This window comes from Emydura macquarii, unplaced genomic scaffold, assembly GCF_026122565.2.
Source record: "Emydura macquarii macquarii isolate MOO-44397 ecotype Brisbane River unplaced genomic scaffold, CSIRO-AGI_Emac_v2 contig_2636, whole genome shotgun sequence".
Taxonomy (NCBI): domain Eukaryota; kingdom Metazoa; phylum Chordata; order Testudines; family Chelidae; genus Emydura; species Emydura macquarii.
The window spans coordinates 35,591,504-35,708,044 of NW_027132773.1; the positions used below are offsets into that span (position 1 = coordinate 35,591,504).

The 116,541-nt window shown below is 39.4% G+C and overlaps 1 protein-coding gene across 1 annotated transcript; it reads left to right on the plus strand.

Moving 5' to 3' along the window:
- The first annotated feature begins 205 nt into the window (after positions 1-205).
- On the plus strand, positions 206-87,510 carry LRRK2 (leucine rich repeat kinase 2). The gene is made up of 51 exons (XM_067564429.1): positions 206-993; positions 1,099-1,184; positions 3,375-3,481; positions 6,614-6,702; positions 8,741-8,875; positions 10,742-10,876; positions 12,352-12,483; positions 14,895-15,014; positions 16,206-16,330; positions 17,664-17,743; positions 18,389-18,495; positions 20,078-20,207; positions 22,332-22,456; positions 25,415-25,548; positions 28,204-28,348; positions 28,493-28,632; positions 29,390-29,518; positions 29,602-29,772; positions 30,483-30,741; positions 31,001-31,189; positions 31,564-31,682; positions 32,238-32,307; positions 32,863-33,083; positions 33,630-33,880; positions 35,505-35,653; positions 36,840-36,933; positions 38,728-38,914; positions 39,421-39,602; positions 40,126-40,355; positions 41,184-41,311; positions 43,241-43,459; positions 46,372-46,573; positions 53,350-53,438; positions 55,303-55,490; positions 56,519-56,673; positions 59,058-59,204; positions 59,362-59,553; positions 60,258-60,404; positions 60,785-60,885; positions 61,090-61,280; positions 62,370-62,530; positions 63,351-63,521; positions 73,296-73,396; positions 74,430-74,624; positions 76,423-76,613; positions 76,906-76,978; positions 77,266-77,450; positions 80,286-80,438; positions 81,930-82,138; positions 84,934-85,008; positions 85,720-87,510. The coding sequence occupies exons 1-51, from the start codon at positions 798-800 to the stop codon at positions 85,839-85,841; spliced, it is 7,632 nt and encodes a 2,543-aa protein (XP_067420530.1). The 5' UTR covers positions 206-797; the 3' UTR covers positions 85,842-87,510.
- Positions 87,511-116,541: the final 29,031 nt, after the last annotated feature.

Here is a 116,541-nt window from a genome sequence, read left to right on the forward strand (position 1 = left end):
GCAGGGAGCAGAGTCCGGCCCCCCCGCGCCGAGCACCTCGGGCCGCGCTCTCTCAGCCCGCTGGCTCCTTAGGGACAACCCCCCTCCCAGCTCTTGGGAGCCGCCTCGGTGTGAGAGCCCAGCTCGCTGCTGCGCTGCCCCCCACACGGCCCGCGCTGGGTCTGTGACGAATCCTCTCCCCCAAGTCGCGGCCCGCCCTAACGAATCTAGGAAGGGGCGCCGCAGCTGCCCTCCCCGCGACGGCCGCGAGCAAGAACGCGAGCGCGCATCAGCGCTCAGCTTTGCGCCCTGGATAGCCTCGGGCGGCAACCCTTCCTTCCGTCCTTCCCGGTCGCGCCCAGTGAGGCCGATTCGGGGGGAGGGGAGAGGCAGGAAGGGGGCGGGGCAGTCCTCGCAGAGCTCCCATTCGATTGGAGTGGACGACGGGGCTGTCAGCAGCTGAAAACTGATTGGCTGAGGCGCTTCCCCAGAACTCCCTCTCCCCTCCGAGTTCCAAACGAGCGACGGAGTCGCGTCAAGGCCCCCTAGGGGCATCTGGGCAGCGCTGCAGAGCGGAGGGAAGGAGGGGGGGCTCTCAGCTGGGTTCTTCTCACCGCAGATGATGTCAGTGCCGCGGCGAGGGACGGAGGAGCGAGAGAACAGCCGGAGGGCTCGAGCGGCGGGGGGGCAGGCGGGGTATCTGTAGCCGCAGATTGCAAATAGCAGCCGCAGCCCAGACTCAGCGGCAGCCGGGGAGGACTGGGAGCGGGGAGCGCTGCCAGGCACGCACAGACGGACTCCCTGGCGCTGCACCTGGGATGAGGCGAGGGTCAGCCATGGCCAGTGGCGGCAGCAGCGGCGGCCGTGAGGAGGAAGAGGAGGAACAGAGGGAGAGGGAGGAAGCCGCCCTGAGGAAACTAATCGTCCGACTCACAAACGTACAGGAGGGGAAGCAGCTGGAGAGCTTGGTGCAGACGCTGGAGGACCTGCTGGCCTTGGCCCGCCGGCCCCGGGGTGAGGTTCCTGTCCGGGGCGGGTTGGGCTGGGCTGCGCTCCCCGCCCCGCTCTGCCCCGGCGACTAACCGGCTCTTTCTCCTTTTGTTTTCTCTCCCTACCTAGCGCCCAGGCTGTTCGGCGGCCGAAATGTCCACGTGCCTTTGTTGCTGGTGTTGGACTCCTACCTGCGAGTGGCCGCGGTGCAGCAGGTAAAACGCTTGGCTGCCTCCCTGCGAGCTGCCTGCCCCCTCTCAAACCCGCGGACCAGAGCCCGACATAGCCCCTAGCGTGTGACCCAGCCCCAGCCCCGAGCTCCCTGCGCCTTCGCGGGAAGTTTGGATTCGGAGCCAAACTTTGTGGCTGGTCCTGAGATTTTTCTGTAATGAGCCAAATCAGCGTTTGAGAAAGTCCAGCCCTGCAGCTCGAGCAGCCTCCACGCCCTACAGTAACAGGAGCTAGCCTTTCGCACCGGACAGGTATTTCGGGGTGTGAAACCAGCCATACAGTATTGTACAGCAGGAGTCTACGTGCACATGTTGCTGCTAACAACGCTGTCACTGCAGTACATAACATAAGATGACAAAATATTACTGTCAGGAGATAAATACAACGAAACTAAATGTTAGCGGTACTGTACAGTCACCATCAGATGTTCCAGTAAAGAATCACATTAAAGAGAGAGACACAGAAGTGGATTAAAAATAAATGATATACCATTTACCATTTTAATCTGTGGAATTCAATGATCCATGTTGCTGTATTTCTTCTGTGTCAAATTACTTATTGGAAAATGTCAATAAATAGATTATAATAGGTACTATTATTACATTATACTACTAATATTACCAGTATGTTAGATTACTATCATTGCTCTAGACCATTGCTTTAGAGTACTAGATGATTTTTAAAAGACTGTATGTAGTGTTTACATTGTAAAGGATGGCTAAAGTCTGTTGTGTCAGCTGTTTGCTTATATTAATTATTTTGTCTCTTTTTCTAAATTCTAAAACAAAGCAAACAAGTGCATTTATAAATTATGTAAATACTGTATTGCACAGTTTCCAAATCATATATGGTGTCATATGCTACAAATATTGTGACATAATATTGGATGTATTCTAATGTTGTTCTTAAACATAGCAGGGTGTGCTAAGGAAGTGGTGTTTGACTTAAATAGACACAGTCACGCTAAGGAAGACCTTAGAAACAAAGCAGGGGAAGTTTTGCAGTTTAAGATTCTGCTTGGTTACCTCTGTAATTTCAGATTGACTTACTTTATATTATATATTGCAGGTGCTTTCCATGTGATTGCCAGAAAACACATATGAAACAGCTCCTTTTTGGCAATCGGTCACATAAAATAAAATATACATTACCCCCAAAGGATGTTTCCAGACAATATGATCTCTGTAAGGCTAGTTTGTATTTTTAAATGTGTATGGTTGCTATTTTTGTCGCCTTTTAAAATTTCAGTTTGGTAGAAACCAAAATATACAAATCCCCCACAAATATCTATTTTAAATAATGGGAAAGGTCTAAATTAAAACACACAATTTTTAAAAATTCAGAGTAAGCAATAAATTGTGTTCTTGACTCTCCCAGTGATATATAGTTATTACAATAATAATAATAGTGAAATAATAATTCTTTGTACTACTGTTATGCTTTTCATTTGAGGATTTAGACCACTCTGTGGGGAATCTGAGATTTTAATTCCTGACTCATATTCAACTATCACATAGGTGAGGGATTTATAGGAACAACTAATCCATTACTTTGAGAATTAAACTCAACAGTTGTTTAGCAATAGCAAAATGAAACAGATGTTTAGAATAGGAAGTAAAAAAATACATCAAACTGAAACTGCAGGGGAAAGTTTTGAAACTGCATATGGAAGAGAGTAGTTACTGTATGTGAACTGCAATTTGGCCAGGACACTGGGGCAATACCTTTAACTCACTTTTTATAGATGGTTTTAAAATGAAGTTTCAGCCTACTGTCTGAATTTCTTAGCTTTAATGGGTGTATTTTAGACTTTTTGTAGCGCCTTAATGTTGTTTTAATCCAACTCATAGGCAATATGTAGTTCAAATCCTTTACATCACAAAATGCTGCAGCCACCCTTTCCTCTACTCCTTAAGGCTATAACAATTTTAAAAAATCCTATATATTAACTATACTCAACTCTCCCTGCTTCATCCATTGTGATTCAGCCACAATAATTGTGGGACTCTTGAGTCTGAGTTTATGGTGGGGATGGTGTGCTGTAGATCCTCCATTTTGCTACAGCTGCTTTGCTACCAACTGCTTTTCATTGCACATGTTGATGGATCAGATAAGGGACACAAACAAGAGACTTGACCTGTCTGTTGAAAAATAACTACATTTTTACTTTCCAGGTGGGTTTGTCACTTCTTTGTCAATTAATAGAAGTGTGTCCAGCCACTCTATGTAACATAGCTCCTCACGATGTTGGAAAGGATTGGGAAGTACTTAGTGTTCACCAGTAAGTACATACATTTTACAAACAAATATTTTATGTAAATTGTTTCCTGGAGTTCTTTTAGAAGATTAGAGCAGGAGAAAAATGTGTTTTCTAACACATCACTTAGTAAATATTGTTTGTTCTAGATTAATTTTCTAACTTGGTTATTACAATTTTATCATATAGTCATGGAGAGTAAAAAAAAGTAACTTGGGTTTCATCGTAAAACTTAGGTAAAGATTGAAAGGTTGTTTGAAACAGGATCTAAGGGATACATCTTTGAGTATTTTTGGAGAACAGAAATTTTAAGTTAGAAATTTTGACATAGATTGTAAGTGTTCTGGGGCAGGGACTCTCTTTTTTTACTCTGTGTTTGTATAGCTCCTAGCACAATGGGGTCCTGATCCATTACAAGGTCTCCTAGGTGCTACAGTATGACAAATAAATAATAATTAATTTGGCTAATTGATTCACAACACTTCTGGCTCAACCAAGGTATATAAACTGTTACAAAAAAGAATATAGCAAATGAAGTAATTTTTTACATCTTGACTGATATGTTGATAAGTAGTTTATATAACAATTTTCAAAATAAAACAAGTAAGGAAATTCTCTCAGCATATCTGTGCTCTTTCTAAATTCTCACAAACATTTCGTCGGACCTTTTGTAATCTGTGACATTAAGTTGTCATACAGTAAATGAGGTTAGTGTTTCAACTTTCTCTTTCAATTACTTTTGAGATGGGAGGCTATGTGAAGCATTTCTTTCTTGCGCATTGCTTAACTTTTGATCATAATAACCATGACCCATTCTGTGTTTGTTTTGTACGGCGCTATACTGAACCAACCCTGTCTTTAGAATGTAGATACTGAGCGGCTTGTTTGGCACAGCTCACCTGCGGTAAAATGTCCAGTACACACAGGAGCAAATCTAATCTCCGTTTCCTTTCATGTACCAGAGCTGATGAGGTTCTGCTATGCAAAGGATGGCGTTGGATTTCAGAAGCACAGAGTCATGTGGGCCAACTCTGGGTTCTCCTTGCATGCAGGCTGTGGAACATATCTTACCCCACAATGGGGTGCATTAGGGATGCTCAGAACTGTGGTACTTCAGGCATTCGGTCAAAGTATTGTCTGGGGAGCTACTCTACAAGTTTTGAGGAAGAATATTTTCCTTCCTTCCTTCCAAGCCTCTTCCCAGCATTCAGTCCAACTGTTGCTGGATGCTCAGCTAAGAATTTGCGCCAGGTCTTTGCTCCAGTGTAGAGGACCTGTATAAATCCTTAGGCCCTTCTTAAGCCCTACAGACGAGATAAATAAATAATATTAATGGTGCACTATGGCATCTTCTCTCAAGATATCAAGAATATCAAGACTGTCTTTATCTGAAGCTTGATTTCCACTGTTAAGAATACTCCAAATAGTGTACTTGATCCAAGCCTAAATTTCTCTATACATAGGTTATGCAATGGCCACTTGAAGCCTTCAGGGGCCTGGTTTTTATTGGATTTGTGACAGATCAACACAGTGTCTCAGTTCACTGCAATCTGATGCACAAATCCAGTGTATAAGATAGTTAGTTGCTTTCAGATGTATGTCACTGAAAAAGGATATAGGCAACCTAGAAATTTCGTTTTATAAATAACACTACTACACATATTATTTTGCTGTGTGGTATGGAGAGTTGTAAACTGGCTGAAGACACACCTACCCCAAGCAGGTGTAGAGGTTTTCAAATTGGGGGGTGAGGAAGTGTATTTTGAGAGGGGGGCATGAGATGCTTTAGGGAAAAAACTTATTGTGCATATTTTACCCACTGCCATGAATAACTAGCCAAGGTGATCCATCCAGACAGATCAGGTCCTCAGCTGGTGCTGTGCATTGGTCTTGAGATGGTGCTGTGCATTTTAACGGATTTCTGTTAAACTTGCATAGCATTATACAAAGTCGTTGCCATCTGTACTTTAATCCGTTTGCTGTGACGCAGTGTGCACACTTAATTGCAAGCATTGATCATCAGGGCAGTTTTGCTTTTGCTCTTATTACAATGGATCGTGGGCTCTATTTCAATCAATGCCTTGCTGCTTTTCATATTTAATGAGAGTTGCATGTTGGTTTTTCTTTATCGGTATATGTAATTGTGTGAGTGAGTGAGTGAGAGTTACTCCAGACAGAAAGAAGGGGGGCACAATCAAATACATTTGAGAAGCACTGGAGTAGAGTACCTGCTCTGCTGCTAGCTCATCCCTGGCTCCTAGACATTGCAGGTACCACTTTATTGGATTGGGGCTCTTTGGCTCAAGGAGTAGGGTCTGGAGAGAAGGACAGGAAGAGCTGGGTAACAGATAATCTCCCTAGCATACCCCTCTGGGACCTAGCAATTTCCAGGGGTCCAGACGTCACTGTGGGTTAAACCATGCTGTAAATCACATTAGGGTTAGTGAGAGGAAAGACCATTGAGCTGTGCAGAGGTGTTGGGACTCCATTCCAGTATGCTTGTCCTCCCAGGGGGAGTCCAAAGATCTACACAGATATTGGGGGACTATTTGTTCTAGGCAGAGTGGTAAACTCCTTTCTCCTAGGTGGAACAATTGTGAGGGAAATTTGTTATTTTTCCCCAGGTGCTCTGCAGGTAACCCAGCAGCATGTGGCCTGTTATCTTCCTTAGTATAATATCTTTTATGTATATATTTGTATGCCCTGGTATCCCTTTTTTTCTTTTTACCACTTTACTCCCATAGGGCCAAATTCTGTTGTCATGTATATACATCTCTAGTGACTTTAGTAGTAATTGTGCATGTGTATCTAATGGCAGAAATTGTTCCTCAGCCGTTAGTGATCTACAAGGGTCTTCTTAGCCCTTTCCACTTTGTTACATAATTGTCTATCATTACATCTATCTTCCCTTTCTTTTTAAAAGGTGCACAGTCTCAATAAACAAAATATAATAGATATAAATAAAATATAAAAAAAACATTATTAAAAAAATGACAGGTCTAATAGTTCTATGAGTCACAGCTAAAAGATGGCTTTAAAGAGCTCTTCTAGTTTAAAAAAAATCTATTTCTTCAAGCAAGTGTTTGCTGTATATCTGTATTTGGTATACTTTGGACTAACATTTGATTAGTCTTAACTTTTTTTTTTCCATTTTAGGCATATTCTTAAAATGCTTGCTGTCCACAATGCAAACAGAAACCTCTTGACAATAGGACTCAGGGCACTAAATCTACTACTCTCTTCAGGTACCATGCATTTTACTCTCCTAATTGGTATGATATTTTTAAATGTAGACTATAATATAAAATGGGTTATTAAACACCTTGGACCTGATTCCTCTGCCCTGCACCTTTTATAGTAATTTACACCTGTGCAAAGTAGGAGTAAATGCTACAAAATTGTACTGGTAGTATTTTGCACCTACTTTGCACTCACTTTGCCCAGGTGTAAATAATTCCACTGGCTGCAAGGTAGTGGAGAATACAGTCTTTCATTTTTGCTTCTAAGAATTTTTGTTTAGAACCACCAGCATTAGCACAATAACATATGCTTGCTGAGTAAAGTAATTTTTCTTACTAATGTGAAGGGCAAGTTTGACTGATTCTGACATGCTTCCTTTTATACTAACTAGTAGTTCTGAAAAGATCAGGTTCTCTTGGAGACATAGTAATTTCTATCATTCTGCTCACTAAGGACCTGATCCTACTAGACCCTGAGAGCTTCTTGTGAGATGCTGAATTCTTTGAACTCCTGCTGAAATTAATAGGTATCCCCAAGGGTCATATTCTGCCACCCTTACTCACACTGAGTAATATCTTACTGTACAAATGCAGTAGACTCTTGATTTTTCTGAACACCTGTCTTACAAAGGGGCAGTTATAGGAACAATTTTTCCCAATTGGGGGGGGAAAAATCACATAATGAAAGTAACTTTGATGAAGAACATGTCAACTTCCCTTCTCATTCTGGTGTCTTCAGTGCATTGAAAATAGCTTTTCAGTAATTTGAAGAGCAAGAAAAAATGCATCATACTGCAATGTAGGCACCAGGCCTACTGTAATTTTGAGATGTTTTAATTTTTATGAACTTTTTGATTTTATGAATTCCTCAAACCTTAATTAGTTAATAAATTAGAGGTTTTCTGTAGTGAGGACTATGGACTTGATCCAAGGCCTGTTGAAGTCCATGGAAGTCATTCCATTGAGTTTAACAGGTTTTAGATCAGGCCCTATTTGCAGGCCAAGGTACTACTTGATCTGGACAATTATGTTGGTAAAATATGGTCATTAATGAATGACTACTGCTAGCAATTTTCCCTCCGTCTCATAGGTCACAAGGCTCCTAAGCTATCAACTAGTTATTTCATCATAGGTTATTTCTTACCGATCATCCAGTGATACAGTAGAAGTAATCAATTCATCAAACTTTACCCTTATTGCTGCATTTTGATTGGTTTACCTCAGTAAATGTATTGGAAACTATATTTTCTTTCAGAAATAACTTTAATTATTCATTATTTCCATACATCTGTACTTTAATTATACTCCAGTTAGAACTGCTTAGCCAAGGAGAATGCAGAGCTGTAGAAGGATACATTTTATATATACTATAGATTCTAAATAGAACAGAATAGTACACATGATGAATCATACTTTTCATTAATACAACCTTGAAAAATTGTCATGAAATTTATCAGTCCAACTGAAAATTAGTTAGAAAATGTATTAGTCCACGCTTCCCATGATATCAATAGGTTTTTCATGATGATCGTTATTTTTACTCATCCATCAGAAAAATTACTTGCCATAGGTAAATAGTTGAGTGGAGTTTTGCAAGGCTATTTTAACCCTAGCCTTCTGATCAGCTATTTAATAAACTCTGTCTATTGATGAGTGTCTATCACAGACTTTTTTAAGGAACCCATGTTAATTTAAACCAAAATGGGTTCAATACATGTAGAACATACTGTAAACATTTTTAAATCTCATAATACAAGCAATCAGCCTGATGCTTCAGTCCTTATATAGGCAATGGTTCTATTGGGAGTTCTGCCTGCATAGGAATTGATGGATTGGGTCTAGTGACAGCAAATGACTCTGGGAAATCCTTGCTCTACTGATACGTGGTTTTGACCCATCATAGTGAAGTACAAAACTAACACTTTTCAAGATAGTATGAGAGAATTTGTAATTTTATCAATCCAGTATTGTGCTTCAGATAGAAATGATCAATATAGCTTTGTACAGAATGTAATCACTTCCCATCTTCTGTTCTGCTGTGTAGATATAATTACAATTCTGCTCTTGGATGAAGAGATGGATGTATTTTTGTTGGTGTTTAATGCTATGCAAACCTTCCCAAACAATGAAGAAATCCAGCAGTATGGATGTAAAACTTTGCACATGCTTTTTGAGAAAGGTATTTATATTTTGCAGTTTATCAAGGTGGAATGATTTATAATTTAGGAATAAAGTAAAGATGAATACCTCGCTGCAAAAATACATGCTATGAGTTCTGAACTGTGTTTTATTTTTATGTAAGTAAGGAAAGGGTCACACCTCAAAACCCAGATTTCAAGATCATACAAGAAAATACTCCATTGACTTTAGTGCTTCTAAAAAGATATAAGCTAGTCCAATATCCATGTGTAAATGTTTTCACTTCAGAATAGTTTGATTCTGATTATTTGTTTCTGAAATTGCTAAAGGTTTGAAAAGTTTCACATTTACTATATAATCTTATTTGTTTTAATATGTTTCTTCTGAAAAAGAAAATCTTTATGTACTGAAAACTTGCAAAAGTGGTTTTACTTGCCATTGCTGGTTTTCATAGACGGTATTATTATTATTATTTATTTATTATTTTATTAAAACAGGTTTTAAATAAAATTGAAGCATCTTGTTTTAAAGATAATTTTAAGAAATGTAACACCCTTACTGAGCCCACAATTATCTCTGCTCAACACCTATTAACAAGTCTTCACTCCTCTTCTGCCTGAAAATATATAAAAATATCAGACAATTAATGATGGCTCAAGGGGTAGATGGAGCAGTTGGCAATTACTTTATCAATTTATGATAGAAAATAGTGTGTGTGTGTGTGTGTGTGTGTGTGTGTGTGTGTGTGTGTACACACACACACACACACACACACAATATATATATAATATATATGTTATAAATTTGAGAGGGTTCTTTTCTCTCTGCCTTTCATATGTTACTGTCCCCTAAGCTGATAGGGACAAGGACTATCTCTTCACATGTTTTTGATCAAACGTAGCACAATAATATCTCTATCTTGATCAAGGCCTCTAAGGAAGTATACATTTTAATTAATATTAATAATTATGTCATACATGTAGTTGTTTAATGTAATTCATATAATTATTTCAATTTTTCTTAGTTTTGATGATTTTCTTATTGTAATTACTATTGTATTTGTTTGGACTAAATTCATTGCTCCTTTATCAAACAAAACTCACTGAATTTTGTTATCAATTGCAAATGGAAAAATAAATGACTAATGGGATTTGACCACATGAACAAATATATTGTAATAATGCAAAACACATGCTCCATTGATTTGATATGTTGCTGCTGACAATTTTGTGTTAGAATTCATGTTTTCTTGCATTTTTACTCATATGATAAATTGAATTATCGATTTATACAAATATAATGTCCTAAAATAACAACCAAGATATTAATGCAATGTGCCTTGTTGAGAATCCCTGTTATATAATTAATAAACTATATTCCCTGATATTATGCTTAATACATGATATGTACAGTAACAAAGGCCTACAGAACTAATAACTGAAATGACATTATACCGGTACTCATTCTAAAAAATAAATGTTGTGTCATTATATCCACAAAACTTTAGGGTAGGGTTTGATCCCCTTTATAAATACTTTTATTTTCTATTAGCGCTCACTGCTATGAAACCATATAATGCCACTGGCTATTTTTAAGCAATTTTCATCACTGATTTCAATAAAGTATCCTGCTTAAAATTCAATGATATGAAATAGCACATAATTTTAATGTATAAAGGATTTTCTTTGTTATTATTTCATAAAGGTTCTAGCCCAGAGGAAGGAAATGCTTAGAAAAGTCTTAATTATTGAAAGGATTTTGGTGTCTAGAGCACTTTGCCATGTACAAGAGGAATAAAATAAAGATCAGAAAACTTTGTAAAAATAATTGTTTTAACTAATATCAAGTTGTACAAGTATATTATTTCCTTGAAACATACTGCATATCTGTTTACTTTTCAATTTAGTTCCAGAAGAGCAGCTGACTGAATTTGTTGAAAGCAAAGATCATGTGATCATACTGAATGTGTTAAAACAGTTTCAAGAGAAAGAAGATGTAGTGCTTCCGGCTCTTTATTCTTTACATTCATTAGCTGGTCCATGTAAGTGCATTACTATATCATTAGGTGCGATCACTCTTTTTCAAATCACTCATACTAGGGCATTCAGTTCTAAAATGTTCTCTATAATGGTTTATGAATTCCAAGAGAAGCTCAAAAAAAGCCACAGGCATTGGTGCACTGGTCATGGATGGCTTTTGGCATCTGAGGAAGTCCAATTCAGGTGGCTGAGCAAATCTGCTTTAGCAGAAGGCAGGAGACTAGAATGTGGGAACAGCCTAGAATCCCTCTGTGCCCACCAAGTCCTTGACAGCTCCTTGACACCTCACAGACTTAGAATTGCTGGATTCTTACATTATTTAAGATCCACTCTATTTTTGTTCTTCTTGGGGCAGAAGCTTTCAGTAGTCTTTTGTATATTTGGGTTACTCTTACAATTATTTATGAAGTGTATAAAATACTGTTTGTGCAACACAAATATAGTTTGTCATAGCTGAGAAATCAAAAAAGTAAGCACTTGAAAATAAAGGAGGTTTCTCCGCTGCTAAGAATGACATTATTTAAACACTTAGTGCTGAAACAAATAAACTGCTTCAGAATTCTTACGAGTTTAGCTTCCTCCTCATGGAGTCCCAGAGCTTGGGGTCCAGCCCAAGCCCAAATGTCTACACAGAAATTATACTGCCCTGTAGCCTGAGCCCACCTCAGCTGACCCCAGCCAGCTGCAGGTGTTTAATTGCTGTGTAGGTATACCTTGATTTAATAGAAGCAGACCTGGTTTTTTGTTTCCATTTTTATTAGAACATGATCTGCTCTGCCTTTTTCATTAGTTGTTAATTTGTTGTTGTTTGCTACATACTATTTGCCCTTTAAATTATGCGTAGAAATATTTGTAATTAAAACTTGCACTTTGGCACATCATTCAAAAAGCAGAAGCATCCCTTAACAGAATGGCATAGGGCACAGCTAATACCCAAAATAAGTGATGTTAACTTCTCCAAAAAAAGGAGGGGAGATTAGAATTACAATGGTTAGAGCAGAACACTAAGGGTCAACATTTCTGGGTTGTATTCCAGGCTCTGCCACTGAACTGATGTATGTCCTTGAGCAAATCATTTAAATACTGTATACTTCTGTTTACTCAACTGTAAAATGTGCATAGAACTATTTACCTACATGTTTAGAGATTTAACATTTATAAAGCATCTGGAGACCTCTTTATGAAAAGAGCTAGATAGTAAAAAAGCATTATTTCTGTTAAATGGCTAAATATATATAATGGAAGCAGATCAGTAGCAATTCACACTCTGTGACTCTAAGTTGAACTACAACAGCATTTGTAAGTATAGGTTTTAGCTAATGTCTTTCATGGTGGAAATAAGTAGAAATAATTAAAATTGTCACAATGGCTAAAACCAAAGTATAGATCCAGTTTTTGAAATACACATGCATATTAAAATCTTATAATTTAATTTTTCTTATTTAAGAAGCATAACAATGTTGTTTTTTTACTTTAGCCAGCAATGTTGAAGTGCTCATGTCTGGAAATGTTAGATGTTACAATGTCATTGTGGAAACAATGAAAACATTCCCCAACAGTGAGCCAATTCAGGAAGTGAGTTGCTGTTTGTTGCACAAGCTTACACTGGGTAAGTTCATGAAACAATATTTTATACTGAAATTGTTCACTGCTTATTTCTTTAACAGCTGACAGTGTTGCTAGTGACAAGATTACACCACCAATTAACCTTTAGAGTAGAACTAGATTAATGTTTGTATCTAGCCAAACACATGAAGAATTTATTTGTATTGACATAGCTCCTGAGATCTCAGTCATGCAGACATGTTGCTGTACAAACACAGAACAAAAAGACAGCCTTTGCCCTGAAAATCTTAGAGTCTAAGTTTAAGCCAAAAGAGAAGAGGTAGATAAAATAAACAGATAGGAGAAGCACAAGGCAACAATGACACTTATGTGTGACTAGTAACAAAGCCTTCTTTTTAGAGTTATTACGGTATGGAAGATATTTTCTTCTAGGATTTCATGTTTAAGGTGCTGATGCTGAATACCTGAGAAACAACTGATGGTACTATATTTTCTTTTAGTAAGTTTCCTCTGGTATTTCATTTATCCTTATAGTGCTCCCAAAGACCCACATCACAGTATGCCTCCCTCTGGCCAAGGAAAGTTGAACATGGCTGCTTCCGGATCGTAGAAATGCTTCAATGTTGACTAGGGTTAATTAAGAGCAAAACAAGGTGCTCCTCCACCCTCACACTGGACATGGTGTTCTGTTTCTATAGTATTTGCCGTCCCTACTTGCCTGAGAAGTTTGGGCACAAGTTCAAGACCTGGATTTGATTCTCCTGCATTGTGCAGTTGCTTCTAGAGTGTCAGACTGACCTGATATTTTACTTTTGGTTATGCCTAGTGTAGCTCACAGTCAAGTTAAAACTTACTATGTCTTATCTATTATTTTTATGTTCAAATTAGGGAAGTGGTGAAAGTTCAAATTCAATAGCTCATGTTCAACTGACAAGACAGAATCACTACTTCTGCAGGTCTGAACATGATCTGGTAATTTAAAGGCATTTACAGTACAAAATATGTTCATTATATGTGTCTCATATTCATACTTTGCTCTTTTAGATGAGCCTCTGGAGAGAGGCTGTCAAACTGCTTTATACCTAAGCACCTGAATGGCTGTGATCTACATAAAAAAAATGCAGCAAGAAACAGCTATTTAACAGAACAGGGCACCACTACATCACAGGGCAGGGAGTGAAGAAAACTACTATATCCATTTACAAGGGGAATTAAGTTAGACATTTCAGAATGATACAAACATGTGCTTCAGTGCTTTTTTTGAATTTGAGCGAGAGAGTTAAATCTCGCAAGGTGGTGATCACATTTATTTCCTGTGGAAGACCAGAAAAATTGAGGGTGCTCAGCCTCTTCCAGGATTAACTTTATAGTGAGTTTAGAGTAAGCAAGGTTAGCTTCCTCTTATGTGTCAGAAAAACACCATCAAATCTTTAATGACCATAAGTGGTAAGTTCCTCAGTTTTACATTTCATCTGAAGGGCTAGAGAAAACTGTTAAACCTCATAAAACTTTGATTTTTTTTTTCTGTCCTATTGCTAGAGTGATTCAATTGTGTAATTTAATTGTTAATTAAGAACTATTAAACAGAATTAAATATCAGATACAACAGATATAATTAGCAGAATATATTTAATAAAGTGGGAACCACTAAAGTAAGATTTACATGTATTTATTTTCCTTGTGAGGATAGGGGAATTTGTTTTTTATTTGTTTGTTCTTTGCAATATTCCTTATACTGAACCTGCAGTAGGAAATGCTGCACATACCACAGTAAATAATGCTTTTCAGAGATGCTCATATTTACAGTAAAGGTATTTTATCTTCCTTCTGTTTCAAAATGTGCAAACTCCTTTTTTATATATAATTAGAAACTTGTGCTAAACCCTGATCTATTTTGCATGGAGAGATCTATATTTCTGGATATAGGTCAAAACAGTTAAACAGCTTCCCTTATAGGGTCAGTCAAGTGTTGGTTCAGAAATCCGAGTTCAGGTCCATACTTTGGTTAGTCATTCCCAGGCAGGAATAGTTTGGAAATGATGCAGTAGCTGCAAGCGCCGCCTTTTGACAGAAGTGAGCACTTTATTTAATTCTTCATTCACACCTTCTGTAGCTGTCTAAAGGATATTTATGGGCACTAGAGTGAGTCACATCCATCAAGTCTCATCTAGATAAAGTCCTCTTCGAAGGGCTCAGTGGAATATAGAGGATCCTCATGGGCTCTTCCTACATGAATGAGGAGGAAATCAGAGAACCCATTCCCTGTTTTTCTTCTTCTTGGCCTGTTATCCTCATTTAACAAATAAATTACTTCCTATGTCAAACAAATTAACTGCCTCATCTGCTGTTTTTCTTCAATCACATTGTGTGTCCTATGCATGTGGATACAACTATCTAGTCTCTGTATACAGATCTAGATAGATATATTCAGATAACATTTTAATCTACTTTTAGGACATTTTTTCAACATCCTGGTATTAAATGAGGTACAAGAAGTCATTGTGAAGGCTGTTATAAGATACTCTGCAAATGCGAAGTTACAGGCTGCAGCACTCAGTTGTTTAGCTCTCCTCAGTAAGTAAATTCCTTCCTAATTACATAAATATTTGGCTGGTTATTAATTTTATTTAAGTATTCACAGTTAGTGTGCTAGCGTAATTTTCTGTGGTTTCATAATACTTCTCTATTTTTGTCACTAGTAGATTTCAAACAGCAGAAGGGGTTAACAAGGCTTGATATGCAACAGTGTTTCACCCTGTTTACCTGTTAGATATCATTGTTTTGTTGTAGCATACCAATCTCCATACCAGGTAACCGAACTACCTAGCCCTCCACTCAGGTTGGTATACTGTTCTGATGAGCACTAATAAAGCAACATATCTATTCCTAGATTGCATACTAGATAACTCCTTCTTAGTTTAAAATCTGTTGCAAAGGTAGTGAATATTGGAATTCTGAAGCTAAGATTTATGCTTCATTTGTGTATCTGCATGCTAATACTGCTAGGGCAGTTTACACCTGTTTCCTGTGTTCTAGAAATAAACTGAAAGGTATGAGCTTCGTTTGAAGGTGCATTAAGGCCATAATTTTCAAACGTGTTAGGGGCGTGTTCCTGTAACCCTAACAAGTGTGAATAATTCTGTGTCACACTGCAGTCAGCGGGGTTGCCCATGTGACTAAGGGTCCGAAAAGTATAGCAGAACTGGGCTTGTAGTATCATGTTGGCAGCCATTCATTTTCACAAGTACAGAAATTCACTCTCAATTTTAAACCAGCTTGTTTTTAAATCACATTTTATTTTATTCTTGCTCAGTACTTCTCTATGCCATTTCAGTGTACCCTTCTTTTCCTAATGATAGGAGAGTGCTGGGAGATCAAGGTGATTCTGTGGTGAATGGCAGTGTACAAGTGTCCTAGGTTGATGTTTTAGCATCTGCAATATACTTTATAAATCTATGTGGATGCATTTTTAAATTAGAAATATTGATTAAGACATAACTACATTTAATTTAACACCCTCTGTCTGTTATGAACTTTTAAAATCTTTTCATAATTTCAAAGACAATGATAAAAAATTTGTTGCAAAACTTGTATCAGAAGTCTTTATCCCTTCCAGAAGGGAATGGTTTACATCATCTTTCTGTGGTAAAATCAGCTTAGTCTGATTTAACCACATAGGCAGAGATGCACCCACATACGTCAGAGTGCAAACAAGGCCTAAGTCTTATTTTCACTATAAGAATTGATTGTAATTTTATTTTCAAGCGGAAACAATATTTTTAAACCAAGATTTAGAGGAAAGAAAAGAAGAGGAAGAGGGAGAAAAATTATATTGGTTGGAAGCATGCTACAAAGCATTAAAATTGCACCGAAAAAACATAGATGTACAGGTGAGAATTTTGGGATGATGGGGTGTGAAAATAAAAAAAATTAACACAAGGTATTTAGCAAAGTCATTTTCTCTCAAATGTACTAAAATTATAGTCTGGAGAAACAAAGACTGGGTTTTGCTGAATTATTAATAACTAGGAAGTGCAGGCATGTGGCCCCACTCTTTTCACAGAAAGGCTCTAACCATCTGTTAGAAGATGCCATGATTTACAGAAGCAAGAGAACTCACAATTGTTAATAAATACCTTGTCACAAAAAATAATAAACTCCAACAGACAGTAAAACTGTTCATTCAGTTACAACAAGATCTTCTATTGCGTCCATCTGATTTATACCTTTTACAAGAGTGAGACCCACTTGTGAAGAATACTCTTTTCTAGGCAAACTGAAACAAGTTAAATATTTTCCAAAGCAGGTGAATCTTGACCAATAAACTATTTATTTATATGAAGGGAAGTTTGTATAAAAGGAGGTGTATCCTATTTGTGATCATCATTCTAAGGTGACATTCTACTGAAAATGATTTAATCTAGCCTACACTGAGTGGTCAGACATGGTTAGCATAGTGTCAGCTAAGTCAGTTCTTCACATTCATGTTTGGACACAATAACATTTTCTCACATAGATAAACTCTTGAGGATTGGACTGGAGTTAGAAATCAGTGCTTGTCACTTCATTAGTTCATCTCCTCAATAGGCTGGTCTCAGTCACTTCTTCAGATCATGCATTTGTAGTCAGTAAAGGTATAATTTGCATGTGGTACAGAGGACCAATACAAGGCTTTATAGGGGACTGAAGTATGGGCCAGGATCTTACCCTGTAGCCTTCATACCATAATATAAGAGAACAGAAATGTAAGTGTTAATAAGTTTAACCCAGGAGCCACAAATCTCTGAAAAAAGATTGAGACACACACAGCTTGTATGGCCAGTGCCTGTTCCCTTATCAACTTGGTATTAGTTAGCACAGTGGGGAAAAGAGCAAGCCAGGAAAATTCCCCAATTCTATTCATGAAATAAAACAAACAATAAGAACATGAAGGGGGGTGTGTGTGTGTGTGTGTGTGTGTGTGTGTGTGTGTGTGTACACACACATCTTATTTAATAAAAAATGAGGCTGTCATCACAACAACAATCTGGATAATATGAATTATAACTGAATTAGTATATTTATTCATAACTAGTTATTTTTAATCTGTTTTTGATATGTTGACCTCCACAACAGTGGCAAAAATAATGGAACTATTTTTAAAACGTTTACAAATAATTTTGTAGCGGTTTTAAATTGTACTTGTTTTTAAAGTATTTTATTTTGCGCTTGTTTTAAATTCAGGAGGCTGCCTGTTGGGCTTTGAACAATCTGTTTATGTACCAATGTAATCTTCATGAGAAAATTGGAGATGAAGATAATCAGTAAGTAGTAGTAACGAACTATACATTTGTGAGAATGGATGGATTCAAAACTTATTGTTAGGTCTCTTGGATTAATTCATTTATTTTGTTCCTCTTTTGTTGCTTTCTAATTCATCGAAACAGGGCAGAGCAGCAGCGATACCTGGGGCAGAGGATGCTGCCTGAATACAGGAGGTTGCTGCTGTTCCCAGAAGATTAGGGCTGGGGGAGGAGCTTGAATCACGTTGGGAGAAAAGGCGAGGAATAACCCCCTAATTTAGATGGACAGTTATGGTAGAGGGGGCACTACTAAAATCAGAGAGAAGCTGGACATGGGGGTGAAAAAGAGAGAATCTCTGTCATCTCCTTTTCAGAGATGCTGTGATAGCCAAATTTTAAATACACTTTATTGTACTCTTGTGGACCTTGACTCATTTAGACAAAGCCCCATTAATTTCAGTGAGAGAGGGATTTGGCCTAATATTTGCAGTTTGCAACTATTTAAAGGGCTTTCTTTATAACTTGCTATGGCAAAACCTTAATAGTCTGGTATTATAATCTACAAAGAATCATTTCACTTAGTGCATTTTTAGGAACAATATTAGAATTATAAACTAATCATTGTAATATGGCCATTGTGCAGTGATTTATTTCATTTTATGAAAGGTATCCCATACACCGAGAAGTGATGCTAGCAATGCTGATGCATTCCACAGCAAAAGAAGTGTTTCAGGCAGCTGCTAATGCCTTAGCAACTTTATCAGAACAAAATGGTAAGGGAATTTAGTAATAGATTTCATCGTCTTCACTTTCAAACTTCAGTAACAATTTATTACAGTAATATTACAGGATATGACAAGTGTACTGTTACATAATACCATCAGGGTTAGGGTTGGAACTGCTCACGCACTGATCATTAATCAGGCACATAAGTGTTTCCAAGATCATAGCTCTTGTCCTAGTGGTGCTCATGCCCCTGCCAGTCTAGGCAGAGTGAAGCTAGAGTTGGCACCCCAGCACTCATTCCCCAAGTGAGACTGCATTATGTTGTCATTAGATTTCCAGGCCATCCCAATACAATTATTTACCTATTTAATGGTGTAGTATAGTGTTGCATCATAACTCTTTTTTACATAAACCCAAGTCATGTAGATGTATTACTGTTGCACGAGCAAAAAATTATATATATTTAGATTTTTATAGCTAAGATATACACACAGTATGTATACATTAGGCTATACATTTTTATTGCAACAAATGTGATAATATTGCACAAGGACTGGGTTTTTCAAAGGAGCCTAAAAGAGAGGCACCCAATTCCCATTGAAATTCCATGGGAGCTGGGTGCATAACTCCCTGAGGCTCCTTCAAAAACCCCTGCCCAAGTTTTGAGTTTTGCCTTTTTAATTCTCCCTCCGCTTTTTCTCCTTTTAAAATAATGTACTTACCACATAAAAATACATAAGGGAGAAGTGTCTTGAAATCTAAAAATACAATGTATAGTTAATTCACATAATGGTTTGAAATGTACATACTGGCTTGTGAAGGGCAGGAGTTAGTGACAGTCATGATGACCAATGCAGGATTTATGTGGTATAAACATGACTATTCCATTCTGTAGGGTTATTTCAGGTAGGATGCACTCATTATTTAATCTGAATCAGAAGAATCTGATGTCAGTTATGGATTAACTCCATTAAAGTAAATGGAGTTTGTGGGTAAAACTGAAATCTGACTCTGGATCCATGCAGAAAATAATACTTATTTTTTATTTTTGAAGTCTTTCTTTTGATAGTTATAGGTTTTTGAAAGGTCTAGGTTTCCTGCATGATCACTGAAGAACAATTCACAATAAAAGTTAAGAAACAATAAAAATAAAAAATAGACTCAATGATAAATTCTGCATTGGATAATGATGACTTAGCATAAATGGAAATATTGGCTGTATTTGTACTCAGGCACTTTTGAGATCATAGAGTCATAGAAGATTAGGGTTGGAAGGGACCTCAGGAGGTCATCTAGTGCAACCCCCTGCTCAAAGCAGGACCGACCCCAACTAAACCATCCCAGCCAGGGCTTTGTCAAGCCACATTCTAAGTTTATGGGCTAAGTTGTGCAAATACAAATCTACTTCAGTCTATTCCATATCACATTCTAGTTTGTATGTATATAAATTTGTAAATAAGGTGTTGATCTTGCAAAGTCTTATGCACATGCTTAACTTCAAACACGTGAAGTCTGACTTCATAGGATTACTTGCACACTTAAAGTTAGGAAGATGCATAGATGTTTTCAGGATCACAGCCTAAATGAATATAAAAATGTTTGTTTACATAATGCTTTCTCATGTTGTAGTAAATATTAGAATGGTTCTGCTGTCAAAAGGAATACACATGAATGCACTGGACATAATGAAGAAACATTCACACTCCCTTGAAGTGGCTGAAAGTGCCTGCAAAATGCTGAATCATATTTTTGAAGGAAGGTAATGTATACCTATAGTCATGTGACATCTTCAAAGGTGGGATCATGTGAAGTTTCAGTGGAGGTTTTAAACATATTTAAATAATTGACAGTTATTTACTTCACTTATGGTGAAATTTACTGCAGAGTGTAGGTCCCATCCAAGATTCTGAATTTCATAAGCCACATGGTCAACTGTACACAGGAGTGGGGATAAAAAGAATCCTTGTGGGGTTCTTTGTACCCTCTGAACTGCACAGAGGATGCCATCACTTGATGGACCATATGGGCAGCCCATAAGCCACAGTAAATTCCATGTAGAACTGGGCAAATATTGGACATTTTCTTCCACAAACACGAATTCCAGTTGCTAAAGTAATTGCCTTTGACGGTGTTCATTCCACCATTGTACTCGCTTTCTGCAGATATTCTCACAAATGCATTTATTGTTCAGAAAGTTGTCAGAAACAGAGAACATTAGTAGACAACAATTTTAGAACTCAAACATGAGTATCCACACTGGAAACTTGATTCTGAGAGTTATACTTATCCAGTCAGGGAAATGAAACATCCTATGTAAGCAGTCAAAACAGCTCAGATTTTGAATATTAAAGAATTTCAACAAGTTGCACATGAATTGTCGTTGGCTATCCATCGATACAAGGATGATGTCTACCAGGGGAAAGTCATTGATGAGACTTAAGATGGCTGAGGAGTCCAATTCATGCTCAACAGGTTTTTCCACATATGTGAAAGGTGGTTGCTTGGAGACTCTTGTCAAGATCACTGTGGTTTGGGAAAGTATAAATGTATACTACAGCTCTCATTATCATGAAGCGAAACAAACTTTCAGTTCCTTTTTTCACTTCCCATTCCCTTTTCAGGGCAGGTGACAATATTAAATAGTGTGGAAAGAAAATCTGTGTGTGATGTTTTGTACTTGTTAAAATACTATAGCTCTCTTTTGGCTGCTATGGATATATAGTTAATCAAAAGTTAAGATAATTTTCTAATTTTTATATATGTAAATATGTAAAATCAAGTCTTAAATCAGGAAGTCTTGCATTAACTAAATATATTTTTAATCTATATTTTTTCTCTTTTCTATTTTTAATCAGAGATGGAGTTCACTCTGCCTAAACCAGACTTTTATTGAAAAGCAAAAAATTCTTTTCACAGCAAATTATTGTAATTATGGACAGTGGTGAAATGTTATTTTCAATTTTAGCATGATGTAATAAATGAATTTGCATGCCCTGTTCTTCCAAACGGCTATAACTGGGAACCATTGTTTATCTAGAAACAGTGGAATTAAGTGATAAATCTCACTGATTTTTACCTCTTATCATTTCCTGATCTCATGAACGATAATGTGTTGCACAACCATATTTACATATGAAAGTAGCCGTATGCAATTGTATAAAGTCCTTTCAATTGGCAAGAAAGTGCATTTTTGTTTACCTAATTGGTGTATAATAGAAACATTTTAAAGAAAACATTGCTACGAAGGAGTGAAATTTAGAAAACCTAAAGGACAGCAGCCTTAGCATGTGTTTAGGGGCTATTTTTTACTACTCTTAAGGTAATGAAAAACATTAAAATAAAGGAGAAAATGCCTTCAAAAGCTAATTAGAGGCTTTGTTGCTACCCATTTTGGAATGCCAATAGACTGAGCTAGGGTATGCTTTTGATCCTAATAAAGGCAGTTTTGATAGATCAAAAGCTGATATGACAGATTGTTTCTTTTCATTTCTGCAGGTTTCTGTCAGTTCATGGACAGTTTATTGAAATTATGGAGCAAAGGGAGTGAGTGAGGACACATCCTTTCTTGTATCTAGACCAAAGTTTTAAAGTGGTACATATGAAATGTACATTTCACAGTAACATGCTCTGTATGTTACTAGTCTGCATTGCATAGAAAACAATGTTCCAGAATGGAAATTATATTTAGTATTATAAATAGAGATTAAAAGCATAAAGATAGTGTAAGAAAGAAAACTATAATAGCTGAATTTGTTTGCTAGTTAAAATTGAGAAGATTATTGTGTGCAGACTCTCATGCTGCTGTTTACCAAAATAAACTAACATACAGTTTAGAAATGCATTATTTTTATAAATTCTGTAAATGATTAATTTACTCTTTCAGTTTCCCCCATCTGGATGTAGTGATAGTAGTTGCGTCAGGAGTCATAAAGGCCATGAGGAAACATAAAAAGGTGCCATCTGTACAGCTGGAGGCACTTCGAGTCATTTTGCGTTTTCTGATCCCTGGTAAGTCGTCTAAGGAAAATAGTTGTCATTATAGATCAAATGGGAGAATATAAATAGGTAGGCTGTTTTCTGATCTTTCTTAAAATATTGAATCGTGCATCCTGTAGTGGAACTTCTTATAAGTAATTTTTACTTGAATTTCTATAATTAAAGGAGAACTTTGATTGAAATAGCTAGAAACATAGCTAAAGTAGAAGAAAAAGCTTGGCAGACATTGAACATCTTGGGCCAAATTGATCATTGAAATGCTATTTACTTCTCCAATGATGGACTTACACCAGTGATCAATTTGGTCCATTGCTGCTTACCTTCATACTGTTGACATACTCAGGGAATATGGATTCATTGTCATGACTTTATACCTTAATTATACGATGGTCTATTAGTGATAGACTGAAATAACGAACTTTCTTTCAAATTGGATGTACTAGCAGGAGTTATTACTTCAGTACAATGTCATATAGAATATTAGTAATAGGATTTCAGACACTGAGTAGTGGGAGCAGTGACTTCAGGGTTAGAAACGTATTAGCTCTTGTCTACAACAAGTAGCTGTGAGGCCAAATTAGATGATTTAGGACATTCTTTCCAAAGACGAAACACCTTAAAGGCAATCTGCAAGGGGGAAAAATGCATGTTCCTTTTGTTCTTTATTGTGTAGAAACAGAAGGCTTGGACAGGGTTAGAAAAGATTATTTTTTGTTTTGTTACCTTAGCATTTTTTAAAAATCAAGAATTTTAAGTCTTGTCCTCTGTTTTTTCAGGAAGTCACATTAGAATACTAAATATCTGGAGTGAGAGCTTTCTCAGCCTTAACTGAAGAGATAGGGAATTGAGTCTTTCTGAAGACAGCTTTTCTTGCAAGTGATTGTCAGCAGTTCTAGTTAAGTTCCAGAGGGGTAGCCCTGTTAGTCTGTATACAGCAAAAACGAGAATCCTGTAACACCTGAAGACTAACAAATTTCTGCGGGCATAAGCTTTCGTAGGCTGCAACTGATTTCGTCTGTGATTTTTCATTTCATGCATCTGAAGTGGGTTGCAGCCCACGAAAGCTTATACCCACAGAAATTTGTTAGTCTTCAGGTGCTACAGGACTCTCGTTAATGCTAGTTAAATGACTATTGACAAAAATAAATAGTTTTAAACAGTCTGACTAAAATGCAGGTTTCTCTTACAAGTGCAGATTTCAGTTTCTTGTCCCTTGTGATATAATCTTATTATTTCTCCATTCATTTAGTAAGTCCTTGAGCAAAAGCAGGAGAATTAAGATTTGATATTCAACTGTAACAAACAAGCAGGAGAAATTTTATTTATTTATTTTTGCAAAAATCTTGCAGGCAACATAATGAAGCCAAAAAAATAAGTGTTTTTTCCTTTGCATGTTCCCCTAGTTGGCATTTTTGAAGATTAACACAGGAAGAATGTTAAATTCTTCTATAGAAAATATAATCAGCACATTCTTGAATCCTAAAGAATCTTTTAAATAATCTCTAGGTACTTTCTGTAGTGCCACTTTGCCCTGAGTGCTGATAAGTATAAAAATGTTAAACTAACAGGACCATGCTCTTTTATGTGTGCACAATTTTAATTGATATCTGTGGATATAATTTGACTTCTAATCTACGGCCAAAAGATGATCTAGTAGTCTAAAATTGCTTTTAAGTGTTTTTTTTCCAAGAAAATCGTAGACATTTTAAAGTAGATTAGTATGGACTCTGAGAAACAGAGAGCTCTATTAAGTAATTAATTTCTTGCTAGATTTTGAACTGAAAGTGAAAAACAAAGTTGACTTTTTTATTTCTCTTGAATCTACTACTGGCTGGTGCCCTACAGGGTTGTCTGTATGATTAGACTTCATCCCCCACTCACAAAAAAGAACATGATCTCTCTGTACCACATCTGATTTTATTAGGTTTGAGGTTAATTGGGATTCAGTTAATGAATGATTAACATCACATACAAGTTCACATGCAAAAAAAAAAAAACCAATTTGTTGCGACCAAAATTCTTTGGAGTGAGTATTCATTTCATAATAAGCAACAATATGGGGAAACAGAGTTCTGATACCAGGGGCTTTCAATAACTCCAGTCAGTGACATTACAGGAGTGTGAAAACAGTGGGAAAGCAGAAGTAGGCTGCCATGGGGTGCACTCACTGCTGCTGGCGCCTCCTCCTGGCCATCCTGGAGATTAGCTCTGGCTAGCTGTTGCACACTTCTGGGGTGGTGTCTCTCCCATCATCCCCTTGCCCTGCAATCCCTTCTCACTCTAAGAACCACAGCTTCCTCTTCATGACTCAGCCCCCGGCCAGGTCACCATACCCTGGAAGGAGGTGGGGGACAACATGTATCAAAGTCTTGACATATAGACCCAGGCAGTCTTCCTGTTCATTGTCCTGCCAGTGCCACTTCATCAGCAGCTGGTAGGGGAACACGGGCACACCCTCTACTCCAGGACTCAGCTCAGAGGCCCTCTCATCAGCAGCTAAAGTTTCACCTACCCCATACCTCACAGCACTTTCCCCTGAGCCTTGCCTACTTTTCTGGCTTTCCTCTTCTCTGAGCTTGCCAAGCCACACTCCCGCCCCCAAGGGGGTAACTGTAAACTTCTTGCTTCTAGCCTCAGACACACCTCCCTTCTCCTAGGGGTGACTGCAGACTACCTCCCTACAGCCCCCTTTTGCTCTCAGCTTCTGGTTTTATACAGGCATTCCCTTGTTCCAGTCCAGCTGAGCCTCATTTAATCAACCCCTGCTTCCTGGCTTCTCCTCCAGGGTGCAGCCTATAGGTTAATTGGGCCTAATTTACCCTCTTAGGGTCAGTGTGGGGAGTACACCCCATCACACAGGTCTCATGAGTTGTTTGTAAATAACTTTGCATCAGTTGAGTTGCAGTATTGGTTTTACAAAGAAAATGTGAAATCTGTTTCCCTGGAAAAGTGTATTTCCGTGTGTTACAGGTGCCATGAAAGAATGGCAGAATGGTTCTTCGGGAGCTGTGGGAGATGCTGACTTGATGCTTACTTTAAAAGTAATTAAAAACCAGTGTTTATTGGAGGGGACTCACACACTAGTGCTTGATGCTTTGAACAGGGTATGGTTAAAGTCTTTCTTTCTCCTAATAAATTTGCTTGGTATTTTACAGTTCCAATTGATGACTTATTTATAACTTTGAATGCAATGAAATCATGTTCTTGTTGATTTGATAAACTCTACCTTAGATGACCTCTCATACACATGTTCATCTGCATTAATGTTTTTTTCTTGCTCTAAATTCATTCTGGAATATGCCAGAGAAGTTCATCTTTCATGCAGTAATTCTAGTGGATATTCATTAGAAAATTTAATGTTTCTTAAACATTAAGTTCATTTGCAATTGTTTATGATGTAGATGATATTTTATACATTACAGACTATTTTTAAACATGATCCATGAATGTCCTGCATACGCTAAAATGTAATTTGCACAGAAAAAACTGAAACTATTCTCTTTGTGATTTACCTAAAACTTGTAAATATGAATACAGATTTCTTGGATTCCAATAGAACAGTTCCGGAGGGGTAGCCGTGTTAGTCTGTATACAGCAAAAACGAGAGTCCTGTAGCACTTTAAAGACTAACAAATTTCTGCAGGCATAAGCTTTCGTGGACTGCAACCCACTTCGTCTGATGAAAGCTTATGCCTGCAGAAATTTGTTAGTCTTTAAAGTGCTACAGGACTCTCGTTGTTTTTGCAATAGAGCAGTGTTTCTCAACCTATTCCATACCAAATAGAACTGCCTAGCACTGCTTTACCCTCTATCCACTGGGAAGAGCAGGATGGTTGCAACCTCTTGGGAAGAAACCTGGAAAGCAAGAGGCACCTGCAACCAGGTTCCAGCAGGATAGGGAGACAGAAAACAAAATGTTGGGCCCTGGCTGCAGCAAAATAGTAGTTCTATGGCAAAAATGCTGAATTCTATGGCACATTGGAAAAATGCCAAATCCCACGGTCCATGCAATCCATATGGCCTTGATTGAGATGAATGAGGCAGTTCAGACATCTCTGAGAGCAGTGTTTCTCAACCTTTTCAGGTTGGTGACTCCTTAGTGGAAGTCAAAATTTTCATAACCCCATTATATTTATTATAAAAGTAGTCACAATAAACAATGTATCAATGCTAACAATGTAATTTATTGTCTATGTTTCGAGGTGTTGAGTAAGAATACTTGACCTTGAAGGGTAAGGATGTGCAGGGAGTGGGAAATATGATTTTTCTTTGCTTTAAACTAATACAATTTTCAACACTTTGTGAACCCCCTTATTGCTTTTTGTGACTTCTATGGGGGTCACAACCCACTGGTTGAGAAACACTATCTTAGAACTATAGCAGAATCAGGCAGGCCTCACTGCATCAGTTTGCGCTTGATTCACGTTCTTAGGGCTCTCCCAACACTAGAAGGGCTAAACGTGTAGTTTTTTAAAGAAAGGATCAGAAAGGGAGAAAGAGGGAGAATGGTCATCATCCCTTTGAGATCAGCTTGTGACTTCCCAGGGGATCATGACCCACATGTTGAGAAGCCCTGCAGCAGGACAACTGGCTGGAATTTTATCTTCAGGCTAGAAATGTAAATAAAGGAAACAGGGAAGAATTGCCCCAAATAAGCTAAACCAGTGGTTCCCAACCCATGGCCCAAAAGTAGCCCCTAGGGTCTTTCAAAGTGGCCCGCCACTCCCCACTAGCTGCAGAAGGGAGCTGCTGCTTAGGGACCCAGGCGGAGCATGTTCCCGAGGGGCTACAAGACCAGTGCAGGCTCCTTGCTGCAGCCAATGGGATGGGAGATCAGTGCTCCTCTCCTCTTGGCTGTAGCAGGGAGCACGGCAAAGTGCTCTGCCTGGGTTCATAGGCACTGGGATCCCTGCTGGAGCCAGAGGGAGGAGAGATCAGCGCTCCCCTCCCTGGGCTCCAGCAGACAGCAAAGCACTGTGCCTGGGTCCCTAGGTGCTGGGGTCCCTGCTGGAGCCTGGGGAAGGGAGCACTGATTTCCTGTCCCCCTGGCTGCAGAAGGAAACCACTGCCTAGGGACCCAGGTGGAGTGCATGGGGCTACAGGATGCAGACAGTTTCCCTGCTGCAGCCAGGGGGATGGGAGATCTGCAATGAGGGGGTGGGGGCTGCTGGTAGAGACTAGTGGCCCTTCAGGGTTGTAAAAATGACATCTGTGGCCCTCGAGCCAAAACGGTTGGGAACCCCTGAGCTAAACGGTTGTTGCATAACTGAAATAAAGGTTAGATATGTTTCAAGTCTCGTGTACGTCTTAGGCTTAGCCCCCAGGCATGTCTTCCTTCATGTCAAATAACCCAGATGATGCTGACCTTTGGATTATTAAAAGCCTCCCATGTTTCTGAGCCATTTTGAGCCTTTCAACAGCCTCCCATGTTTTTGAGTCATTTGTCTTATGTTTCACAGAGGCTTGTTTTTTGTTCTGTTTTTCTGGACAATGGGGAAAGTGTGCTCTTTTTTTTTTTTTTTTTTTTTTATTTTCTTTATAATAAAAATGACTAAATAGTTTTTGTTTTGTGGAAAGTTTTGAAAGCTGAAACAGAGGGTTATAACGGAAAGGTTTATTAAAATTTAATTGTAATGATTACTGTCACATCAGCTATAATTTGACACCTTTTGAGAAAAAAAATCACAAGCAACTTTCCTTATCACACTGAGTAGCAGAGAAAAAAATCTGACCTTATTTTGTATTTATTTCTCTTTTAGTTTATTGGGAATCCTGGCATTCAGAAATGTGGATTAAAAATACTTTATTCTGTAGCAGAATGTTCTGGTGCACCCCAAATGTTATCCCAACAAGGAGCTACAGACACTGTACTTCACACGCTACAGATGTATCCAGATGATCAAGGTACTATACAGGAAGATGTTTTGTGGCTTAAATATGAATCTCGTAATAGCCTGTATATCTTTACATCATATTAGAAATATAAAATACTAAATTTGTCTCTTTAATTCTAAACCACTAATTAACATTAATATTCTTTTTTTCTAGAAATACAATGCTTAGGTTTGAGTCTTCTAGTATCTTTGATTACAAGAAAGAGTTTGTGTATTGCAACTATGCATGTGCTGGCAACAGTTCTGGTTTCTACTTTACGACGATTTAAGGAGGTCGTTGAAATACAGATACACGTATGTGATATATTTGAGTGTAAAGATGAGAATGAATAAAAAAATGGGCAGGTTTATTTTAAAAGCTTTATTTGATATATAAATTTGAAATATCTGTGTCTGATTTTTTGTTTGTACAGCACCTAACAAAATGGGGTCATGGTTCATGACTAGGGCTCCTAGTCACTACGGTAATATAAATAATAATGATATAATTACTATAGAGCTGAGCAAGTGAACACTTAAAATTAAATTGAACTGTTGAAGTTCCTATAGTGACTGCTGTCTTAGAAAACATGAATTCAGTTCAGAATATGTACCCATAAATATGGGTGTTTACCTGAACCTATATGGACTGCAAAACTAGAATAGATATCCCCTGATAACAATCTTTCTGTCAATCATCATTTTATAATGTACCCATCATTGTGTCAGAGCACCTTTTATGAAAAATAAACACAAAAATACGTGTCTTCCAGCTCTGTCAGCAACAACAAGTTTAATGTTGTTGTTGAGATTTTTTTTTTAAATATATATGTGTGGAAGCTGTTGTATTTGAGAAGGTTATTGTGGGAAAGTTTATTGAACAGGTGGGTTTTGCACATAGTTTTGAACATGGTGAAGGTGGTACTCATTTTATCAGGCAGTGAGTTCAATATTTTTGGTATGGATCCTGTGGATGTGAAGCTTTCCCTGTTTGTCATCAGCTTTATTTTTCCAGTGATGTTTTTTAAATGTCCATTTTTTTGTTGATCACATCATTTTGTTATGTTTGTAGGGATTTCACACGATCTTGACAATCCTTGACTTGTCACCTTGTTTTGCAAAGCTGCTGATACATGAATCATTTGACACAGTCATTTTTTATCAGATGTCCATGTGTTTCACTGAACAAAGAGACCAGCAGGTATCCTCTTTCTATCACACCACATGTTCTGAAATGTTCTGATGTTTGCTACCTTCATTTCAATTATTTGTTCTCCCATTCAGTTTCAAAGATTGTGCTGTAAATGCTTCGCTAAAATAGCCAACAGCGATGATTTAAAAAACATGATGCTGGAGAAGGCATGTGCTGAGTACAATAGCATTATGGCTGAATGTTTACTTTTACTGGGAGCTGATGTTAATAAGAAGACAGAGTTGAGCTCTTTAATCTATCAGGTAGGTTCATGAAAATATAGATCTTTGCATTGGTTATATAGATCTTTGCATTGGTTTGAAATATGTCACTTTTTTTGGTTGATTTTAATTTGTGTGTGCATGCCTGCATGAGCAAGATTAATCCTGCAGTGTTCTGAGCATCCTGTGGGGGAATGTTTCAAAGCTGCTTGGGGACTAGGGCACACCTAGCATTAACCTGCAAGGCAAAGTAAGGGCTGGCATAGCCCAGAGGAGATTGGTTGTGTGGTTAACTGACTAGAGGTGTCTGGGAGCTGACAGTCAGTTAAGTACAAGCAAGTCTTCCTCTCCTTGGAGAGCACAGGAGTGAAAAAGGGCTCACGATCCTGGGTACCCCAAGAACCATCACGTTGTTGACATCAGATTGCAGCAGGCAAATCACAAATTATCCACCATTTTCATTGGAGTAACCAACCACTTGTGTGTACTTATGCCAAAATATACGACATTTGCCACATGTTTTGGAGGTGTCTATTACGCCTGTGGGCGAAAGTAGCCTAGGGGACTTGATCAGTGGGCCCACTCCGTGAGGCAGCTTTGAAAATCTCAGCCTTGATGTTTAGGAAATTCTGTGGTATAGTTCATGGGGGGACACTATATTGAGAATATGGTGAAGTAGCAGTTGCAACAACTCTTTTGTTAAAATCTGAGCTACTGCTTTACACATGTTTTATTAATTTCTTCTGCAATAGGTTTGTGAGAAAGGAAGCAATCCTAAACTGGTGGAACTGCTATTAAATAGTGGTGCTCGAGAGCAGGATGTTCGGAATGCTTTAACAGTCAGCATAAAGAAAGGAGATAGCCAAATCATCAGCTTGCTCTTGAGGAAGCTTAGCTTGGATGTAGCTAACAGCAGTATATGTCTTGGAGGATTTTGTATTGGGAGAATTGAACCTTCCTGGCTCAGCCCTTTGTTCCCAAATAAACTTACTCCTATAAGAAAACAAACAAGTAAGTGTTTGTAGAATTTGTTGTATTAAAATATGATAACCCCTCCTAATGATATTTTACAAACCTTTAGAAAGAGTTTTAAAATTGAAGTACAGTGTTATAGAGCCTGTTCTGTAGGTAGTGAAAATCAGCATAGCTCTGTTGGTTCTGAAATGGCCCCTAAACTTTAAAAATAAAAAATCAAGTCTTTAATATAAATTTTTAATCTTCATGAATTTACTGAAGAACATGCACTTTATTGGTTTCTTACATGTCTTAGATGCAGGTTCTGCATTGGCAAGAATGGTGCTCAGATACCAAATGAAGAGTTTTTCAGAGGACAGATCAAGATCCAGTTCTGATGTAATCTTCTCTGAAAATGCACTGGATATAAGTGATGATTGCATGTTCATGCCTGAGCCATTAGTAGACAGTGGTTTTTGCTTGAGTGATGATATTGATAGTGAAGGTACATATACTCTAGCCATTTTGTCTTCTCTTAACAATGTCCATCTAGAATTTGGGATGTAAATTCAATTTAAAGCATTTTAGCAACTATTGGACCATAAAGTAATAAATAATAAAGTATATACCCCCAATTTATTTGTTTTAAGGTAGAACACTTTAGGATATATTTATATAAGCCTTTGTTATGATGTATTGGAAAACAGTGGTGGGTAAATATATGTGTCTTCAAAACACAAAAACATTGTTTTTAGGTTATCCACTTGTTAATTTATTTTCTATCAATACATTTGCTAGAATGAGCTCATACAGAAAAATGTCGATATGTGTATTATTTGGCTGAATATTCTGTTATCCTATGTGATCACTTTGTAATAGGGAGTGAAGGTTCATTTCTGATGAAAAAGAAATCCAAGTCCATTCCAGTTGCTGCCTCATATAGAGACACACCCTTACAAAGATATTCTCCTACTTTGCAAAGACATTACAATTCTCTGGTAAGACAAGTAATTTATTCACTATAAATCTCCCTAAATCCATCATGTGTTGCCTAATGAAAAACTATTAATGATAAGGTATCAGGAAATGACCAGTTGTCACCAGTACACCATTTAGTACCTTATAAAATATTCCATAACTGTGTGATGACTGCTCCCATCTAAATAAAATGCTGTCACAGATAGATAGCATTTTATTTCAGCAAATGTTTATGAACTGCCTATGGCAAACAGTACAAATAAGCCATTCTGATGTAACGAGAACTATTTAAACTTGAGGTTTGGGTCCTAATACTTTTAAAGCTAATTGTCGTTTTTATGTTGCCAAAGAAAAATAGCCTGTAAATTTCATTATACTTGATACCTATTTTTGTTTTGTATTACAAGTTGGCAGTTCTTAAAAAATAGTAGATAAGTTTAAAAATTACACCTCTTTTGCGTTACTACATGGATTGGTTTCAGATTGCTATAAAAAGTTAACTGAATTCATACATTTTTTAGAGATGTAAAAATATTCATACCTGTTGTTTTTTGTTCTGTTTTGGGATTTACCAGGGACCTGGTTCAGATTATGAATCATTAGTGAAGCAAAGAAGAAAATTGTCGTCTTCAGATGAATCTCCCAGTAAGTAAGCTGTAGAAATACATAATAGGTTTTCCAGTTTAACATGTTTTATGGATAAGTGTAATCAGTTGAAGGTTTCAATTGCGGTAAACCATATAAGCAACACTGGTACTGTTTTATTAAAGTCTGAAGAAGTAAGAGTAAGTTTTCTAAAAATATTATTTAGAAAAACTACTTGTAATTCTTTAAACATTAATAAAACTGTACAAATGTTGCTTATAAAGTGAAACACTTGTCTTCAGCTTTACAAAGAATTTCTATAAGATTTTTGTGTAATAATGTACATTCATGACTGCCCTTAGAAACATTTTAAAGCCATTTCTATTATGCAGAACACTCCCTATAGAACAGTATGGGAATTTGAATTACAGCTTCTTAACAGAAGTTCTCATTGGCTTCATTTTAAGCCAATATCTAAACAGTCATTGCCTCTATTGGATACAGAGTTAGACCTCAAATTTTGTGAATTATAATTGAGAGATAAATGAAATTGTGTTATTAAATTGTTGTATGTTTTACCAGTGAAGGTGAATGCATATGTTTTTGTTTTAATAGAGGTGATCTCAAAATTCCGATCACATTTAAGACGATCAGAAAGTTTGTCTTCATTGGTCCCTGAGAGAGAATATATTAAGTCACTAGATCTTTCATCAAATGAGCTGGAGAATATAGATGCCATCAGTCAGAATTGCTGCTTAACTAGTCACTTGGAACGTCTTGAGAAATTGGAGCTGCACCAAAATGCACTCACAAGCATTCCAGAACAACTGTGTGAAGTAATTTTATGTCATTTTACATAATGCAAGAAAATGTTACCTGCAATAAATTATCAGTTATTTTAAGATCAAAGACCAGACTGCCATAATTGTGCCTACATGTGTACATTCACACACATAATTTGCATATGTACAATTTTCATGCAGTAATCGAATGTGCAATTAGCCAGTTAGTTGTGCAGACATGTTCAGGGAGTTTCTGTGTGATACTTACTTCCCAAACTGATCTTCTGCAGTATATCTTACAGATAATTACATGGTTGCATTACATACATGGAAATCAGAACTGCATACACTACTTATATACTAACGGCTTTGTGTAATTGTACTAGTTAGTTTTATTACAGCATGCCTGCACATCCTCTTTATTTTGTGATATAATATTATATAGTACATTACAACAATGACCATTTTCTCTCATTTACTTGATAGGATAAATAAAATAAATATGAAGTAATTGCCTAAAATATTAATTTAGTTTAAAAAGTTAGAAATTCATATCTTTATGTTGTACTTCATAAAAATAAATTCTCCTTTTTTTTCCAGACTTTGAAATGTTTGACTTATTTGGATTTGCACAGTAACCGGTTTGCATCTTTTCCTATTTATTTACTGAAAATGAATTCTATTGCAAACCTTGATATCTCTCGGAATGACATTGGCCCTTCCTTAGCTTTGGATCAACATACCAAATGCCCAACTCTAAAGCAGCTTAATCTATCATACAATCAACTGTCAGACATTCCTAAATTTCTTGCTGATGTTGCAGAAAACCTGGAAAAGCTAATGCTAGAAGGGTAAGAATAGTACCAATTTATTTGATTACTGTTTAACAGAAATTGCAGGAAATAATCAATTTATTTCATCCAGTATAATCAATGTAATTGAATATAAATTATTTTCTGTATAAAAATGTGTTATAGTAATTGTTATCAAAATTAGTAAAATGATTACTATTAATTATTAATAATGATTAATAATGACTATTAATGATTAAAATGATTGTTATACAATAAAGAGGTACATTAGGATGTCTATATACATTGGTATGAATTAACGTCGATTTAGTAGTATGCTGGAAGAAGATGTTATGTTAATCATTTTGCCTATGTGTTGAATTGTATATCAGCAGGATCTTCTGTGTTGTTTGTTATTTAGCTATTGTGCTGATCATGAGAATTATTTTTGGTGGTATCTTAGCATGTAAGAGTCTCAGTTAAGGATGGTTTAATGAGTGATTCACTATATTTGATTTCTTGAGTGTGGCTATTTTTTAAATTTTAGAAGTACAGAAAATAAATATTTTTGAGACTTTATTATCTTTGTTACTGATTTGAAATAATATAGACAATGCCAGTATCTCATCCAGAGGAGACAGTATTATTGATAATATCTACCATTTACAGAATTGTCATACATTTCCAATACTTTCTTTTGATATAAATGAAAATTTATCTTTTTCTTCCCAAGAAAAAAGATAGCAAAAAATAAATAAATAAATTTTAATGGCTTGAATTAAATTCACAAAAGCAAGGAGAATGCAGAATCCAGATTTCCATTGCATCCTTTTCTTCAATTTTTATTATTTTTCATTAGATGAGTTTGTATCTCTAAGGCCACCATTGTGGAGAGGATTTTGCTATTCCTCTCATTCCCAAATATCTGTAACATATTAGTTTATATTTCACACTGAAAATCCTTAACTGTCTCTCTGTTTCCCTTGTTCATTCTTCTAGAATACATGCATTGTAACATCACATATTAATCTTAGAACTGTCTATATTCTCCTTGTCTATCCATGTCCTGTGGAACTTGATTACCTATTTCCTTTAAATTGACAGGTGCCTTTAGGTTGCAATCCTGCAAACACACGTTAGGTCAATGGAACTGCTCACATTGGGTATGTCTGTACTTCAGTTAGACACCCACAGCTGACCCGTGCCAGGTGACTTGGGCTCGCAGAGCTTAGGCTAAAAGGCAGTTTAATTGCAATGTAGACATTCAGGCTTGGGTTGGAGCCTGGACTCTAGCACCCTGTGAGGTGGGAGTGTCCCATAGCTCAGGCAGCCTGAGCCTGAATGGGTTTTTATTTGTGTTGTAGACATACCCTTCCTTAAAGTTAATCACACATGTGCTTGAAGGATTGGACATTAGTGTGTAATCAGAAAATGACATTTTATTGTACATTCTAACATTTGAGTTATGAGTAAATATGGTGTTCATATTGATCACTGTGGTATTCACATTGTCATATGCATTGGTGTTGTGGACCAATATCAATCCTGATCCATCAGTCCTAATTCAGGTAAAACTGTTTTCAATTTCTGTTCACATGAGTAAGAACAGCAAAATCAGGCCCATACTGTAACTTTCCATTTTTTTAGCAAGTAGTTTTGTAATATTCGTTTTCCTTTACCTTAGAAACAAAATTTCAGGTATATGTTCTCCTATATGCTTGAAGGAACTGAAAGTTTTAAACATTAGTAAGAACAATATTTCATCCCTGGCTGTTAATTTTCTCAAGGAGTGCACAAAATTGGAGATATTCAGTGCCAGGATGAATTTGCTTGGTAAGTATCCTAGTAGTTACTTTTTACTTTTTTTTTTTTTTTTTTTTTTTTTAAAGCATGAGAGAAGTTTTAGATGGTACATGTTGTAGTCCAGATAGGGACAAGACAAAGCAGAACAGTTAATGTAAAGACTGTTTGAAAAACAGCAAGGTTTAATATACAGTATTAGCCTCCTAAATATTTATCAACAGTTACCACACTATATCCCTTAGCCATAGTTTTCCACAACATTTATTACTTATGCAATACTATTTCTCTATGCTAGTCATAGGAAATAACTGTTGCATCTCAAATACTGTGGTGTAGTAACAGTTGATAAATATTGACTTGAACCTGATTCTTTTCTCATGCCAATTTTACACCAATCTAATGCCATTTTTTTTAAACTTGCATGAGTTTAAGTGAGATGAGAGCTAGCCTTTAAGTGTCTGCATAGGTTTCCACTAGTACTATCTTCTAACTAAGCAATGCAGGGTATAATTCAATGACTTAACACGTTTTATACAAAAAATTAATAATTAATTTGAGAAAACTTAATAAATGAATCACCTGTCCTAATGAATTTATAAAAGCTCTTAAATTATTATTAGAATTTCTTACTTGTCTGTCCAACATACGGAATTTTTTATTTTGCACATGATTGTAATCCGGTTTCTCAGTCTTTTAGAAGGGAGCTGTTATGTCTGGAGTAAATGAAGCTTTTAAGCATTCTTTTATATACATACGGGGTTTTACTATATTGGTAGAATGATAGAAACATATATGGTATTTGTAACACAGCAAAATATAAATAAGACTATTTCAATATTGGATAACAATATGAAATTAAATATCATAGAGTCTAATAAAAGTAAAAACTTTTTGTAGAAATATTTGGACAAAACAGATATTTTACTTCTGCTCTACGCTCTTCAAATTGGGAGCTCAGTTTTCAACTGAGAGTTCCTGAAAAGAGAAATCCAAATCCTGCCTTTGGGAGCTCAGATCAACACTTGGGTGTTTAAAATGGTTATTTACTCTTCTAAGTGCCAATTTGAGTGTCAGAACATAGAATCAGATACCAGTGTTTGGAAACTAGCCTCACAATCTATCTCTAATTTTAGAAAATGACAACTTTATAAACTAAGTTAAACAGTGTTGAAAAATGATGGCTAGAGGAAATAATTCAATTTCTTTTCTGTTTTAGATACCATATCTGACTTGTCATCTAGCATAACAAATTTAAACTTATCACAAAATCATTTTGTTAATATTCCAGAAGCAATTCTTCTTCTTCCACAGTAAGTTATTTCATTTGTTAAGGCCAGTGTTCTGTCCCCTGTGAAGGAAAACCTAGTGGAATGGCCATTGTTAAGCAGAAAATTAAGCATGTTTCTACTCAAAGATTTCAGCAAGTCATCCTAAAAAGGCTAAATCTGAGACACAGTTGTCATTAATTCAAGCCAGAGTAGGCCACTTTTTCTTCAGTAATTGCAGAAAGCCTGAATCCCCTAGATAGTCCCAACCTATGAGCCTCTCTTTTAGCAAAAAAAAATGTTTTTAGGAATGCTGAAGCTGCCCATTTTGCCTCCAGAGCCAGAACCAATTTGGTTTTTTTTTTCTGGTGCAAAGAAAGTAAAAAAGATTTTGGCAATTTCTGCTTTCATAAAGTCTTGCAAATTCATCTTTTTGCACAAGGCAACTGAGTCCAGTAGCTCTCTTCCCAAATATTATACAATAAAGTCCTTCCCAAAGAATAACACTGCATGTGCCCCCGAAGTTGAATTGTGCTAGAGCTGCATTTGTGACAAATTTATCCTGTTCCTTCAAAGCATCATTCATGTGAAAACTAGGAATGTGATGATTCCACTTTTCTACAGAAGTAGCTGGAGTCAATATGTAACCAGTAGTGGACACTGGAAGGAGTGACAGGAGGGGGCCACAGAGATATTGAATGAGAGAGGGGGTAGAGCTACAGTGCTAGTACCAGGAGAAGTGGCAAGAAGGAGCTGCCATGTGAGGAATGAGTGGAGGAGCAGTACTGGTGCCTAAGAGGTAACAGGAAAAAGTGGGTTTGAGAGTAGTGATGAGGCTGGGAGGATAGCAGGATGGAGTGGGGCGAGTAAACCTCTCTGGAGCTTGGAAAGGTGGTGGAAAGGAGTGGGAGTGGCAGTGGGAAGGAGCAAGTGTGTGAATAATACTGAGCAGAGAGAGATGTTGCTAGGCCATTTTTAAAACAGTTAACATATTTTAAAAACCAGCCTCATGGATCTGGGTATTATTCAAATCTGGACTGAGTGTTCGACACATTCGTAGTATTAAAGTGATTGCAGTTGAAGAATGGCCAGACTGACACACTTGGCACAAAGTGCTAAAATTTAACATTGCTGTAGCAAACTTAATATACATATTGAAGGAGATGCAGCTCTCAAGCTTAATTTCTCCCAGCCCAGACTAGTCAGAAAGGAGGTCCATGAATTTCTTGCATAGTTCATTCTTGACATTGAAATAAACATAGCTGCATTTGTTTAGTAGATTGCACATAGAAATAAAAGCATATAATGCATGTTTCTTCAACATGTAGTCCTCCAGTACATACATGCAAGAACATTTAGAGAAACATTTAGTGCCTTTTTATTTGACTATCATAAAACACTTTTTTAAATAAATACATTCTTCTGATATTATATTGAAATGGATGTTTTAAATGCATTTATTTAGTAAACATGCCATTATTGTTAAGTCACTTGAACCTAGGACCATTGGCCAAATTCTGCTCTGATACATGGGTAAAAACCTGGAATAACTCTACTGATTTTATTCGAGTTACACGGGTGTGACTGAGGGCATATCTGCAACCTATTTGCAGTATCGTCTCATATAATTATTGTTGCTTTCTGCCTTACTTCTTTTAAGAATATTGCTGAGATTGGCCTCATGGCATCAATAATTTTCTATCTTCCTATCTAAATTCCCAACAGAAATCTTTGTTCTACTATATAACCCCTTTGTTTGTTTATAATAGATTAGTATAGTTACAGCGACTATCCATTTTATTTATTTTCTCTGCTAATTTTTTCCCTTTATTTTCTTAGTTTGCGATCCGTAGACTTAAGTGACAATAAAATCATAAACCTACCTGGGCCTATGCACTGGAAATCCTTAAACTTAAGGGAGCTTTTGTTTAACTACAATCAAATAAGCATCTTAGACTTGAATGAAAAAGCATATACATGGTCTAGGCTAGAAAAGCTACACCTATCCCATAACAAGTTAAAGGAGGTAAAGTATGAACTTTTAGATGTGAAAAAACATCAAACCACTTTTCATATTTACCTATGATCTTTTTAAAATTATGACTTGGTTTTCAGATCAACTCTAGCTTAAGTGTGGTCCTTCTTTTTGGGCACTACTTTTTATGATTGAAGATCCTAGTAGTAAAGTAGCATGTAATTAGAACTGTATATTGTCTTTGAAAAGAATATGACTATCTTCTCTTAAGCTTTTCTGGCTTTAATGTATAGTAAGAACAGTATTTCTTACCATACATTAAAGACAGAAATGCTTTGTAAAAAGTGTATAAAATTAGTTCTTTAAGAGTTACTTTTTTCTCCCATCAGAGATATTAGGCATGTGTGTTGAAAAAAGTTTAGATCCTAACAATAGTAACTGGAAGAAAAGAGTGGAAATTGTGTTTGGTCTTTTTAGATGTTTGCTTGAGATATGTATCATCATACACAGACAAATAAATGCTCACTTTAATAAATGTTTAACTTTTCTCTATCCAGATTCCTCCTCAGATTGGCTTCCTTGAAAATATGACATCTCTGGATGTAAGTTATAATCCTGACCTGAGATCCTTTCCAGATGAAATGGGAAGGTTGTCCAAAGTCTGGGATCTTCCTTTGGATGGACTACATCTTAATTTAGATTTCAAACATGTTGGATGCAAAACCAGAGACATTATAAGGTTTGTTTCCCTATTATTGTTCTTGTCTCTTTTTCATATATCTTTGTTACCATATCACCCATGGTGTATTTCACAATATGCCCCTTTAAAGGTAACAACCGATTTCCCACATGATCTTTGATTCAGCTGTGACTCTGGTAAACTTTTGTTTCTCAAGAAAAATGTGGCTCATAACCATATGAAAATTTTATAGTACCACTTGGAGTTGATGATACCTCCATAAAAGCATGTGACTCATGTAAACAAAGGTATTTATTGCTTGCTTAGTACATCTTTAATATGTTACAATATGTCACTCAGCATGTTTTGCATCAATTGTTCAAAACACACAAAATATTTAGTCTGCATTAAACATTTTTTAAAAATCAGATGAACACATACACTGTCAAAAATATTAAATGCAATATAAAATAAAAGTTTTTCATATAAATAATTTGAAAAGTGGTTGGAATGATCTTGGTTTGCCTGGACTTCTTTTGGTGTGTATCTTTATTATACACTTATCAACTATGTTTCATGCCAGGTTTCTTCAACAGCGGCTAAAGAAGGCTGTCCCTTATAACAGAATGAAACTCATGATTGTGGGAAATACTGGTAGTGGTAAAACTACATTGTTACAACAACTAATGAAATGCAAGCGATCAGATTTGGGGACGCAGAAGTCTACAATAGGCATAGATGTAAAGGACTGGCCAGTTCCACTGAAAGGCAAAGTGAAGAAAGATTTGATATTAAATGTCTGGGATTTTGCAGGTATTTGGTTCACAAGCATATCAATTTATTGCCCTTATTAACTCAGATATGCAATGCTTGTTCTTAGAAACAGTCTGTAAAATCTCAAAACAAAATCAGAATCTTGCTAATTCATACTCAGGATCAAGGAACTCATTGTGAGTTACTGAATTTTGCAAATTAGTGATTAACTGAACAAATACATTAAAAACCTGATCACTAAATGTACTCTGATCACTTATTTTGATAATAGTGATTTAGTATTAATTATGATAATATGACAACAGAATAAGTACTGCAATTTGCTGTAGAATCAGAAATGTAGGGCTGTAAGGGACCTCAGGAGATCGTCTAATCCCTCCCCCTGCACTGCGGCAGAATCAAGTGAAATCATAGTTACAGTTGCACACCATAACAGTTGTATAAGGGCGCTCTCATGTACTTCATCGGAATTCAAAAGATCTGTGTCTCATTTAGATCTGAACATAGTCATGCTTGGGCTCAGTCTGATCAATGTCAAACAGCTAGAATGTTCTACTTCTGGTGTCAGCTGTCTAAAACCTGGGTCTGCATTGCCCCTGTACAGTTTAGCTATTTAGGAAGTGCATGGAAGAAAAAGCAGCCTCCAAGGTTGCTAAATCCCAGTTCATTATGAGTCTGATCCAAAGCCCATTAAAGTCAGTGGAAAGTTTTGCAGATAAGTGAGGGGAGATTGTCAGGATTTTTGTGAGAATTAATTGGGTTTGCAGATTAGTGAACGGAGGATAAGTGAGATTATGCTGTGTTTCTTTTACCTGAAGGAGTGAACTGAGAAAAGTACTATGACTTATTTATTTCTTTATCATTTAGGACAAGAGGAATTCTACAGCACTCATCCCCATTTTATGACCCAAAGAGCCTTGTATCTTGCTGTTTATGATCTCAGCAAAGGACAAGCGGAAGTGGATGCTATGAAGCCATGGTTGTTTAATATCAAGGTAATAAACAGCAAAGTTTTTATAATATTGATTTTTAAATTCCAAGTGACTGTGAAAACATCAAAGAGAATTCACTTGAAACTGTTTTTATGGGCTGTTCAACTGGTGGAAAGATGAGGAAGTTTCTGGAATGCGTATTAATGGTTATGAAAAGGTCGTCATAATTTTTTACAGACATATGAAGAAGTGCAGTTTTTAATTCAGATTTGTGCAGAAGGGCATGCATAATGAGTCTGGCAAGTTTTGATGTTGTTTTGCATAGACTAATAAAACGGAGAAAGAGGGACTGTTAAATAGTACGTCAGTTCTGAACATTGGCCCTAGTTCTTCTTTCTCACCACTATAAACTCCAGTGAAGTCAGTGGAGTTATACTGGTTTAAAACATACAAGTGAGATCAGAATCAAGCCTAGGAGGTACATGTGTAACCTTAAAATGCTCATATAGTGTCTTTGGACCATAGTCTGATTTCATTTACAGTTGTTGTGTACGTTTGGAGTAACACAGGAGTTATTCCATATTTACATTCTTGAAACTGGGATGAGAATCTGGCTGTTTTCTTTTTGTTGTTAGTAGTTGTTTTTTAAATGTGTGGAACTATCAATAAGGTTAAGATTTTGTTGTTTTTACAAGTCACAGACAGGTCACAGGCAATAAACAAAAATTCATGGAAGCTGCAACCTGTCCATGATTTTTACTAAAAATTACTGGAGGGAGGGGCTGACTGCAGAGGAGGATGGACAGCCCATGAGCCTCCGCCACTGCTGAGGGGGTAGTGACAGCTCCAGCCGCAGCTGCAGAGGGGCGGGCAACTGCTCCATCCCCGGCCACAGCTGCTGGCAGCTCACCCTGCTGGCCACCGGGGAGGGTGGCACAGCTATGGCCACAGCAGCTGGGGGTGAGGGGTGAGAGACAGCCTTGGCTGCAACCACTAGTGGGGGGGAGCAACCCGGGCTGCTGACAGTTCCAGCCCCCACCACTAACTGCTCCAATCCCGACTGCAGCCACAGAAGCCAAAGAAGTCACAGAGGTCTGTTAAAGTCATGGAATCCATGACCTCATTGTATCTTTAACTATCAAGTTGAGCATTACACCCTCACTGCTTTCAGTCTAACCATACCGGAGGTTGATCAATACAAAAATATTAGGTTTTTGCACTCTTCTCATAACTCTTATCTACTGTTTTCCTTTACACATCACACAATGTTCATACCTTGGGGCAGGGAAACAAGATGTGAAGCATCGGTCAGTTAATTTTTAGTTAAGACCATAACTGACACATACTCCTTTCTCACTTTTGGTGCCTCTAGTTCACTGATATACCAGTTCCTTCACTGTCAATCCTTCTTTAAAAAAAAATTGTATTTTCTAAAAATACATTTGCTAGAATATATTACTAGAGATAGAACCAAGCTTCAAAGTTGGGATTCTAGATCCAAACTTCCCTCAGATAAAGGTGTTTTTGACTCCATGTTTTGATTCAGACCCATCCCTGCATGTTAGATAATGTTTTACAGACACCATACTGTAACATTTTTATTGCCTTACCCAATCAAAACTATAAATGGGTATGCAGCTTCAAATGCATATATCTTCAGATTTAGTTCTACTGCTTATTCTATCAGCAGACCTAAGATATTTCCTTGTATTACGTATTTTAAAAACTCGGACTTTTCCATAAATTCAGGCAGGATGTGAATTAAACAAATCCGTTTTTTAAATTCCTAATATCACTCCGCCTTCACTTCTGTGAAGAAATTAGACAAATATAAATTATGACTAAAAGGGTTAACAGTGACAAACATAGTTGCCTCTTCCTGTTTCTAGAATTTCAGGTGTTATGACTGAATTGTTGAATTGTGTAAACAAAATCAAAGAAAAAATCATGATTCAACATTGAGATAATGAACTGTGTGGATCTTATTAACAGGCTCGAGCTTCATCATCCCCCGTGATTCTTGTTGGGACTCATTTAGATATCTCTGGTGAGAAGCAACGTAAGGCCTGTGTGAGTAAAATTACCAGAGAGTTGTTGAATAAGAGGGGTTTCCCAGCAATCCAAGATTATCATTTTGTAAATGCTACTGAAGAATCTGATGCTATGATCAAACTTCGGAAAACCATAATAAAGGAGAGTCTGAATTTCAAGGTATGCCATATGCTTTTCATTACAATGAAAGTTGCAGAGAAAACAGAATGTTTTAATGCTTATTTTAGCTTGAAATCAAGTTCATAATACTTCCTGTAATACCTTATGCATAACAGAATGAGGGAGGGAAATCATCAAACAAAAAATATCCAGGGGGTTGCTTTCATGACTCTTTTTTTCAAAACTTTAGCACAAACATCATCTAAGTGTATTTTTGTTTAACATGTAAGATATCAGACATAAAACATTTCAAATGGAATAGATTGAATGTTTTTCTGATGGAGTGTTGGATTGGTCTGATCAAGAGCTATTCTTGAAGAGCAACATATTGCAGTTAGAAATAACAGATTAAGGGAGATAGAGTGTTTGTGTGATACTGGCAGCCAGCCAATTCTAAATTCTTAGACTTGTGACACTGTGATTTGCCAAAGGATTATGCTTTTGTGTCCTAAAGGTTAATCCAAGATAATGATGATAGTGGAAAGTTCATAAAGTTGGAGTGAGTTATTTTAAAGCAACAGTTCTGAATGGGTCATACTGAGGATAAGGGGACCAGACTCTCCCATCCACTAACTTCAATTTGTACTGGGGGTGGGGGGAGTGTCATGAAGGGCAAAGCAAGCAAACATCAGCTGCAGAAACCTCCTAGAGAATTCCACCTATAGAGGGAAAATCTCCACTGGTGTAAAACTGTTGCTTCCTACACTAGCTGCATCACCATGTCTTGTGCAAAGGGACATGGGTGTGTCGGGTCAGGGCCATGTATGTTGGGAGTGGAGACAAAAGGAATGGAGAAGCAGAGTGTAGGTCAGAGGTGAGGAGAAGAGTGTATCATGAAGGAAAGAGGAAAAGAGAAGATGTAAATCAGAAAGCTGCAACTAACTCCCTATCAGACCCCTCTCTCCACTATGGCCAAGCTGTGGTCAGGTGCAGTGGAGAATTGAGCCTGGAAGGTTCTTCAGATAGAGACATGAAGATAGAGAATCTAATGGGAAGACAGGGTCTAGGTTCTATTTCTGGGTCTATTTCTGCATTGTTTATTTAGTGCCATTGGTGAACATGATACTTTAAAGACACAGTGTGAAATCCTGCCCCATTGAAGTCAGTGGAAACTATTGGCTTCATTGTAGCTGGGATTTCACCCACAGTGCCTGCACTGAACATCTTACAGCCCAAGCAACATATTTATGTCTAGCCTTGTGTTGGTGCACTAAATGCTGGGGAAAGGTTGGAAAAACCCCTTCCTTCTCTTTGCCCACAGTGTGTACCAGCATAGTAACATCCATAATTTGGTTGGGTATGCTCAGCAGTGCAAGGAATGGGAACCAGCCATTTCTTATTGTCCCAGAAAGGGTATGTCTGGGTGGAATGTACATCACTAAGCCCAACAGAGTAGCACTGGATGTATTTTGCCTTAGGAAGGCAGAATTCTTAGAAGTGGTCCTCCTACCCTTTCACTTCAGAGGGTCTCAGGATTGTAATTTAGCACTGTGTTTAGACTCCATTTATAGTATAAATAAGGCAGCTAGAAGGAGAAAAGATGAATTGTAACGCTTCTGTGAAAGGAAAATCATGAGGAAACAGGTAGGAAGATAAGATAAAGCGATTTAAGTATAAAATAGGTAGCCCAAGACTGTCAGTCTTTTAAGAGTACTTAAGGATGTAATAATAATTCTTGCCACATATAAAATCCAGCACTAGATTTTTAAGCATTTTAAGAATTAGAGGGCGAGTTTTCAGAGGAAGATTATTAACTAGATAAGTAGTTTGTGGAGCTAAATTAATACTCATGATTTCTTTTCTCACCATAGAAAGGCATTTGTTACCACTGAATAATTTCAAAAGATATTTGGTTCAGTAAAACATTAATGTTGATCCCAGTGAGGGATTTCATATCATAAGAGAGCTAGAGGGAAAGATAAAAAGAGCTGGAACAAATCTTATATGAAAAATGTTCATGTAAGAATCTGAAAGGCCATTTATAGATATCTCATAAATCAGAGTTGCTTCAGTTTATGTTGCTTCCAGATAAACACCCAGGATGACATCCTGGCTCCACTGAAGCCAGTGACAAAACTTCCATTGATTTCAGTGGGACCAGGATTGCATCCTGATGATTAGTTCTAAAATATGTAGGAAAGCACTTGGATTCTAGACTGCTGACAGTATGTCATAGGCATACATGCCTCTGTTGGTGCATACATGGATCACTTAATGATAACCTGTTCTCTTCATTCCCTCTGAAGCACCTGGCATTGGCCACTGTCAGAAGACAGGCTACTGGGCTAGATGGAACATTGGTCTGACCCAGTATGGCTGTTCCTGTGTGCTTATGTTCTTCACTTACATACAGGATTCCACACTGGGATCCTTTTAACATTTAGTGAATTCTGATTATTGTGGTAAGAAAGATTGAAAAACAAGGACAAGTAGGGATTATAGACACTACCCTTTCTTTTTTTATTCTGTCTTCTACCCATTGTCTTATGTTACCCATATGTGACGTATTACATTTTTTTATCCGTGCAGTAAATAGTTTCCTTTTAGCTTAAATAAAAGGATTTTTAAAAATCTTTTCAGGTTTCAAGGATATAATTATTTACTTTTATATATTAATGCATTTTGGAAGTACTTTATTTATGAAACTTTAATTTTTAAAATGTTCATAATGTGTCTTATGAATAAAATGTTCATAATGTGTCTTAAAATTATTTTTTTATTTCTATGAATCTTTAAAAAACCATGGTTAGTCATCAGATAACTCTTCTTTTGTTCAATTGACATTGGTACCAATCTTCTGTGATTGGTCAGTCTTCTTTGCTTAATTTACATATTGTATGCATCTGTCTGCAATTTTTAAAAAAAAAACCTAAATAAAATGTGTTGTAAGATTATTATTCTAAATTACACAGATCAGAGACCAGCCAGTAGTAGGTCAGTTAATCCCAGACAGCTATCTGGAGCTTGAGAAGAGAATTTTATTTGAACGTGAAAATGTTCCAACTGAATTTCCTGTGATTGACCAGAAACGATTAATAGAACTGGTGCAAGAAAGCCAGTTACAGCTGGATGAAAATGAGCTTCCTCATGCAGTTCACTTTCTAAATGAATCAGGTATTATAATCTCTTTGTTGGGGCAAGGTTTGGTGCCAGCAGTGTGCACCAGGCCTGCAGTAGATTGCCATAACATGGGTGACTGAAATAATAGAATCATGGGAGATGTAGGGCTAAGTGGCCATCTAGTCCTCCCATCTTCCCCTCACGCTGAGGCAGAACCAAGTATACCTAGACCATCCCTGACAGGTATTTGTCTAATATGTTCTTAAAAACTTCCAGTGATGGGGATTCCACAACCTCCCTTGATAACCTATTCCAATACTGAATTATCCTGGTTGATTACATATATACAAAGAGAGACCTGAAAACCCCCTATATCTGGACAATTACATAAACTCAAAAATTGCTTAAAAAAAAAAAAAAAGAAAACGCCAAAAATGAAATTATTAAATCCCAAAAAACAGAAGCCCTAAATTTATTAGAAGACTGTGGTCAGGTCCCGCCTCAGTTTCTTTTCTCAAGACTAAACATACCCAGTTATTTTAATCTTTACCCATAGGTCAGGTGTGTAAATCTTTTATCATTTTTGTTGCTGTCCTCTGGACTCTCTCCAGTTTGTCCACATGTTTTCTAAAGTTTGGTGCTCAAAATTGGAAACAGTACTCCAGCTGAGGCCTCATCAGTGCCGAGTAGAGGAGAATAAATGCCTCCCTTGTCTTACATATGACAATCCTGTTAATAGAACCCAGAATATTAGCCTTTTTTGCAACTTCATCTCATTGTTGGCTGGTAATCTATTTGTGATCTTCTATAAGATCCTTTTCTGCAGTACTATTGCCTAGACATTTATTCTCAATTTTGTAGATGTGGATTTGATTTTTTTCCTGCCTCTGTGTAGTACTTTGCACTTGTCATTCTTGAATTTCATGTTGTTGATTTTAGACCAATTTGTCTAAGTCATTTTGAATTCTAATCATCTGCGATGTGCGAGCAATATCCCTCCTCTGCAGCTTGGTGTCGTCCACAAATTTTATAAGCATACTCTTCACACCATTATCCAAGTCATTAACTGAAATGTTGAATAGTACCGGATCCAGGACTCACCCATGCAGGGCCCCACTAGATACTCCCATCCAGTTTGACAGCAAACCATTGATAATTCTTTTTCGAGTGATTGCACATGTCAGTTCCACTCGGGGTGTGTGCATGGAATGTGCACAGATGTCAGAGACTTTTTTCCCTCAGCGGTACCCATCAGGATGGTTCAAGTGCATCCTGTCACCTTGAGCTACTCTGTGCTGGTATAAGAGGGCGGAGCTGCCCCAACCCACTGCAGTTCCTTCTTTCAGCCAGTGATAGTTCTTGGATTGATCACAGACTTACTTATTCAAGTGCTTCCCTCATTGTAAATAGTTAAAATTAATTATTGTTTGTTTTTATATAGTTAGTGCTAACTTGCTTGAAAAACTAAGTTTCTATTTTTTGCATCCTTTGGAACTTTTTTCCTTTCAATACCGGGCTCAGTACTGAAACAATGCCTTGCTTCCTAGGATTCAAGTCCTGTGGTACATGTTCAAAGCCCATGCTAGTCAGTGATCCTCATCTGACTAGTCTGAAGTGCTTGGATGAAGCCCATGTTAATGACAAGTGTCACATCTATAAGGGCTTCAAACCCCATTCAAAAAATGATAGAGCAGCAAGGTTTAAGTGCTTGCTTATGGAAGCAGCACTTTGACCCCAAGCTGAGGCGTTGCATGGTGAGACTTGCCTCCAGTTCAGGCGCAGGTTGCATCCTCATCTTCATCAGCAAGATGACATTCTTTATTCAGTGGGAGAGTCACTTCCTCCAGAAGAACACAGGACCTACTAAGACCTCCTGAAAAGACTGGCCTCGATGTTTGACATCCAGGCAGAAGAGGTATGTGAGAGTTCTGATAAGTTGGTGGCCATCCTAGTATCTGCCACCCTGGTTAAGGTTGCTCTGCCAGTCAACAAGGCAATCCAGGAGCCAGTCAAGACTGGCAGACACCATATTCCCTGCCTCCCACAGAAAACAGGAAAGACAGGGACAAAAGCCTCCACACCTATAAGCAATGACTCAGAAAAACTAGACTTGTTTGGTCACAAACTTTATTCCTCAGTGGGCCTGCAGCTCAGGATCGCAAATCAGCAGGCACTCCCGAGTCAATACGATCATACACTCTGGGAGAACATTGCTAAATTAAAGGACAAATTACCAGAGGTTTGCAAGCAAGAATTCTCAGTAGTCATGGAGGGGGGTAAGCTGGTCATCAGTACTGCCCTCCAGGAGAGTCTGGATAGTGCAAATTCAGCAGTTCAAACCATGGCATCAGCAATCACTGTGAGAAGATGTTCATGGTTACAGTCATCCAGAGTACCTGTTAAATCCATCAGATTATAGAGGACCGTCCATTTCAAGGCCCTCCTCTGTTCGAGAAAACTGATGATACGCTTCACAGCCATATATCTTACAGGGCAACACTCAAGTCTCTTGAAATCTATACTTTGTTGATGAAAAGAAAACAATTTTGTCAACAACAGCCTTTTTGACACCATAGCTTTGCTCCCCATTCCCAAGATCCACCTAGGAAAAAGGGAAGAAGTTATAGAATGCACTGTCCACCACCCTCTTTTTCAGCATCAGTGCCTCATCTCATCCAGCCACAACTTCCAAGCAGGCATTTTGACAGGGTCATTGAGGAAAGTATACCAGTCACCTCACTTCCATCTGTTCCCCCTTTTTTATTTACCGATTACTTATCCCATTTCCTAAGTGCCTGGACCTACATAACATGAGACCAGTTGATCTTAAGTACATTGGAATGGGGGTATGCCATCTAATTTACTTCATCCCCCCTCCCTCCTTAGACCACTCTTAGAAGATTTCCCTTCAACAGGAGGTCCAATCTCTCTTCTTCATACAAGGGCATTTGAGGAACTACTGTTGTGCCTCAGGAAGAAGGCTTCTGTTTCCATTATTTTCTGATCCAGAGGTCAAAAGGAGGCCTCAGATCCACCTTAGATCTAAGAGAGTTGAACAAATTCCTGAAGAAAATTGAAATTCCACTTGGTTATTCTAGCGTCAATTATCCCTTCCTTGCAACAAGGAGCCTGGTATGCTGCCATCAACTTGACAGATGCTTACTTCCATATTGCAACGCATCCCAACCATCGAAAGATTGTCAGATTTGTGGTGAATAGTCAACATTGTCAATTAACAGTACTTCTATTCAGCCTGACATCTGTTCTTCCAATATTCACAAAGGGCATGGCAGTGGTACCAGCTAATCTTAGAAAATTAGATGTCCATGTGTTCCCGTACCTAGATGATTGGTTGATCAGTCTCAGGTCCAGCATATCCATCACTCTATCCATATTCAACATTTTGGGGCTCCTGGTGAATCGAGAAAAATTAATACTGAGGCCTGTACAGACAGTAGAATTCATGGGAGCAGTCCTTGACTCGACAAAGGCCAGGATTTTCATGCCACAAATCAGATTTGAAACCATTCAATGCCCAGTACTTCAAATGAAAATTTACCGCTCACAATAGCACGCAAGTGTCTCAGCCTGGTAGGTCACATGGTAGCATGTACCTATGTAGTGCAATATGCCAAACTGGAGTTCAGGATGCTGCAGACCTGGCTAGCATCAGTATATGCCCCAAGCCAGAGCTAGTCCTGTTGTCTCTGGATTGGTGGACAGACCCTCTAAAAGTTTGCATAGGAGTTCCCTTCCTTCCCACATGACCAACGCTCAGCCTAGTCACAGACACATCATCTCTAGGTTGGTGGGCTGACATTGGCTCCCTGAAGACTCAAGGTCCATGGTCGTCTCGAGAGCCAGAGGCTCACCTAAATGTCAGGGAGTTAAAAGCAGTACATCTAACCTGCTTGATTTTTTTCCTCCACGCACAGTGGGGAAAATCTACCGAGTATGACAGACAACTCAGTGACTTTATTTAACATAAACAGGCAAGGAGGGACACAGTCAAAACCAACTCTTCCAGAAGGCAATTCATATCTGGGACTTCTGTATAACCCCTTTGATTCATCTCCAAGCTGCTTACCTTCTGGGGAAACAAAACAGCCAGGCAGATCAGCTGAGCAGATCTTTCGCTGATCAAAACCAGTGGTCATTACGACCATCTTTCACTGATCAACACATGTGGTCATTATGCCCAGTCATAGCCAGATCCCTCTTCCAACTCTGGGAGATTCCCTAGGTGAACCTTTTTGCGACATAGGCCAACAGAAAATACCATCAGTTCTGTTCCTGGGGAGAGAGGTGTTTCAGCCTAGAATCTCTCACAGATGCCTTTCTTCTGTCCTGGGAGAATTGCTTTCTGTACACCTTCCTTCTGATTCCTTTGTTGCACAGAGTCATATCTAAAATAAAAAGGGACCAGGCTCATCTTATTCTTATAGCTCTATCATGGCCACATCAGTACTGGTACTCAATCCCACTGACACTATTGATAGAACTGCCTCTATATCGCCCGTTGTATCCAGACGTAATTTCATGAGACCATAATCATGGTCTCCATTCCAGCCTCCAAGCTCTCTATTTCACAGTGTGGATGCTTCATGGCTGACACCCTTTGAAAGGTCCTGCTCATAGGGTGTCCAAAATGTCCTTTTACATAGTTGAACACTCTCAAGTAGGACCATTTACGTGGTAAATGGAAGCACTTCTCCATTTGATCTTGTGAGAAAGCACCCCTGAATAGTGTGCCGGACTGTATTCAAGATCTAAAACAGAACCTGATGATTAATTCTGTAAGGGTGCATTTGGCTGCTACTTCAGTTGTCCCTATACGGGTGGATAACAGACCCTTTTTTTCCAACCCCATTATTACTCAATTCGTGAAAGGCCTGGCTGGATTATATTCTTAAGTATGGGACCTCCCTGGGATCTCAGTTTAGTTCTGGCTCTAATGGGACCTCCCTTTGAACCACTTTCAACTTACTCCCTCCATTATCTCTCTGAGAAGGTGGCATTTTTAGTAGTGATCACTTCAGCCAGAAGGATTGGCAAGTTGACAGCTTTGATGTCAGAATTCCTTTATATAATTTTTTATAAGGATTGAGGTTTATCTCCAGGTGCAGCCAAAATTCCTTACAAAAGTAATCTCTAATTTTCACATTAGCCAAGCTATCTATTTGCCCCATTTTTTCCAAAACCCCATCACCATAAGCATGGAGAAAGTTTTCACTCAATGGAGATGAGAAGAGTGTTAGCTTTCTACCTAGAGCATACTAAATCATTCCGGACTTCTACACCAGTTTTTGTCATGATTGTTGACAAAGTTAAGGGCAATCCTGTTTCCCCCTAGAAAATCTCCTCCTGGATCTCTTCCTGCATTCATTTATGCTACCAACTGATTAACATTACCCCACTAGCTAGAGTACTGATGCACTCTACTTGAGCACAAGCAACTTCTGCAGCTTTCCTGCCTCAAGTACCAATTGTCGACATAGGTAAAGCAATGACTGTCACACTTCATTTCTCATTACCCATCAGTCCAGAGACAATGCCAGTTTTGGACGGTGGTTCTACAATCATTGTTCAGATACACTTTGAATCCACCTCCGTAGCTGTTTGCTTGTTAGTCACCTACAGTGGAATTGACATGTGCAATCACTCAAAGAAAAAAAAAACAGTTACCTGCCTTTCCATAACTGAATATTCTTCAATATGTGTTGCACAAGTCATTCCATGACCCACCCTCCTTCCCCTGTCTATCAGAGTACATCTGGTGTGAAGAAAATGAGGTGGGTCAGGGGCTGCTCCATCCTCTAATGCCAGCATGAAGTGGTGCCTGGTGACAAGGGGTGCTCAAGCTATCCCAATGGGTACTACTGAGGGGAAAAAAGTCTCCAACATCTGTGCACAAGGCCTACATACTCGCCTAGAGTGGAACACAGTGTACACACTCGCCTACAATGGAATGGACATGTGCAACACACCTCGAAGAATAAGTTACAGAAAGGTAGGTAGCTGTTTCTTATTCTTGGATTTTCAATCAGTTGTGCAGCCTCCTTATAGTAATTTCATCTAGGCCACATTTCCCTAATTTGTTTTTGAGAATGTCATGTGTGTCTGTGTCAAAAACCTTACTAAAATCCAGATAGATGACTCCTACTGCTTCCCTTCTATCAACTGGGCCAGTAACCCTGTCAAAGAGGGAAATTAGGTCGATCTGGAATGATTGTTCTTGACAATACATGTTGGGTATTACCTATCACCCTTTTATCCTTTAGATGCTGTTATTCTTTTTTATGATTTCATATTATCTCAAAACTTCGTAATCTAAGGGAAAGATCATGTGATAGATTATTCTGTTAACAATTTATGGCCCTTTACTTTATTTGAAAGTAATAAACCTGCAGAATAGAGAAGAGGATTTGGGAGGAAAAATAAAATCACTAGAATAGCCTGTGACTGGGACAGCAGTTACGCAATCATATTAACAACAGTATCTCAGTACTATGCAGACTATGTGATTGAAGATACTTAGACTAAAATAATAATCAACCCTGAGCATTCACATTGAGGAAGTAGGTATTTGAAAGGAGTAGGTCAGATTATGACTAATTATGACACCTGGAATTAATGGAAAAGGTGAACACATCATGACCGCACTCTTATACCTATATATCCTTGAGAGTATCTACCGTTTAATATGCCTTAATCAGAATAGCGGGAGAAAGGCAGCCCAGAATTCAGTGTCTAAAAGCAATGTCATTCGTTTCTTTTATTTCATATGGATGTTGTGTGATATTATTCTCATTACAATATTATTTATACAGGCGTACTGCTGCATTTTCAAGATCCGGCACTTCAGCTAAGAGATTTGTATTTTGTGGACCCTAAGTGGCTGTGCAAAATCATGGCACAGGTTAGCTTCTCATTATACTCTCTATATCCCGTCATTCAACTATTTTTTTTTCCTCCATTCCAAGCTATGGTATTTGATCTGGCCTCATTTTTCTCAGTTTCTTTACAGTTTCATTGAATCATAGAATAGAATAGAAGATTAGGTTTGGAAGGGACCTCAGGTCATCTAGTCCAACCTCCTGCTCAAAGCAGGACTAAGACCAGCTAAATCATCCCAGCCTGGGCTTTGTCAAGCCGCACCTTAAAAACCTCTATGGATGGAGATTCCACTACCTCCCTAGGTAACTCATTCCAGTGCTTCACCACCCTCCTAGTGAAAACTTTTTTCCTAATATCCAGCCTAGACCTTCCCCACTGCAACTTGAGACCATTGCTCCTAGTTCTGTCATCTACAGCCTCACTCCATCCTTCCTGAAACCCCCTTTCAGGTAATTAAAGGCTGCTATCAAATCCCCCCTTACTCTTCTCTTCTACAGACCAAATAAGCCCTGTTCCCTCAGCCTCTTCTCACAATATATGTGTTCCAGTCCTCTAATCATTTTGTTGCCCTCTGCTGGACTCTCTCCAATTTGTCCACATCCTTTCTGTAGTGGGGGACCCAAAACTGGATACAATACTCCAAATGTGGCCTCACCAGTGCTGAATAGAGGGGAATAATCATTTCCCTCGATCTGCTGGCAATGCTTCAACTAATGCAGCCCAATATCCCATTAGTCTTCTTGCAACAAGGGCACACTGTTGACTCATATCCAGCTTCTTTTCCACTGTAACCCCCAGTTCTGCCAAACTGCTGCCTAGCCAGTCAGTCCCCAGTCTGTAGCAGTGCATGGGGTTCTTCCATCCTGAATGCAGGACTCTGCACTTGTCTTTGCTGAACCTCATCAGATTTTTTTGGCCCAATCCTCCAATTTGTCTAGGTCACTCTGTATCCTATGCCTACCCTCCAGAGTATCTACCACTCCCCCTAGCTTAGTGTCATCTGCAAACTTCCTGAGGATGCAATTCACCCCATCCTCCAGATCATTAATGATGATGTTGAACGAAACTGGCCCCAGCACTGACCCTTGGGGCACTCCACTTGTTACCAGTTGCCAGCTAGACATTGAGCCGTTCATGATCCACTCCCTTTCACAATTCCCCAATTTGGCCTACATGACTCAGTCTATTGCCTTTTAAATATGCATTGTAGGTCACATATACCCCAATGCCTCCATTTTTAGTTCTCTTACGCTCTAGGTCTGGGTCCCAGAACATGTCTGAAATGAAATAGAGGTCCCAGGTGAAAGGAAGCATAATCCTGCAACAAATTGTTAAAGGCTGGAGGTCCGGAATGAAGTAATAACAGTAGCCTGGAATGGTGGTGAAGAAGGAAGAAGGGTAACTGGGCCTTGTTATAGAAGGTAGAACAGGATGAGATGTATAGACTTGTATATTGGGACAGGTGAGGGGCAAAAGGACTGCTGGGAAGTATCTACCTGAAAAGGATCCAAAATTAGTTTGGTTAGTTTGGAAAAGCTTCCAAACTTTTAGATAGTTATTCAGACTTCCAAATCTGTGAAGATTTGTTCTTCACTAATTAAAATGTGGAATAATCTCCCATGTAATATGCAGTAGGGGGCCACTAAAGTACACTATTAGATTACACTGAATGGACAGGTAGCTAAATAATATCATGGGATATACTGTTCATTACTGTTAGCTTGTGCTCAGATGGCTGTCATTGCTGAAATGCTGAGTTTTACTATGAATAGGATTATTAATTTTTGTAAATAATACTATGTAAAATATTGCAGAAAACTAAGTTTGTCAGAAAAATGCAATCCAATTATGACTGTAGAGTTGAAATTATTTTATTTTTTTAAAAGATTTTGATGGTGAAGGTGGAAGGCTTTCCTAAATACCCTAAGGGAATTATAAAGCGTTCAGATGTGGAAAAATTCCTTTTAAACAAGAGCAGATTCCCTAAGATCTACATCTCACAATACTTTAAGCTTCTGGAAAAGTTCCAAATTGCATTGCCATTAGGAGAAGATCAACTACTTGTTCCAAGCAGGTAAACAAAGAGCTAAAAGCACAAATGTGCCATGGAAATATACCAAGATCAAAAACTCTGGTATTCTCAAGCTGGCAAGACATTTCTAGCTGTTTGATATCAAAGCAATTTCCCGTTATTGAGCAAGATTTCTATTGATTACATTAGATTTGTATAGTACTTGATTTCTTCTCATGAAAGTTAAACTGATCTTGTAGGAGACAAGATTATATCCTATTAGCACAATGAAAAATGGCACATATAAAAGACAAAATACTTTGTGAGACTACTATTTCTTTTACAATGAGACCACAGTAGCAAAACTTTTCTTAATGATCAAGTCATCCAGATAGTTCCAATATATACAGCTATTCATTTCAATATAAGTCATAAATATTATTATTTATAAACAATTTGGTTTAAGTCAGGACCACACTTGGAAGGAGTTGCACTGCTCAAGCAGTAATGCTTGGAGGTATTATGCGTTTGAATCATCTAATGATTAAACCATGGTACTGGAAATCAGGAGTTATGAATTCTAATGCCAATGCTGAGGCTGTCTTTTTGCATGAGCTATGGCAGGTCATGTAGCTTCTCTGCCTCAGCTTTCACATCTGTACAATGTAGATACTAATCCTTACCTTCCTTAAAGGATGGAATGTTGTTTGGATTAATTGATTAATACCTCTGAAGCTCTTCAAAGTCCTTGGATGTCTGATATTCTATAAGTGCTACTATACGAATTATATTTGTCAGGTTTTTTGGATACTTACATCTTTGGATAGCTCACTGAAGTCACTGGGACTTTATGGCTTTTAAATTGAGCAGAATTTTGCCATTAATAAGAAAAATAAACAAACACACTGGTACAGATAAACCCCAATAATCTGCCCCCTGATTTGGGGTTGCATTTATTTCTGACATTCATTAATCAATACAGCTAACAAATAATCAGCTTTACAATAATTCTCACTTTAGTCTATGTAATTAATAATTCTGGAAGTAGTAAATTATGAAATACTGAAAAATAATGTTCCTGTTTCTTTCAGTTTGTCTGATCACAGACCTGTTATAGAGCTTCCCCACTGTGAAAACTCAGAAATCATCATTAGGCTATATGAGATGCCATACTTTCCCATGGGATTCTGGTCCAGACTGATCAACAGATTGCTTGAAGTATCTCCTTACATGCTGTCAGGAAGAGGTACTGACATTTAACGTCAAAAGTATCAATTTCTGTGTTTACCTTTGGACACCTAGTAGTCATTGGGTTGAGTTCAGATCTACAGATTCAAATCCCAACTCCTACCACTTTCCTGAAATTTTGTTTTATATTTTTGTTTTGGGCTCATCTCTAGCCATTTTACAAGAATAAGAAAACAAAATAGTGGCTCTTATTTGTATTTTAAAAACCCTTAGGAACACTCTGTGCCTCCCCCTCTGTGTGAGTGGGAAGGGGATAATAAAAGCAAAGTAATCTCTTGCTGTCTGGTGCCCTCCTTCCCCCCGTCACACACACAGGTGCATATGCACACCATAAACAGAGGAAATCTTTTCATTTAAGAACTGCTGGAATTAGTTTCTGCAAAGATGCAAAGAGCAGGGAGGAAGTGAGGCCATGGTCTCTTCCCATACCACATCACCCAGCAGACTGGCTGAGCATAAAGGAGAATGGTTGCTGCACTGGGGATAATGCAGTTGCTGTTCTTCCCTGGAGACCCCAAATCTCTTTTAAAAAAAAAAAAAAAACAGAAATAACCACTGCCTATTCAGATACAATGCCTCTTGAACTACCTGCTAGGGTAGCATGCCTCCACGTGCCACCCAATGCAGGGCTATGGCTGTATGACAGAATTCTGCCCTTAATGGGGGAAAAACCTGGATATATATAAAACACATCCTCTGAGCCTCATTTGAGAGAGATCTACACTTTGACATCCATCTCCTTCTAGGAGTTCTGCCATTGAGTTTCAGGTTCATGGGTGGCCAAGTTTTTGTTGTGTCGACTCCTGGGGCATGAAATTCATTGCCCTTACACATTTGCTGGCACCCATCTCTTTCCCCTTTTAAAAAAAAAAAATCTGGAGACTCTACTTTTATCAGAGCTATTTTAAAAATCACTCAGTCCATATGAAGGGCCTGTCTCCCCTTCTTAATTAAGCCAGTTCACTTGACTTTTTAATTTTTAATTTTTTTAACATATGATCTATTTGCAGCTAGACAAAGCATGCAAGTGCATCTTTGGTAATGCTCTTCAAATTTGACTTATAATACTACCTCTGCTATTCTGGCACTTGGTCTTCCCTGAGCACACAATTCCAGTCACATCAGGCTGTGATGAGTGTGTGATGTAGACATGTCAGCTAGGGAGAAAACGGAAAACACCAAGTGTATTTCATTTATTGTCTAAGACAGTGGTTCCCAAACTTTTCTCTGCCGTGGCACACCTTGATACCTTTAATTATTTTGACGCATGTTCCGACAGGTTAATGATCCCCGAGAGTTAAAAATGAGTTGGTTAGTAATTAACTGGATTTTATTATAAGACAACAGAAATAATATAGAATTTTAACTATTTATACACATTTAAACAAACAATTAACTACAATACACAAGCTAATACGATGGAATGCTAAACAGACAGTTAACTGCGAGTCACAGACTGATACGAAGGAATGTTACAGGCAGCTAGCTGAAGAACACGGGCTGATAATTAACTCCTTACCACCCAGGCGAGAAGGGCACACAGCATAATAAATGCAAAAACTCAAACTTGTCTGGCTAACAAACGATTCGCGCTCGGGGGTGGGGACACGGGAGTGGGAGAGTCCGGACCAGGTGATCAGGCTGGTAGTTCAGGAAGGTTCTCAGCCAGGGGCTTGGATAAGACCCCTTTTATGGGCTTCATGCCAGCACCAGATTGGCCGGGGGATACTTGCAATAGGTTTCATTTCCTGGTTGCTGTTAAGTTTCGTTTCCCATGGTCAGTTTCATTTCCCATATATGATGTGGGAGCAGAAGGCACAGCCGATCACATAGGCATACCCTAATAAGGTCAGGTCGTGGGTTGACTGTTAGCACCGAATGGGTGGGGGGGACGAGGGGTGGTCATGGCAGAATTGGTGCAGCGACAACGCACACCATCATATAGTCTCCAAATGAACTCATGACTATTCATGAGCCAATTCAGAACTCTTCAAGTAGTTTTTCAAAAAATTCCATGGCACAGCTGCTCAGGCCTGATGGCACACCAATGTGCGGCAGCACACCGGTTGGGAAACACTGCCCTAAGAAACTTTATATTTGAGTCCAGTTCTCCAGCACTTCAAGATCTGTACTTCACCTACATTCACCAACTAGTCCATGAGCTGAGTCAATGTTTAGTATTCTTGTATACACGTTGTTGGAGTGATCAAAGATGTTGTGAGTATGCTCAGCTTTTCTGGTGATGCAAAGTTGCATGTAAAGATGCACTGGTTGTTTGTGTAAATATGTATACATTTTAAAAGTACATGCTTAGAATAGTATATTTTGGATTAATTTATAGTGTTCATATTAGAGGTTTGACTTTAACTTTGTTTCTCCTAGAACGAGCTCTTCGTCCTAATAGAATGTATTGGAGACAAGGCATTTACCTGAACTGGTCTCCTGAAGCTTACTGCCTGGTGGAGTCAGCAACATTCGATAGCAATCCAGACAGTTTTTTGAAAATTACAACTCCTTCTTGCAGAAAAGGTTAAATTACTCCTAAACCTGTTCTTGTACTTGCTCTTTGAGTTAAACTTGGTGCATTTGTTCATTTTGCTTGCACCTTTCAGAACATGCTGTATGTCTTTATAATTGCAGATGTGGGAGACAGTGGTTCTAATGACCTATTCTTGGCTTTTTACAGGGTATATCCTTTTGGGTCAAGTTGTGGATCACATTGATTCTCTTATGGAAGAATGGTTTCCGGGTTTACTGGATATAGATGTATGTGGTGAAGGAGAAACGCTGTTGAAGAAATGGGCTTTGTATAGCTTTGAGGACAGCAAAGAACACCAACAAATATTGCTTGATGATTTACTTAAAAAAGTTGAAGAAGGTATATAATGTTTTAATTAAGCTAATTAAATTACCCATATAAATAAGTATTTATACATGATGTCCATTGCCATAACGTTTAGGCACCTCACGTTATTTAACAACACTTGATCAAAATAAACAATACCAGCCTCATAATGTGGGTCAACAACCCACATTATTGTCCTAATGCCTCTGTATGATTGTGGCTAGCCCCTGCACTGGTGTACGTGGTGGGGAGGGTTGAAAGAGCCACTTGCATACTCATTCATGGGACCTGATCCAGCAACCCTTATGTGATTTATTCTGACTCATGTTAGTAGTACAGTTGACATTAGTCCTGTTTATTGGATCCTGTACAATGGTCACAATTAAAAAGGCAATATGAGCTGACAGGTACCACACAGTTATTAGAGTTATTTCCTATTCCATGTATAGAGAAAAAGAGGTATCTCAGTTAGCTTAATGCTATATGATAACTGTTGATAAAGGCTGTTTTTTTATGTTGACCACTGCATATGCCATTCAATCATGGTTTGGCATTATTTATACATGCAAGAAATGTATATAAATTGGATAAGTATATTCAGTTGTCACTAATTAGTACACACATGCAAGTTCATATGAAGTGCACTAGCTGTATACATAAATGGAGATAGAAATATGTACACTTCACTCTGCTTTTTCAACTGCATCTCTTTTTTTTTTTTTTTTTAATATACTTAGGTGATCTCTTAATAAATCCAGATCAACCAAGAATTACCATTCCAATAGCCCAGGTTGCTCCTGATCTGATATTGGCTGATTTGCCTAGAAATATCATGTTGAACAATGATGAATTGGAATTTGACCAAGCTCCTGAATTTCTGTTGGGTGAATATTAATTTTCAGTCTCCTCTACATATCTAATATGTGGCAAGGATATTAAAAGCATAACACTTATGTAAACAAAGCTATAGGGTTAGGTTATAGAACATACTGAAAACATTTTACTTACTTTTTTCCTGTAGAAATGTATTTGATTCGTCTGTTATGCTGTTAAAATATAATTCTGAATGATAGAGGGTTTTTTTTAACTGCCAGTACTGTGTATGTTAGGGCCCTGATTTTTCATATGTGCTGAGCGCACACTGCTCTCACTGGCTTACACTCGGACTGTTGGTGCTCTGCACTTTTTAGAGTCAGGCCCAGTCAATTTGAGAAAAGATTGATGTTTTATTTTTTATATTCCCTTCCATTTTCTTTTTGAAAAGGTGATGGTGGGTTTGGATCTGTGTACCGTGCATCGTATGGTGGAGAAGAAGTAGCTGTAAAGATTTTTAATAAACACACCTCCCTCAGACTCCTACGACAAGTAAGAAATGTTGCCCTCTTTTTATAGTGCAATGCTAGTAAAACAATTATAGTGAAGGATTTGAAAATGTTGAAGCACAGTGTCTGCCTTAATTCTGAATTTTCTGCCTGTTAGTATTTAATATTGTTTAAATATACACAGTTCATCCCAGAACTATAAATGTTATAATACATGCAGCATTTCACTTGATTTTACAATTTACAGGAGCTTGCAGTCCTTTGTCACCTCCATCACCCTAGCTTAGTGTCTTTGCTGGCTGCGGCAGTCCGTCCCCGGATGTTGGTAATGGAATTAGCCCCTAAGGGTTCTCTGGATCATTTGCTTCAGCAAGACAGTGCAAGCTTAACTAAAACACTTCAGCACAGGATAGCTCTACATGTAGCTGATGGTCTAAGGTAAATATTCTTGAAATGCTAATTTTGGCACTGAAAAATATTTACAGTCTGAAAGTAGGAAAGCTTTCTCTTTTCCTTTTCTTGCCTCTCCTTTTATACCATGGGGTGTATTCTCTTAGTCAAAGAAGTTCTATCTTTTTCTTTTGATTAACTGAATAGAGAATACAATGCTGTCTGTGTACTTGAAGCAGTGTATAAAATTCAGTGTATTTCTATTAAATTATGTAAGATCATTCAAAAAACTTTATAGAAAGGTTATAGTTTCTATTCAATTCTATAGCAGTTTTCCAGAAGGGATTTGTTGGTATGGGTTACAAGAGGAACATTCTGTCAAGAGCATCTACTACCATTATTAGTTTGAGCATCTGATGACATTTACTAGCTTTTTCTTTCAAGTTCTTAATCAACTGTAGGGCTAGACTATCATATATTTTTAATTTGTGTGTATCCCAAAGGAGACCGAATTCTGTACTTTTTTTTTAAATGCAGTCTAGATTATTTGTTTTTTTGGTTTTCAAGGAAACAAATGAATAAAGTTAGAAAGCATGAAGTGAAAGCATGAAGGGCCAGAAACCAGAAAACCACTTACAAGCAGTCAATACTTTTACATTTGGTCTATTCCCTGTCTTTTCTTTTCACAAGTGGGATTCACATGAATGGAGAAAAAGCCAAAACTCTTTCATTTTAATTTGTACCATTCTGTTTAATCTGAAAATCTGTGAATGTCCTCATAACAGCTAGGGAAATATGATTTTATCATCACAAAATTTGGCAAGGAAGCTCAGGGGCAGGTGTAGGTGAAACTACTTTTATTTTTTGTTTAATTGATTTTTTTTTTCAAGTTGGCAGTGTCACTTTAGGTGAGGTCTCTTGATAATACCAAGTTGTTCATGTACCAACAACTGATAAATTGGGATAATTCCAAAACCATAATCCATCAACCTGATGTCATATTAGTGAACTTTTTTCTTCTGATGTCAGAATGATTAAAATGTATTGCATGTCTTAACTATAGTATTATTAATGTAGTCAGTGTGTGTATATATATGGATTTTAAATGCTTTCACCTAAGTACTTTTTTGTTAACAGGTATCTGCATTCCTCAATGATCATTTATCGTGATTTAAAGCCTCATAATGTACTTCTCTTTACATTATATCCCAATTCAGCAGTCATTGCAAAAATTGCTGATTATGGCATTGCTCAGTATTGTTGCAGAATGGGAATAAAAACCTCAGAAGGCACACCAGGTATGGCAAAAAATGCTTTGGTGTATTTTGTGTTTTGTTAAAAAGAATAAGAAATTTTTTGGTGGAATTCTATCATAAGAAGTATATAATTAAGGAACTGTCTACATTGCTGTGGTTCTTGCCATGTTATAACTGATGAAAATGGATTTATACACCCTGGGTCTGATTCCCAAGATGCCTTTTACATGATGTTGGCAATATATTGGGATCTTACACTCTTTTAAGTTAAACTACATTTACTGTTTTTGATTATTTTTTTTGTTTGTACAAATATAGTCAGTTAGAATAAAGCATAAACATTTTCAATTAAAACAAAACTTCTAAATATGGTTGGTTTTTAGTGGTTAATAATGTGCACTGTAGGGTTCTGATTTTTCAGAGGTGCTGAACACCTGCAGCTCCCATTGACTTTGATTGGATCATTTACACCCATTTTAAGGCCCCTTTGCAGTGCCAGAGCAATGAAAAAATGACCTGAGTGTATCTTAGAATTGGGCCCACTGCCATGAACATGAGGGCATGACTCTCATAGTGCAGTATCAGGCCCTTGCTTTTAACTGTTAAATAATAAAGCTCTTTTGCTTGTTAAACTAATAGTACAGAAGCTTATTAACTGATTTACAGATACTTCTTTTACACTAACCTCCTATTTGCTCATTTCTTCTGTGATTTTCAGCATGTGGACTGCTGCCAGTACAGAAATAGTATGTAATTTGTTAACTTCTCGAGACATTTTTCATCAAGATATTTATTCTTAAAAGGACAGGTATGGCATCAGCCCGGCATGGATTATAATTATTAACGAATCATTTATTTTCAGGATTTCGAGCACCAGAGGTTGCCAGAGGAAATGTTATTTACAATCAGCAAGCTGATGTATATTCATTTGGCTTGCTTCTTTATGACATTTTAACAGCAGGAGGTAGAATAATGGAAGGCATGAAGTTTCCAAATGAATTTGATGAATTAGCAATCCATGGAAAATTACCAGGTATGTCATGTTCTTCTTCGAGTGCTTGCTCATGTCCATTCCACTATAGGTGTGTACACGCCTCTGTTCACAGTTACCCAGAACTTTTTTCCCCTTAGCAGATCCCGTAGGGCCGGCTCCAGCACCCCCTGGAGTCCCACACACATGCCGTGGCATATGAGGCGCTGCCGGCCCTATGCCCCCACAGTTCCTTCTTTCTGCCCGTGATGATTGCTGGAACTAGCCTTGTTCACAGCAAGTACTGTTCCCCTTGTTTGGACTTGTTTTGTACTCTGAGTTTAGTTTTAGTTAAGTTAAGTGGTTGTTTAGCATAGTTAGAGATAAGACAGACCCTGCTGGGATTTGGTGCGGCGGGGCCATGCCCTGGTCACCGGGCTTCAAGCTGTGAGCCTCTTGCAGGAAGGCCTTCCTGCTCAGAGACCACCATGACAGCTGTCTTAAGTGCATAGGGGAGGCCCACAGAAAGGACAAGTGCAAAATCTGCAGGGCTTTCAAACCAAGGACTTAAAAGGACCGAGAGATCCAGTTGAAAGCCCTGCTGATGGAGGCAGCGCTCCGCCCAGCGTCCAAGCCAACCCGCTCCACCTCAGTACCGAGTGTGGCTTCAGTACAGAGCACGCCATTGGCACCACCTGCAACTCGGCACTGTGCAATGTCACCGGTACCGAAGAAGAAGAGGAAGCAGCATGTGGAGCGCGGACACTCCCCTGCACCGTCGGTACAGGCGGGATCGAGTACGGAGATGCACCAAACTCAGCCCGTCGACACTTTCCCCGGTGCCTGCATCTTCAGTTAGGGAGCTTCCCCTGACTCCTGGGAGTGGGAGAGTGCCCCTGCCAACGCAGTCAAGACCAGAGGCTTTTCAGGCGGCAAGAGCCTTGTTGGCCTTGCCTACCCCACCTCCGCCCCGCCCTCCACCCAGGGAGAAGGGGCCAGTGTCACAGGGGAAACCTGCGTTGGGTCCCCCGAATGGCGGAGGAGATCCCCGGTACAGGGAGGAAGATCTCCCGCTGGATGGTCACCTAGGGTAGAGCAGAGCCGCTCCCCTAGCAGCTGCTCCAGGTCGGTGTCATCGAGCCGACCTGCACCGACACAGGATGTTGAGTCTTCCTCTCGGCGCCAACGTCGATTCCCGGCACCAGAGGCAGTGCAAGTCAGGAGGCAGTACCGGTCAAGGTCTGCCAGGCGGCGCTCGGACAGCTCCCGTTCCCGCTCTCTGGCACTGAGGAGTTTTCCCGCACCCAGGCGGCGCAGAACCCGGTTGTCGTTGGTGGTGGACCCTGCACCGATAAGTTCGCTCGCACCGAGGCGGCGCAGAACCCGGTCATTGGAGGAAGATCTGGCACCACAAACGACCAGGTTCCACGCCGCCTTGGTGTGGGCGAACTTTGCTTTGCCAGGTCTTCCTCCGAGTTTGCCCGCACTGAGGTGACGCAGAACCCGGTCGCCAGAGTCTGGCTTGGAACCGAGGAGTTCAGGATGTCGCCGACCTTGGTCACTGAGGGCTTCTACAGAGCCGCAAGGCAAGCGGCGTTGGAGATTGTCAGTACCGAGACGACGCTCCAGTATTTCTAGCTCTTTGGAGTGTGACACCGCTCATCGGCACCGCTCACTGTGATGGAGGCAGTCCTCGTTGTCCTCCAGGTCGGAGGCGTTGAGGGGGCGTTCCCCAGCACGGAAGGGTGCCCGTGACCTGGGATGGACACGGTGCTGCAGGTCCAGGGCCTCTGACTCCAATGATGCTTCAGGGTCTCCCGGGGGGACAGTCGTCGAGCGAGTCGACACCCCCATAAAGTGCCAGAGTCCATGGCGCAGTTAGCCCCAGGGACAGTGGCCGTCCCAATGACCTTATTTGGCCCCAGGAACATAGTGATTGTCATATGTATAATTGTATCCTATCTCTGACAGTGGCCTCTACTTAGAGGATAATACAAACAGTAAGCAGTATTTCAAGTTTTCTGAAATTATTTAGTTTTCAAACTCAGATTTGGAGACATTGGGCCAATATCATCCCTGGTGTAACTTTATTAGAGATACATCCGGGATCAAATTGGTGCACTGTGTAAAGAAACTGGACTTTTGTACACTTAGAGCTAAATTCAAACCTGGTGTCAGAGTGATATTGCATTGCCATTTCTGACTCCAAGTCAGAATTTGGCTCTTAATTCTTGTAGTTATTCATTTTATGCATCTGAAATAAAATTTTAGCTAAAGACCCTTTTTATTATGATCAAGACACAGAAGATGTTGTGAAACTATTTGTAAAGCTTTACATTCTTCAAGTGATGGTCCCTATGTATATTCCACTATGGGGGTATGCATGCACTGTGTGAACCTGAGACCAGATTTTAGCTAGCAGTTTCTCTGTTGGTCTGCATCTGTGCCCTTCTCCTCATGCTCTGAGCCAAGGCTATAAGAGGTGGAGCAAACTGACTGCCTATCCTGTTCTTTTCTAACACCGCATGGTCTGAGATGGCACCTCGTCAGTGTTTACTGAGCTTGCTTCCTTCATCATTTAGCTGTAAATATTGTAAATACCTTTATCTACTTGGTTTAGATTTGTTTTTAATGTCTAGTTAGAATCAAGTTGATGTGTGGGGGTGTTTCTTCCCTTTCCTCCCCCAACCATGCAGAGCGACTATTATGCACAAGATCCCAGGATTTAAGAACTGTTTCCTGTCTCTGAGCCTTCCCAGTCTCAACAATCATCAAAAGTGCTTTTACTGCTTCAGAGAAAACTCATGCCCCTTCAGAATGTGGCATTTGCAGATCCTTCCCTAGCCGAATCTGCTGGGCACATGAGCTTCAAACATTTCTTATGGGTCAGACAGGGAGGCTTTGGTCTGATCCAGGGTGGACAGACCTCTCTATACAATGGGCAGAAGCAACAAGAAGCAAGCCTTCTAGCATGGTGACCTCTGATCCAATGTCACAAGTGAGTATAAGAGAGTCCATTCCCTGGATACCCACCCAGGCTTTGGCATTGTCACCATCTGCAGCCTGCTGCAGCTTGAAACTGGAATACCACTGAGCCTCCTTATCCTTGCAGCCTGGGTTGACCTCTACTCACGCTTCTGCTGATGATACACAGTCAGCCCCTCCGGACTCTATTGCCACCCAACACACCAGCAGGTGGTGCCACACACCCAACTGAGTCACATGAATACTCTGCTTGAGCCACTCATGTACCCACCGTAGAGCAAGGCATCAGCCAGTAACCTCCACAGTCCCCAGGGTCTTAACTACAGGAGTGCACCCCGAGATTATACTGTCTTGCTGTGGTCAGAAGTTTGGCCATAGTAACCTCATTAATAAATCTACCCCCCTCCCCCCCCCCCGAGGTGGGGAGAATATGTATCCACCCCTGTTAACTTGAGCTGAGATTCCCTAAACACTTCACCCAAAAACACCCTGGTTAAGATAAAACATTAAACAAGTTTATTAACGACAGAAAAATAGATCTTAAATGATTATAAGTGGTAGGCTTAAGAGATCAAAAGTAGTTACCAAAGAAATAAAAATAAGATCGCAGTTTAAATTCTACACACTAACAGGATTTGAATCTAGAAATGTCTCTCCCTGAGAGCAGGTTACAGATCTTCAGTAGACAGGCAGAGATTGCTTTCCCCACAAGGGACCACCTCTCCCCCAGTCCTAAGTTCTTTGCCTTCCCAATGTTATTTCAGGTGATGAGCTGGGGGCAAAGGGAAGCCAAGTGATGATGTCACTCCCCCCTCCCCTTTTATAGCTACTCCTAGCTTTCTGGAAAAGTCCATGCATGTGACATGGGGGGCATCCTCATTGGTTAGTCAGGATCCATTGCCTACATGCTTCTTCAGTGAAGTCCCCATTGTAAATCATCTCTCGGATAAGGGAGTCCCTCTAATGGATCATTAACACATCTGGCCACTTCATTGTTGTACCTGAAAAGCTCGTTAATGGCTGTTTCCCACCTTACAACATGTTCTAGTAGCATTTTCAGCAATATTTTATAACTTCAGATACTATGATAACACATGCAATCCACCAGGATATTAATGTTTAACAGATCAAGACTTTTAAAATAATACCACACAAGGCATATTTCGTACAGAACATATAATTATATGACAGTGGTAAATATGGAGTTCTGGGGTGTTCTTTCAGACAGAGAATGTCACAGGCATTCTACCTACAAAGAAAAAATCTTTTAGGAAATTGCCTAGACTCCTTCTATCCTTAGTGGAATGGGTGAGCAGTGAAATAATCTCTTCTCAGAGACTTTCCAAATAGATTGGTGGCTGCATTCTGCAGTGTTATGAATTGACAAACACCCCTCCTCCACAGGTTCCGAAAACCCATTCTACTAGTGCCAAGGCCACTTCGGTGGCCTCTCTTTGGGATGTTCCTCTCATTGAGATCTATAAGGCAGCAACATGGTGGGGTGTCCATATCTTCATGAGACACTACACCCTGGTATAAGCTTCTGCAGCTGATGCATCTTTCAGCATAGCAGTCTTCCAATCATTGGAACCAAAAGGGCCTCGCGTCCTCCTCCTCAATGCATGCTGCTTGTCAGTCACCCACAGTGGAATGAACATAGGGACAATCACTCAGAGAAGAAAAAAGGGCTATTTACTTGTACAATAACTAGAGTTCTTCAAGATGTGTAGTTCCTATCTGTGCTCTACTACTCGCCTTCCTTCCCCTCTGCTTCAGATCCATCTAGTACGATTTACAGTAGACAGATCTGTCCATTCCTCCCTTTATTCCTTCGGCTCAGAGCATGAGAAAGGAGAAGGCCGAAGGGGCAGAACAGTGAACACTGCTAGGAACAGTCTTCTGGTCCCAGGTGCATACACACCCAGAGTGAAATTCACATAGGGATTACAAATCTTGAAGAACTCCAATTACTGTACAAGTTAAATAACCTCTCTATCTTAGCATCATTCTCTTTATAAAGCCTTTCTAGCGGGTGAGAGCAGGAACTAATTTTCAGTGAAGAGGCTTGTGAATTGTGTGGCATGCTGCTTTCTTTCTGTTAGAAGGAACCACGCTCTTTCCTTACAATATATAATCAATACACTCTGCGAGGAAGACTATACAAACTAATGAGCTGGAACCAGAAATGATAAATTAGACAATTTTGTAGCTCTAGATTTAGTATCTGCTGTGACATTTAAAGAATTAAGTGTTGTTAATTATGGGTAAGTACTAATAGCTTTACACTTGACATTCTTTATGCATTGTCTTGGAATGCTGGATGTGATTATAAAGCTCAAAGACTTCAGGATAGAGGATTCACCCATTAGGAAAAGCAGGTAGTGCTTGCACCACTGTGCTCCCTGGGAATTCTCTTTGGAGAGGGTGTTTAATTTGCAGTTTAGGCTCTATAGAAGCCCCACTAAAGGAGAATGGCCAAGAAAGATGGTAAATCAGTGAATTTCCTGGCTGCCACACCAACTTTTGGACTGTGCCAGCCCTACAGACAATTAAGGATTATAGACATATTGAGACACTGCAATGCCTTTTGTATGGACTTTCATCATTCAAGATTCAGAACATTAAGAGGAAGGGTAGATACCAGTCTAATAGGCAATACTGGCAGTAGAAAGACTGTGCCAAATCAGATAAGGAACGTGAACGAAGCTAAACAGCAAAAATTAAGATGTTTATATACCAATGCGAGAAGCCTGGGTAACAAAATGTAACTTGAGCTACTGGTAGAGGAAATTAAACCAGATGTTATAGTTCCAGGGGGGTAGCCATGTTAGTCTGTATACAGCAAAATGATAAGAGTCCTGTAGCACCTTAAAGACTAACAAATTTCTGTTGGCATAAGCTTTCATGGGCTGCAACTCACTTCGATGCATCTGACGAAGTGGTGGGTTGCAGCCCATGAAAGCTTATGCCAACAGAAATTTGTTAGTCTTTAAGGTGCTACAGGACTCTCATTGTTTTTTCAGATATTATAGGGATAACAGAAACATGGTGGAATAGTAGTCACGACTGGTGTACAAGCATTGAAGGGTATGTGCTGTTTAGGAAAGACAGATATAAAGGCAAAGGTGGTGGGGTAGCATTATATATCGATGAGGTAGACTGTAAAGAAATTAGAAGTGATGGAATTGATAAGACAGAGTCTGTCTAGGTAAAAATCACATTGGGAAAGAAAGCTACTAGTTTCCCCTGCTTGGGGTGTGCTACAGACCATCCGGATCTGATTTGGATGTGGATAGAGACCTCTTTAAGGCTTTTAATGAAGTAAATACTACTGGGAACTGTTTGATTATGGGAGACTTTAACTCCAGATATAGATGGGAGGACAAGTGCTAGTAGTAATAGTAGTAGATTTAGTAATAGTAGTAGATTTTCCTGGATGTGATAGCTGACAGATTCCTTCACCAAATAGTTACTGAACCAACAAGAAGGGATGCCATTTTAGATTTGGTATTGGTGAGTAGTGAGAACCTCATAGAAGAACTGGTTGTAGGGGACAACCTTGGTTCGAGCGACCATGAGCTAATTCAGTTCAAACTAAGTGGAAGGATAAACAAGGATTAGGACCTTTGATTAGGACCTTTGACTTCAAAAAGGCTAACTTAAAAATTAACGGAATTAGTTGGGGAAGTGGACTGAAATGAAGAACTCATGGATCTAAAGGTGGAGGAGTCTTAGTTCCTGCAACTTTGACTTGAAGTAATTCTGTCTGAAGCCTACATCCCAAGGAAGGGGAAAAAAATCATAGGCAAGAGTTGTAGATCAAGCTGGATGAGCAAGCATCTAAGACAGGTGATTAAGAGAAAGCAGAAAACCTACAAGGAATGGAAGATGGGAGAGATCAGCAAGGAAAGTTACCTCTTGGAGGTCAGAACACGTAAAGTGAGAGAGGCCAAAAAGCCAAGTAGAATTGGACCTTACAAAGGGAATTAAAACCAATAGTAAAAGGTTCTATAGCCATATGAATAGGAAGAAAACAAAGAAAGAATAAGTGGGACCACTAAGTACTGAGGATGGGGGTGGAAGTTAAGGATAATCTAGGAATGGCCGAATATCTAAACAAATACTTTGCCTCCGTTTTTAATGAGGCTACTGATGAGCTTGGGGATAGTGATAGGGTGGCTAATGGGAATGAGAATATGGAGGTAGAAATTATCACATCTGAGGTAAAAGCCAAACTCGAACAGTTTAATGGGACTAAATCAGGGGGGGAGTCTGGATAATCTCCATCCAAGAATATTAAAGGAACTAGCACATGAAATTGCAAGCCCATTAGCAAGGATTTTTAATGAATCTGTAAACTCAGGGACTGTTCCATATGACTGGAGAATTGCTAACATAGTTCCTGTTTCTCAGAAAGAGGGGAAAAAAGTGATCTGGGGTACAGGCCTGTTAGTTTGACCTCAGTAGTATGCAAGGTCTTGGAAAAAAATTTGAAAGAGAAAATAGTTAAGGACATCAAGGTTAACGGTAATGGATAAAATACAACATGGCTTTACAAAATGTAGATCATGCCAGACCAACCTGATTTCCTTTTTTAAGAAGACAACAGATTTTTTTTAGACAGAGGGAATGCAGTGGATCTTATTTACCTAGATTTCAGTAAGGCATTTGATACGATTCCACATGGGGAATTATTAGTTAAATTGGAAAAGATGGGGATTAATATGAAAATTGAAAAGTGGATAAGGAACTTGTTAAAGGGGAGACTACAATGGGTCATACTGAAAGGTGAACTGGAGGGAGGTTACTAGTGGAGTTCCTCAGGGATCGGTCTTGGGACCAATCTTATTTAACGTTTTTATTACTGACTTGGCACAAAAAGTGGGAATGTGCTAATAAAGTTTGCGGATGACACAAAGTTGGGAGGTATTGCCAATACAGAGAAGGATCAGGATATCATACAGGAAGATCTGGATGACCCTGTAAACTGGAGTAATAGAAATAGGATGAAATTTAATAGTTGAAAGCGCAAAGTCATGCACTTAGGGACTAATGACAAGAATTTCTGCTATAAACTGGGGACGCATCAGTTGGAAGTGACAGGAGGAGAACGACCTGGGTGTATTGGTTGATCACAGAATGACTATGAGGCGCCAATGTGATGTGGCCGTGAAAAAAGCTAATGTGATCTTTGGATGTATCAGACCAGGTATTTCCAATAGAGATAGGGAGGTATTAATACTGTTATACATGGTGCTGGTGAGACCTCATCTGGAATACTGTGTGCAGTTCTGGTCCCCCATGTTTAAGAAAGATGAATTCAGACTGGAGCAGGTGCAGAGAAGGGCTATTAGGACGATCTGCAGAATGGAAAACCTTCCTTATGAGAGGAGACTCAAAGAGCTTGGCTTGTTTAGCCTACCCAAAAGGAGGTTGAAGGGAGATATGATTGTTCTCTATAAATTCATCAGAGGGATAAATAACAGGGAGGGAGAGGAATTATTTAAGTTCAGCGCCAATGTGGACACAAGAACTAATGGATATAAACTGTCTATCAGGAAGTTTAGACTTGAAATTAGACTCAGGTTTTTAACCATCAGGGGAGTGAAGTTCTGGAACAGCCTTCCAAGGGGAGTAGTGGGGGTAAAAAACCTAGCTGGCTTCAAAACTGAGCTTGATAAATTTATGGAGGGGATGGTATGATGGGACAGCCCAGTTTGGCAATTGACTGATCTTTGACTACTGGGTGTAGATATGCCGATGACCTGTGAAGGGATTTAGATGGAGGTGGGTTCTGAGTTATTACAGAGAATTTTTTCTTGGGTGTCTGGCTGGTGAGTCCTGACCACAAGCTCAAGGTTTAACTGATTACCATATTTGTAATTGGGAGGGAATTTCCCTCCAGGGCAGTTTGGCAAAAGTTCTGGGGTTTTTTTGCCTTCCTCTGTAGCGTGGGGCACAGCTCACTTGCTGGTGGATTCTTTGTACCTTAACGTCTTTAAACCATGATTTTGAGAACTCTAATAACTCAGTCATAGGTTAGAGATTTGTTACATGAGTGGGTGGGTGAGGTTCTGTGGCCTGCATTGTTCAGGAGGTCAGACTAGATGTTCATATTGGTCCCTTCTGACCTTAGAGTCTATGAGTCTATGAACTCAGGAGCGAATAGAGCCCATCATTTGTTGTCAGAATATGTTAATTTTGTGGGCTGCATTTTTTTCTTTAACTTGTTTAATGTCATGTCCATATAAACTGATACTGGGGAGATTACTGTGTATTTTGATGGACAGAAAAGAAAACATTAATGCACCATAATTAATATCTAAATTTGGGGTTTAGAACTTTGTGCCTGAGATGATGCGGTAAATCCCATAAATGAGATTGGGAGTTCCTGTGCACTGTGCTGAAAATTCACCCTAGTGATGAAAGACCTCCTCTAATTCCATTTAATACCATTCTCTTTTCCTAATAGAGGGGTAAATTTTCAAAACCATGTGCATGGGCATTGCTGAAGTCCCCATTAAAAAGTCAACATTCGCCAACAGTTGCCACTTAGATTCAGTACTAATAATAGGGAAACACTATGGTTCTCCAGGCATCACGATATGACTGCTGTAATGACAGCCGCTCTAGCTGTGCAACTCCAATTTGCTATTAATAGAAGTTGAGCAATTAATCTCTGTGCAGTTTGTAATTTTACCTTAGTGTGGGATGTTTCTCTAGGCAGCTTTGTAAGAAGTTGTGAGAACTTTTGATAAGAATAATGGTATTTGGAACTCTTAGTCCTTAGTTGTACTAAATTGCAATAAATAAGCAATTATCTAAATTTGCAGCTCAAATTTTATATTTTAGATCCTGTCAAAGAATATGGATGTGCCCCATGGCCTGAAGTTGAAACTTTAATTAGCAAGTGTTTGAAAGAAAACCCTCAAGAAAGACCTACATCTGCCCAGGTAGTTTGTGATTGTATTATACACATTTCTATGTTAGCTTCTACCACTGTCTTACTATGCTCTACCAGTTCAAGAAGAAGTGGTGAATTTAAGTTAGGGCTTTTCTAAACACTGTACACCACTGGCATAGTCTGCACCAAAGGGGTGTATATTCTAGTCCATGCTAGCATGTTGCATACTAACTGGCCTTATGTGGACTCTGCTGGTGTGCACTAAAAGTTCCCTAGTGGACATTAATGTAGTCCTGTTTCAAACCTGTGTGCACCAACGGGGTCTATATGGGCCAGTTAGTGTGATGGGCCAGGTTAGTCCTGCTTTGAGTAGGGGGTTGGACTAGATGACCTCGTGGGTTCCCTTCCAACTCTAATATTCTATGATAGACACTAGTGCACTAGAATTTACACCCCAGTGGTGCAGACTAGTGCACTGTATAGAGAAGCCCTTAGTAAGAGGCACAGTATTTTCTCCTCCCTATTTTGAACAGAAATATTTGTGCAACATACAGATCAGCCATTTTCTTTTATGTTTTGCCATGAATCATTCAATCATGTTTCTGCCATTTCACTACTTGGTGATTAATACTCATACATGCTAGCCCCATAGGATTCATGCCGATAGATGTTGTGTAATGTTAATTGAAAACAAGAACTTGTTATAAAATGTGTGGATGTAGTTAATCTACACCACTCCATACGTACTCTAAATTGGTGTAAGATCTAAAACCTATCATGGTTTGTCTTCTATCACTATACTACCTTGCCTGTGATATTAAGATTTTCAAATGTGCCTCAAATTACATAGGAGACTAAGTCCCATTGACGTTGTCCTGTAGTTTCAATTGGGAAAATGTATTTTCACTTCCCCCTGAAAAACAGTATGTAGTATTGCTGGTGCATAGTGACTGCATACGTGAGTGACCATTACCTGCTGTGATACCGTGTACGTGGTTTGTAAAGCACTTTATCCTTCAGAATGAAAAGTGCTATATGTTTATTTACAGACTGTTGTTGTTATCTTGTGGTATCCATTACAGGTTTTTGAGATTTTGAACTCAGCAGAGCTTATCTGTTTGATGAGATATATTTCAATACCCAGTGCCTTTACAGCAGACTGCATGGTCGCTTCCAATCAAAGCTGCAAGAGTGCAGGAGTCTGGATAGGTAATGGAAATACACAAAAAGTACAGATTTCGTTTATTGACTTAAATACAGACAGCCATACCTGTGAGGTAGGTGTGAAAGATATTTATTATTAACTCCTTGACATTGATGGGCCTGATGTTTCTATATTTACAGATTAAATGTATTTTAACAGTAGGGTATAGCTTCTGGAAAGCCCAGCTCCCAGCTTTGACTGCTTTCATGCTGTACAGCCATCTCGGCTACATCTCATGGCCAAGAATATCAGAGGAATCTGGTAAAAGAATCAGCACAGATACCATGATATGAAGCAGAACAGCTGCTGCTGGGTTGTTTTGTTTTTTTAAACATTACAGTTGATAAATACTGAACGGGAGGTGGGGACTTTGAGGCTTAATTCCCTGATGTCTGAAAAGTGCTTTGAGATCCTCAGATCAAAGGAGCCACAGAAATAGTTCTTTTTTTTTTATAAGAGCAATTACTGAGGGTGTTTCAGGGAGGGGCCTGGCTAGAAGTCATGGGATGGAACTGAGCAAAGTGAAATGTAAGCTGTATCATGAGACTTCCTGACAAGTGAAGCTGGTTAGCTCATGGAATATAGAGCAGGTGGAAAGCCCAGGGATCTGTACTTGATGAACTCTGAAGGTCCCTTCCAGCCATACATTTCTGTGATTCTGTGATCATCTTCCCCTGCCTCCTGTCCTCATGTCCATCCAACACACCTCACAGTATTGTCCTGCACCATTACATTTCTTTCTTCCAATAGGCTGGCCGGATGCCAACCCTCAGCCTTTTTGCACTGAGGCCAGAACACAGACCAATAATCATGAAACCCTCTATACCAGCCCAACTTCCTGTAATTCTCCCTCCTCCCAATAGATTCTCACTGCCATGGGATGCATGCACCAAATATCTCCACTTTGTTTTTGGAATTCCCATATCCAGTATTGTCAAACTGAAGGATGGATTACACAAGGGTGGCCAACCAGTCAGAGACGATGAGCCAAAAAATAGCTATTGATAATGCTAAGAGCCACATTTTCCTTTCCCTCCGCCAACAATTCGTGCTGATCCCTCATTTTCTGCGGCAGCTTGTCAATTTCACTTCTCAATTGACAAGCTCCCCTCCTCTGACCCTCCGCCTACAATTAGCACTAATCAGTCTCATTCAGAGGAGCAAAGAGCCGCATGTGGCTCACAAGCCGCGGGTTGGTCACCCCTGACCTAGGCTATGTATGCAAAGTTCCACGTTTTTCACTGCCAACGCTGGGTCTAACTCATTATAGAGCATGTTAAAAGGATTTCTTTACACAAGAGACAATAGTGAGACACAGTCATGGTAGAGCAGATACTGAATTATATTAGAAATTGCTTCTTTTTTTGAGGGGTGGAGGGGAGTTTTATTTTAAAATGAAATATTTAGACCTGTGCTTTATTTCCATCAGTTAAACTGTGCCATGGAAAGTACCATAAGTGCAGTTCCATTTCTTTGTTCCACTATCAACAGCTTTCAGATCTTCATTAGTTGCTATATGCAGAGAATGTATCTGTTCCTAGTAGGTATTTTGTTAATTCATGTGTTAGACCACTATGCTGGCCTTCTCACAGCATTGGGCAGACAGATGGCACATTCTCAAAAGGACAGGCCCATGGCATCAGCCTGCCATGGATGATAGCTATTTATGAATCATTTATTTTTAGGATTTTGAGTGCCAGAGGTTGCCAGAGGAAAAGTTGAAAGTCTCTCTTCTGCTAATTGAGAATTTCTTTCAGTGAGGAAGAAAGGCCATCTTCCCAGCACCTAGTGCTTTTACTTTATGCAAGTCAGTAGTGTGATCATTGCTGAAAAATAACTAGGCTGCTTTTCATTATTTTTGCTTGACTTAGGACATTGCAGATGGAAGAATCTTATGTTTGGCCTTAGTGACCCTTGCTACAGAAAAAGAAAACTGGATTGTAGCTGGAACACAGTCTGGTACTCTTTGGGCATTTAACACGGAGGAAAAAAACAAACACCATCTTCATAAAATGTCAGATTCTGTTACCTGTTTGTACTGCAACTCTTTTTCAAAGCAAAGGTATTGTTTAGAGTTTAAACATTATGGGCTACATTTTTTAATCTGACTTAACAGCAATACTTATAAAATGGGTGGTTGTACATGTGGACACTTGTATTTTGCATGCAACTATATATTTCCATATGCATTCACTTGCTCACAGGCAGTGCGTAAGTGCTTATTTTTGAACATCTGGCCCTGTGTTCACTTTTAGTGACCAATAAAACCCCTGATCTGCCAGACTATTCTCTTTTTAAATTTTCTTTAATAAATGTCCTTTGAGTCAATTCTGGACTTCATCATTTCATTTCAGCAAACAGAAGAATTTTTTTCTGGTGGGAACAGCTGATGGCAAACTAGCAGTTTTTGAAGACAGAGCAATAAAGGTAAATTTGATTATATATAGTACTTTCTACTAAAATGTAATCAGTAATATGTAAAGTAACTACTTCTAATAGCTTACTTTCATGCAGTTTACGTAAAAAAAAAAAGGGGGGGGGGGAGAAGAGATTCTGAAACCAAAAACCAATGGCTCAAAGGAGCCATAAAGGTGTAGAAAATCTGGCCCTGTATATTTTCTGTAAAATATATGTTCTTGTATTGTCAGTTTCTAAGTGGCCTTGTATAAGTATATACTGTGTTTTTCTAATGGAGAGTATATTTCTTCTTACAGTGCAAAGGTGCTGCACCTTTGAAGATATTAACGATAGGGAATGTCAGCACACCACTGATGTGCTTAAGTGAATCCACACATGCATCTGAAAAAAATATAGTCTGGGGAGGCTGTGGAACAAAGATCATATCATTATCTGGTGATATAGCTGTTCAAAAACTGATTGAGACAAAGACAAGTCAGCTGTGAGTTGTTTTTTAATACTAATGTAATTTGGTTCTTGTTTTCATTGACATTTTTGTCAGTGTTTTGTTGGAAAGTCCTGTCCTATTGCTTGTATCTTATTTCCAAATTTTTCCTTTAATAATAATTTGAGAGTATAACATCAACTGATATTTAATGTATTCGAGTTTTAAAGCAAAGGTTAAGTAGTATTCACTTTTATTTTACAGATGTTTCAGGAAGTGTGTATATATATGTTTATGAATGTATAAATGCTGTTGAGCAAATTCTTCCCATGTGCGCATTTGCCCAACTCCCATTTATTTAACTGAGAGCCATGTACGTGCATTGAGCATAGGATTTGACTCTATATATCATATAGTTATATGGCATGTGTAAACATCTTTGCCCAATATACGTACATTGCATATGATTCCTCACCTCCAGTTATTAAGAAGCTGAAATTTTATTGTAATGAATATACTGTGGAGGGAAAAGAAGATGGAGTCTCTATTTCTTATGAGAATTGATCTGTAGGAATGGCTGCAAAAGCCTGAGATGGAATGTGCCTTTCTAGCAGATGTTTAGTCTCAGAATGTTTAGCAGTAATAAGATAGTTATGAGGCCCGAGCACCGGCAGGGACGGAATGCGGAGGAAGACCTTGCAACTTAGATAGGGACAGTTGAAAAGTACTAGGCTAAAATATTTCTAGATAAGGAGTTTTAATATGTATTGCCATGGAAACTGTGACGTAAAAAGACTTGATGGTGTAAGACTATAAAAGCTTTTAGAAATGTATGTTTAAGGTTGTCCCTTGCATATAGAGACCACCTTCTTTATGTAAAGAATAAACCCTTGGCTTTGCTAAACTGCTGTCTGGCTAATTTGGACCATCCGCTGGGCAATGGACGTGTAAGTAAGGACCCCTGAGTTTGGGTTCTTCAACAATACCAACTTATTCATATATCAGAGTGTGAAGCTGAAATTGTTGAGGATACGTGCTCACCCCACATCAATGAGGCCTTGGGGTGCTCTTTTCAAATTGCAGAGATACAGTGATCAAGCTTTGCACAATCATGGGACTAACTGGCGATTCAAATAACTAAGTAATTAAAAAGGTTCCCAGTGAAGTTAAAAACAGAAGTAAAGCAGACTGAGCAGAATCAAGCTGCACCCATTTTGGGTCTGGTCCTCTGTTGTGCTGAGCATCTCTCCAAAAGAAGTCAAAGATCCTTAGCAGTTTGCAGGATCTGGCTCTTTGTTAGAATATGACGACTGATGGGAAGAAGCGGTGTTTGCTCTGCTGTGACCTGACCAATATGTTTAGGGAAGATTTGTTGATAGATACTGGACTCAGTTCTGCTTCCATGGAATTCAGTGGTAAAACATCCATTGACTTTGTTGGGAGCAGGAGCAGGTACATTAAGATTTCCAATAGTTGTTACCCAAATAACAAATATTACAGGATCTTATTAGGGGATAAGGCAACAAGCCGCATTTATTGTGAACACAGAAACTTCTGTAGATAGTATCAAAGAAAAGAAAAGTATCAACACTGTAATAACATTAATATTGTGCTCTACTTAGTGAAATAGCATTAATAATAATGTAAACACTAGGAAAACAGTATTAACATTATATCAATACTACAAATTACAGAGACATGTTTCAATTGATGCTTTCATTCACATTCACACACACTGACAGGCACACACAGATAGAGACAGACAAACATACATAGGGATCTTCCAGATGTCATAGTTACCAGCTTCTTGGTGCTCATGATAGTCACTGGCCAGGTGACTAGAGCATGAGGATGAGGAGCAAGGTTCTGCCGATGCGCATCGGTACTCCTGGCTGATGTGATGTTGTAGACCCGAACCTCCAGCCTTCATCTTCTTGTCCCATTTTATAGGGAAAGGACCCCATGTAAGTCTATGGGTTTTGCATTGTCATGCTGCAACTGCATTCTTGGTGTGATCCTTAATCACCCACATTGTTGCAAGCCTGATCAGATTTTGTCCTTTGAAATGTGCTGGCTCCAAAGTTACCAAGGTGGGTTCCTCTTCAGCCATTTGATCATCTTTGCTTCTTTCTTCTTCCCTCAAGCGTTTTAGGTGAGGCTGGCGTTTTCTTCATGTCTGTTTCGATGTCCCTTACTCAGACCAATTGTTCAATCACTCTTTTTGTCTACACCCAACTCAATTGCTCAGCCATTTACACTTCAATCACTCAGGGCCAACTCCTAGCTGAAGAACTTACATATTATTTTTAGAGCAAACCTTATTTCATTTTTGACAGTGTCTTTCACAATTAGATAAATACATTACATTGCAGTGTGGCTTTTGTACTTAGAATAGGATTTTTACAAATATATTGGAAGCAGGTAAAATTAACAGATAAAATGGCCAGTGGACATAGTACAAACATTTACAAACAATCTTAAAATTATACAAAGTACAGACAGACTTGAATTAACATTTAAAAGGGCAGAACAGTAAGAGTCAGTTTGAGGTTTTAGCTTTTGATTCAGACTGATGTGCCTTTTGGTAGGAAGGGGGGGGGGGGTGTTTGTGGCTCTGTTCTTACATATATTTCAAAAACAAGATTTTGGCCAACATAGTTTGGACCAATACCTACATTATAGGCCTGAATCTGATCTCATTTAAAATGGTTTTACACTGGTATAACTTCACTGACTGTAAACGTTCGGCTCAGACGCTTTGTTTTTAAATTGATCCAGGCTCACTTTGATGGCTGTATGGGTCTGTAATTGTATGCCAAGCTTAGTTGAGGTTGCCTATTCATACATATGCTGTATATTTAATATCTTTTTTTCCAACCCCCTCTTTCTTAGGTTACGTCACAAGGCTTACAGTGATGCAAACATTATTTCAATAGCAGTAGACAAATCCATCTACTTGGCTAAGAAAAACAGCCATTTTGTTGAAGTTTGGGATAAGAAAACGGAGCAACTTTGTGAACTAATTGATTGTGCACATTTTCTAAAGTAAATGTCTTATTTTATACTGTTGATATTGTGTGTAATAGGTGAATAATAGATTTTGTTGAGAGAATTTTGTCTAGTGAAGTATTTCACATTTTGGGAGTGGTGGGAAAGGGAATTGCTGGTGAGACCAATTCTTTTGTCAGGCATGGCTTTTCTGTCCCCTCTTCTGATCCTAAATTTTGAACTAGTGCAGGCTGGCTCTCAAGATTTTCTTAATTCTTGAGCTTCTGTTAATTTAAAATGTTTATTTCACTGACTACAGGTGACCCCAGAGGAATGCTTTAACTCTGTGGGATTCCTATCTATGCTACTGCAGACATGAGATGAAGTAGGTTAGTTATGTAGCATTATTGTCTCCCACCCTTTGCTCTGTGCTCAGATTGAGAACACAGATACATTTCTCAAAATTTCATTTAATTTTGCTGTCAATTGCTCCTGACCTTCAGGGCCTGACCCTGCAAGGTGTTGAATACCCTCAAGAAAGTGATGCTGAGATGAGGTCATATCAAGAGTTACTCAGGAGATAATCAATAGCCCCCGGCTTCATGCCTTCAAGAAGAGAGATTCTACTGGACCTCCCTTATGATGTGAAGGTACCAGTAGTGATCACCATTGATACAATCCATGATGTAGCAGCTTTTCCTCCAATTTATAAAATGCACATACTGGATCCTCTAGGAACCATAATTGTAATACATATACAACTACATACATAGGGTACACACATAACTATATGTATGTACATTAATTGAAAACAAATCCATGAATGCTAATAAAACTACCCATATTAACACACTTCAAAAGGAAATCCTGGCTTCTGAAGGGATTGCATTTTTTTGGGGGTAGTGTTTTAGTCTCTCTTGGTCTATACAGGGATTTCTCTTCCCCTTTTCTCTGCCTCGCTAGTCTTTTTCAGATAGGAGAGAATTCAAAATATGGAAGGGAAGGTTTCTTTTCTTAGTTTCTTTTGTCCCCAATTCATGAACAGTACTAATTAGATAGATAACCAAAATAACCTAAAATAGAGTCCCCACCTTCAATTACCTCCTGCTGGGCTATGCAAGCCTAGTTAATTTAAGTCTTTGTACACACCTGACTTTTCACCTAAAAAAAACTGGTGAAAATGGGTGCTGTATGTCAGTTCTGTTTCATTCTTATGCTGCTGTAAGCAGCAGCATCAGTGTCATTCTGTCCTTTAAAAGACTAGAACAGGGAATTATTCAAATTCTGCTTTGAGAGTCAAAGAGAAAGGAGAGCTACCTGTGTCCGATTTAAAGCCTTGTTCAGGTTGCCCAAATTAAGATTGACAGTTCTTAAAACTTCAGTAGTTTTCCTTCCACCTTGTTTATTTTAAGGAAGTTTATTAGGTTGGGATTCATGCAGCCTGTATTGACGCCAAATTTAAGTGCAAGGGAGTCAACTTAGCAATTATCCAAAGAAATACCCATGCATACAAGCAATTTTTAATACAAAATTTCTTCGTATTTTTAGGGAAGAAGTGGTAAAACTAAAGAAAGATTCAAAACGTATAATGGCCTATTCTGGAAGAGTGAAGACTATCTGCCTACAAAAAAATACTGCCCTCTGGATAGGAACAGGGGGAGGACATATCCTGCTGCTTGATCTGTCAACACGTCGTCCCATACAAATAATACATGATTTTTGTGACTCTGTTCGAGTCATGCTGACAGCCCAGCTAGGTAAGTAAAGTATTCAAAAGAAACAAACTTACATTATAGAATCAATTACAGAATTACTGACAATTTCTGTTTGAGATGACATTCCATGAACTAATTAGAATTTTCATTGTTTCATTCATTCACTCTACCCTGCTATTTGCATGTTTAATCTAATAAATCTAAACTCTTATGTTAGTAAATACCAAAGAATGTGCTATTGGTGCTCAGATGTGACAGCAGTGGCTCGCACACTTTTTCTAGGAGAGCCTCACTTGTGACCAATAAGCATTGCTCTCTTCCAGACCCCTTTGTGCCATGCCCCAGCACACTTGCCTCCATTTTCTTTGTCCTTCTCTGTCTGCCTCTGTTTGCTCTATTTCTCTCTCTCAATTCTTTCACTTTTTCCTTCTCTTGCTCTCTGTATCTTTTTGCTGTCTAAGAATTCCTTTTTATTTGCTTGTTTTGTCTCCCCCACTCTCCATTCCCCATTCAACAGAATTCTCATTGGTGCCTCCGTAGGGCAGAGTTACATGTGCAGCTTGCAGTTCAGCTGTGTGAAATAGAAGTGGGGGATAGAAGCTTGAGTTAGAGGGCTGTTGTACATATGAACTGCTCCTGTGGCCATGGCCCACCTCTATTATGAGCCACTGTGGGAGCAGGGATTGAGGGTAGGTGCTTTTCAAGTACTTACTTCTGCTTTATACATAGTCATTTTATACATTTGCTTGGGGGTCTGGGCCCCAGCCCATTGACCCTAGATAGCAGCCATCCACCACATCCCTTTAATTAAACTATCTCACTGCTACAATTCCCTGGGGCACTTCCCCGGGGCCCCAGCATGTTCTTCACTCTTACCTCAGGGCCTTGTCCTGGATGAGGCCCAGCCACCAGCCCAGAGCTCCTTCTTGCTCCTGCTGATCTCTGCCAGCACTACTCTATCTAAGGTTGTGTAGCTCCCTCAGCCAGCTAGACACACACCTCCAGCTTCAGCAAGGAACTGATCTCACCCGGGCCCTGACATTCTTTTTATACTAGCCTGCTGGGCCCTGATGGGTTGCATCCCACACAGCTACTATAGGCAGCATGGAGGACCCTGTCCACTGCCCTTTTCTGGGGTGGCAAGGCTTCAGGTCTTCCAGCAGGGGCCCTCAGGGCCTAGTCCAACCCATCACACCAAGGGCAGGTCTATTCTACCACTTAAGTCAATCTAATTTACATCACTGAGGGGTGTGGAAAAGGTGGAATAATTATGCTGATGGGAGAGCGTCAGCATAAAGCATCTTCACCAGATGCGCCACAGTGACTCAGATGCATTGGTGCAGCTGCACCGCTGTAGCGCTTTTAGTGTAGACCTGCCCCAAGAAATTTATAAGTGTTTTCCCCCTGAATGCAAAGACTTCAGTTCTGTTCAGTTCCTAAAAGAATTCTAACTTTTCAATAATAAAACAGGAAGACATCAGAGGGAGAGGAGCAAGCCGGTGAAATGCAGGGGGTCAGACTAGATGATCACAATGATCCTTTCCAGCCTTAAAGTTTGAGTCTGAGCCTGCTGTATCGCAATTAAATAACTTACTGTGTTTTCCATGTATATAATAAGATTCACAGCATGTCACGTGCCAGAACATTTAGGGTACATCTATGCAGCAAATGGGATGTAACTCCCGGAGTAGGTAGGCATACACCTGCTAGCTGAACTTGAGCTAGTGCGTAAAAATAGCAGTATGGCTGCAGTGGCACGGACTAGCCACCTACGTACATACCCTGGCCAGGACTGTATTTGGGTGGCTAGCCCAACTCTCTGCCCATGCTGCTGTGGCCACACAGCTATTTTTAGTGCACGTGTATGTCTACCTAGGCTGGGAATCACACCCGCAAGCAGCTGCGAAGACATAGTTAGTCTCCTGTATTTATACAGTGAGTTCATAAAATGTTCATATCCTTCCATGCTTCAACACTAAAAACTGAACTTGGCATCTGTCACAAAAAATTCTCACTTGACTGCAATTTTGGTTTTCTTTAAAACTTTTGGCAATCTGAAAGGTACTCACAAACAGCATCTTCTTTACAACATGTTTACATTAACGGTATACATTGATGACCCAGAATTTCCTCTATGGTTTTCTGTAACAAATATGCATACCATGCTTACCTAGAATCCTGAAACAGGAAATCTGTACAATCCAGGAGAGGATAGATGCACTGTTCCAGACATCAGTCATCCATAGCGGGCAGAGCTAGCCCAGCATGAGCAGGGTGTACTGTGTATTTTCATAGTGGGATAACTGCTGGTTTAGCAAGCACTCCCTGAAAGATCCAAGAGGAAGTTTGGCTGATTCAGACAGAATACCTCCTGGGACACCCAGCATGAGCCCTCAGACCTTCCAAAATGCCAGCTTTGCTAGTAAACCACAATCGGGCTTTAGATGTGCTCCATAAGACACAGAGCTGAAGTCCATCCTCACATACACTCATAAAACATTGACATATTTTCATTACAATATTTTCTTTACTCTACCTGGGAGGCGCGGGTCCTGGGATGGGTGTAAATGAAGGTCATTCTTTACAATATTTATATAATTGGTCCTTGATCTTTTATAAATCCCTCATGTTAAATGGGGGTGCGCACACGCTGCATTTTTTCATGTCACTGATAGGTAATGTTGACTTTTGATTTTGCTAACAAAAATATGTAATATGTATTGAACTGAAATCTGCTTTCTGTTCCTTCACTGGGCATGTGATGTTCTCCTTCCATTCTTGAAATGAAATCCAAGTGCTAGTTAGATTTTAATTTTAACATTTTATTTTTTGAAAAGGGAGCCTCAAGAATGTCATGCTGATTTTGGGATACTACTATAAATGTAATAATGAAGACAACAAAAATCAGAAAGGTAAGTGGTAACTTATTTTACTAATCCATATTACTTATGTAATGTTTGTTTTAAAAAAAACAAAAAAAACCCACCTTTTTAAAAGATGTCTGTTAGGAATTTGATTTATATCATTTGATACATTTTCATTGAAGTTCTGTTGTGATTTATTGTTGTCTATGAGTTTCTAGACTCCTGCCAAGCTGAGCTTGTAAAATAGGACAATGGTATATTAATATGAAATGAATGTGATGTTAAGGATGGGTTGATTTGGATAAAAGAACAACCAAACAAACCTGTACTCAAAATTCAAATGGAACCAGATCCTCTTTTAAGGATCCCTGATTATAACTGTAATAAAATCCTTTGCCTTTTTACTGTATGTAACAGTATCCAAAATTATACCTACAATAATCAGAATTGAGACTAGAGGGCCTTATCCTGCAAGCCTTTCTCATGCAAGTAGTCCTTTCTTCCCCTTACTCCGCTGAAACCAATGAGACTGCTTCATGGAGAAAGGACTCCATCATATGGGTTACATCCAATATATCTGTGCTATAGTAAACTTATGATTAAAATATGTTTTAATTCTATATTTATGATTTGGGCCTTGATTTTCATTTACTAATCTATTTCTAACTAATTAAAAACAAAGCTGTAAAATCTCATCTGTAATGCAATAATTTTATCTGTGTAGCACTTTTAAATGATTTTTTAAAATTATTTTTACAGAATTGCAGTCATGTGTTTCCGTGTGGGACATTAATCTTCCCCATGAAGTACAAAACCTGAAAAAACACATTGAAGTGAGAGAGGAATTAGCAGAAAAAATGAGACGTTTTTCTTTGGATTAAGGAGCCACAGGCAAATGGAAAGATACCTTGTTTCCCATTTTTCCACTGTTTAACTTTTACTATATATTACTTTACTTTTTTGTTTAAGAAAAAAGTCATTCTCTCAAGGTAACACTTCCCTGTCATCCCTCAAAATCAAGAAATATCAGAAGAAATAAGGATTAGTTTTATTTATAGTATTTTGAAGGAGTGAAAACTCACTCTGTCTTTCAAAAACCTGGTTAGAACAGTGTACAAATCAGTGTACAAACAGCCAAAATCGGCTTTCAGCAAATAACTTCACTGGAGCGTTTGATTTTGGTTACACTAGCATAAATCCAGAGCAACTCCATAGGACTAGATTCTGCTCCTTGTTACATCCATGTATATCCAGAATAATTTCATTAAGTTGAGACTGTAAATGAGAGCAAAGTTTAGGCCTCACTTTATATACTGCCGCCTACGTACATGAACTTTACTGCTGGTTAATGTTCTCAGTTAAACTCATATTTAATAGTTTTGATTTATATGAAGGAAAACACTGTCCATTATATAATAATAGGTGGTGGAATGTATACATACTGTATCTAGTTAAAAGGCACAGGCTGAATAAATCAGGCTTTTATCCCTCCAATGTACATTAGAAATTTGGCAGTTTTTAGTCTGTTCAAAAGGATTATGCTCTGCAACAGCAAAGATGTCTGAAAAGAGTGCCTTTTTGCATTAAAATGAGTGTATGCCTGGCACTGGGCAATGCAGTCTCATTCATAGAAATACTATTATTTCATAACACATTCACACATGCAAAGTAAATTGTAGAATTACATGGTCAAGAGAGACCCCATGGTAAAACACTTGTTCTGAATGTTGCTGTAAGTAGTACACAGAAAATAGTATGATATGGGTGCTTCTTGGGTAGCCATCCAGTGTTCTATGAAGTACCTATGGAGTATTCATACAGTAGAATTGTACAGTTTACTTATCACAGTCTGAAAAGAACGAAAACAATAGTACTACAATGTGTGCAAAGTTTACCATTCAGCCATGTTATGGAGCACCTTATATCGATATTTTTGTGATTTAGAATCATAGATGTAGTGGAGCCTGTAGGCATCTAAGAATGGTCTACCTCTTGCCTTGTGTAGCTCCACTATGAGACTGCTCACACACCCACCTATCCACTCCTTCATTCTGGAGATGCCCTTTATTGCTCTATTAACCCAGTCTTCTTCTGCCAACGTGCACTCAGTGCCTTACTTCTATCCTTCCTATCACAGACAGATGTTTTTCTCTATCCCTGAGACCAAGAGCATCTTCGTAACAAGCCTAAAATCCCAAAGAGCAAAAATCCCAAAGCCATTCTGAAATTTGTCTCCTGGGGAACAGAGCAAGGTGTTGCCACCAAACGAGTCCCCCTCTCTCCCATCTTTTACAGTTATAAATAATTCCTAAAGTAGGACAACAAGGTGCATGGAACCTTCTCAGAATGCATCAATGTTTGCCTATCTGGATTCTTTTCAAATGTGCACTGTTTTTAATGTGTTTGGGTTGTATTATGTGCTATGAATAATATGCTATTTATATGGGATTTTATAACTCAAAAATATACATTATTTTTATCATAAAGAAATAAACTTAAATATCTGATAAGTTATTTCACATGCTGAAGTCAGTTAATAAATCATGTTGAAGGTATGCCTTATAGCTATTTACTGGAACACTATTTTGTGGATATACATTTTCATGGACAATTTTCCAATAGCATGCTTTATTTCTCACAGAATTTCTATTTATCTGAGGCCTGATTATCAGATTTGGGGCCATGAGAATTGCATCACAAACTGTGAAATCTAGTCTTTTTTGTTTTCTTTTACCATAGACAGAAGTACACAGTTAAACTGGGGGTCCTGACCCAAAAGCAGCTCGCAAGTCTATTGTTGGGGGGGTCACTCTATTGCCACCCTTACTTCTACACTGCCTTTAGAGCTTGGCGGATGGCAGATATTGCCATCCTTCTCCGCTGCTGAGGGTGGAAGACCGCAAGAAATAAGGGTGGTAATAGTGTGACTCGCTTACAATAGGTTTGAGACCCCCTTTTGGGTTGGGATGCCCAATTTAATAAACGCAGTGAAGAAATCACACTTCGTGGGTTGGTCACAACATAAATTACAAATAGAAAAATTTGCTTTTTATGCTGTCACCACCCTGTGAAAAATGTATAGTATCTCTGCGATTTAAGTAGATCCCTACAAGCCCTTAAGCTTCCATGCAGAAGCAAGTGATTTTATTCAGCTGTTAACTTTCTACCTCATTCGCTGTTGTCTAATTTTGAAAATTGTTTCTTCTTGATAGTTGAGTTACCAGTGTTTCAAAGGTAAACGGCTCATAATGGTAATCCACTATGACAAATTAATATGGAAAGGATCTACTGAAGGGCAAAGAAACCATGCTGAAGTCTGAAAACCACCACCTCCGACTTGTTATGGAATATTTTCCACTGCATGTCGTCCTGCTAGAAATGTTATAGCAGCCCTGCCACCTCTTATGCTGCATAGTTGACTGAAGAGTGAGTTTGGCACTTAGAGAGTATAACATGAACCCAATTCCCTCGATTGGTAGAACCCACACTACAGTCATCAGCAGTAAAAAGTCTGAGTGGAGGGATGGGGAAGCAGTGGCACACGGTGCCTGCAATATTGCTGATTGTGCTGAATCTCCTGCTGATTCAATATTGCTGATGCTGGACTGATGGTCCTGCGGCTCATTGCTGGAGTCTGACACTCCCTTTCCAAGCTGGAATTCCCCGAGCGTGGGAAGAATGGTGCTTCTGTGGGGCAGTGCTTTAAACTTTATTAAATAATGAGGCTTCCTCCCTAGGCCAACCTTCACACCACTGTATTTTTCATATGATGAGCAACTGAATGTGACACGGTAGATCATAGTTTCTCAAGCTGGGGTACGCGAGACACAGGCAGATGGGGTACCCAGGGAAAAACAGAGTGAAGGGGAGGTGGGTAGCTGACTTCTGGGGAAGCCGGGGGGCAGCAGCCCACCTGGTCCCAGCTCCCACATGGGAGGCGGGCAGCAGCCCCCTGCTTCACACCCGATCACAGCTCTGAGGTGAGCAGCAGCTGCCACAGTCCCAAGAAGCCAAGCTGCAGCCGCTCACTTCCCACCCAGTCCCAGCTGGGAGGCAGGCGGCAGCCACCAACTTTTGAGGAAGGTGGGCAACAGCCCCCACTTCCCGCCTGGTCACAGCTCCCAGGTGGGAGCCCTGTGGCAGTCTTCTGCGTCTTGTGAGCTGGGCTCACAGCCACCCGCACCCCAGCTCCGAGCCAAGGGACAGTCTCCAGCACCCTGGCTTGAAGATGGGCAGCAGCTGCCTGCCCACATGCCTGGGTCCCAGCCAGCATGGAAGCCTCTTCTGCTCCAACTTGGATTGGGTGGCAGTTGCCCACCCCCTGGGCTGGCCGCCAGGCCGCAGCTGCCTGCAACTTGCCCAGGTGGTAGCCCCTCTCCCTGGCTCTAATCCCAGTGCCCAGAAAGCATGTCAGTTTCACTGCTCTATGACAGCCCCACATTTAACCAGTTACCCTCTCTTCCCATCTCTCTCACCTCTTCCTCCTCTCAAATCTATGGCAAAAAATTTGGTGCAGCATTTATATTGCCCAATAGCGGCATGCCGCTCAAAGCCTCCTAGCTCTGGTCAACATCACCTCTAGCCCAGGTACATATTGAGTTGCACACCCCTGGTGTAAAGGTGGTAACCCTACCCACACTAGATCTGACATCGGTCATATCACGGCCTTATATACACAGCCTTTCTTCCAACATATGGCTCACATTAGTCTCTAAATATAAAATCCCATGGAAAATTGTGTTGGGGTACTTCTGAAAATTTTAATAAGTTGGGGGTACATGCTTCTTAAAAGGTTGAGAAACACTGCTCTAGATTTAGAAGTAGGAAAATTAATAGTAGAGATACAAGAATTAAAAGAAGGAAAGGAATCAGAGAAGGAGAAAAATAATGAGTTAGAAAAAAAATTGGCTAATTCCCAGAACTGATTAACTTTAAAGATAGATGGTGAAGTTCTGAGAGTTACGGTGTTGGCACAGAATACTCAGAGGGGTGCCGCAAAGGAGGAATTGACCAGTGCAAAAGCAAAAGCTGATGCATTGGAAACCACTATGTCAACACAGAAAGCTCAGATAATTGCTGCACAAAAGGAAGCCAGCAAAGCACAGATGGAACAGGGCAAGTTAAGACAGGAACTAGCAGAGTGGAAACAAAAAAACCATTAGATGAGCAAGCTGTGGTGGAGGCAGTGCTTGCAAAACTAGGAAAAGACCTCATGACTACCTGTATGGTTTGTCAGTGCCAAACATACGCTCCAAAAGGTGAACTGCAATTAAGAGGAGCAGAAATGGCAGTAAAAGGTCAGGAAGAAGAAAGTTGGGATGAGAATTCCTCCAGTTTACACTGTAAAAGGGATAACCCTGAGAAGCTTCTGCAGAGACCTTATGCTAGCAAGCTCATAGATTCCCCAAATAGGAGTACTAATTGGTTGACTAAAATGGGCAATATGTCTAGAACAGGAACAAATGTCCCAGCCATGGGTGCAAAAGAGTTAAAGAAACCCTGCATGTTGGGGTGAGAGGAATCCAAAAGGTTAGAAGATTCCTCAACCCAAGATCAGCAGTTGCTCCAGCGGCAACTAAAGTTTTGGTCTAAGGAGGAGGCTCAGCCCACAACTGAGAGCTCCATACTACAGGGAAGAGGTGAACTGCAGACTAAAAGGGTGCAGCACACTGGCAATAAGCAATGGCTTAAAACATTAAGGGAGCAAGATTGTTGCTTAAAAGAAACTGCCATAAAGGTAGGAATAGATGCACTTTTAGATTTGTAAATAGCAGATTGTAGTTGATCATGCATATTGTCAGCAGAAAGTAGCTTGCTTATAGGAAGAGCTGGAGGCTATGCAGGAAGATAGCAGTACAGCTCAAGGAAACAGTGCTATGTTGAGCCTGGAAAAGGCTGTAAAGTTGAAAGAAAAGAGGAGGGTTGGTATAGGTTCAGGAAAATTATCTGGATTGCCCTATGGAAGTAATACTAATAGCCTAAATGGAAAATCCTCCTTTCCAGGAGGAGATTCTGATTTTGTACTAAACTTTTTGGAAGAGGACCAGCAGGTACAAGAAAAACTAAAGTCATGTATGACTTGGAAGTTAGTGCATGAAAATTCTGAGTTGATTCAGGGAAACAAAATAGTATCTAATGTAATACCATCTAAAGGAATATTAACTTTACAATTTAGCTTAAGAATGGAAATGGTAAAAATTCAGAGGCTGTTTTAAATCATATAGGACAAGTTGTGAGTAAAATACAGAAAGGATGGCCACTCCCAAAGAAAAAGTTTAATGAAGTATCAACAGTAATCTTTTCCAATAATGGTCCACAAGGAAAAGGGAATCAACAAGAAAAACAGAGTCAGGGAGAACAAAATAGAGAGAGAGAGAGAGAGAGAGAGGAGGAATTACAACCCCTATCAAAATGGTCCACCGAAAGTGCCAGATCCAATAAGAAACTGGATCTGGGGACAATTGAGAAAGCATGAGCCTAGGGATCAAATTAATGGGCTGCCTACTGAAGAATTACTGCGGTGTTAGTCCAACATGAAAGAAATATGCCTATACCCCAAAAGGTCCAGAAATCAGGAGGCTGAGCATCCCCTATCTCCCTAGTGTCAGCTAAAGAGCATGCTGACATAGTGGTACATTTAGATCAAGATGAGTGCGGGATACCTACAATATATATAGAATGTAATAAGGGAGCATTCAGAAAAAATATGTTAATAGATACAAGTACCACTTTCTCATTAATTAGTACTAAGAAAAAGAATTTATTTGGATCCCCAGTAATGACAAGGAAATTGCAGGGCTTTAATGAAGCAGAAAGTAAAGTACCATTTAGCCCTTCCATAAGTTTTCAGTTAGGGAAGAAACAAGGAGTAGGACAATTGGGTCTAGTAGATTTGAACGACAGTGGTATACTAGGAATAAATGTATTAGGGAGCCTCAAGATTATAATAGATTTGGTAAACAGGGTACTATGGAAAATGCCCTTAAATGACACAGATATTCTCAAACCAATTATTATAGAAGCAGGATATAGACTGGCTACTCTTAAGGCTGTTGAACAGATAAAATGGCCTGATTGGCCAAAAGAGGTATTAGAATTAGCACAAAAACACAAAGAAGTATTAGCTACTAATAAGGTAAATGAACAGACTAAGCAAGGAGCCAAGGAGGGGATAGTATGGCAGCCACAGACACAATTCCAATCAGCCCCAGTAGCCAGAATAAGAAAAGAACAAGTAGATCAAATTGATGTGATAGCATTGCAGAAAAGGGATCCTGAAGATAAAGAAACTAATATCAAAAGAAAAATATCAGGGTTGGAAAGTTTGGCAAGATGAAATAGGGCTAGTGTTAGCCATTAAAACAGAAAATAATGTTTGCATGGGTCGTGCCAACAGAAATAAGATCGGAAATGATAGCTTTAGTTCATGAAAATAGACATTTAGGAGTAGATAAAACCCTTGATAGACTTCAAATGGCAGGGTGGTGGCCTAGTAATACTGCTCAGACTACTGCCAAAGGATTAATAGATCATGTAATATCAAGATGGGGTATCCCTAAAAAAATAATCAAGATCAAGGGCCACACTTTACAAGAAGAGATAACGAAAGAATTGTTAAGCCTTTGGTATTAAGCAAAGGTTGCACATAGCTGGACATCCCCAGAGTTCCAGACAGGTAGAAAGAACAAATCAAACAATAAGAACATCATTGAGAAAAGTAGTAAATCAACAGAGTAGAGATTGGGATCAGAAATTGCCTTTAATATTATTAGCTATTAGAGGAACAGTGAATGGAGTTACTCCATGAGATGCCAAAGCCATGACTGGGAGAGATACGAGACTGCCAGAGCAATGGTGGGTAATTGGAGCCCCTCCAAATGAGTTGCAACCCAAGGTGTTAACTGATCAGTGGATGCAAAAATTATTGAAATCCATCTCAAATACCTAAATAGGTGGCAATTACATTAAAGGCAAATAGCCAGCAAATGGATAAGAAATTAGGCCCAATCTTGCACCCACAAGAATGGCAAATAGGTGATATGGTTATGTATAAATAGATCAAAGAAAATGGTTATGTACTTAGTCCAATATGGAAAGGACCAGTAAGGATAGTTAATAAGGCAAGTCCTATAGTATATCAGTTAGATATCTGGAAAGGGAAAAGAAAAGTTTCAAAATGGTTCCACTCTTCACAATTGAAAAGGTGGAAATGAAGATTAGGGGAGCAACAATAATATAACGCTCTACGAAGAAATAATAGTTAAGTAAATTAGAAGTAAGTTAAGTTAAGAAGAGTAACAGTAATAATTCTTTTACATGGATCTAGAAAGAGGAAAATGTCAGTTGTTTCTTCACTCTATAGAAATAGGGCATAAAAGTGTAATGCCATTAACAGTTCCTTTAGAAATGACTATAGGAAATAAGAAAATAAAAAGAGGTATATTTTAAAATAATGAAGTTTGAAGAATGATTAGGAATAATAAAAATAAGTTTTAATACTTTCTTTTGTCAAAACTAATGTTCAAAAATATTGAAGAAAATCCTCACTTAAAGGATAAGATGAATACATTTAGGGATAAGTTAAGATTGAAAATAAGTTCAAATTTAGATTAATAATAAATAGTTGAGAATAAGATGAGTAAATAGCAACAAATTAAAATTAGTTAGAATATCTAAGATTATAAATTTTTCTTAAGATAAGTTAAAAATGAGGATAAGTTAGTCAAGTTAAAATAAGTGATCATTTTAGTTTAGAGAAATGTCAAATGAGGAAAACTGGGGGAGACATTATGTGGAGGTGAAGGAGGGACCAAGGGAGATCCTATTAAAGAGAAACAGATTCGGCAGACTGTTGGTGGAGGAAACCATCATTGGAGGAGGAAAGAAATTCCAACAAACTTTTGTTATAGACACTGGATGTGCTTACACCATTTTGAACTTACAAGGAAATCTTTGGATTTCACATTAATATCAACAAAACAGATAAAAATGGTGGGATTTAAAATGATGGAAAGAGGAGTTTGGATGACAGTACCAGTGACTGGAAATTGGAAGGAGTAATGTTCATACGGTTCAACGGGGATGCAGCAGTTGCGGAAGGATGGAGTGGGTTATTTGGGTATGGACATGTTGGATTTATTGAATTGTCAGCTGAATATTAAGAATAATGCTTTAATAGAATAAATTAAATAAAAAATTGATTAAATAGATGTGTAAAAATAGACATGGATTAGACTGTTGGTGTGGAAAAGGAAGGGTCTATTGTGTGTGTTCATTTCAGAACCAACTGATGGAAGATGAAGTCATACTCATCTTGGCTTTTCTGGGCCTTGGTGTATAAAATTCGATTATGGTGGTGCAAATTCAGACAGAACATTTCTAACTCCGATGATCCAGTGAGTTAGAGCTTCTTCTAATAAAAATGTTCCTGCTAACAGCATTAAGGAATGTGTCTTCTCAATTCCTACATTGAGTACATTGGTCAAAGTAATTTTGGGACCTGTTCAGATCATTGAATCCATGGCAGACATATATGGGTAGAACACTTATTACATACTAGGAAAAGTAGTCAGAACAGGGCCTTGTCAGTGTGCTCTGTTGGAAGGGTTTAAGGTACTTGCACGCACATTTACCAAAATAATCATGAGAGAAACAATAGTACAATGGATTAAACCTAACACAACACATCGTTGAATACTATTATGTGTGAGTTTGCGATCCAGAAAGATGATAGAGCTAGAGCTATAACTTTCATGATGGGAACTTTGGAAGCTATAGAAGAGAGAGATAGTAGGAAACATAACAACTTATGCCCATGAATGTTCCATCATTTATGATGCTTGAGGACAAGGATGTTTAGTAACTCATCCTCAGTATCCTCTGGTAATATGTGAATGGAATGTCACAGAAAATAAAGAGAAAATATATGGTAAAATGATGACAGCAGGAGACTGGCAGTGTGCAATTATAGAAGGACCTAACATAATAGTACAATCAGGGGATAGGTCTATACAACTAAGAAAAGAATATGCATGTGCTATTGTGGTATGGAATATTCCAAAATGGAGTCAAAATAACCAACTTACGTTTATACAATGGTATCATAATAATTTAACATCAAATACATTTCAAATCAAAGACCCACGAGGAGGGGTCAGTGAAGTGGATGTACAGTGTAAATCACAAATTGAAATTGCAATTGAAATTACAGATACCAGATTATACACATATTGTAAATGAAGAGGAATGTGAAATAGGATATTCAGGTGCAATTCTGTTCCATTACCGATGTGATGTCCAAGTAAATATAACTAGATGGCATGGAAGTGGAATTTGGGAAATTCTAGGTCATAATTTCAGTTATCCTTTTTCTTTTTCCTGGATATCTGAACCTAAGTCTATAGACATTAATCCATATGTAGTCAAGGAGGATGTCAGGACAATTGATAATAGATCCCAGGTGCACTTTAAAAAGAGTAGTGATCGATCTCATATTAGACCCCAAATGTCGCAAATATACTGAACCTTTGGTTAAAAGATGGAAGAGATGATTGGCAATCCAACCTTTCCCAAAGGCCTCAACAAATAGAATGAAGAGAAGTTTGATTGATACAGCTCTGAGAGGAGCAGGAATTGGACTGGGAGTACTGAATAGTATAGAGATAGAGATTAGCTAATAAATTAAATATGATGGGAAAACATTTGGGAGATCTATCTAAACCCTTGAAAACAGCTCTAAATGAAATGAGTACCAGTCAGTACCTAATGGCTAGCTTACTTCCTGAATGGAAAAAATTACAAGGAAAAGATAATTTGACTGTGTTAGATGCAATGCAGGTATTACAAAGTAATGTATCTCTGGCATTGGCATGCATCCAAGCACAGACATGGACAAATGATGTAATAAAAGATATTATAAGAGATGGGATGAGTGGCATTTTACCCCTTTGAGATAAAAAGTGCTATGTGGAAATGGCCCTGACTTTGAATTAAAATTTAATTCATGGTGGAAAATGATAAATTTCATGTACAATCCTCAAGACAATCAAATAGTTACATTAGTACTCATGATATCAACTAATTGGATACAGACTTTGGGCAATAAAACATGGGCAAAAAAAATCAAATTTGGAAAACAGTGGAACTTGAGGCTTGTACAGAAGAACAAGGAATTGGATATATTTGTAGTAATAATGCTATCCAATCTTGTGATATTTGTTTGAACAAAGAAAAAGGAAAATCATATTACTGATTAGACCCACGTCCATCCAACAATTCAATGATTGTGCATGCAGGAAAACAATGCGTTTGTATTAGAAGTTTGTACAATGTTCAAGGTAAACCATTTATATGATATAGCTCAATCTATAGTAGGTTGTGATTTCAAGATCACTTTATCAGAAACAGTAAATGAAGAGATTAAAGACCAATATCAATTATATAAACAATTAGACCTGATATCTTTAGGATTGAATATAAATGTAATTAAGAAATTAGTAGATTAAATAGATTAGTAGATTAAATTAATAGAACACCCAGAATTGTATAAGCAATTGCTGGAGGTTAAAAGAAATGTACAAACAGTTTTGGTAACTGTCCACCGCTCTTCAGATTTAATTGAACGTGTTAAAGGAATTTCTAGACATAGCTAATAGAAACTGTTTCTGAAATTCTCTCTCATGGCAACTAAATGCTTAAACATAATCCTACAACCTGTTGTAATGCTTTCAAGATTGCAGACTATGAGGGCTGTAATGCTCATCATTTTGGATCAAAAGGAAAGCTAAGACAACTAAAATATATGCAAAACTTTCAGATAAAAAGATCATGGTATGGTGCACAGCTGAGCGTGACCATTGTGAGGAATTGTGCCAGTATGAAGATATGTCGACTTCGGTCTCCCTCAAAGGAGCGCCTTGAGTCCAAACTGGACAAAAATCCTCAAATCTTTGAGCTCACAGTGTAAAAGTGTTGGTTTACAATCCAAAAAGGAGGGGAATTGTAGCCAGAGATTTTTGCTTTAGTTGTCTAAATGGCCAACAAGAGTGTTAAAATAAAGGCTTGCGGAAAAGCCTTGACAGGGGTTTAAAAATTGAGATTGATGGATTGAATATTTGGGTAATTAAAAAGCGTGGAACTGGTATCAGTATCAGGATATTTTGTAACTTTCAAAAGAGTGATTAGTTTTAAGAGGAGGATTTTTAGATAAGGATTAGTAATGAGAAAAATCCAGCAAGTGACAATTAAGAATGGCAGTTGGAGGGGGATTCCCTCCTCCTAACATAACCCCTCCCCTATCTATTTTGACATTTTCACTCCTAATGTCAACCCTCCCATACTAGTGACCTTTAGATGAACTCACTCCTAGCCCCTCCCCTCTGTTCAGTCCTAACCATGCCCTCTTCACTCCTAACCACTCCCTCCTGACTCCCTGGCCCACCCTTCTAATTAGCATAGAAGGCAAGGCTCATTAGTATATTAAGTAACTGATTAGCTTAGAATATTTTTTACATCAGAACCTAATTAACATGTCAGGCACAGCCTAATTAGCATACTAAGCTGATTGGCTGTGCTTGGGTGACCTAACTGCATAAAAAGCCGGCAGTCAGCAGGATAAACTTTGTAGAGAGCTGACCACCTGAAGGGCAGAGCTGAACTCTCAAGATTGAGAGCTGAAAGAACTTGCGGCAAAGAAGAGGTCCATGGCAGAAGAAAGACCTTTTGATGTCTTAAAACCATCTAAGCAGCGGTGAGCATCACTGAAGAAAGGGTGCGCCTAAGGCTTTAGACAACCGGGCTAACTGAGTCCCCACTTTGTGTCTAAGCCAAGGTAATCCTTCTGTTAGGAAGTCGCACAGGCCCCTTTGGGCTTACAAGCAAATGGACTGAGTCCCTGCTCTGTGTCTGAGCCGGAGGTAATTCTCTTAGCAGTCTTTGGACAGAGCACAAGGACCTTCCCTGATGAACAGAGGGATGTCTTAAAGGGTGTGTAAGTAAAGGTTACCTGAGTCTTTGTCAATAAAGCTGGATGCTTGTGAGCTGAGGTGAGATTCTCTTTCTCTACCCATCCAGCAACCACCTAGCTAACACTTGTTGGATGATAGATGGTTAAGTATAGATATTTATGGTTTATATACAGTTTTAAGTATATTATTGTTAGATTAGTGTCTAGTATTAGTCTGTAATATGTTCTAGTAGTCTAAGTAGTCGTTTCTGTACTGTATATTTTCTAATAGTTGTATTCTCAAATGTTTTTTATATATGTTTTGTTTGAATGACTTTCAGTTTAAAACCTAATTGAATTTTAAATAAAAAGCATTTGTTTTTGAAAAGTTTACTGCCTAGGTGTCAATTCTTGAAAGGAGGGCTGTATCTATGTTTCCAAAGGGAAACTGAAGTAGGCTAAGGAATTTCTCCAGGTAAATAGAAACCTCTGGTGTGCCCTGGAATATCCCCCAGGTGAACCACACTAAAGTACCACAGACAGAAAAGATAAATATTAGCCCCAAAATACTTTGAAGTAACATCACAGGCCAAACTGTCCTCTCTTTGTGTCACTAGTTGCACCTGGCTCATTTTGGTGCTCAGATTGAATATTGTAGTGCAGATGTTTTTGCCATGCTGGATGTATTGTGAGAAATATCTTATTTTGGAATAGGATAAAGACTGGTCTCACATTACTGAACTGCTCAAAAGGTCAAGCTGGAACTTGTTTGAATAGTGTCACTTTGAACATAGACTTGGTAAGTAACCAGACTCCTAAAATAAAAATTAGTACGGATTCTAATATAGAACACTGTGCTCTGTAACCTCTCTAGACAGTATAGGGATGTGCAAATAATACATGCATAGACATCTGTCATCTACCTAGGTGCTATGATAATACAAAGAAGAAGAATATTCTCCAGAAGAAAGAGAACTCATATAGCCCCAATGCAAATAGAGATAAGCAACTGTTTTCATGCTCTCTGCCCAGGTATGACTGCAGAGAATGGTTTGGAAGAGTTATCTGAGAGATGGGATCAGATGATGCCATCAATTGGGAGGCATTGTCCTAGGGATGGGGGTTCCATGACCACATCTCCAAAGAAGAGGAGATGGTGGTCGGGAACTCCCTCTTCAGGGGTACAAGTCCTCAATCTGTAGTCCAGACCAGCTACCCCTTCCTATTTCTTCACATGGGCACCAATGATGATCCGAAGAATGACCTTGAGGAGATCACTGCAGATACTGTGGCTCTGAGATAAAGGAGTTTGAGGCACAAGTGGTGGTCTCATCCATCCTTTGTGTTGAAGGAAAAGACCCAGGTAGGGACCATTGAATAAATTCGTGATTATGCAGGTGATATCAGAGCAAGGGCTTTGGATTCTTGGAACAACATCACATGGTCAAAGAAGGAGGAGGAGCCGGGATCTGCCGAACAAAGAGAGGGAAGAGCATCTTTGCAGACAGGCTTGCTAAACTAGTGAGGGCTTTAAACGAGGATTGCTGGGGGATGGAGACACAAGCCTGGAGGTAGGGGAAGTGAGATGCACCCTCCTCCTCGTGCTTCCTCCTGGTAACAGGGGAGGCTGCCTGATCCATACTAAAAGTAGGGCAGTGGCCTAGTTATCTTAGATGCCTGTACACTGTTGGTTCTCAAACTGGGCCTTGCGACCCCTTAGGGCAGTGTTTCTTAACCTGGGGGTTTAGAGGGGTCACAAGTGCAGATCTGGTATTGGGGGTGGCAAGAAAGGCAATTGCCTGGAGCCACAGGGGCGCCATGAAACTAAGTTACATGCCTCAGCCCCGTGGGGGTGGGACTCAGGCTTCAGGGGTACAGTAGTTTGGAAAGGTTAAGAACCACTGCCTTAGGGGATTGTGACGTGGTTATGTGGAGGTTGTGGCACTGCAGACCCCGGTGCACCATGGAGCTAGGCTGTGGGCCTCCCTGCTTCCTCCTTGCAGAAGAATGTGGGGGGAGTGATGATGATACTGCTCACACCCCCCGCCAACGTTCTTCCATGCCCCCCAGTGGACTGTTGCGGGGGGGGGGGGGGGAAGAGGGTGAGAAGCAAGGCCAGGGCTTTCTTACCCCACCTGGGCAGTGTTGAGAGGTGAGAATCAGGAGGAGCTGCTGTATTTTACCCTCCCCTTACGCAGCTCAAGTGGGGAAAGTGACCTGGATGCAGGGAGCTCTGACATTGCTCTTCACCCCCTTCTCAGTGTCCCCTAGGGGTGGATGGAGGAGCAGCTTTCGAGGTGGGAACAAGCAGCAATACCAGCCACTCCGTGCATGCACGTCTGTTTCCCAAGTTGGGCACAGGATGAGGTTGCAGGAGTGGGGAGTCTGCAGGGGTTGGGGCAGAGGGGGATTAGGATGCCCATGGAGGGCCAGAAGAGGTGCCAACAGGCACAAGGTGATCACCTTCAGAGGGTTGTTATGTGAAAGGGGTCACCCATACAAAAATTTGAGAACTACTGCTTGTACTTAGAATCATAGAATATTAGAGTTGGAAGGGACCTCAGGAGGTCATCTAGTCCAACCCCCTGCTCAAAGCAGGACTAACCTCAGCTAAATCATCCCAGCCAAGGCTTTGTCAAGCCGCAGCTTCAAAACCTCTAAAGATGGAGATTCCACCACCTGCCTAGGTAACCCATTCCAGTGCTTCACCACCCTCCTATTGACAAAGTTTTTCCTAATGTCCAACCTAGACCTTCCGCACTGAAACTTGAGACCAATGATCCTTGTTCTGTCATCTGCCACCACTGAAACCAGCCTAGCTCCATCCTCCCTGGAACCCCCTTTCAGATAGTTAAAGGCTGCTATCAAATCCCCCCTCATTCTTCTCTTCTGCAGACTAAACAAATCTAGTTCCCTCAACCTCTCCTCATAAGTATTATGCTCCAGCTCCCTAATCATTTTTGTTGCCCTGCGCTGGACTCTCTCCAACTTGTCCACACCCTTTTTGTTATGGGGGGCCCAAAATTGAACAATACTCCAAATGCGGCCTCACCAATGCCAAATAGAGGAGAATAATCATTTCCCTCGATCTGCTGGCAATGCTCTTACTAATGCAGCCCAATATGCTATTAGCCTTCTTTGCAACTAGTGCACACTGCTGATTCATATCCAGCTTCTTATCCACTGTTACCCCCAGGTCCTTTTCTGCAGTCTGTAGCGCTGCATAGGATTCTTCTGTCCTAAGTGGAGGACTCTGCACTTGTCCTTGCTGAACCTCATCATATTTCTTTTGGCCCAATCCTCCAATTTGTCTAGGTCCCTCTGTATCCTACCCCTACCTTCCAGGGTATCTACCACTCCCCCTAGCTTAGTGTCATCTGCAAACTTGCTGAGGGTGCAATCTACCCCATCCTCCAGATCAGCGGTTCTCAACCTTTTTTTCCCCCGAGTGGTACTCGGGTCAGGTACATTCAGGTCAAGTACCACTTGAGGAGGGACTTGCGGTGGCGGCAGGGTTTCGCGGCGGGGGGGAGACTTGCAGTGGCGGCAGGGTTTCGCGGTGGGGGGGAGACTTGCAGTGGCGGCGGCAGGTTACATGGGGGGAACAATGCCCTCCGCAGAAACCCTTCTGCCGTTTGCCCCTTTTCGGCGGCAGGGTTTCGCAGGGGTGGGTGGGTGGGCACTTCCGGCAGCGGATTCGGCGGTGCAGTACAGCTTGCGTACCGCCCAACCTTCTTCATTAATGATCTGTTGAACAAAACTGGCCCCAGGACCGATCCCTGGGGCACTCTGCATGTGACTGGCTGCCAGCTAGACATGGAGCCATTGATCACTATCCGTTGATCCTGATGATCTAGCTAGCTCTCTATCCATTTTATAGTCCATTTCATCCAACCTATACTTCTTTAACTTGCTGATAAGAAGTTACATGAAGATAAATGAAGGCAAGAATCCTGGGAAACAAGCGGGAAGAACTGGAAGTCCTGGAACAGTCAAAGAATTATGATGTGATTTGAATGACAGACTTGGTGGGGTAACTCACACCATTGGAGCACTGTCATGGATGGGTACAAACTGTTCAGGAAGGACAGGCAGGGGAGAAAAGGTGGAGGAGTTGCACTGTATGTAGGAGAGCAGTATGATTGCTCAGAGGAGAAAATTCAGACTCTCAACAGGGTTAAGTTTAGAGGTGAGAACAAAAGTGATGTCGTGGTAGGCATCTGCTATATAGCACCTGACCAGGAGGATGAGGTAGATGAGGCTTTCTTCAGACAACTAACAGAAGTTTCCAGATCACAGGCCCTGGCTCTCATGAGGGACTTCAATCTCCCTGACATCTGCTGGGAGAACAATACAGCAGCGCACAGACTATCCAGGAAGTTTTTCAAAAGTTTTGGGGACAACTGCCTGGAGAAAGTGCTGGAGGAACAAACTAGGGGCCATGCTCCTCTTGACCTGCTGCTCATAAACAGGGAAGAATTGGTAGGGGGAAGTAGAAATGATGGCAACCTGAGCAGCAGTGACCATGAGATGGTCAAGTTCAGGATCCTGACAAAAGGAAAAAAGGAGAACAGCAGAATATGGACCCTGGACTTCAGAAAAGGAGACTGACCTAGCTCAGGGAACTGATGGGCAGGATCTCCTGGGAGGCTAATATGAGGGGGAAAGGAGTCCAGGAGAACTGACTGTATTTTAAAGAAACTTTACTGAGGGTGCAGGAACAAATCATCCCGATGTGCAGAAAGAATAGCAAATATGACAGGTGACCAGCTTGGCTTAACAGACATGTTCAGTGAGCTTAAACACACAGAGGAAGCTTACAAGAAGTGGAAGATTGACTCGGGAGGAGTGCCAAAATATTGCTCGAGCATGCAGAGGTGAAATCAGGAAGGCCGAAGTGCAAATGGAGTTGTAGCTAGCAAATATGTGAAGGGTGTCTACAGATATATTAGCAACAAGAAAAAGGTCTGGGAAAGTGTGGGTTCCTTACTGAATGGGGGAGGCAACCTAGTGACAGATGATGTGGAAAAGGCTGAAGTACTCAATGCATTTTTGTTTCTTTGTTTTGCTTCTGTTGTCTTCACAGACAAGATCAGCTCCCAGACTACTGCACTGGTAGCACAGAAGGGGGAGGAAGTGAGCTGCTCTCGGGTGAAAAAAGGTACAGGACTATTTAGAGAAGGTGGACATGCACAAGTCCATGGGGCCGGAATCAATGCACCCAAGGGTGCAGAGGGATTTGGCTGATGTGATTGCCGTCATTGTCTTTGAAAACTCGTGGTAATTGGGGGTGGTCAGAACGATTGGAAAAAGGCAAATATAGTACCCATCTTTAAAAAAGGGAAGGAGGCAGCTCTGGGGAACTTCAGAACAGTTAGCCTTCCCTCATTCCCTGGAAAATCATGGAGCAGGTCACCAAGGAATTCATTTTGAAGCGATTGGAGAAGAGGAAGGTGATAAAGAACAGTCAGCATAGATTCCCCAAGGGCAAGGCATGCCTGATCAACCTGATTGTTTTCTACGAGGAGATGATTGGCTCTGTGGATGTGGGGAAAGCAGTGGACATTATATACCTTGACTTTAGCAAGGCTTTTGATAGGCTTTCCCACAGTATTCTTGCCCGCAAGTTAAAGTAGTATTGGTTGGATGTATGGACTATAAGGTGAATAGAAAGCTGGCTAGATCATTGGGCTCAATGAGTAGTGGTCAATGGCTCAGTGTCTAGTTGGCAGCCAGTAACAAGCGGAGAGCCCCAGGGGTCAGTCCCAGGACTGGTTTTGTTTAACTTCTTCATTAATGATCTGGAGGATGGGGTGGATTGCACCCTCAGCAAGTTTGCAGATGACACTAAACTGGGGTGAGTGGTAGATACACTGGAGTGTAGGGATAGGATACAAAGTGACCTAGACAAATTGGAGGATTGGGTCAAAAGAAATATGAGGTTCAACAAGGACAAGTGCAGAGTCCTGCACTTAGGAGGGAAGAACCCCATGCACTACTACAGACTTGGGACCGATGGTGTAGGCAGCAGTTCTGCAGAAAAGGGCCTGGGGATTACAGTGGATAAGAAGCTGGATATGAGTCAGTGTGCCCTTACTGACAAGAAGGCTAACAGCATATTGGGCTGCATTAGTAAGCATTGCCAGCAGATTGAGGGAAGTGATTATTTCTTTCTATTTGGCACTGGTGAGGCTATATTTGCAGTATTGTGTCCAGTTTTGGGCCTCCCACTACAGAAAGGATGTGGACAAATTGGAGAGTCCAGCAGAAGGCAACAAAATGATTAGAGGACTGGAACACATGTATTGTGAGGAGAGGCTGAGGGAACAGGGCTTATTTAGTCTGTAGAGGAGAAGAGTGAGGGGGAATTTGATAGCAACCTTTAACTAGCTGAAGAGGAGCTCCAAAGAGGATAGAGCTAGACTGTTCTCAGTGGTGGCAGATGACAGAACTAGGAGCAATGGTCTCAAGTTGCAGTGGAGGAGGTCTAGGCTGAATATTAGGAAAACCTTTTTCACTAGGAGGGTGGTAAAGCACTGGAATGCCTAGGGATTACCTAAGGAGGTGGTGGAATCTCCAGCCTTAGAGGATTTTTTTAAAGTGCAACTTGACAAAGCCCTGACTGGGATGATCTAGTTGGGCTTGGCTCTGCTTTGAACAGGGGGTTGGACTAGATGACCTTCTGAGGACCCTTCCAACCCTAATCTTTTAAGGCTGTGATTCCATGAAGAAATAAAAAAAAGTGTTGTATACAAGCAAAGCAAACCCTGCATTCACAAATTCTCCATACAGCTGGTTAAATATTGTTCAGAAATTTTACATGTTATGCATTCTCTGTCCTGGAATTATTGTGAAGAAATTCTGCACTTCTCATGGGAGAAGCCAATGGGACAGCTCTCTGGTGCAGGGAGTGCGCGATAGGACCTATAATCAAAAACATTTTTTGGCCAGATTGTGCCCCCATTCAGATCTGCACGTGGAGGAGTCTTTCCCCCTTTGGGCTTTTCTCCTCCATGTGGAATGGGGGAGCTCAGGTGCCTCTGAGGATTAGTGAGATAAGCATAATTTTCTTTTACAAACTTTTCTGTACTAAGAGTTTTGTTTCTATATGAAGTTCTTCATCTGCAGTGTTGTAGGGCAGATAGAATAGTTCTGGGAAAACATCAGTATTGGAGGTGAATATTTTAGGAGATAATGGCATATTAGAGGTGTTTTTTTTTAACTGGACACATGCCTTATTTCTCTAGCTAGTAGTTAATTATTAAAATCCAAAACAAACATGTTTTTTAAATAACAATTACTGTGGAAGAGGGTGGGAAGTTGATACAACATAATTCTGATTACAGTCATTAAAGGCCTCAGGTCTATTATTCAATATATTCACAGGGAATAGTCAGTTCAGTCACTAGCAGTTGCCTTACCGGCCAGTAGATGATGCTATTATTCCATGACCATGTTAAAAGTACATTTCCTTGCTGTGAGGAAGAAAGGTTTTAAAAAGAGAAGTTTGGAAATCAGTTTGTGAGGATTTTAGCTCTTATTAAATTTTAAACTCATTAAACCATAATATATTCCACATGCCCCAAATTCAATTAAAAATATATATTTTTCATTTACATTGGATGCCATGTATTGTCAAGTATATAACAGTGTTAGATAGCACTAAATGATCCTGGTTAAGATCGCTATTACACATGTGTAAGTCACTCTCTCACCCACACAAGCACTTTCATAGTTATGATGATTCTGATTAAAATAGTGATCTCAAATACTTTTAAAGGAAGACGTCGTTTTGGCCCTTTATATCACATGAGACTTAATAAAAATATAACGTTTTAAGTTATGCCACGTGCATATAGTATCCCACTCCCAAAATAGAGTATAACTTGGGATGTACCACAGGGGGTATAAAACTTTTACATTTACTAAAGTGCGATTCTACATAAAGCTACCAAAGCTGACAAAGAGGAACAGTGCTCTGCTCAGAATATTATAAAGAATGCTGCTGCTAATTCTACATCAATTCATGTAGTTTCTTTTTACTTTGCATTTCTGTTTTGGTTTTAGCTTTAGATGCATTTTTTAATCCTAAAATTTGGATTCTATCAGAAAATTTCCCATATATTAGGGAAGTGAGTATACAAATCTAAAAGTCTTAGCAAGTTAATGATCTGTCAACTACCAATGATAATTTTGGTTAATTTATAATTAATTTTGGCCTAATTCATAGGCCTATAAGGTAGTGTTTTGAAAAGTGCTTATGGGAGTTAGGTGCCCAACTCCCATTGACTTTGATTAGTCCCAACCTTTAAGGCACAGCCAAGTCCATAAAATATTACCTTTTTCTTTGCTGGCACACAAAGCCTTGCTTTAAGACATGACATCAATTCCCAGGAATTTGCAAATGTCTCAGGAATCATCTCCAGTATTTTCTGGCAGGACATAAAACCATCTTCTGCATGGTTTTTGAGTGATCCACAGAACTCTTGGGATCATAATAATTATATCTCTTTTCCATTTGTCACACTAATGTTTGCTATATGTACCACTACATAAAGTAAATGTCAGGTGTTTCAAGAGTTAGTTAAATTTTCAGATAGCCTTATTAAATACAAGGAGATGAAATGGTATGTCTTACCCAAGGTCTAACATAGTATGTGCAACTGGGCCAATCCTGCACGGTGCTGATTGCTTTAATCCCACATATACAATATCTACACCTGATTCATACTATTCTGAGTACAATTTTGATCTTAATGTACTTTTGGGGAAAATGAATAGGTTTACATTTAAATTACTGGTCCTTTATTATCAGATATATTTTTGTTTCCATAAGTTTCTGTATACTTGTTTGGTGGCAGTGAGACACACAATTGCATTGTAGGTGCAGTCTGTACTGTAGTTTTAGACCAAAGGATAATTCTACTTGCATGTAAGTAGAAGACTGCCTGAAAATTAGAATTTTATTTGTAAAAAGCCACTACATAGTTTAACATCTTACGTCACATTCTGTAACATTAGTTTATGCTTACATTACTATTAACCAGAGAAATTCTTATCTTAACAAATCAAGATAACTATTTTTCAAGTATCTTGTTGTTTGGTACACTGCCATTGTTAGTGCATATATAGCTTTGCATGGAAATAGACTAATATTCATATCATCTCATTAGTAAATGTAAACTTTCATCAGTATAGAATCAAAGCAGATTAGGGTTGGAAGGGACATCAAGAGGTCATCCAGTCCAAACCCCCTGCTCAAAGCAGGACCAACCCCAACTAGGTCATCCCAGTCAGAGCTTTGTCAATCCACACCTTAAAAAAACCCTCTAAGGATGGAGATTCCACCATCTCCCTAGGTAACTCATTCCAGCTCTTCACCATCCTCCCAGTAAAAATGATCTATCTTGATGCAGAAGGGCATGGTTTCTTTAGCTCAGCACCTGCTTTCCTGGGGCAGAAGAGGAACCCAGCTGCTTGTTTATTTCAACCTGAGCAATTAGGCTTGAATATGCACATTGTCATGCACCATCTCCACAAGGAAAACAGCGAATAACTTTTTTTAAAAGAAAGCTAAAATTCTCCTTTACGTTTCTGGTTGCCTAAGGTCTGACGATGATACTAGGAAGACGCATTCATTACTGAGAGTTGTTTTCAAATGGCTTTGAGTCAGTTTTAAAATGAAACATGAAGTAGGCTTTAACGGATTTGCAACCCCTTCTCAGCTGTACAGTAGACATATTGGAAAACTGTGACACAAACAGCTTTTGTGCTGGAATGAATCTTCAACTTGTTTCATTATTTAGGAAAGAAACTACCTCAAATATTGTAAAGAACTGACCCATGGTTTAAACAACCAATTTGTGTCTCACTTTCTGCATGGAATATGCTGAATACATTGGGAATAAATTAAATACACCATTTACAAGTAAACCTGTTAAGTCATGGGTGGGCAGGCAGTTCTCAGGTTGTTCCTTTACTAATGTATTTGTATGCTACAAAGCTTCAGTTCTGGTTGACTTCATTTTTTGCAGGCAAAGAGGAATGCAAGCCAGCACCTGTGAAAGTAACAATTAACATCAGTAAGTATAAGAACAATGTTCAGAGAGCAGAATGTGCTGGTGACTGCAAAAAAAAGTTATTGGGGGGGGTTTACTGAAATATATTTTTAAGACATTGTAAAATTCTTCCAGCCTCTTTGTGCCACCAGAATGGAGGAATCTGTGCCAGGGCCAGGATATGGCTCAACATCTCCACTGGTGTTATTCTGTTGGTATTATTAACTGGACTGTGACCCTGTGATTTTCTTACCAGAAAGAAAACAAGGAGAGTATGTAACTTAAGGCTAAGCCTTTCAAATGGCTGAGACTTTCCCACATAGTAATATCGTGAAATATAATTGTAAATGGTAACTTGATGGGTTTTTTGCATCTTGTTAGCTGGATTTTGTATTTGTGTCCATGTATCACCAACCCACTGCTCAGTACTTCTCCCTCCCCATTTTTTTTCCTTCCCAGATACACTAAAAACAAGTGAACAACACAGGCCTTTGCTGTAGAGAAAATCTGGTGAATGCTGACCAGTTCCCCTTTTTCTGTCCAGGAAGAAAAGTATTAGAGTAATCATACTGATACATCACCTCCTGCGCCTGCTGGACCTGTGGTATCTTCTGAGAGCATCCTGTTTTACTAGATAATTTTCTTGTTCTAAAATTACAAACTTGATGGAGATACTTATTTCCTCTGTATACAAGGCTGTTTTAAATCAGTAGAGAAATGATTCTAACATGCATTATTAAAACACCTGCCACCTAACTCAGCTCAGATTTGGTTTCTTTACAAAGTGAATTATATGGTTTCAGTTACACTTTGTGGCTTCGGTGTCTGCCAGTCACATCTGAAAAATAAATACTGCTTTGAATTAAATGTGCATGATTCGGAGCTTACTGGCAGCCAGTATGATACCAGTGTTGTTAAAAACAGCTAGCAGATAATTTTGCATTACCAGTGAACTATTATTATGAATTATTTGCATTTAAATCCTAAGAGCCTTACATGGGCAAAGTTCCATTAATTTCAACTGACTGGGAGGAAAAGATAAGGCAGCAGATCCTTATATGGTATGAATCAGTGTTCACTGGAGTTAAGGGAACTCCATCAATTTACATCACCTGAGAACCCTGGGCAACGCATTGTACAGAGTGCTAAAGGCAAAGTGGTTTTCACAAACCCCGAAAAGCAATCATTGTCCTAAAGTCACTGCTGCAGCAGGTGGATGGTTATTGCAATTGTACAGTAGTATATGTATATATATATATACACACACACACACGGGGAGGGGTGGGGGAAGCAGCTCACACTTTGTTGTTCCTGTAGGCTGAGCACATTACACACCAGAAGCTCCCTGCATCCCTCCTCCCCCTCCCCCCACCCAAGGTCCCTGTGCATCACCTGCTCATCTCCCTTTATTTCAGCCCCTCCCACTCCCCTCTCTGTCTCTGTGTCCCCCATGTTCCTTTACCAAGGTTCTCCTATTCCCACACCCCCAGCAGGGGTTCCATGTGTTTCCCACCATTGTTAATTCTTCTCTCTCTGTCTGGGAGTAAGTCTTTCAAAGTGTCAATATTTTTAAACTGCATTGGGAGATTCAGCAGAGCGGAGATGGGGGTGTGTGTATTGTTTCATTGGGAGGTATTAGTGGCAGCTACCCACCAGTTCCCTGATCTATAGACAACTACAGAGGTGGTTGAAACTGCTAGGCCTGCTAACCAGATGCCAGGTGCGGTGTGTGTCCCTCCCCCCGACCTCCCCATTTCAACAAATAAGGTGAATTTGAAACCTAGAACATTCCCTGCAATCTGGAGTTGTTTGGATTCAGCGTTGGCAGTTATCACATTAGACAGACAAACTGAACTGCTGTCAAGTGTAGGACCTTGCTTTGCTCATCCAACAAATTAAAACCAATCAGACCTGTCTAGTCCCTGCAATTTATCTACGGTAGTTTGATAGTGCTGACAGCCAATCAAATAGCTCCATTTCTCAACAGCGTTTATTTCAGAGTCTAGATTAAATAAATACTGTTCACAGATTGTCACACCTGCAAATCTTTTATTTCCTGGACTGACACTCCAAAAACATTGTTACAATATGAGCGATGACATCAAAATACAATTTTCTGGTTAGGTTACTCCAGCCAGAAACATCCAATGAGATGGACTGACAATCCTGTTACAGAAATATTTTCAGCTTTTGTTTTCTAAAGTGTGATAAAAGAGCCCATTTCCACAGACCACTGTTTGTGTACAACACGGATTTACAGTGACCTTTCCCAATTTCACACTATTATTTCCTTTGTATTTGCAGATTTGAAAAAGTAAGTTGACAGTAACTGTCAGTTCCTTCTAGCAGCAGGCAAGTGGCAGCTCCCTGACAGAGTTTGCCCAGGAGCCTGAGAACAAGCAAACAAATACCTGGCCACACACTCTTCCACCAAAATCTAACATTTCCACAGCATTTATAGTGCTTCCACCTTCCAAGTGCTTTCCAAACATCTAATCAATCCTCACAACAGCCCTGTGAGGTAGGTCAGTATCAATATCCCCATTACACAAATGGGGAAACTGAGGCAGAGAGGGGAAGTTACTTGTCCAAAACCATTGAGCATATCAGCGCGACAACCATACTGTGGCTTAGACTCTTCTCACATTCCTTCTCTACCTCTTGTGGGAGGTCACTGAGAAGGCTGTAATGAAGCACATGGCCTGCAATTTTCTGATAAACACACAAAATATTCAAATATTAGGTTGCACGTGTCCTAGGAAATGCAGCAATATGTTGCAGAGTGTCATTGTACAAAACATCACTCAAGTGGTTATTGAGAATGTGAGAGTACAAGGTGGGGGCGGGGAGGCAGAATGGGGAAAAATCCCTCTTATTCACATAAAGTGTCCATCAATAAAAATGTTAATACAAATTTTGGGCCTTAACCCATTTGCACTGTTTCAGGCCTTCAAAGATCCAAAAAAACCCACAAAACACACCTCCTCCCCAATTTAATTCCTGTATATGAGATCCCCACTTGAAGGGAGCTCTGTGGGGAATTTCAACCCTATCTCTTCCCAGCAAGAGAGATCACAGAGTCATTGCAATGAGCCAACAGAGGATAAGCCTTCTGCAGTTTCTTCCTCTATCACAAACTGCCTCATACATTATATAACATTTGAAAACTAATAGGGCAATGATGTCTTCTAGGCAAGTGGCAGCACTATAAAATAACCCAACCTGGTGGGCTCTCAACCGTGGACAGTTCATGCAGAAGGCTGGCACTATTCCATTTTTATTTACCCTGAGACTTACATTCTTCTTCGAGATGTGATTGCTCATGTCCATTCCATTATAGGTGAGTGCACCTATAATGGAATGGACATGAGCAACACATCTCGAAGAACATCAGTTACTGGTAAGTAACCTAGTTTTCAGGCACCTAGAAACATGTTTCATTCCCCCAGCCTCGCAGAGCACTAGCCAATGCTCTCAGCACAGAGGTGTGTTGGTTGGGATGCTGGAGCTGCTGTGCAACTAGGCTTGACACAAACTAACAGCAAGTATGTTACATTATTACCCTTTAAGTCAACTTCCCCCTGGCCCTCTACACTACTGTCAACTTTCAGCATATTCCATAGGTGCAGGGTTTGGAATAAAATGGTGGCAGTGAAAAAGGCGAGATACTCAGAGGCAAAGCTGTGGGTTAGCTCCCTCCTTGGCTAAGAAAAGAATTCTTCCATTGCCAGCCATTGCTGTGCACACAGCAGATTCGTGTATTCAAACAGCAAACACTACTCATTGCTGTCTTCTCAAAGAATCTAAGATTAGACACAGTCTTACAGGAGCTAGAAAAGACCCCACTGAAAGAGAATAATCAGTCACATGGGACAGCAAGAGCTGTAGGAGTGCTGTAGACACAGAGCCATGGGAATGGAAAGAGAAGGAGCAATTTCCATCATGAATACAACAGCAGCATTGACTAGCAGCCCCACTGACCCCGGCTGAAGCAGAAGGGCAAGTGCCACAATGCTAGACCTCCGGTGGGGCAAGTAGAGTTCCTTCAAAATGCACCAAATGTTCTTAAAGATGGGAAGGAGGGTGTCGAATATTAATGTGCAAGGGTGTTTGGTCAAAACACCAGACTACTCCAAGGCAGGAGCCAGCACTAAAGGAATTTTGATGGAAGGGTCATGACAAAAATTTAATATTCGGAATAAACTACCAAGGCAAGACCAGGTGTATATACTACAATTGTTCTCCAATATTTTCACACTGTGAGTACTTTAAGGCAAAGACAAACCTTTTCATGGACACTTTCCCCTCCCAATCAAATAATTTTGATCCAATATCTTGCAAGAAACAGCTACAGTGCTTGGCTGCGTTAAACAAATATTAATGCCCTGGGTGTGACTGTTTGATTACATCCCCTTGCTTCGTACTTGCACTGCCTATGTCCTCTTCCTATATATAAGGCTTTACTTTTTTTTAGTCCCAAATCTTCCCTCTTTGCTTTCAGGCCACTTCAGGTCACTTGACAGTTTGCTCCCGTCCTCCAGAGCAACTGTTACCCATCCAGAGTTGGTGTAGTATACACAGAGGATCACAGCTGAGTTGATAACCACAGAAATAGTTGTAGCAGGCAGAAAGACAATAAGCAACCACGTAGAGATGTGTTGGCTGTTTTGAGTCAGATAGTCAAGGCAGTCTCTGAAAACTCAAAGAGAATCCTGCACTGGGATACAGCTAAAAGAACATGACCTCTTGAGACAAAAAGGCCTCACAGGTGTGACTGAGCACCTCTGCAGAAGCAGCACCACCTGGATGTGCTTCACAAACCATCATTGGTCCACGAACACTGAGAATACAGATATAGAGCCAAAATTCAAAGGGCTACCCAAGTACCCTCACCTGAACTCACAAATGAGGCAGTTTCGCTTGGAAGATTTTTACACCAATGCCTCTGCACAAGTATGTAAATACCCCCCAACATTTCCTCTAGAAAAAGGCATGAGTCTGAAGCAGAATTTTTCTCTTTTATCGATGGACCCAAATTATATCCTTCACTTTGCCTCCTCTGAGTCCAACCCTGCACTTGGAGCCACAGAGGCCAAGGAAGAAAGCAAAGTAGTAGCACTCAGGAGACCCAGCACCAATTTAGCTGCAACAAAGGCAACCAGCCACAAGGCTGAACAATAAGGAAGTGAATCAAGTCACAGCTGCAAGGGGCTCAGAGAGGGTAGCAAGTACCTTGTATTGCTTATGGGTATGGCAACAGAAGCCAAGAAGTAGGACAGATTAACCATTCCAAGGCAAGGAAGCTGCAAGTGCAAATGGGTTATAAAGTGAGCTTAATGAAAAGTCAAAAACAAGCACAACACATCTAAAAGCAAAACAAGCAACTCAACAGCCTTAAAAGGAAACAAGCATTAACATATTTGGTGGATGCTCAGGGCCTGAATGTTGAGACTCACGCCTGTCTTTGATTGTGGTGCATGGTGCAGTCATCCTAATTCTGACCTTTATGTTTCTCCCATGGACACATCATTTGTATTTTCTTTAAGGATTATAGCGGATGCCATACCAGGTCAGATCCTTCATCCATCTAAACTCACATCCTGCCTCTGGCAGTCACCTATATCGTTGGCTCTCTCTCGATACAAGGAGGATGTCTTTTCCAGGAGAAAATCATTGATGAGACTTAAGATGGCTGAGGAGTCCAACTCGTACTCTACAGAGTTTTCCACATGTGACAGGTGGTTGTTTGAAGAGAGCACAACTGCTGGCCGGGATGCTGTACACTTTCCTTCCTCCTCTGCCGTTTCTTAGCCTCATGAGCAAGGCAATTCTCTCCAAAAAAGAGAGATCTCCTGTAAACTTAACTACTGCAGCTCCCGCGAGTGGCAGCAGCCATGTAAGTGGGAGAAGCCCTCTGGCCAACACAGCACAGACCACACCGGCGCTTATGTTGGTGTAACTTATGTTGCTCAGGGAGGGGGGGATTATTCACACCCTTGAGCAAATTAAGTTATGCCAACAAACTGTAGTGTAGACGTAGCCTAACTAAACTAGTTAAGTCAGGAGATTTGCAGGTGCTCAGTACTGCTGAAAAATCAAACCCAAGCTGACCCTTGAGCTCTCAAACAATTAGGCTATTTTGGAAAATTTATCTGCCAATTTCTCCCCACCCTCACCGCTCTTCTGATGCAAGCTTTGCCCACATGATGGCATTTTTACTGCCTTACTTCTGCTGTGGTCTTCAAGATGTAACAGCAAGAGTTAATATAGTTTTGAACAACACCCCCGCAATTTCTAGAATGCCATTATAACAATTTCTGAATTATTCTGATTCCTGACCTCTTAGAACACAATGCAGTTTCTAGATGGAGGGCACCTGAAAAGCAACTGTTCTGAAGGCTTCCAGATGCTTCGAGTGTATGTCCAGGGTTTGCAGGATTGTTTCTAGCAGCTGAGAGGTGGTGGGTTTAGTTTGGACATGACACTTGAATATGTTACTTGGAATTGCAATTAACTGGAGAATTGGTCTGAAATCAATAAGATCAGTTTCAATAAAAAAAGTGCAAAGGTCTACACTTAGGAAGGAAAAATCAAAAGCACAAATACAAAGTGAGGAATAACTGGGCAGGCAGTTGAAGAGCTGAAAAGGATCTGGGAGTTACAGTGAGTCTCAAATTTATTATGAGTCAATAATGTGATGCAATTGCAAAAAGGCTAATATTCTGGGTTGCATTTGGCACTGGAGATGCCTTAGCTGGAGTACTGGGGATTTTTACTGGATATAATACTGAACAATCTGGAGAGCATTCAGCAGAGACCAACAAAAATAATACCTGACCTATGAGGAAAAGTTTTTTGTTTTTTTTTTTTTAAACTGGATGTGTTTAGTTTTGAGAAAAGACAACGGAGGAGGGAAATCTGATAGTCTTCAAATAAGTTAAGGTCTGTTATAAAGAAGGTAGTGATCAATTGTTCTGCACTGAAGACAAAAAGTAATTAGTTTAATTTGCAACAAGGGAGATTTAGGCTAGATAGTAGGAATATCTTTCTAACTAGATGGATAGTTAAGCACTAGATTAGGCTTCCAAGGGAGGATGTGGAATCCCCATCATTGGAGGTTTTTCAGAACAACTTGGACAAACACCTGTCAGGGATGATTTATGTTTACTTGGTCCTGCCTAAGTACAGGGGGTTGAATTAGATGACCTCTGGAAGTCTCTTCCAGCCCTACATTTCTGTGATTAAAGCTTGAGAACTGGTCCAGCAAGTCAATAGGCACAGAGACCTTACACAAACAAAATGTACTTTGGACAATAGAAAAAGAAAAAGAAAAAAAACCACTGGGCAAAAATCATCATGAAAACCAGTCCAAGCAGAAGTAGGAGGGAGAATAGTATGCCAGAGTGGCAGCAGCTGGAGATGCTAGAGGGAAGCTGGAGCTGAAGAACTTACAAAGTAGTAACATTCAGAATGAATGACTCTGAATGGTTTAAATATTCTTTCCTGTAGATGTTTCCTTACACTTGTTTATGGTAACTGTCACCTACCATCAGGTTGCCCAAATTCACATTTTATATCTATCTTTCTTTGGTCTCAATCTTCCCTACACTTGACTAATTCAATAGAGATTATATTTAAGATGCAACTTCACTAGCTTCCTGTCTAACTTACCTTCCAGAATACATGCTGTTCACTGGAGAGCCTCACTCTTGCACTCTTTCCATTTTGAGAGAGTACTTTAGCCCTACTCTTTTGCCCAAAGCAAAGAAGCTTTACAAGAAACAATTGTGATAAGATGGCTTACGTTTGCTACCCTTGTGTGCCCCCTTGCATCCACACAGAACAACTGTCCCAGGTGTGGTTGCAATGTTAGCTGTGACACTTGACACAAGGCCTTCAACTCAGATCCAGCTGAGTTGGTTCAGACTATAATGACTTCACCCCAATATGGACATGAAGCAACAAGCATGGCAGCTACAATGATACAACTGGTCCTAACTCCATCCGACTGCAGCGTTTCATATCTGGATGTCACCCCAAAAACTGCTGCTCCAAGCAAAGGTGCTGGGCCCCATAGGATGGAATGTACTGGTATCACAGTTGCAATACAAGACCCATGTGAATGCATTAAACTGGTTCAATCAAGAACGGCATTACTATGTGAATGCACTAGATGGTTGAAAGGACATGTGATGCACCACACCATTTAATGCAGTCACTGTGTGATGATTTCCTTGCTCACTATAGCCAAGACCTTTGTTTCCCATTTTAGTCAGTTTTAATCTATGACAAAACTTTACCTCCTTCCTCAAATGACCTAGTTTTCTTAAAACTTGTGACTTTCTCAATAATCTAAGCAAACTATGCACAGGTTCTTCTCTTCTCACTCTTTATTTAACATTCTTTTGCATAATTCTCAGTTTAAAGAACTGTTAGTTTACAAAAATCAGGGTGGTGCAAATCAGCCTATTCTCCATGTATTTATACTGTGCTTTTCACAGAGATCCAAACACCTTACAAAACATGTAAATAAAATCAGCAAAACCTGCTCAGACAGACGTTTTATTTTCCTCTATGTAG

What these genes read in the sequence shown, in the direction of transcription:
- LRRK2 (XM_067564429.1), top strand. Translation starts at nt 798, where the DNA reads ATGAGGCGAGGGTCAGCCATGGCCAGTGGCGGCAGCAGCGGCGGCCGT. An exon ending in GTCTTCAGATGAATCTCCCA is followed by an intron (nt 32,308 to 32,862) that starts GTAAGTAAGCTG and finishes TTGTTTTAATAG; the next exon opens with AGGTGATCTCAAAATTCCGA. An exon ending in AAAACCAGAGACATTATAAG is followed by an intron (nt 39,603 to 40,125) that starts GTTTGTTTCCCT and finishes GTTTCATGCCAG; the next exon opens with GTTTCTTCAACAGCGGCTAA.